This window comes from Leucopleurus acutus (assembly GCF_964270905.1).
Source record: "Leucopleurus acutus genome assembly, chromosome: 17".
In the NCBI taxonomy this organism is placed as follows: domain Eukaryota; kingdom Metazoa; phylum Chordata; class Mammalia; order Artiodactyla; family Delphinidae; genus Leucopleurus; species Leucopleurus acutus.
In genome coordinates this window covers 35,233,038-35,377,216 of record NC_139159.1, presented here as the reverse complement: position 1 = coordinate 35,377,216, position 144,179 = coordinate 35,233,038, and the positions used below count along the sequence as shown (strand labels likewise).

The 144,179-nt window shown below is 41.5% G+C and overlaps 1 protein-coding gene and 1 pseudogene across 2 annotated transcripts; both read right to left on the bottom strand.

Moving 5' to 3' along the window:
* Positions 1-85,997: 85,997 nt before the first annotated feature.
* Positions 85,998-97,924, bottom strand: LOC309973981 (metabotropic glutamate receptor 7-like; the record flags this gene model as incomplete). The annotated part of the gene is made up of 3 exons (XM_082858441.1): positions 85,998-86,089; positions 88,052-88,133; positions 97,406-97,924. The coding sequence occupies 2 exons, from the start codon at positions 97,922-97,924 to the stop codon at positions 88,098-88,100; spliced, it is 555 nt and encodes a 184-aa protein (XP_082714567.1). The 3' UTR covers positions 85,998-86,089; positions 88,052-88,097.
* Positions 97,925-124,139: 26,215 nt separating this feature from the next.
* Positions 124,140-142,634, bottom strand: LOC309974496 (receptor-interacting serine/threonine-protein kinase 2-like; annotated as a pseudogene). The gene is made up of 9 exons: positions 142,462-142,634; positions 137,669-137,716; positions 137,339-137,444; positions 134,546-134,701; positions 134,375-134,432; positions 134,148-134,177; positions 126,562-126,719; positions 125,433-125,482; positions 124,140-124,592 (listed from the first exon to the last, which is right to left on the bottom strand). The product of its transcript is annotated as a receptor-interacting serine/threonine-protein kinase 2-like (transcript).
* Between the last annotated feature and the right edge of the window lie 1,545 nt (positions 142,635-144,179).

The following is a 144,179-nucleotide window of genomic DNA, read 5'->3' as shown; positions in this document are numbered from 1 at the left end:
GAAGCCTGCAATAGTAAAGATCCCTCTGCTGTTTAAGTTATTGTCTTTAAACAAAGATTCTACATCACTAATGCTATATATATATATAATGATATATAGGTTATATATATATAATGATATATATATAATTATATATATAATGATATATATATATATATAATGATATATAATGATATTTAGGTTAATTTCCTATTCTCTCTAAGGAAGTAATTGGTTAGTTGGTATGAGAGATGTTGTGGCTTCCAAAGGTGAAAAGTATTATTTTGTTGTGATTTCCAGCTACCTAAGGATGGGAGAGGCCCAGGACACTGCAGTCAGTATATTATGTGGAGCAGATTATATTGTGGTTTATTTATGAACTTTTACATGTTTATTTTCTTCTTTGCGGTATGCGGGCCTCTCACTGTTGCGGCCTCTCCCGTTGAGGAGCACAGGCTCCGGACACGCAGGCTCAGCGCCATGGCTCACGGGCCTAGCCACTCCGCGGCATGTGGGATCTTCCCGGACTGGGGCACGAACCCATGTCCCCTGCATCGGCAGGCAGACCTTCAACCACTGCGCCACAAGGAAGCCCACATGTTTATTTACTATGCAAGTTTGTGTGCTCCTTTTTAAGTTTTGGTAGATAAGTGTTTTGTAACTTTGGAATACTTGGAGTTATATATATATATATATAACTTTTATATATATATTTTTTAACGTAGTAGTTAAAGCCGTGTGGAGTGTACTAGTCTACCTAGGTTCAAATTCTGGCTTTACCCTATGACTTCCCTGTGGCTTCCTCTGCTCACCTATTAAAAAGGAGGATAAGACGACTGCTGTGGTGAGTTACATACTAAGTGCTATTTAAGCATTTGCTATAATGATCATGTATACTCGAAGGCAAGGAACTTGCCCCTTGATCGTCTCTGTATTCCTAGTGCTTAAGAATTCCTAGTGCTTTCCTAGTGCATTGTCTTAGGATAGAGATAGCTCAGTATAGTTCTTCTCACTATAAAGTACTCTTACGTTGAAAGTCTGCTTGTGTACTAATAATGTATGACATATCTGCTGAGGACAAGGAAAGGAATAGTTTTAAAACTGCAATAGATAACAAAAGATTGTATGATGTAATGCCTTTATTATGTAATTATAAAACTAACAAATGATCATGGTAGAAAATTTGAAAAACTCCTAGACAAAAGAGAGATCAACAACATTTGGAGTAACTTTCAGAGTGTAGAGCTGTCCATGAATATTAGTGCTTTCATATTTTCCAGGACTTTCAGTAGACTCTGCTTCTTAAGAGTGTATTCATGATATTTTACTTTAATGATGTTTTCATCATGGGGACACACACACACAGAAATCTGTTAAAAAAAAAGATAGACATGTAAATCACTGATGTTTCAGATGGCCACATGAAATAAAGTGAGAAAGGTCAACAAGCTGAAAGAATGTGGAGTAGCATCTCCTTAATTGCTTACATAATTCTGATAATTACCTCTTTGTGGATAAAGTAATTAATGGGGAATCTAATTTAAGAAAAAGATATGAACTTCAAGCCTTCTCGAAGCCAAGTATTTATTTCCAGAAAAGGTTACTTTCCACGGCCGTGCTTCCTTATTACCAGACAGGGAAAGAGTATTGTATGGCAAAGGATCTTCTTGAAGGAGGGTGCTTCCCACACTGATTGTCACAAATGACTTCGGAATTACTGTTGCTGTATTACCAAAATCTTAAACTAGGATATTTTTGACAAATTTGGTCCTTAGTTAATTTTTAGAGCTACAAACTGTCAGATGGCTCTGAAATAACAATTGTCTGGCTATTCTTCAGGGTGATCACAATATGGTAATGACCTTGAGGTATCACTAAAAAGCAGGAAGGTGTGAGTCTTCCTTTGGTGACAGAGTGAAATTCGAGTTGGAGTTGGAGTTGGAAAAGAGGCCCACAACCAAGTGATAGAGAAGGAAATGTGAGGTCATTGGTGAAAAACCAGGTTGAAGTTAAGGTGAAGAGGCATGAGGAAATGGTCAACTGTTACAGTATTACAAAGATCATCAAGAAGCATATCCATGAATGTAGTTTGTATTGCAATCTGCTGAAAAAGAGACAAATATCCTGGCCTGGCCTTCATGGAGATTATATTTTATTGATTCTGATAATAGATTATTGTTGAAAAGGGCCTCCTATAAATTATAACCATGCAAAGGCAGCAAGATAATTTATTTTTCTTTATGTATGTGTTTCTCATTCCTTCTCACTTCTCTCTTAGGAGAAGTGAAAAATCACAAAAAACAAAAATGTCAAGTCTCAGCTATTCAGTTTCAAAATAATTTTTTTCCAAATTCCAGTGAAGGCAATAGGTTAACTGTTAAGATTTGTAAGGCTCAAAAAGCTAGATTTTTACGAAGTGTAGCCAAATTTTATTCCATAAATAATAGCTTTGGAAAGAATATGTGGTGATGCAAAGTTGGAAAAAGCTGGTTTTCCTTCCGTGAATGGCTTCACTGTGTTAGGAGAAGAGGCAGAGAAGAAATCAAAGTAATTAAACATGGGGTGAGTTTTCCTGATAGGGGACTCTAGTGCTTTAAAATAGACTAGATAATCCTAGGGATAATCTGAGGGTAGAACAGACCAATGCCTCATTTCCAGTCTGGTACCCTGGAAGAAAACAGTGTATTTCCTTTGAGGTCTTGAGAGGTTTTTCTTCCGCTTTGTTTTGGTTTTCCTTCATTTTGTAATCAGCCTTATTAAGGAATCACTTATATACAATAAAATGCAGACATTTTTAGTTAACGGTTCAGTGACTTTTAATTAATATATACATTTGTATAACTACCATCCCCATAAAGATAGATAACAGTTCTAAAACCCTAGAAAGTTTCCTCCTAGGCTTCTGCAAAAGTATCCCCATCTCCCACCCCAAGGCAACCACGGATTTGTTTTTTATCTTTAGAGATGACTTTTGCCGAGTTTACAATTTCATGTAAGTTGAATAATACAGTAGGTGCCCTTCTGATGTGGCTTCACTTGCTCAGCATATGGCTTTTGAGATTCATTCATGTTGGGATGTTTTAAACCAGGACTTTAGCCTGGGTGGCTGATGTTGTCTGAAGGCACCTTATAGGTAAATCTGAATCTCTGGCATTGTCACTGTCTGTTCTTGGCTCAGTATTTTCAACTTTCTAAGAAGCACAAGGTTGAAGTAAGGAAGATCATTGTCAGTATAATGGAGGTGAAGTGGGTTCTGTTATATAATATTCTCAGCATAAATTGACCTGCTTGGAATCATTGTGTTGATAATCGACAAGGATACTCTTCCTCCAAAAACCTTGATACTATAAACCTTCTAAAGGACACTGTTCTAGGACCCTTTTAGTTTTCATTTTTTGGGAAACATTTCTAGAAAATTCAAATGCTCGCAACCTGAAAGAAGCAATTATTCACCTGAAGGCTAACTCTGCTAAAGTTGAGTTGTCCGACCTTTACATGCTGATAGAACCCAAATAGCCTTGCAAAATAATGCTCTCGTGTTGGATATAAGCATATAGATTGTTTAAGACGGACGTGTATACGCAGTAAAGTAAAAAAGCAAAGAATCTTTGAGTGTCCCTTGCTGTTTTTTTTTATTTTTTCATTTAAGTTTCTATAGCGTATGCTAATAGCTCAGGGAAACCTCAGGTTAGTTTTAGGTCCACTCTTTACATAAATGTTGAAGTACTCCATACCAACCTTTTTCCTACTTTCCTTCTTTTCTTCCATCTTTCCTTTCTAACTTCTTATAATCCATTATACTTAATCCTGCATTTGCTGAGGTGGCAATTAGTGTAGGAAAATACTGTGAAATTTTGCTGTTCAGAATGCATGTTGACCAAATTCTATATTGAGAAAAAGTCTGAATTTACCCAGAGTAACCCTTTCTCAGCGTCTTTTAATAAAGGCCATAGAAACTGGGCTATATATAGTATCCTGACAGGTATGTAGAACTCATAGCAGTTGCCCTAAAGAGCTTACCTAGCGTAGATGCATATGAATGCATTTAATGATTGTTTTATTGGCAGCAGTGCCAACATACACAGTCTGTTTTGTTTTATATCATTCTCATTACCTGCTGTTTACCACTGTATACATTGCTAATGGCGTGGTTTCTATGGCTTGTGAATTTCACGGCCAAATAATATGTAATTTATTGCACACTTTAGTGTAGAAGATGGAGACTCCATAACTTTTCGTGTGTTCTTTGCCCCTTTGGAATGTATTACACTGAGCTAAGGCAAAGTAATAAATTTATTTCAAATGTGCGTGATAGCTAAACATCAATTAGGACTGATGGGCAATATTTCTGCTTCCAGCAACAAAACAGTTTTTAAAGACTAAGCCATTGAACGTGGAGTTACTGAACATGGGACTCAGTTCACTGGGATCCTTCTTAGAAAACTAAAGGAAAACTTGGATTGGATTTGTGTGGCTTATTCAAGTAGTAACTAATCAGCTACATCTTGGTGAACTTAATTGTCACAATCGTTTGGTATTTTATTAACTCTCTTCCCCTTCTTCCCCGACTCTCACGAGAACGGATCATGAGTATCTTAAAACATATTAAGTCATCTTCCATCCCTGTTAATCTAACTACAAAAGCACACTTTCCTTATCCAATGTAACTTACTGTCTTTTAGAGTGGCTGGGGTTTTAATTCTCTACAAAATTAAAACCAGCAAAGAGAAACATTTTCAAGGAGCCACCACATTGTAGCGCTTTAGAAAGAAGACTGTAGAATTAAGGGCAACTATATCATTTTATAGCTAAAGCACCTGAGGCCTAAAGTAGGAAGGTAACCATCAAGGTCAGGGAAGGGGTAGAAGATCAGGTTTCAAGCTGAGGAAGAGTCTAGAGGGACTCAATCTGAGGTCAAAAACTGAAATGAGGCCACGAATGTTCTGGGAAGGCTGGCATCTGGCCTCAAGTGTGGGATTCAGACAGGGAGTGGACCCGGGGGGAACTGAGCTTCTGCAGTAGGCAGAGAAGTCCACCTCATCTCCGGAAAGTGCCACTGACATCAGGGAGTTGAGGGGAAAAAGCAATGAATTTCCAGTCCACCTGAGAAAGCAGGCCAGTCTGATTAACTCAGAATTTAGGCTTATTTCAGATACTTCTTGAGAAAGAAGTTGGACAAGAGCAAGTCCCACGCAGCCTCTTTTAAATCCTTGCCCAGTATTTTCTGGTGGAGCTGCTTAAACCCTCCAACTGACTCCAGTATTTTAATTTCACTCTGTATTTAATTCCGACAGTTCTATGATTGATTATTTAATGGGCAAATAAGTAGGGTCACAAAAGAGTGTGAATGTATTTTACAGGATGAGGATGGGCGGAGTGGAGCAGTCTGGAATAGGACACCAATAAAAAGGGATCTTGGTAAAGAAGAACGTCTATTAGAAATGGAGAGGAATTCGCAAGGACATTAGTGCCTGACACCACGCCCTTCTCTCTGCATGTTTAGAAGCTAGTTTCTAATTTTATTTTCGTAGGAGATGTGCCTGTGATGAATTCTCTTTTACCTCCACACCATTTATCACATGGACATATTGTGAAGTTTGTGTGAGAGAAAGCAAGTATTAGAATGTGTCTTGCAAGGAGCTATTAAACACTTCTTGGAACAATCTAGGGTAGAAGGAAAAGGAAAGGAAGGTGGAAACAAAGGAGAAAGACAGCTAATGATGCTGGAGTCTCTCGCTGGGATTTGTGGTATCTCTTTTTGAAACTAAGTACAGAAAGTCAGAACTTGACTAATTGTTTCTTGATCACGGTTTGTTTTCAGTTCTGCTGTTTTCTTGCTCTCTCATCAGTTATTCCAGCCATTGCTATGTCATTTTCAGTTTCAGTAAGCATGCCTGTCTTGTTTCCATTTGCATTATTCATGCAAACGTTGATTGAACTGATGACCCCGAGTTATCACGGAAACATTAGATACACCAGTGGATACATTTCTTAATTTTAGAAAAAAACTACCGAGTGAAGGTTAAAATAACTCCTCTTAAATTTGTCATTTGAAAAAAAACTTCTCCTAACATACAATACTTTCATTGCCTAATAATGCCAGATAAATGAAGAATTCCTATGTATTCATGAATGCAGGCTAGTCTGTATATTTTTTGGCAGGTATGCCCGTTACCGAGGGTAACGGCCTGGTTTGCTGGCCATGTCCTGTCTCTTAGAAAGTTGTACTCTCTGTTGTCTTTCAGCTGGTCCATTGGATATCAGAGGTGAATTTATAAAACTATACTTCCCTTTACACTTAGTTTTGTTTTGTTTTACTTGAAGTATAGTTGATTGACAATGTTATGTTTCAGGTGTACAGCCAAGTTATTCCGATATATGTATTTCTTTTTCAGATCCTTTTCCATTTTAGGTTATTACAAGGTATTGAATATAGTTGCCTGTGCTATACAGTAGGACCTCGTAGTCTATCTACTTTATATATAGTATACACTTACTTTGTGTGATCCACGCTGGTCAGACCACATGATTATTTTCACTTCTGATATAATTTTTGCAGGTCTAACCTCAAATCTTTGATAAGAAGATATTTTTTAGCATGTGTGTGCTCTAAATCCTACAGTAGTTATTAGAGATATGGTTTTGCAGTAGGTATTCTTCGCCTTTTTGTTCTCGGCCAACCAACTGAAAATTAGCTTTTATTTTCTGGTTGGTTTGCTAGATGTTTATGACTATAAAAAAAGTCTTACATTTTGTCTCATATCTTAAAACACAATCTGAATTAGCAATGGGTATTGTGCTATACATAGGCGCTGTGATATAAATATTGTATCTAATTTCAAAAACATATAGCCTAGAAGGGAACCACAGACACCTAAGCAGCAATTATGGCAACTGCATTTGTTTACTAAGTGAAATAGTACTGAGATGGATAAAGTGCTAGCCCAAATCAGCTTCAAAAACAGATGCGCAGTTCTTTAAAAATCTTTTAAACATTTTTCCATCTACATGTAGAATATAACTTAGCATAAAAACGGTATGGGTTTTATTTTAAGTAATGTAGCATTTTGACATCCTCATAATGAAATTAAATCCAGAAGGAGGTTTCTCTCCATGATCTCTTGAAATGGTCCTTGATCATCCACAATATTTCCCATCATCACAAAGGTGGTACCAAGGGCAGGAAACTCCAGCATTATTAAAGTTTCATAAAGCAAAGTCAATTTTAAGAATATAATGTCCCCAAACTGATAAAGGTCTTGACAGAAAATTTCAAGGGAAGCATAAATTATTTTTTGTTTGTCAGAGGGCAAAAATATTTAGGTTGAGTTAATGAATGGTAGAGTTTTTGAGTGGAGGGTGTCCTTAAAATATTATGTAGATCTGTACTGTCAACAGATGCTAGCCACATGGCATTATTTATATTTAAACAAATTTAAAAATAAGATTAAAAAATCAGTTCCTCAGTTGCATTTGCCATATTCCAAAGATGTTTATTAGCTCCATGTAGCTGTTGAACACTGCTTTACATAGTACAGATATAGAATATTTTCATTATCACCAAAAATTCTATTGAGCAATACTAAAATTATACCCAGATATTCACAGAGAAGGCAACCAAGTCTCAAGGAAATAATATAACTTCCCCAAGATCGCACAGCTGTGTTTTTAAAGAAAAAGAAAACGACACAAAGGAAATAGTAACAGAGGCATTAACGAAACCCAGTAAGTTTCTGGAGCAGTCAAAGTAGGGTTTAACAGTGCATACTTAGCTGTTTGCAGGGCTGAAGCTCTTGATGGCTGGTAAGATCTACCTGCCTGAATTTGGACATTAGCATTTTATGTGATGAATTAAAAGCAAAAAATCCTTTCAGCGAATGGCTGCCAGCTCCATAGTTTTAGCCATTGCCGTGCTTCCAGGTTATGTTTATCACTTTCATGTACAGGGCACCACTGTGAGATGTGATGGTTTATCTGACCCCAGAGAAATCAAGAAATCTTGTGGGGGTTATGGCTATATTTGAAAAGGTTGATTTTTAAATGCATCATGCAGACTGGCCCTGTTTTAAAAGGGATTCCTGCCATCAAATAATCAAAATGTAAACTCTCTTCTCACCTTGCAAAAGTCAAAGATAGTCCCTGCATCTTCATTATTTCGTTGAAATCCAAATATTATTTTTCCATTCTCTAACTTGTTTTCCTCACAGTGTGATCAACTATTGCCAAGGAAGGAAAGGTTAGATTTATCAAAGTTTGCTAAAGGCCCCCTCGGTAACTGAACCCTCAGGAGAAACAATCGTCATGTATTCTTTTTCTGTTGTTTCAGTATCTTCCTAAAGATTCATTTCAATATATTTGGTTCTGTAGCAGAGGTTCTAGTGAAGTGCTTATCTTCCTCAGAGGTCCAGAAAGCCTGCGAGTCTGTGGGTAAAGATGGGTAAGGAGAGAGAGGGAAGGAGGCTAGAGAGAGGCTCAGTGCTGAGATAAGGACAGTGTTCTAAAGCCTCCTGGGGGTGAGGCTGGGGTGCACAAACACCCACGACTAATCTAGACAGAAACTGAATAATCAAGGGGACGACCAGTGTGAAGTCATGTGGTCACCTCTCCCTCTAGAAATAAATATTGCCCTCAGTAAGTCTCCCTCCTGCCCCAGAAGAGCATTAGGAAGGTCTGGAGAGGGGGATTATTGGCAGAAATGGAAAAAGCAGGTTGAAGGGATTAGCCTGGAGCAGAGAGCCCAAGAAACCCAAGCCAGTAGATGGAAGGCAGACTTTTCATGGAAGTCTCCAAGCCCACGTCAACTTCTGGGACCACCAAGTACAAGTCAAAGAGTGCTCATTTAACCCCTTTGGGCCCCCACGGGAGTGGAGGAAGACTGGACAGAGAGGGAGAAGGGGCCATTGAAGGTACAGTATTTACTATGGGATTTAACTCCTCAAAGGCCTCCCAGTAGCTTCAGATCTGCTCAAGAATCCTTCATGTCCTGCTGGTTTGCAGTGAGTGGCTCACAGCTTCAAGGCCTCCTCTGCCAGATGGAGAACTATTTCAAACATCCTGCCTCTATTTTGTACTGTAGCAATGCAGACCGGAAACCTGACCCCATTTTCAGGTTCTAAAGAGAAATTCTAAGTACCTGAAAGACTGAGGAACATGGTGGCTTTTATTTAAGATGTGGAGATAGAGAGCACATACCTGGACTTGGGCCTGCAGCAGCACCGAATTGCACCAAGAGTTCCCTTTATTTTCTCTCGCATCTCTGTTCCTCCTTTTCTGTCTGCTGGATTAGCCATGGGGACTCCAAGTTCTTCATTGTGTGGTCCTGGTACCAAGATTCTCCTGGGAATTATAAAGCTATTCACCTTCTACATCGAGCACTTCTTATTTTTTCCCCAGCAACATAAGTCATCCTTAAGAGGGGTCAGGGTGCTAGCTCTTAAATATATTTTAGGCATCCCTTTGTACATTAAATTCTCTTTCTTGGAGACTGTTCCTGACATGTGTTCACCGTGCTCTCAGCTGGCCTCCTGAAGTTCTGCCCTGTCTTTCCCACCAGGTACAGTTCAGGAGCTGCCTACCTCAGGGTGATAGGTTATCTTCTAGTTGTTTTATTCCTTTCCGTTTTACATTTGGAGAGTATAATTGGAATACATAAACTTCTCTGTGACCACAGCTTTATTTGCAACCCACAGGTTTTGTTATGGCATGTTTTCATTATCATTCAATTAATAAAATTCTAATTCCCATTGCGACTTTATCTTTGACCTACATAATGATCAAAAGTAAGTCTTTAATATCCAACTATTTGGTAAAATATTGGTTATATAGTTTTAAATTTCTTGCTTATTCGGAGTCTTGTTTTATAACCAGAATATAGTCAATTTTATAAGTGTGCCACGTGCACCTAAAAATTTCTGCGTGATATATATATTCCATCATTGTTGGTACAGTGTCTTATATAAATTTAGGCCAAAGTTTTTAATGATGGTATTCAGATCTTCTATAATCTGCTGATTTATTGTTGTGGTTCTATGTTACTGATCTAGGTAATTCAGATTTTTCTATTTCTACTTAGATTTTTGGAATTTCCCTTCATATATTGCATTGAAGTTTAGATTTATAATATATTCCTTGTAAAGTAACAGTGGGTTTTATTATCCTGCCTTATCGCCAGTGATACTTTTTGCTTTCAAATCTGTTAACATTAAAAAATCTTCTTCAATTTTGCTTATTGTTGTTATGACATAATTGCTGAATCCTTTCATTTTCAATCTGACTCTTGTCTCTTGTAGGTGGCATAGAATTAGGTTTTTTGTTTGTTTCAATAATCCTTGTCCTTTAATTTGAGTATTTACAGTTAATGTATTTTCTTACAGATCGTTTACTCCTTGTTTACTATTTGTCCCACCTTGTTATGTTCCTTTTGCTCTTATTTCTTCCTTTGAGATTTCTTCAAATTCCATTTTCCCTTGTATTAGCTTGTTATTTTTACATAAGTAGCAGTTACACATGTACCATGACTTATTAGCTCTTTTACTGCTTCTCAGGCAATGCTGAGATCTTAAATTTCTTTTACTATATTTTCCTCTTCCATTTGTTTTAATGCATTCTAATTTTTGATATATTTTATTATTACCCTTTTGTGTTGTTAGATTTTATTTAGGTTTATCCACTTATTTATCCTTTCTGTTATACATAATTCTTTATAAATTCCTTATGTTCATCTGTGATAATCTTCCTTCTGCCTGCAGGTCTCCCTTTATAATTTAATTCAGTCAGTTCTGATGAGAAAATATTTTCTAAATTTTGTTTGTCTGCAAATTTCCTTATTGCATCTTTCCTTCCAAACAACAATTTCTCTGCCTCTAGAATTCCCAATGGGCAGTTCTTTTCTTCAGCACTTAAAAATGTTATTCCATTATTTTCTAGTATCCATTCAGTTTCGCTGAGAAGTAAACTGTAATCTTAATCCTATTGTTCCTTTGAAAGTAATCTCTCTCGTTTTGGTCGGGCTGCTTTTAAGATGTCATGCTTTTCTTTGCTATTCGTGAATTGTACTGTGGTGATGTTAGGTGTGGTTTTCTTTGTATTTGTTCTTGTTGCATTTTTTTAGTGCTTATTGATTTATGGCTCCATATATTCCTTTTAGTTTTAGAGAACTCTCAGCTGTTAATATTTCTGAAATATTGTTTTCATCCCAATCTCTCTCTCCTTTTTTCTTTGGACTCCAGTTTACACATATGATAAAAATGTTTACTGTGGCCCATATGTCTCAAATGCGCTTATGTGTACTTTTTATTCTTTTCGTTTCCCGTGCTTTAGTCTTAATATTGTTACTACTCTATCTTCCAGTTCACTTACCTCTCTTTACCTGTGTCCAATCCACTACCGAGTTTTAAATTTCGTATAATTTTTAATTCTATCAGTTCAACTTCAGTTTCTAGTTTCTAGTTGTCAAGTTAAATTCTTCACCTTGTCATCTGTTTTCTTGAACTTGATAATATTTACCAAAATATGTATGAACTTGAACGTTTAGGTCATCTATGATTCTGATTCTGTTTTGTTTTTTATTCTAATTCTCCTTTTCTTGGTAGTCTTGGTGGTTCTTCAGTGAATACCAGACTTGGGATATGACAAGTTGTAGAGAATCTGAATGACATTACAGTTGTCCTTTGAACAACCTGGGTTTGAACTGCACAGATCCACTTATACATGGATTTTTTTTCAATAAGTAATACAGTACTACATGATCTGTGGTTGGTTGAATCCTCAGATTCAGAACCACAGATAAGAAGGGCCGACCATAAAGTTGTATGTGGATTTTTGACTGCACAGGGAGTCAGTGGCTCTAAATCCTACATTGTTCCAGGGTCAACTGTATTTACTTGAGGAGAGAATTTCCTATTCTTAGGTAGGGAGCAGAGAGGAAGATCACCTCAGTCACCTGGACCAACTTCATACTCATTTTCCTTCTTTATAAGGTTCAATGTAGATGTTGCATCAACCTTCCTAACACACACACACACACACACACACACACACACACACACACACACACACACACACACATACACACATATGTAGAGACTTCCAATATCCTAATTCATATCATTAGTTTTCCATTGGGCCACAAATCTTTCATAGGTTCTGAACCCCAATTTTGTCTCTTCAGCATTATGAGCCAACTAAGTCTTTGCTTTGACTTCAGTTAGCTTTTGTTTGACTTCTTAGCATCTTGTCTTGTCTACCTTTTATACATGGAAAATACTGCAAGGGAACACTGTTGCTGAATCCAGCTCCGTTCTCTGAATCTTTACTCTCTCTGTGATTTTGGTCCTTAAAATTCTAGCTGCCTTGTTATTTCTCAATTCCAACTCTGGTTTCCTTAGTCCTATGACATTGTCCTAAGATCTACTGGCTTTTCTACCTCTTAGGAGCCACATTTGGTTTCTCAGACTTTTGCTCTTCATCAGTAGTTCCTAAATGACTGGGCTAGAAATGCATGTGCAGAATATTGTTCTCACTTCAGTGAGTTTCTTTCTCTATTTTACTTTTCTAGGTCATGGCTACCTCAGTAGCTTTCTAACGCTCACAGTCAAATGTTGCTTATGATTTATCTGGCCTTTCTAGTACGTTTTCCTAAGGTAAACTGATACAGTTGGAAACAGAAGTTCGTACCCACCATTTAAAAAATTCTGTTTTGTCTTTCTATGAATTCTCTTTTTGTCCCATCTTCTGTCACTTTTTCCTACCCAAAATTCCCATTCTCACAGATAGATTATTTTAAGATTAAAAATTATTATTAAGCTAATACTTTAATTTTGAAAGGAATTAATTTTGCTTTGAACAAGAACACAGATTGGTGAATGGAATATGGAAGATTCCTTAAGACCTTTTTCATCTCTAAGAGTAGTATCCAACCATCGGTACCATCATAAGTTTGTCAACTATGGAAGAAAGCAGTCTTTATAAAATCAGCATTTTTTTTCTTATTTTTTTGGGTGTCACCAGGACTTGCCTTAGACCACAACTCCTGGCAACACCAAATATAAATGAACCCTGTTACCCATGGGCGTTTACTTGGCTCTGCCACCCTAAGATTGGCCTCCTGGCTCCTTAACCCCAGGGGACTCTAAGCCCTGGGCCACATTCTTGAACCCAAGCCCTGCTCCTCTGTCAGTGGGCAGAATAGTCCTGATACCCCCTGGACCAGGGACTGGGCACATGGCCCACATCTGCCACCACACGGGTCAGGGCGAGAGGGAAGAGGGACCTTGACATTCTCTTCTGGTTTCCCTCTGGGGCTTGGAGTCAGATCCAGGCAAAGACCCCTCCCTTCCGTGTGGAGCTCCTGGCCCCTCATTTGCAGCACCCAAAACCTGCCTCTGGGGAACCCCTCATTTTGCTCCTTTCTTTGGCTGAGGGTGCTCAGGAAGGAAGCACTGCTGAGACCCAGAATCCCAGGCCAGAAGATGCCCAACAAAGTAGGCTAGGCCAGCCCCAGGACATGATACCGGAAGTCCCTCCTTAACAAGACTGAACTCACCACACAGATGGGGAAACTGAGGTCCAAGAGGGCAACGGCTTACTGGCGGAGCCTGGAGCAGAGTCTCTAATGGACACATTCCATGTTACCACCAAAACATGGGATTTCTAGAGTGCAGCTCACCCCGTGCTGACACCCCCCCCCCTTAGCCTGGCCACCAAGGTCTCGCCTCCATAATCCCATCCCACGACACCCCCTACCTGTGTCCCACACAACAGCCGGATTAGACCCCTTGCCCTCAGGCTGTCGTTCACAGGGCTCCTTCTCCCCGAAGCTCCTTCTCCCACCTCTGCCTGCCCAAGTTCAACCAGCCTCTTTAGGGTCCGGCTCAATGCCAGCTCCTTCATGAGCCACCCAGAGCCCTCATGCTTCTCTAACCTTCCGAGGTGCTTTGCCTCCACCCTCACACCCCGCGCTCTGTTGTCCACGTGAGCTGTGGTTACGGTGTGTGAGCTTCCTGAAGCCGCAGACCACCTCCCATCTGGGCCCCAGCACCTGGCGCAGTACCCAGCACTCAGTAGGTGCTCAGTAAAATCTCCTCCTCATCTGATGCCCTGCCATGTCCTACCGATAACTGACAATAATACCTATTGTTTACTGAGCATATACCATAAGCCCGGCTCTGGTACTGTCTCCCATCCTCATGTGATGGACCCAGGTCACAGAGGTTGTGTGACTTTCCTGAGGTCAGAGCTCTGGAACTGGAACCCCACTGGTTCTTGTGCCTAAATGAGTCTCCTTTCCTTCCCACTCACCTCTTCTAAGTCAGGCCACCATCATTTCCTCACCCTGTCCTGTCACTAAAGACTTCCCATGACTCCTTGTGGCCCACTAGACAAAATCTAAACCCCTAAGCATGGCATCTAAACTCTGTGACATCTGGCTTCTTCCCTCTTTGCAGCTTCTCCTCTAGTCTCTGAGCATCACGTCAGTTTCCAGCCTACTGTACCTTGATTTACTTGTAGGCTCTGCACATGCTTTGCCCTCTGCCTAGAACACCCTTCCCCTACTTTTCCTCCTGTGAACTCCTACACATCTCTCAACATCTAAGATCAAGGGTTACCTTCCAGTCTAGTCAGATGAGACAAGCAGCAAACGAATTGGACACAAAATTGAGAGCTCTACGAGGGAAGGACCTGTGTCATCATAGAATCCCCAATGCTTAACCCATAATCAGTGCTCAGTCAACATTTGTTGAATGAATAAATGAATACTCTATATATTCTTGTTGACTAAACGGAGAAATGGCAAAAGAATACAAGGCCACAGTATGCAGGGCTGGAGGTGGAAGGGAAGAGACTGAGGCCAGGAAGGCCAAGGACGTGGTGGAGTACAGTGACAAGTACTTCAGGGGCTGCTCTGCAGCAGAGCCACGCTCTTGGCAGAGGGAGTGTTTGTGAGAGACAGAGGAAGGAAAGTGATGGTGTGAGGGAGGCTCTGAAAGTATGTGTGTGTGTGCACGCACACGCGCATGTGAGAAGGCGGTGGGGATGTATGCGGGGGAGTGTGCGTGTGTGAGTGTGCTGCATTTGTGAATCAGTCTGTGAGAGCGGTGCTGAGGAAGTATGTGAAGGAGCACGTGTACGTGGCTTGTGGGTCTGTGGCGGAGAGCCCGTGCGTTCTATTTGTGCATGGGGGTCTGCGTGAGAAGGCGAGGGTGTGGGCCACGAAGGCTGTGCCGGAGGTTGTGCATGTCTGCAGGGCGAGGGGGTGGGGACAGTGATTGAGAAAGACAACAAGGAGGGGACACCTGAGGGGGGTGTGAGGGAGAAACCGTAAGTGTGCGGGCGTGGAGGGTGTTGTAAGCACGTGCAGGAGGAGACGGTGTGACCGTTGAGTGTGCATGACGCGGAGGGTAAGGTAGGATGTCAGGGCGCTGCTGAGGGTGTGGCTGCATGGCCTCGGCCACGGGCCGGGAGCCAGAGGTGGGGGCTGGCCCTGGGCCCAGGGTGGGGCTCTGACCGAGCAGAAGGTTCCTCAGAGTTCTCCCTGGAGCCACGGGCGCCAGATCACCACGTCCCCAGGTAGAGGGGTCGAGCAGGAGGCCCAGATGTGTGTGTGCGCCTCACATTTTGTCCACAGCAAAACCTCTGGGCATTTATTTGTCTTTGTCTGTGTCCGGGTGTGCACGCCTGTGCTTGTGTGCGTGCTGCCGGCTGTGTGTCTGTGCCTGTCTTTGTCTCTGTATGTATCTGGGCCTTTGTCTCAGTGTGTGTGGCGGTTGGTCTAGGCTTGCCCACAAGACTGTGTCTGGGGTTGTGTGTGTCTACGTGTATCTGTGCCTGTGGGGCACCGGGCGTCCTTGATCTGTGCATGTCTAAGTAGGGCTGCGAGCATCCCCCTGGACCGCCTGTTTGTATCTCTGTCTGTGTGGCCTTAGTGTGAGTGGGAGAACGTTGTGCTTTGGAGACTGTGGATCTAGATCTCGGTGTATCTTTAAGTGTGAGTGTGTGCTTGTGTATCTCCATGTGAAAGTCTGCCATGCGTTGTAGCATGGAAATGCTTATGTGTGTCTGTGGAAGGTGCGTTTGTGAGACCAAGGATCTCCGTGTGTCTCTGTGCCTCTGTGTGTGTATGTGTGTTGGGTGTGAGGGGTTTGTCACAGACTGGTGAGCAAGTTAATCTCAGACTCCGTGACACGTGGAATAAAATCACGCTCCCATAATGGGAGAGAACCAACTCTTCACCCTCTGCCCTGGGGGAGCCAGTGGGGGCCAGGGCCAGGCTTAGGCCCCTATGCAGGGCCCCCTGTGGCCTCAGCACCCTACCCCCGCCTCTCCTCTGCCACACCAGGCTCATTCTGCCTCCAGAGTGCCCCGGTGCCCACTGCTGGCTGGGCTAGGCTCCAGGACATGTGACGGAGCCTTAGAGGCCTGTCCTGGGCCCCACAGCCCCACCCACTGCTGAGGAGGGCCCTGCCCCAGATGGGAGGAAGCAATCTTTGGGCCCCTCCTCCTCCCGGAGGAGAGGGATGAGCTGCAGGCGCGACCTGGATCTTCCATCTCTCAGCAACAAGATTCCTGGTGAGCAGGCTGCGAGGCTTGGCAGGGCACCTGCCGGAGACCCGCCCTCACCCGCCAGGACGCCTGGGTCCCCAGGGCCGGGCAGCAGCGGGTTCCCTGGGGAGCTAGGAGGGCCCCAGAACTTCAGGCTACAGCTGCCCGGGACTATGGGAAAGCCAGACCCTTCCAGGCTCCCACCCCCAACCACACACGGCTCCTCAGCCCCCCAGGCAAACCGCCACCCTTCTTCTGGCCTCTCCCCAGCCTCGGCCTTTGCTTCAGAAAGCAGACCAGCCACCCAGCACCACCCACTCCCTACCTGAGCTTCAGCGCACACCCAGCCTGAGTTCAAGACCTCACCTCTGGGTTTGAGGGCTCTCAAGGCCAGGACTGTGCTGCTTATCTCAGAATGGGGCTTCTGAGGACAGGGCCATGTGTCCTGCAGCTGTGAAATCCCTCTTGGTCTTAGCACTCCTTCCTGACTGAGCAGTCAGGCACCAGGAGAGGATTTCAAACCCAAGGCTGGGGACACTGAGGCAGTGAAGCTCTCTGCCCTGCCTACCGTTATGAATCAGAGGCCAAATCCAGTAGTCTAGACACACAAGTTCTTAATTCTGTCCAGCGGCAGTGGCTGCAACTTGTTCTTCCCCATAGGGGGTGCAATTTCGGGGCGGGAGGCATCAGTTGGAGGGAGAGGGGAATGGGCAGGTGGACCCCCCTCAACCCTCAGACTTGGATGAGCAGCCGGAGAGCAGGTTTGGTAAGAGATTAAGGTCGAGGAGAAGAGAACCCAGACGCTCCAAGATTCATGACCCTAATTCTTCTCCCTTAAATTCCCCTCCAAGCCCCCCAGCCCTAGCCTGGTCCCTCCAGGGTCATGCTGTGGCCCCAGGCCAATGTCAAGGCCTTAACCCATCCATCAGTTGTTGCCAGGGAGTTTCCACCCCAATGGGTCCCAAAGGGAGGAGATCAACTGACACTACGGGCCCAGACTGATGGGGAAGGGGCATGGCCCTAAAGAGGTGGCCAACAGCCCCCTGCCCCCTCCCAGGATGTAGGGGCTCACAACCTCCAGGGCAGAAGCTAGGCTGGTGGGTGGGGTCCAGGAGGAGGGGACCTCCCAGCTCTGGCACCACTCCCAGCCCCGCCCTTCCAACAGGCCAGGAGACCGGGGATCCCACGGGACCCTACAGCTTACAGGGTGTGTGGCCTTGGGCCCTTGCTGCTCCTCTCCAAGCCTCAGCCTCCCCACCACACAATGCAGGAAGTGGTCTGGATACCCCAGGCATCCCCCCTTCAGCTCCGCTCCCTCAGTGCTAAGCCCTGCCCTCTCTCCAGTCCAGGGGTGTCACCTAGAATCTGGGCCAGATGGGGTGAGGCTTTGGCAGTTAACTGGAGGAGCCCCTGAAGCCACCCAAGTCAGAGCTGAAGAACATATGGTGCTCACTCCTCCACCGCACATCCATTTCCCAGAAGAGTGAAACTGAGGCCCTGAGAGAAGGTCGGGGTCTGCGCCAAGACCTGAGTGTTACTGGTGGGATGGTTAAGAGCACAGGCTCTGGGGACAGAAAGACTTAAGATTAAAATGTCAGCTGCAACAGAAACTTGTTATGGGAAGTCCCTTGCCTTCTCAGCCTCAGATTCCTCATCCATAAAATGGGCAATAGTGCCTCCCTCCTACGACTGCTGAGTTGAAATAAGAAAACGCATGTAAAGGGCTCGGCCAGTGTAGCAAACGCTTGGACAATGGTAACTATCATGACTGTGGGTAGCATTAACACAAAGCCAAGTGGCCGGGGGGAAGGGTAGGTGGGGTCCCGACCGGGCTCATCCTCCAGACCAGGAGGGCCAGCCAAATACCTCAGAGCCCCCCAGCTGTCTCCCCTCTTCGTTAAAGGCCTCTCATTAGTGAGCCTGGGCACCTGCCCCCCCACACGTAATAAGCCTCATTAGTATCTTAGCCCCAAGTTCTGAGCCCACAGTCTGTGCATGTGCACACGCGTGAGGGTGGGGGGCTGCGACAGGCCACCAGCCAGGAGACAGCATCCCCGCCAACCACACCCCCTGCCTGTCATCAGCAGGGCCCGTCACCACCCAGCTTGTCACCTGCCTGCCTCGCACCCGGCATCACCTGTCACCCACCCAGCTCGTCACCCACCCAGCCCATCACCCACCCAGCCCATCACCTGCACCACCTGTCACCCACCCAGCTCGTCACCCACCCAGCCCATCACCTGCACCACCTGTCACCCACCCAGCTCGTCACCCACCCAGCCCATCACCTGCACCACCTGTCACCCACTCAGCCTGTCACCGGAGCTGCCTGACGGGCCTCTGGGTGAGGGACAGGAGATGGGGAGGAGAAGACCACAGGGGTGTGGAGCTGGGGGCCCCAGGGACCCTGTAAGACCCCCACTTCAGCTCGGCATCCTGCAGCATCGCCATGGTAACGTCTCAGCCACAACCACTTTCCCAAACATCCCCCCCGCTCCCCAGGCCCTGCTCTTAGCTGAGCTGAGGCTGAGAAGAGCCTTGACTGACAGCAGAATGGGACAGGAAGGAGGTGCTCATCAGCTGGCTGGCCTTGGCCATCCCTGCCCTCTCTGGGCTTGGTTACTCCATCTGCAAAATGGAGGGGCTGGAACTGGGGAGGCCCCTGTACAGCGGGTCATCCCTTCCCAGCCTGGATTTGCTGAGCCAGTGGCCAGTTAACCTGTGAAGGCTGGTGGGGGCGGGGTACAAAAGGACAGGGGGTTCTGGGTTCTTCCACACTCCTTTGCCCTGGCCCAGCTCACACAGGCTGGGCCTCTGGCCCAAACTCACATAGCAAAAGAGGAGGAGCAGGCTGGAAGGCAGAGGGGCTCTGCCACAGGACTGCCAGCTGGAGATGATGCCACAGTGGGTGACCCAAGGCTGAGCTGGCCCTCACCTCCAAGCTGCATTATTTATAAAACCCAGAGCTCCTAGCCGAGCAACAGCTGTTGTGCCGCTCCTCCAGGGGGCACAGGCAGCGGTGGAAGGGTGGTGCCTCCCCGGGGGAGCCCCCTGGGGTCCCGGGCTCCCTCCACAGCTGGCTGGGGCAGGGGCTGAGGTGGGAAAGGGGCGGCTGCGCCATCCTTCCCCTCCCAGCCCCCTCTCCTCTCCTCTCCTCCAGGCAGGTGGCGACAGGATTACTTCTGCATGACTGCCCGCTCCACAGCATTCCAGAGACCCTCCTGCCTGCAGCAATCTAAAATTCCTGTAGCCTGGCCTCTCTCCCCTTCTCCCCACAATGAATGCTCCAGCTTCTACCACAGTGTGCCCGCGGCCGACACCACCACCAGCGAGCTAGCCGGGGCCCCAGGTCCCCGGAGCCACGGGCAAAGGTAGACCCATTCTCGGGGTGTCCCTCGGAACCCTCTGAGGCCCAGGCCCTGACCCATCCCCTCCGGCCCCTGGTGCCCGTCCAGCCCCACAGGGCAAGGCTCAAGCTGGGGTCGGGCCTGCCAGCTGTGCCAAGGAGGACCGGCACATACGTGCAAACACACCTGGTGGGTCCTGGCGTGCCTGGCCACATCCTCTGCTGCCAAAACCTGGATGTCCCCACCTCTGCTCTAACCGCCCCCTCCCTAACCTCACTAATCCTTGCTACCCCTGGGGTGGGCAGACAGCTGGGCCAGGCCGGCGCCTGTGGCTCCCCAGGGCACAAGAAGCAGGCAAGAGATCGATCCACTGAATTTTTTAAGGCTCTAATGGAGCCTGCCTCCCCAGACTTGGGGCCTGGGACACAGGTGATCTCTCAGGGACCCCTCCCTCAGCATTGCAGTTGCTTCCTCTTTCAGGTCTAGGGGGTCGGGGCACCTTTCTAGCAGCCTTTCCCCCAACAAGAGAAGAGGCACGAGGGGCCCCTGGGAAAGAGATGGGATTGGGGGGCTGTGAGCAATACCCAGAGGCCCCCCCAGTCTCCCCAGCCCTAATGCAGGCAGAAGCAGCTCAGCCTCTAAATCACTCCCCTCATGCTGCCCTCTGAGGCGGAGTCTGTGCATCTGTAATTAGGGGGTGGAACAGATGGTGGAGATTCCGTTTAAAATCATGCATCTAGTAAAGTAACCTTCACTGTTGGAACTCACTCCCAGGGAGACCAAGCCCCAAGCCTGGATCTGGGGTTGGGGTGGGAGGGGAAGCATGTCAAGCCAGCACCTTCTCCATCTTTTTTCCTGAAGCTCCAGGCCCAATGTCCCCCTCAGGTGAGCCCAAAAAGGGGGGGATTTGGCAAGCACCTGAGAATGTGCAGGCTGGGGGTAAATCCCCCTGCCCAGACCCCCCACCCCCACCCATACACGACAGAGTCAGGGCATGGCTGGGTACTCAGAGTTCTTGGCTGACACACCAGGATGACCAGGTGCCAAGAGCCCCCAAAGAGGCCCCAAAGCCCCAAAGCCCAGGCCAGGGTGCCCAGAGCACAGGGTCTTGGGTGGGGCAGCTTTGAACCAGATGTACAGCCTCACTGTCCAGGAACGAAAGGCCTGAGGCAATGAGGGGGGGTGGAGATGCCTCCCCAGGCAGAGGAGGCTCTGGGAAGTGGGGGAGGACCAGGCAGCCGAGAATGAGAGAGAGCACCGAAGAGCGGGCCAGTGTGTCTGCAAGGCTGAGGCTATCTGGGGGGAGTTTGGGGGAGGGAGGCTGGGGAGGACAAGGTGGGGTGGGGGAGCGGTGATGGAGAGCGCTGAGGAGGGAGGCTGTGCTGGAACGTGTGATGGTGGGAGTGCGGCTGCAGGGTGAGGTGGGGGCGCAGGGCGGAGCTGCTCTGAGGGGTGACTGGGCTGGGGCCCTGTGTGTTCGTGTATGAGTGCGGGACTGGTGTTTGGAGAGGGGTGGGGGCTGTCCCTGGGCCCTTGGATGGCTGAGGAAAGTACTGGAGCTGGAGCTTGCTGGGGAACACACAGAGGACTGCTTGTTTGCGGAGGTGCTGGGACCTGGGGGGTGTGTGTGCGTGTGCGGGATGCGCATGCATGTGCACGGCCTGGAAGGTACGAGAAGCTGAGAGGACATTACTGTTCCAAGATGCACCTTGTCTGTGTGTTTGAGGTAAATGGTGTGGCTACAGGGGTGTCCTCCTCCGCGTGGGTGTTGAGGCGGTGTGTGTACGTGTATGTCGCGGGGAGAGTTTGGAAAGGTGTAGGGGGCTGTATCGGTGTGTCTGGGGACGTGATGAGCTGCAGCAGAGGGAAACGCTGGGGCCGTCGGGAGAGTCTGTGGGTGTCTGGTTAGGTGCTGGGACTCTGAGAACCTGAGTGTGTGGAAGGTATTAGGGCTACAGTAGGGTCCTGGGTGTATCTGGGGAGGTGCTGGGATTGGAGGAAGAGTTGATCTGTTTCAGGATGTGGTAGAAGCCTTGTGTGTGTGTTGGGGTGTCTGGGGGTATATTGGGGGTCATAAACATCTGGGTTTTGGTTAAGTACTAGGGCTGTAATATGTGTTTGGGTGGGTAGGCATGTGGTGGTTGTGTGTTTGGGGGCGTGCTGGGGCTGTGTGTTTAGGGGTGCTGGAGCTGTGAGTGGGGAAGTGGTTGTGTATTTAGGAGGTACAAGGGGCTGGAGTTGGGCCCCTGTGCCCAGACAGGTGATGGGGCTGCGGGGTGAGGGCGGGTGCCCCTCTGAGGAGGTGAAGGGCAGAGTCCTGGCCTTTGCTCGGGCCCACCTGGGGGCAGCCCGCTAGAGCCCCTCTGCCGGTGGTGCCCGCCCACCCCCAGACCCCACATCCGGGTGTCGAGACAGGCAGTCCATCTGTCTCTTCCTGTGCCCAGGCTGAAGGAGCAGTGCCGCCTCCTCGCTCCCTGGGGGGGCGGCAGCAGATCCCAGCCCACCCATCTGCCTTCAGATGGTCGAGGCAGGAGCCTCCACAAAGCTGCCTAGAGGGCATCCCTGTGTTTGAAGAGGCACGGGCTGGGGGGTGGGGGGAACTGCACAGCAAACAGTCCTCGTGGAGGCTCCTTTGAAAACCACTGACGCCAGGAGAGACGAAGAGGGAGGACAGGGGCGGGTATGTGTGTCCTTGTACGTCGTGCGGGTCAGCGCCCAACTGTGTGCCTTGGAGCCCCTTCGCATGTGTTCATGCCGGTGGCCTCTGTTCAAGCAGCATCCTTGCCTTGGAAAACAGCCCTCCAATCCAGGCTACGAGCTCACAGCCTCACACAGGCAGCTACCCCCTCATCCATGCACCCTGCCTACACTACACTCACACGCAAACATCCCCCACACCTTCACATCTGCAGAACACTGCACCCTGGTACACATGCCCCTCAGCCCCAGAGTCCCAGTCCTTCACATGTGTACGCCCATGACACACACCCGCACACTGCAAAGCCAGGTACAGCCACATGCACCTGTCACATATGCATGCCTCCACACAGACATACCTGACAAGTAGCTGTCACACCCACACCCACACACTCCACACACCTTGGGGAGTGGATCTCCCTGTCACACCCATATCCCACCTCATATGCACTCAGTCTCTCTCATACACATTGTAACAGATACTCACCATCCCTTATACCTGTACATACGCACACATGTTTGTACACGTGCATACCCACTCTCACCAGCTCTCAGCTCTTTCACACCAGCCAGTTTCTCTGTGTCCAGGCCAGGCCCTGCAGGAAGGCTGCCACCGGCTGAAAGTGTCTCCTGCCTCCCTGCCCTGCCAGCTAGGTCAGAGTGGGGGGCATACCCCCCCACCATGACACCATGGCTCCCTGGGAACCCTGATCTTCCCCTCCAGAGAGAAAGAGTCCTCTCTCGGCTCTGGGGTGACTGCCACTGTTGTGTGAGAGTGTGACTGTGTATGTGTGTGTATCAACATGTTTTGAGAAGCCACGATGAGGCCTGTGTGTCACTGCCTGTATGGGTAAGAAAGCATAGGGACAGGTTCACCGGTTATGTTTGTGAGATTCAAGATGAGTGTGAGAGCAGAGACATGTATGCCACAAAATGTGTATTTGTGAGTGTGTGTGAGGCCAGGCCCCTGTGGACAGGTGTGAGTATGGGGGGTGCACTTACACAAGGAGACACACAGTGAGTGTGAGTGGGGAGTGAGTGGGAAGTATTCTGGGATATTTTCTGAGACAAGGGGTATGTACATTTGTGAGTAGGGGTCAGGGCTAGGAGAGGCACCCTCCGCAACTCCCTCCTCCTACAAAGAGATCAGGGGAATGGGGTCTCTAAATTTGGGGGGAGTGTGTGTGTGTGTGTGTGTGTGTGTGTGTGTGTGTGTGTGTGTGTGTGTGTGTGTGTGTCTTCCTCTCTCTCTTTCTCCCTGACCTCTTTAGCAGCTGGAAACTGAGCCGGGGGTGGAAGGAATGGAGACTTGGCTGGCCTGGGGGTTTCGGGAGGGAAGCAGGAGAAAACACCTTCCAGATTCTCATCAAATCCTTGTTTGTGGTTTGTAGCCTTCAGTCTCTCCTCTCTCTTTCTCTCAGTCTGGGTTTCCCCCTTTCTTTATCTCTTCCTGCCCCTCCCTCTCTCCCGTGTATCTCTCCTCCCATCTCAGTCACCTTGTCTCCCCCCTTGGATCTCCCTATCTCCAAGTCTGTCTCTCTCTGTCTGTTACTCTCTCCCCAGGCCCTTCCATTTTTCTGACTCCTGTCTCTGCCAGCACCTCTGTATGTCCGTCTCTCCCAGTCCTGGTCCATCTGTCTGTCTCTCTCCGTCTGCCTGTGCGTGGGTGTCTCTGTCCATCGGCTCCGCCACCCATCTGTCTGGTTGTCTGTGCTAGTCCTTCTAAGGGTGCCCACTCGCTCACCAAGACACCCTCCCCCAGGTCAGCAAAGGCCTCTCCTGGCTCAGGGGGCGGGGAGGGGGTGCAGAGCTGCAGCTTCTGGAAGCTTCAGTAGCAGCTGGCTGAGCTGGGAGTTCGGGGCCAACCAGCTGCAGAAGTGGCCCCTCCCCTGGGCTCCCAAGCCAAGGACCCCAGAGCAGAGAGAGGAGAAAGCAGGGCCTCACTGCAGCTGAGTCTGTGTGTGCGCGCGTAGGGGGAGGCAGGGGGCCTCACTATGCCTTCACTTCACCGTTCCCCCCAAAGCCAGGCCCTGTAGGAGAGGAAGCTTCAGTGCCCACCTCCCTCATCCCCTCACCAATGGAAGAGATGCTGGGGATCCAGGAGGGAAGGGCTGGGGGATGCCAGGCCTTGGATGAAGCCATAGCTTCCTGTCAGATGGGTGGGAGGGGGGCTCCTTCTCTCCTCCCTCCCAGGCAGTCCCTAGGGATCCCTCCAGTGCTGGTCCCAGCTCCGGACACGAGGGGCCCCATAGGCAGTTCTCACCAGCTCCCACAGGGACCATTCCTACCTCCCAGCTGCCCCAGAGCCTCTGACCCACAGGGATAAGGTGGAGGGGGGTGGATCACAAGGGTGTCTCTTCCCTCCCCAAATGGAGGTTGGCTCTGGATCTGGAGTTCGTGGCCCTGTCTACGCCCTGGCCATCCTGAGAGGCCCCAGGCAGTCCACCTACCATTGCCAGCCCGGCACCACACACATACACACACACTGCACCCCAGCACTCGTGGCCCACCACCGCCACTCCCTGGCCCAGCAACTCTGAGGGCTCGAGAGGAGCCCTACCGCGGAGACCTGCACCCTACACTGACTGGTGGCAGCCTCCAGCAGGGCCCCCGGCACAAAGCCAGCAGCTGGAGGAAGTACCCCCAACACTTCCCAGGAGGCTCTGTTCCTCCCTCTCTAAGAAGAGCTCACAGTCCAAATCCCACAATAGATGGGGAAACTGAGGAAGGGATGGGATGACACAGTCAGTCATTCTTCCTGAGACCCTGGGGTGGGATCATAAATGAGGAATAGGGAATGAAAAGGATGCCGCAGGGGCAGAATCTGGCTCCTTCCTGACCTGCCACGGGCAAAGTCCATGTTGGCTGCACAGCCCTGCACAGCCCTACCGCTGGGCCAGGGCCAGGGGCTGGCTCCCTCCCTCTAGAGCTCTCCTTGCCCCTGGCTGGGCCCCCTCCGTCTCCTCACTTCTGAGCAGCCCTCCCTACCCTCTCCCTCCCAGCTCTGGCTCTCTAATCCTCAGCTCTTGGAAGCCTGACTCACTGTTTCCCCTCCTCTCTCCCAGCAAAGGTGCCTCCCCCTCCCCTGGGGGGGCTCTGGCCACAAGGGTGCCCGGCTGCTCCTCTCCTCAGGCTCTGGCCCCCTCCGCACCCAGGAGGCCCCCTGCAGCTGTTCCAGCTCTCTAACTACAGAGAGGTGGACGGAAAGAGCCTAGGTCCCAGGCAAGCAAGGGGAGGGGGCCCCTCTAGACTGGATTTCCTCCTGTCAAACAAGGTGGGGGGGATCCAACCGGATGACACCCCTGGTGTCTCTAACAGTCCTAATGTTCCCCGCTTTTAAAAGCCCAGTGCCTCCTGACAGAGCGCCCACAACCTGTGGGGTGCTGTACCTGCCTCAGGCTCCGCCCCCAGGTCCAAAGAAGAGGTCGGCTCTGTTCCCAGACATTTGGGGAGTGGGGAGACGCTGCCCTGGGGCAGGAGCATTAGTCAAGTGACCCCTGGAATCCCCCTGTCTCCCCGTTCTCCCTCCTCCTGTGGGAGAGCTTCCTTCTCTCTCTCTCCCACCTGTCCTCCTCCCTTTTCCCAGAGACGTTTGCTTGTCTCTCCTTCAGATACTATCTTAGCAGCAATTGATCTTGGGTGAGAGGCTCTCAGTGCCCGCTCATCTTGGGCTGTGGGGTGGGGAGTGGCACATGCCTAGGCCTTCTTGGTCCCCTGGATGCCATCTCCAGGGGCTGTGATCCTGGCTCTTCTCCTTGACCGTTTTCTCTCTCACCCCCTCATCACTGGCTTCTGTCATCATCTTTTCCTCTTTCCACCTCAAGTCGGGCTCTCTGGGTCTCTTTCCTCCCCACCTCCCCCAGCTCTCTCCCTGGGGGGCCCATCTGCTGACATTAGCAACAATGTTACCGTTGCTCCCCCCCTTCAGTTCCCAGCTCCACCCCATCCTGGCTTCCCCCTCCCCGGCTCTGTCCCAAGAGACCCAGGGGACCCAGAGGCAGAGCTGGGCTCCATCCCATAATGGTGAGTCTGCTTGACCTCACTAATCACACCAGAAGTGCCTGGGCATCTGGTATGAAGGCATGGCACCCTGCGGTCTTGGGTGGCTGGCCTGAGGCACAGAGCTCTGTATTCCACAAACCAAAAAAAAAAAAAAAAAAAAAAAGTTGACTTGGGGTGGGGCAGAGCAGAGAAGAGGGGAAGTGAGGGGGATCAGGTTTGCCTGGAGGAAGCCCCTGTCCAATGGGGAACAGAGGCAAGAGGAGGTAGTGGCTTGAGCCAGCGCTCCAGGCTGACTGAGAACAAGCAATGTCCCTCTGGGGCTCTGCTGGTCCAGATCAGCTCCCCCTAAAAAAAAGGTCTTCTGCCGGGGACAGTTTGCCCTCCAAGCCTCCAGCACAGCCACACCAAGCAGGTAAAGATCCCGCGTCTCTGTCTCTTAATCTCCTTTAGAATCCAAATCCATCCTCCCTACAGTACACCTCCACTTAGCTCAGCAGGGGGTTCCATAAGCCTCCCTGCCCCAATCTAACCAGGTGGAATGGGAGGGGACAAAGCCCCCCAGCTCCCAAGCCCCCTCACCAAAGGCCCCATCAAGGGCTGGGGAGCAATGCAAAACAATCCTGGAACCCACGCACCTTCAAACTGAGAAGCAACCCTGTCCATCCACAGCACCTGGGGGTGCTGGGGCTCCCTGCCCCCACGACCCTGTTCCAGACCCCCCAGCCCAGCAACCATAATAAACAGCAAGCTCTTTTTCTTTATGACACCAAATTCCTCCAAGCCGAACAGCTCCTTCCATCACTACCTCAGCCATAGATCACATTAAAAACTCACAGAGGGCAACTTAAACACATCACATTTGTTTCTCTCTATATTATTTCAATAGTAACGGCATTAAAAATGGATTTTACTACAGAAAATAAATATCAACACGTGGGCCGGGAGCCCAGGCAGGGGGAGAGAGCCCACCAGGAGAAGGTCCCTGAGGGCTTGGGCACAGCTTAGGCACTGACCAAGGAGGTGGCTGAGAGGACAGACTACACCTGGGGTGAGGTGGGGTGTGGGGGGAATGCCTGGGGAGGGGGCAATGCCCGCCCACCTGGGCACCTGCCCCAATGCCAGACCAAGAGGGACAAGAGTCACTGGTTTGAACTGGTCTCCCAAAGCTCATGCCCTCACTGATCTTTGCAACCTCTGGAGGGTAGGAGCTCTGGGGCAAGAAGTTCACTAGTCTCTAGGGGTTATTCCAACTATTGACACAGCAGAAGAAAAAAATGAATTCAACTTACTATCCAGTTTGATTTTCCATTACTATAAAAATATACATCTGCTCAAAGGAGGGAGATGGCAAGCTGCAGGCACATGCCACCTGGGGGGTCCCCCTGCAGCTCACCACCACAACCCAGCCTACCCCTCCAGGCGGCAGGGGTGGGGACTGTGTGTGGGTGGGGGACGACCAACTGGTAATCTGTCACCTACAGCCCCAGCTCACACAGCTACACACACCGGGCCACAAGGAACAGGAACAAGCCAACAAGAGAAACACCCCAAATGCTCCTGGCAGGACTGTGCCCAGGATCGGGCGCATGCCCCCGCCCTGCCGGCGGCAGCAGCGGACAAAATGTGGCCACCCTGACCTGGAGGCAAAACTTGTCCTCACACCCTGAGCTCTGCCCGGGGAACTGGGGCCAAGTCCCACCTGACACCAACTGGTCCGGCGGGAAACGCCTGCCCAGCCAGACAGGCACAGGCCCCCCCAAGGGTCCCTCCTTGTGCTCAGGGGCCAGGCTGGTGCAGCCTGGCCCTACCTCCCAGGGTGACGCCTGGGCCCAAATTCAGCTGGCTCTGCCAGTCAGGCACTGGTGCAGAACGGAGGGCACCAGGCTCAGCCCCTCCCAGCCCAGCCCCAGGGCCCCCAAGCTAGGAGGGAGGGGGGACTCCCCACCCCTCCACATCTGGCCCTGGCCCCCAGGGTCTGCGGCAGAGAATTCCCACCCCCGCTTCTCTCTCTCTCCCTCCTCCCTCTCAGTGCCCGCTGCCCGTCTCAGGGACGGCCCCAGCTCCCGCCTCAGGCCAGCAAGGCCCACATCCTTCCTCCCTCAGCTGGCCCCTTCGCCTGGCAGGAGGCTGGGGCGTCAGGCTGCTGGGGAACCCCTCCAGCTCCCATCAGTCTTCATCCCCAGCCCCCAAACTCTGGGTTGCTGTCCCTTTTCCTGTAGAACACGAAACAAGGTTATTTCCTAGACTCAGAGCCAGCCCTCTGCCCCTCTGGCTCTGCCTGGGGACCAGGACCCAGCAGGGGAATGCGCCCTTAGCCAGAAAGCAGAGGGATTCTGCAATTCACCCCCAGCTACCGGCCCAGGGGGCTGACAGCTGTCACTCAGCACCCCACTCCCTGGGGAAGAGGGGGCCCGATTCAATCAGAGCCTCAGAGGAAACGCACTGATAGGCGATTATTTATTTATTTATGCAAAAGTGAGCCGACTTTGTTCGCCAGGTAACCGGGCACGCGGCCCAACCCCTACGGCCTTGGCCGCCCCAAATCCCTCCTCCGCCCCACACCCGCTCCTGGTCATTAGGTCCCCGCCTCTCAACTCCCAGAGCACCAGCAGAACCTTGGGATTTGGGGGTTGAAGGGGAGGGGCTCCTCCGCAGTCTCCCCCTTTCCCATGGCCGTTCCTAAAATCCAGCCTTGTTCTCCGGTCCCACGGTCCCCCCCTTCACCCACCCCCGCCACATTCTCAGCAAGCTGGAGAGCAAACTGCAGTTTTAAATCCAAAGACGGAGGGAGGAGGAAGGAGGAGGGGGCACGCGGCAGCGCTGGGCGCGCACCTCGCCCCCGAGCCGGGGGAGCCGCGGGGCGGCCAGGAAACCCGAGAACCCCCCCTCCCCGCGCCCCCTTCTCGTCCACCTCCCCCTCCCCCTTCCCGGCGCTGCCTGCCAGGCTTCGAGCCGAGCCCAGCCGAGCCTCGGGCCCCGGTGGAAACAAAGACCGATCGCACCGCGGGCACCGCAGCCATGGGGTCCGGCGGACCGGACCCGGGCGCGCGGAGGGGGTGCAGAGCACCCCCGGTGCGCTGCACAAAAGAGCCCGGCCGGCCGGTCCCCAGCGGGGGGTCTAGGGCTGGGGAGGAGGCGCCACTCACCGGAGTGCTGGGCTGCCGGCTCCGTTGGTCCGAGCCAGGCGAGGGGCTTTGGGGGCGTCTGTCTTCCGGCCGCGGCAGCGACGCGGGCGCTCGGCAGCTTCGCCGCTCACCCTAAAATCGAGATCATATTTCCCTTTGAGTCCTAACACTATGATAATATAATCTCAGTTATGGTATAAAGCAGGTAACTGATTTGAGAAGGATACTGAGTTTGAGGACATATTGACTGATTCATTCCACAAATACTTTACTAACGGACTATGCTAAGGGCCTGGGATCCCATGAAACAAAATGCCAGCAGAAGTGAATCTCTTTAATGAAGCAAAGTATGTGGAAGACAAATCATTAAATGCTTACTTACAGTAAAGCATGCAATGTATCCTGAAATAGGATATATAAATGACTATGTGTCCAGGGCTTGCCCCAAGAGCAAGTCTTCTCTAAATGGATTCTTTTCTTTTCTCTTTCTTTACCTTGTCTTCCCCACTTATACCTCTACTCTCTGCTTCAGTGAAAGATATTTCTCCTTTCCACTTCTAGCTGAAAAAAAAAAAAACAAGTCTCAGGTGTCAATTTACTATGTAACTGTGGGTCCCTCTCTGTATTACAAAACAAGACTCAGGGGCCAGTGAGTCCTGATATCATGACCTCCAAAAGGGTCACAAGGGATCTCCGAAAATTTCAATAGTTTTAGAGTCTTTTCTACATCTTTTCCAATGATTCAGGTATGGAGGTTTCTATATCTTGGGCCTAGAATTCCTTCTACTGAGTGGTGAGCCGATGTGGTTTTAGTGCTTATATCCTATAAGTTCTTTTAATTAGTGTCTTATACCTCCCAAAGTGTTTATATATATATGACTGGCCACCGTTTAAAATGAAAAAAATAATTTACATTGCTACTTATCCTCATTGAGCTGCCCATTTAAGAAGCAGAACTACACTGTCAGAGCATCCACTTTTGTAATACCTTAGCCATAGTATTTTAACATATATAGTAGTTCTCAATATTTACAGTGTATTGGAAGCACCATATTAGTCAGGGTACTCCAGAGAAACAGAACCAACAGGAGATATATAATAAATATAATGTAATATATGTAATTGCTTTAACATATGTAATTGATATTAAACATATTAAATATATTGTATATGAAATATAAGCTGGAAACTAGGAAATCCAGGGGTGTGGTTTTCAGAACTACCGTAAGCCACAGTCAGAGGGCAGGGGATCAGATCAAACACTCAGGCAGAGAGAGCAAATTCCCCTTTCCTCTGACTTTTTATTCTTTTGGGGCCCTCAAGAGATTGGATGAGGCCCACCTACACTGGGGAGGGAAATCTGCTTTACTCCAGCTACCAATTCAAATGCTAATCTCATCTGGGAACACCCTCACAGACCCACCCAGAAATAATGTTTAGGAAAATATCTGTGTATCTCAGGATATAGTTGAGAGTTGACACTTAAAATTAACCATTACATTCTGCAAACCTTAAAATATACCAATGCCTCAGTCCAACCCCCAGAAATCCATATTTAATTGGTATAATTACAGGCTGGGCTTTAAGATTATCAAAAGCTCCCCAGGAGATTTCAATGAATCACCAAAAGTTAAGAACCATTAACATCACAGAACATTTCTTTCTTGACGAGAAATCAAAATGCTTCTCACTTTTAGTGTTGATGCCCTGGGAGAGATATTATCTACCTCTGTAAGGTGGCTTCAGAGTATCCCACTGTACCCCATGTAGTCAGTATTTTCAAACAGGCCACTGCAAACATGTGCCTCCAAGTCTGGTCAAAGTCAATCCAAATATTTTTCCCCAATATGGTAGTAGATGGGCGGAATTTCTTTTATGATCACCACGTTGTATGGTAGGCATAATAATTCCCATGTAGAGGGTGAACTGAGATTCAGAGAAAAATAGGGGTGCATATTGCCACAAAGCTAGCAAATGTAAAAAATTAGGAAAAGGTCAAGTTTTCTGATCCGAGTTAAATAAGTAGTAGGTATCATTATTTTATTTATTCCACAGATTCTACTGTCAGGGGTGAGTAGAATAAAAGCAAATGAATAAAAATGTAGTCAGCCTATGAATGGGAAGATTAGCTAGCATCCTTCACACAAAAGACCTGATATGTATCGGCCACTAGAGAGGTTTAGTCAGCTGTATTTACAGTCCCATAAATGGAAAGAAGCATCATGACAAAAGGAAATTCTATGAATCCAGGAAAAAACACATCAAATTAAATAAATAATTCACAGGCAGAGCAAAGATTACAGAGTTGGCTCTGACAACAAAGTATCTAAAATAAGTGGTGATGTGTTTCTCCAACCACACAGGCTGCCAGTCCAGGTGCAAAGGAAAATAAATAAAACTATTATAGATCTAGTAAAAGTTAAACAGACAATAAAAACCAACAATGGGGATGAATTTTAAGTTGGTGATTCTTTGAACAATACTCAAGAGATTTCATTTGCTCTGTTAACGCAATGTCAAGTCCATTTTAGAAATAAAAGAACATTTTTCTGCTTGCTAGAGTTTAGACATAAATCCTCAAACTGTATTAAATCAAGATGCTTCTAGAATCAGAGCTAAAGATCATCAAGGATTATTAAAGAACTACAGTCACTCCCTCATTTTACAGGTGAGAAAACCAAGGTGGTAAATGATTGTGTGATGGGCTTAAGTCCACATGATTCCCATCAGTGGCCAAAACAAGATTAGAGTGCAGGTCTCCCATTTCCTCTTCACTTAATTATTCATCATTCTTTGGTCATTTTGAGCACAACTAGTGCACTGCTGTTTGAAACCTGACCTTTCCAATGGCAGTCAAAATGCCATACTTTAATAGTGCTTCCACTGTCTTTGATCAGAATATTAAATAACTGGCAATCACGTTCTGAGCTTCTTTCCAGATGAATTATATGTTAAGCTCTATTTCAATATTGATTTGTAATATACTTTAAAGCATGTTGATCTTCCTCTGGTCTCTTCTTACAGTTCTGAGCTACATGAATGCTAGAGTTCCTAAACTTTGTGATTTTCTGAATGGCCATCTCTACTATGTCCACCAATCCAACAATAGTCACTGCTTGTTGCTACACAGAAAAAAAAAGTTAATAAATTTACAAGTGAAATCCTGTGTTCATTTTTTTTTTAATGAAAAACAGAAACCTATTTGATTTACAATCTAAACCCTAGAAGCATACATAGGGCTTAAAGAAATGTATGATTCTTCTATGGAATATTGGAGAATTCTTGTTTAATCAATGGAAGCACATCGTTAGTTTACTCAGGTCCCTAAAAAGGTGGAGGACCTCACTTAAAAGAAACAAGTGACTATCTTAGTTAATGTAAATAGAAATGCATTTCCAGCTTATTTATGGTTGTTCATTTCTATACCATACAGTGGCCTGTTTCTCAGGATATCAGTATAAAAGGCAAATTGATAGGTGAGAAGGATAAGTGGTATAATAAAAAAGTTAAAAGCATGGGCTACATGACATGGACAAGTTACTCAGCCTTTCTAATCTTCCATATGCACATCTATAAAACAGGGAACAAAACATATTACGAAGAGATATGCTTCTCCTCCCACCATGCTTTGGCCTTCACATGTTTGGGAGGCATAGGAGATCCAGTGCCTTTCCCCTCCATCCTATTCTTGGAAGAGGAATTGTTAATGTTATTGGTCAGTAACCAGAACATCTATGGAGCAATGGGTAGAATTATTACATTTGAAAGGGACAAACGTGTCACATGGTTCTGTCCCAGTAGCTCAGCTTATGATTCACAGAATAAGGCATGTTAGCTTAAGCTTGTCCCATGACCTAGTCATCTGTGATTTGGGGCCGAGAGAGAGAGAAGGAAAGCCTCAATTAGAATTCCAAAATGAAGTAACAGCGACTAGCTCACTAGTAATAAATAATACTTTGGTCTTTTCTGATGATCGTTTCTTGTGTATGGATCCCTTGGCAGGAAACTTAACCACCCACTTCAGAGGTCTGTTATGAAGTCCGATATGGTATAAAGAAGTGCACAGTGCAGTGCCTCATATGCAATAAGCTGTCAAAGAATATTATCTAGATGACCTTGGATTTGCACTTAAATGTTTGTTATTAAATCAGTTTGCATGGGACTAGTATCCAGAGCCTCAGGATAAAGTAGATTCATGTGAGTTAATAAATGAAAAGCTCTCTGAAATTCTAGATGGCAGGTCTTGCTAACTCAGGTAAGTGGAAGCTGGTGGCTGGGCGTTCCCTCAGAACACGTGTTTTGATGGAATGAGGATTCAGGGTGTAGAAACCAGCTTGGCAGTGGATGGTAAACCACTGCCCAGCACATGCTGCCTCCTGTTAAACAGAAGGTTCTCATGCAAATTGCTTTCTGAATCGTTAGCTGTCGGCAAACCTCATCTCTCCTCCTGCAGCTGTTCTTTCTGATTTTGCCTGCAAACTTTTCATATTGGGCAGGCTCCCAAGCCAAACAAGTTGTCCCTCTGCAGGCTTTGTTCCTGGGGGCGAGAAGTGAACCTCACAGATAAGTCAAAGTAAGGATGCACCATGGACTAATACACACTGAAGGAACAGACTCCTTTAAGCTAAGGTGATGAATGCCTTTGAAAGTAATTTTCTTGCAGCTTCCTGTGAGAAAGTCAGCCAGGCTCCAGAAGTTATATGCTGCAATTTTAAAATTATCTGCCTCTGTAGACTTCTAAAGCTTCTATCAGCTAAGAAGTATCTTTTTAAAAAAAGAAAATATTTTTATACAATTTTAAAGACTACTTTCCATTTATTACAAAATATTGGCTATATTCCCCCTGTTGTATAATACATCCTGGAGCCTACTTTACACCCAATAGTTTGTACTTCCCACTCCCCAATTCCAACTCTTAAATTGCCTTTCCCCCCTCCCTCACTGGCAATTACTAGTTTGTTCTCTATATCTGTGAGTCTGCTTCTTTTATGTTATATTCACTAGTTTGTTTTATTTCTTAGATTCCACATATAAGAGGTATCATACAGTATTTATCTTTCTCTGTCTGACTTGTTTCTCTTAGAATAATGCCCTCCAAGTCCATCCATGTTGCTGCAAATGGCAAAATTAATTTCATTCTTTTTTATGGCTGAGTAGTATTTATATATATATATGTATGCAAATATATAAATTTAAATTATATATATTACTATATATATATATATATATATATATATATATATAAAATCTTCTTTATCCATTGATCTGTTGATGGACACTCAGGTTGTTTCCACGTCTTGGCAATCGTAAATAACGCTGCTACGATGCTACGAACATTGGGGTGCATGTATCTTTTTGAATTATAGTTTTGTCTGGATATATGCCCAGGAGTGGGATTGCTGGATCATATGGTAATTCTATTTTTAGCTTTTGAGGGACCTCCGTACTGTTTTCCACAGTGGCTGTACCAATTTATTACATTCCCACCAGAGGAATGTGTGGGAAATCTCTGTACCTTGTGCTCAATTTTACTGTGAACCTAAAACTTAATTAATTAATTATTTCCCAGCAGCATCAGCAAATAAGACCATGCATTTTTTTAAAAATCTTTTTTTAAGGCAGAGTAAATATTTGCTGAATAAAATGAGAAACTCTATCTCGATTGGGTGGATTAAATCAGCAGAAACTAAGCTTCACCTGTGATTTTAGCAGCTGAACTGGTTGAGAAATTCAAAGCAGAACAGGCACAAGTCCTCTCTGAACAAGGTAAGGTACAAGAAAAGGAAGGATGGATGTTGTAGGCAAATCATAACACTCTATCATGGCTAAATACAGTATCAGGAATTAAATAACTTGAAATCATATAAAAGTTTCCTTTATTCGTATGCCCCCTCCCGCATAAAGTGGAAGGTGAGCACAAATGTAAATCAAGCAGGCAGAGGCTCCCACTATCTTATAAATGAAATCAAAATTTTAAAGTGTTTTCTTCAGAATCCCTTTTGCCTGGGTGCAGAAGAAAAAGTAGCTGATCAGTGCACCCAAAGGTAAAATGAAAAATAGTAAAAGAAAGTTTTTCTACATTTTTGAATTTAAAATCTGAAATATATTTCTTTAACACTCTTATTTATACCCATGTACCTGAAAAACCAAAATTAAAATTAAATTGTATTAGAGCAGAGGAGCAAAAATTTCCAGCCAATCCAAAGGTTAAGTGGTGCCTGATACACTGTTTGAATAAAGTTACGAATCCATATCCAGACTCAGCTAGAAAATTAAAGCGTGCTGTGATCACTTGGTACGAAGAGGGGTCATGGCAATTGATTTTACTTATACACACTTTCATACATAATAATTTATCAAATTTGTCCTATGCCACTTTCCATGCTTATTTAATCCTCATTTAATCTCTACCAAATGAATACTGTGAAACATGTTTAATCATTATTCCCATTTCCAAGATGTGGAAACTGAGGCAGGAAGTAAGGTACATCAAAATTCAGAAATTTTGTCACTCCAAATATCTCCAGGTCTAGCTCTTTAACCTGTATAATAGTCTTTTTCTCTTTTCCTTGCCATGTGAACGTTTCATCTTCTCCCACTGTCAAATTCAAGTTTTAACTCTAACCTCTCTTGACCTCCGCTATCCACTGAAGGATGCCTTCTGGCTTCCTAGAAAAGCTTCACCATTCTTAGCAGAGTACTTGAGATCTAGCAGGTGCTTTGTTAAGTGAATGAGTTAATAAACATATAAGAGAGCATTCAAATTGCCATTTAAGGGATGGAGAAACAGGATCTGAAAGATTAAGTAACTTCCTTCATGTAAGGGGTCAAGCTGGAACTCAGATTCTAAAGCCCAAGTGATCATCCTCAGAAAATTCTAAGTTATCTTCATTGGGATAGAATATGCTCAGTCTATATCCCTCACTAGACTCTAAGGAACAAGAAGGCAGTACTAGGTACCTAATGCACTTCATTTTGGGTAAATTTTTCATTTATGCAAAAATACGTGTGTAAAGATAGACTAAAGCCTTAAGCTTTCCCTGCTGGATTCCCTGCTCAACTGTGAGTACTTCTGTGATGAAAACTTGCCTAACACACTGAATGACCTCGACCAAGCAGCTTTCCTTTACAGCCTCCATTTTCTTTTCTGTAAAATACTGTTGACAGGACATGTTCCACCTGCCTCATAGAAATGCGTTTATAAAGCACTTTGGAAAGCATGAAGCTTTCTTCAAAAGCAAGCAAGTATTTTAAATGTCATTATTATAGGACTCCTTAAGAGGAGCCTTTTATGGTGGAAAGAAACCTTAGCTTATCAATTGTGCAACTCAACCACAGAAAATTTAAGGCAGAACATGCATGACACAATAATAATTCCAAATAAATCCTTCTAATAGTTAAGTAAAGAGAAGTCAAAATTCTTCTCTGGACTATTTTGATTTCATACAAAGGGCATCCCTTTAGAAGCTATGGAAGTTCAGATACAGAGCCTCAAACTCTAGATTGCAATGCGACATTTGTTTCTGAACTTCTGCTGCCAGTCTTGCTAACAGTTCACTTGCAATGTAATATATTACTGCATTTCATTTCTAGGCGAGAACATTATTTACTCACAGGAGAAATACTTTCCTGAGGAAAGACTGTCTTTGGAAACTTTCAAGGACATTTGAGAAATGCTTCAGCCCAAGCCACAAAATTATGAGCATGCTTTTGTGCCTCTCTGTTCCCAGGGCACCATTTTTAAAAATCTTTCATTTAAGTTGATTGCAAGCATCCATCTTCCCTTTCCAGAAAAACTAGCAATTAACACAACTTCATTGATTTCCAGTTTTTCTAGGTGTCATTTCATAATGCATATATTGTAAGCAGTTCACATCATCATTTTCATCGCTTTCAACATTTTCCATGTTGTCTCCCTACCTGAATTGTGACTTTTTGTATGGAAAGTTTATCACTTGCATCTTACTTTGAATAAATCTGAAATCAACATTCAGTACTATTTAATTATTTTTATTTTCTTCAGTATGTTTCTAACTTAGCAAACTATGGGTAAAAATGCCATGTAACAACAATATGTAATATTTACATAGAGCCCATGTAGTGAACATAGTCCTAAACTCTTACCAAATCCTCACCAGACCCTATAAAGTAGGTACTATTAACCTTGTCATTTGATAGATGAGAAAACTGACGCATAAAGTGGTTAAGTAACCTGTCTGAGGTCAGATAGCTAGTGATTACTTTCCCCATCACCGCCATTGTTTAGTTAATGCGGGCTTCCCATCTCAGTTCAAATGGCACTGACACAAAAAAGCCTTTCTTTGACCTCTTGAAAATACTGGGTCTTGTTGCTTTTACAGCATCATATGTTTATTATTCATTTCACATATTTGTGTGATTATCTAATTATATTTGAACGTATTTTTCCTAAGGGTAACTCTAGTCCAGCTGTGCTTTCCAAATTATGAAATCTGGGACTACGTGGGCTATGTCTGTTTTGCTTATTACTGTACTTTCAGTATTTGGTGCATGGTAAGTATTCAGGAAATGTGATGGATGGATGAATACAGGACTTTGTAAGGACAAATAAATAAATGACTGGATCAGTAAATTTGGTTGATCATAACATAAACAACAGTGCCATGTTAAAATTTTTCTCTGGGTCTATACACAAACTCTTCTCAGACAGGGTTCCTGTTTGCTGTCTACACCGCCAGTTGGAAGAGAAAAAAGCCAATCAAGGTCTGACTGTCATTATGTGTACAGGCTGAAGCTGATGCATTAGGTTGAGAGACAGGGTGATTTAGGAATAATTTTACTTCTGGCTGAACTATATACAGAACCAAGTCTTACATAATAAAAAAAAAAATCTACTTTTAATATGTTTGTGTGAAGAATGAAATAGGAGCATCAAGCCCAGTAATTGTGATATTTAATTATATTGTCCCATTTCCACATTCATTTCCATGAATTTGGATGCCTTTAGGTCAAGCTAACCCAAGCATTTACACCACCATGATAAATAGTGAAATATCAATGGTTACACAGAAAGAAAATTTCCCAAATTTAGCAGAGAACACATTAGCATGAACTTGTAAATTTAACATTCAAGTTCATTGGTGCGCAGAGAACCAAGTGACTTTTGTTAAAGTAGGAAATTTTATGACTATGTGAGGAGATGAACTTTGAGAAAGTGCTCCCTATTTTAAAACCAGGACATTAGAAATATTTTAATGAATTTATTTTTTGCACATCTGCCATCTAGGTGACAGTAAAACTCAATATTTATACATCAGATTTTTAAAACATTGTGCATATATACTGTATACTGCTACAGAATATAAGTTGCCCCCAAATCTCCAAGATACAATATGGGATCAAACAAACAAACAGAATGACAAGAAAAACCAACTGTAATATTTTGACACCTCTTAATTATTAAATAATTATGTTTAGAGAAATAAAAGTTAAAAAATTGTGCTCTGAAGAGTATTTAAAATATGAATGAACCTTCAAGATGGCAGAGGAGTAAGACGTGGAGATCACCTTCCTCCCCACAAATACATCAGAAATACATCTACATGCGGAACAACTACAGAACACCTACTGAACGCTGGCAGAAGACCTCAGACTTCCCAAAAGGCAAGAAACGCCCCACGTACGTGGGTAGGGCAAAAGAAAAAAGAAAAAACAGAGACAAAAGAATACGGATGGGACCTGCACCTTTGGGAGGGAGCTGTGAAGGAGGAAAAGTTTACACACACTATGAAGCCCCTTCACTGGTAGAGACAGGGAGCAGTGGGTGGGGGGAAGCTTTGGAGACACGGAGGAGAGCACAGCAACAGGGGTGCAAAGGGCAAAGCGGAGAGCATCCCGCACAGATCGGTGCCAACCAGCACTCACCAGCCTCAGAGGCTTCTCTGCTCACCTGCCAGGGCAGGTGGGGGCTGCGAGCTGAGGCTCAGGCTTCAGAGGTGAGATCCCAGGGAGAGGACTGGGGTTGGCTGCGTGAACACAGCCTGAAGGGGGCTAGTGTGCCACAGCTAGCTGGGAGGGAGTCGAGGAAAATGTCTGGATCTGCCTAAGAGGCAAGACACCACTGTTTCGGGGTGCGCAAGGAGAGGGGATTAATAAAGCACTGCCGAAACGAGCTCCAGAGACGGGCGCAAGCCGCGGCTATCAGCGCGGATCCCAGAGACAGGCATAAGATGCTAAGGCTGCTGCTGCAGCCACCAAGAATCCTGTGTGAAGGCACAAGCCACTGTCCACACTTCCCCTCCCGGGAGCCTTTGCAGCCCGCCATTGCCAGGGTCCCAAATTCCAGGGACTTCCGCGGGAGAACGCCTCAGGCTGGTGCAACATCACGCTAGCCTCTGCTGCGGCAGGCTCGCCCCGCACTCCGTACCCCACCCTCCCCCCGGCCTGAGTGAGCCAGAGCCCCCGAAGCAGCTGCTCCTTTAACCCTGTACTGCCTGGGTGAAGAAAAGACGCCCTCAGGTGACCTACACGCAGAGGTGGGGCCAAATCCAAAGCTGAGCCCCAGGAGCTGTGCGAACAAAGAAGAAAAAGGGAAATCTATCCCAGCAGTGGAATACCTGAATAGACAATGAATCATCCCAAAATTGAGGCAGTGGACTTTCTGTGATTTTGTCTGTATAGCTTTGCTTATACCATTTGTCCTATGGTTCTGTCTGTACGTCTTTTGTTTTTCTGTTTTTTAGTATAGTTTATAGGGCTTGTTATCATTGGTGGATTTCTTTTTTGGTTTGGTTGCTCTCTTCTTTCCTTCTTTCTTTTTTAAAATTACTTAATTTTTAAAAATTTAAAAAATTTTTTTATTTTAATAACTTTATTTTTTACTTTCTTTCTTTCTTTTTTTCTCCCTTTTGTTCTGAACCGTGTGGCTGACAGGGTCTGGGTGCTCTGAAGGGTGTCAGGCCTGTGCCTCTGAGGCAGGAGAGCCAAGTTCAGGACATTGGTCCACGAGAGACCCCCCCAGCACCAGGTAATATCAAAAGGCGAAAGCTCTCTCAGAGATCTCCATCTAAACGCTAACACCCAGCTCCACTCAACGACCAGCAAGCTACAGTGCTGGAAACCCTATGCCAAACAACTAGCAAGAGAGGAACATAACCCCACCCATTAGCACACAGGCTGCCTAAAATCATAATAAGGTCACAGACACCCCAAAACACACCACGGGATGCGGTCCTGCCCACCTGAAAGACAAGATGCAGCCTCATCCACCAGAACACAGGCACCACTCCCATCTACCAGGAAGCCTACACAACCCACTGAACCTACCTTAGCCATTGGGGGCAGACACCAAAAACAGCAGGAACTACGAACCTGCAGCCTGCAAAAAGGAGACCCCAAACACAGTAAGTTAAGCAAAATGAGAATACAGAGAAATACACAGCAGATGAAGGAACAAGGTAAAAACCCACCAGACGAAAACAACTGAAGAGGAAATAGGCAGTCCACCTGAAAAAGAACTCAGAGTAATCATAGTAAAGATGAGCCAAGAGCTTGGAAACAGAATGGAGAAAATACAATAAACGTTTAACAAGGACCTAGAAGAACTAAAGAGCAAACAAACAATGATGAAGAACACAATAAATGAAATTAAAAATTCTCTGTAAGGAATCAATAGCAGAATAACTGAGGCAGAAGAACAGAAAAGTGACCTGGAAGATAAAACGGTAGAAATAACTACTGCAGAGCAGAATAAAGAAAAAAGAATTGAGGACAGTCTCAGAGACCTCTGGGACAACATTAAACACACCAACAGTAGAATTATAGGGGTCGCAGAAGACGAAGAGAAAAAGAAAGGGACTGAGAAAATATCTGAGGAGAATATAGTGGAAATTTTCCCTTATATGGGAAAGGAAATAGGCAATCAAGTCCAGGAAGCGCAGACAGTGCCATACAGGAAATATCCAAGGAGAAACATGCCAAGACACATATTAATCAAACTATCAAAAATTACATACAAAGAAAAAAATATTAAAAGCAGCAAGGGAAAACAACAAATGACATACAAGGGAATCCCCATAAGGTTAACAACTGACCTTTCAGCAGAAACTCTGCAAGCCAGAAGAGAGTGGCAAGACATATTTAACGTGATGAAAGGGAAAAACCTACAACCAAGATAATTCTACCCAGCAAGGATCTCATTCAGATTCGATGGAGAAATTAAAACCTTTACAGACAAGCCAAAGCTAAGAGAATTCAGCACCACAAAACCAGCTTTACTACAAATGCTAAAGGAAATTCTCTAGATAGGAAACATAAGAGAAGGAAAAAACCTCCAATAACAACCCCAAAAGAATTAAGAAAATGGGAATAGGAACATACATATCAATAACTACCTTAAATGTAAATGAATTAAATGCTCCAACCAAAGGACATAGACTGGCTGAATGGATACAAAAACAAGACCCCTATATATGCTGTCCACAAAGGAACCACTTCAGACACATACTAGGGACACATACAGACTGAAAGTGAGGGGATGGAAAAAGATATTCCATGCAAATGGATATCAAAAGAAAGCTGGAATAACAATTCTCAAATCAGACAAAATAGACTTTAAAATAAAGACTATTACAAGAGACAAAGAAGGACACTACATAATGATCAAGGGATCAATCCAAGAAGAAGATATAACAATTGTAAATATTTATGCACCTAAAATAGGAGCACCTCAATACATAAGGCAAATGCTAACAGCCATAGAAGGGGAAATCAACAGTAACACAATCATAGGAGGGGACTTTAACACCTCACTTTCACCAAAGGACAGATCATCCAAAATGAAACTAAATAAGGAAACACAAGCTTTAAATGACACATTAAACAAGATGGACTTAATTGATATTTATAGAACATTTCATCCATAAAGAACAGAATACACTTTCTTCTCAAGTGCTCATGGAACATTCTCCAGGATAGATCATATACTGAATTGTCACAAGTCAAGCCTTGGTAAATGTAAGAAAATTAAAATCGTATCAAGTATCTATTCTGACCATAATGCTACAAGACTAGATATCAATTACAGGAAACAAACTGTAAAAAATACAAAAACATGGAGGCTAAACAATATGTTACTAGATAACCAAGAGATCACTGAAGAAATCGAAGAGGAAATCAAAAAATACCTAGAAACGAATGACAATGAAAACACGATGACGCAAAACCTACGGGATGCTGCAAAAGCAGTTTTAAGAAGGCAGTTTATAGCAATACAAGCCTACCTCAAGAAGAAAGAAACAACTCAAATAAACAATCTAACCTTACACTTAAAGCAAATAGGGAAAGAAGAACAAAAAAAAACCCCAAAGTTAGCAGAAGGAAAGAAATCATAAAAATCAGATCAGAATTAAATGAAAAACAAATGACGGAAACAAGAGCAAAAATCAATGAAACTAAAAGCTGGTTCTTTGAGAAGATAAACAAAATTGATAAACCATTAGCCAGACTCATCAAGAAAAAAAGGAAGAAGACTCAAATCAATAGAATTACAAATGAAAAAGGAGAAGTAACAACAGACACTGCAGAAATACAATGGATCATGAGAGATCACTACAAGCAACTCTATGCCAATAAAATGGACAACCTGGAAGAAACACACAAATTCTTAGAAATGCACAACCTTCTGAGACTGAACCAGGAAGAAATAGAAAATATAAAGACACCAATCAGAAGCACTGAAATAGAGACCATGATTAAAAATCTTCCAACAAACAAAAGCCCAGGACCAGATGGTTTCACAGGCGAGTTCTAGCAAACATTTAGAGAAGAGCTAACACCTATCCTTCTCAAACTCTTCCAAAATGTAGCAGGAGAGAAACATTCCCAAACTCATTCTACGAGGCCACCATCACCCTGATACCAAAACCAGACAAAGATGTCACAAAGAAAGAAAACTACAGGCCAATATCACTGATGAACATAGATGCGAAAATCCTCAACAAAATACTAGCAAACAAAATCTAACAGCACATTAAAAGGATCATACACCATGATCAAGTGGGGTTTATCCCAGGAATTAAGGCATTATTCAATATATGCAAATCAATCAATGTGATAAACCATACTAACAAATAGAGGGAGAAAAACCATATGATCATCTCAATAGATGCAGGAAAAGCTTTCCACAAAATTCAACACCCATTTACGATAAAAACCCTCCAGAACGTAGGCATAGAGGGAACTTGCCTCAACATAATAAAGACCATATATGACAAACCCACAGCCAACACCGTTTTCAATGGTGAAAAACTGAAACCATTTCCTCTAAGATGAGGAACAAGACAAGGTTGTTCACTCTCACCACTATTATTCAACATAGTTTTGGAAGTTCTAGCCACAGAAATCAGAGAAGAAAAAGAAATAAAAGGAATCCGAATTGGAAAAGAAGAAGTAAAGCTGTCACTGTCTGCAGATGACATGATACTATACATAGAGAATCCTAAAGATGCTACCAGAACACTACTAGAGCTAATCAATGAATTTGGTTATATAGCAGGATACAAAATAAATGAACAGAAATCTCTTGCATTCCTATACACTAATAATGAAAAATCTGAAACACAAATTAAGGAAACACGCCCATTTAACACTGCAACAGAAAGAATAAAATACCTAGGAAGAAACCTACCTAAGGAGACAAAAGACCTTTATGCAGAAAACGGTAAGACACTGAGGAAAGAAATTAAACATGATACAAACAGATGGAGAGATATACCATGTTCTTGGACTGGAAGAATCAACATTGTGAAAATGACAATACTACCCACAGCAATCTACAGATTCAATGCAATACCTATCCAACTACCAATGGCATTTTTCACAGAATTAGAACAAAAAATTTCACAATTTGTATGGAAACACAAAAGACCCTGAATACCCAAAGCAATCTTGAGAAAGAAAAACAGAGCTAGAGGAATTAGGCTCCCAGGCCTCAACTATATTACAAAGGTACAGTAACCAAGACACTATGGTACTGGCACAAAAACAGAAATATACATCAATGGAACAGGATAGAAAGCCCAGAGAGAAACCCATGCACATATGGTCACCTTATTTTTCATAAAGGAGGCAAGAATATACAATGGAGAAAAGACAGCCTCTTCAATAATGGTGCTGGGAAAACTGGACAGCTACATTTAAAAGAATGAAATTAGAACACTCCCTAACACCATACACAATAATAAACTCAAAATGGATTAAAGACCTAAATGTAAGACCAGACGCTATAAAACTCTTAGAGGAAAACATAGGCAGAATACTCTATGACATACATCACAGCAAGATCCTTTTTGACCCACCTCCTAGAGAAATGGAAATAAAAACAAAAATAAACAAATGGGACCTAATGAAACTTAACAGCTTTTGCACAGCAAAGGAAACCATAAACAAGATGAAAAGACAATCCTGAGAATGGGAGAAAATATTTGCAAATGAAGAAACTGACAAAGGATTAATCTCAAAATATACAAGCAGCTCATGCAGCTCAATATCAAAAAAACAAACAAGCCAATCCCAAAATGGGCAGAAGCCCTAAACAGACATTTCTCCAAGGAAACTATACAGATTGACAACAAACCCATGAAAGGATGCTCAACATCACTAATCATTAGAGAAATGCAAATCAAAAGTGCAATGAGGTATCACCTCACACCCGTCAGAATGGCCATCATCAAAAAAATCTACAAACAATAAATGCTGGAGAGGGTGTGGAGAAAAGGGAACACTCTTGTACTGTTGCTGGGAATGTAAATTGATACAGTCACTATGGAGAACCGTAGGTAGGGTCCTTAAAAAACTAAAAATAGAACTACCATACAACCCAGCGATCCCACTGCTGGGCATATACCCTGAGAAAATCATCATTCAAAAAGAGACATGTACCACAATGTTCTTTGAAGCTCTATTTACAATAGCCAGGACATGGAAGCATCCTAAGTGTCCAGTGACAGATGAATGGATAATGAAGATGTGGCACATATATACAATGGAATATTACTCAGCTGTAAAAAGAAACGAAATTGAGTTATTCATGGTGAGGTGGATGGACCTAGAGTCTGTCATACAAAGTGAAGTAAGTCAGAAAGAGAAAAACAAATCCCATATGCTAACATATATATGGAATCTAAGAAAAAAAAAGAAAGAAAGAAAAAATGGTTCTGAAGAACCTAGGTGCAGGACAGGAATAAATACGCAGACATAGAGAATGGACTTGAGGACACGCGGAGGGGGAAGGGTAAGCTGGGACAAAGAGAGAGTGGCATGGACATATATACACTACCAAATGTAAAATAGACAGCTAGTGGGAAGTAGCCACATAGCACAGGGAGATCAGCTCAGTGCTTTGTGACCACCTAGAGAGGTGGGATAGGGAGGGTGGGAGGGAGACGCAAGAGGGAGGAGATGTGGGGATATATGTATATGTATAGCTGATTCACTTTGTTATAAAGCAGAAACTAACACACCATTGTAAAGCAATTATACTCCAATAAAGATATTTAAAAATAATAAATAAATAAATAAAATGTGAATGACTGTTTTACATGTGATTCATCCCAAAATCATAAAAGTGCAATTCTCCATTGTATATGTTTAAGAATATATTCATGATGCTGACTAAGGTCCTCATATGACTGTGGCTTTGGTCTTGAAACATGTAGAAATTTTTTCTTGAATTTCTATCAAACACAACTACCCAGCTGCCATTAACAAGTGATGTGCAAAGTCAGAGAGGGTCAACGCTTGTAGGATTAGGTAGGATTAGGGAAAATTTTCTCCATTCTGTGAAGTGTCAACGTCATTTATTGAACACCCACTAAGTGTAAAACAGGGCAGGATACTAAAATACTGAAAAAATGGACAACATATACTTTAAGTCTTCAAAGAGGTGATACTGACATTAAAACATGTGAAAATAACCAACAAAATGAAGAGTGCTATACTATCATTTTAGATAACAAATATGTGAGTTAAAATACATTTCTATGTGATCAAATATATTGACAACTATATCTGTATTGAGGAGAACTGTATTGAAGCAGCCTATGAACTTATTAATGGTTTATTGATTGATTGACTTATAGATCTTGGAAAGCAAAAATTTTCTTAAGGTCAAGTTGTAAAGGTAGGAAAGTAAAGACCATGTAGTATTTAGGATTGTGAAGAATTTGAAAGACTTCCTAGGCAGATGAAATAGGGATATATTGGAATATAAGGAAAAGAACTTGTACTCCAGATAAGTGAATGCAGTTGGGTGAATGGATATTTGCTGTATGAAAGAAGTGGGGAGAACTACTGGAACTGGATTTTGGTGGATTAGAGTATGAGTATCTTGAATGCCAAGCTAGGGGATTGAGATTCCATCTGGCAGGCTGTTTTTGAAGGATGGCATGCCCAGGAAGCCAGGGCTGAGTAGTTCATTGCTAGTCATAGTCAGGGACTCAATCATTCAGCCTGGTTGTCTGATTTTTCTACTGCAGGAAATTCATCTGAAGAAAGGTTGGGTGGAAGACTGTGACGGGCTGAAGACCACTTATCCTTACCCTTATTACTAAAATCACTAAAATGCTAAACCTTTAATGGAACAGCCTTCTGGCTTGACTAGGAACACTACTTCACAAAAAAAGGATGAAACCAAAAGGTTTACCCGACTCAGACCTAGAAGTGGGGAGAATGGTGGGAAGGCTGCAAATAGTCAATCATTTAATACTGAATGGAGAATTAAGGACTCGAGAACTAACCTTTGGAGAAAAGTAAGAACAGAAAAGATAAGATTTGGAACACTCCTTATTATTCCTGTTTTCATATAACAGGGTTTCTTGTCATCCAACTATTCGTTATCTACATCCTAATTTTAAGGTGTCTATAGATTCCAGCCCTTCTAAGTCAGCAAACTGCTCATCCTGTTTCAGAAAATTACTCACTGATGGATTCATAACATAAACATAATACCGTATAATAGAAATAAAATCCAAATCAACTTTAAAGTGAAATTCTGAATTTTAAAGATATAATATCATGAAGCCATTGTAAATAATACCAGAGATCTGCTGGGTTAAACATACAAAGCCACTGATAAATGAGGATGTGTAGTTAACAATTTTAAAAAGAGATACAATAGAAGTAAAAGAAAAAACAATTGAGTATCAAATAATTAAGAGAAGGCCTTGGAAAACTGTTGAATTTTTACCAGAATTAGCCTGTTTGAGCTGCTAACATTGAACATGCAGGGAAGGACAGTTTACTGTCCCATAAACCAGTTTTGCTGAAATAATCACTCAAAACAAAATGTAATTCTTTTTTTTAAATTGTAGTACTTGTGCTTAATTAAAATTTAACCTAAATTTTACTGGCTATAAGAGAAAATATACTGGATTCATTTATATAATAACATATTTTGACATAAATTTCAAATGAAAATTATTTTCAAATCTATTTTCAATTACTCTTCAGTCACTATTTACAGATGATTTTAAGTATATGGATTTTTTTTTTCATGTACAAATCATCCTTGAAAAATAAGGATTCTTTTACTTGAGTAGGACTTATCTTAATCCAGAGATCAGATCTAGGTCCAATAGACAAAATTTTAAAACTTAAAATTTTCTAAGAGTAAAAGGCACTTAAAAGGTTAAAACCTCCTAACAGACCAGCATTCCGACTATAGAATCAGCTGATTTATGGGTAGTGAGCATTTTGTTATCAAAATACTCATCCACAGCTGAGTGAGCCTATAGCATACATGGTAGATTTCTGTACCAGAAATTGGATGAGCTTGTGTGTGGATCTCCTTCCAAATGCTAAGATTTCAAGGGCTTAACTGAGACCAGAACAGCATTTTCCAAAGTTGCTAGAAACAAAGAGTCCTTTAAAATGTTCCACTGACAAAGGGTTGTAGAGCCAAATAAAGTTTAAAAACACTTCAGACCAAACTCTACTTAACAGTGAAATTCACAGAGCACATTATAGCTCATTCCATATCTCAAAAGTCCTCCAGTCACGAAACATGTTTAAATTTACTGAACCCAGGATTTCTCAAGTTTATTTTACTACAAAATCCTTTTTCTTACTTTTTTTTCTTTTTTGTTGACTTCACATTCACTAATGTCCCATGGGAGCATAGGTGCTATTCAAAAATATAACAAACTTCAAGTGAACGCACTAAACAATCAGAAGGCTGTCTGACTAATTAGAATGACCGTAAAACTAGTGTTCTTTGGATCACTATTTAGAGGAAAAATCTGGTTTAAAACTGAGATCTTAATTGATAATCTAATGCCATCAATCTGCAAAGTTGCCTTAATTAGTAGGGGTTTTTTTTTCTTTTTTTTGGTTACAGTTGCTGGACTTAAAATGTAGCTGATATAATGTAAATCATTTCAAAAAGGTCAAATGTATGATGTCACATGTTCTCTAGCATCAAATCCATTTCACTAAGTCTAAAATAATCTCTTTCAAGAGACGCAATATTTTTTTAACCCTGGAAGGTTCGGTTCTAACCTTAAAATAAAGACACTTTTCAAAACTAAATTAAAAATTGAAAAAATAAGTAGAAAAGGGCAAGAGCTAAAGTAAGAGACATTTTCACTGGCCATTCAAAAAATTCTCTTCTTAAATCTGATTTTTAAAAATTAATAGAAAAGACTGGCAATTAACTTATTTTCCCTGGTGACTACTGCCTGTTTGGGGTGATACAAACATTTACCTAGATAACTGTGCTGTAGGAGTAATAAGATTTATATTTTTGGTCTCTGTCCCAGTTTCTGCCACAGTTTCTAAAACCCTTGGGATTTCCTAAGTGATGAGATGATAATGGTGTCTTTTGTTATGTTAACAAGGTGATCTTTAGAAAGCACCTAAGGATGGGAGCGGGCAGCCTGTGGAGTCAACCTTGTGATTAGAGGTTGGACTTTCGGTCCCACCCCCTTGCCCTCAGGGCAGGGAAGAGCCACTCAAGACTGAGCTCAATCGCCCATGGCCAATGAGTTATTCAGACACGCCTGTGTACTGAAGCCTCCATAAACCCCCAAGGACAGGGTTCAGGGAGCTTCCCAGTTGGTGAGCACATGGAGATTTGGGGAGAGTGGGCTCCATGCTTTCTCCCCATACCTCGTCCTATACATGTTTTCTATCTGGCTGTTGCTGAGTTTTATCATTTTATAATACACCGGTTAATCTAGTTAATAGAATATTTCTGTGAGTTCTGAGTCACTTGGGCAAATTAATTAAAGCTAAGAAGGGGGTCGTTGGAACCTCTAATCTGTGGTACAAGGGTCAGAAGCACAGGTGACAACATATACTTGGTGACTGGCACCTGAAGTGTGTGTGTGCATTCCTGCTGGACTGAGACCTTAACATGTGAGATCTGATGCTATCTACAGGTAGATAGTGCCAGAATTGAGTTGAATTATAGGACACCCAGCCGTTTGAGCACTGCTACGCTCTCTCATTGGAAATGGGGTGCTCAGGACCACTTAATGCTTTCCAGGCTCTGGCTTCTGTGAATTCATGACAACAGTAACCTCTGAAACATACACATGTACCTCTGCCACAAAAAACTTCTGACAGACACATAAGAAATTAATAAAAGTTGCTAAGAAAGGGGGTAAGGGACCTAACGTTGGTTGGATGAGGGGCAAAAATATTCCAGAAGGAATTACTACTACTATTTACCTTTTGATAGTATGTGATTTTTAAATATGTGATCTCATTAGATTTTCCAAATACAAATAAACAAGATAATTATCATTTTTTTAAAAAAAGGCTGAAGAAAATGTAGTTTTATATACTTCAGAAAAAAGAAAATTGAAGGAGGATTTGATTATAGTGTTCAGTAGGCCAAGAAATGTGAATAAAGAATTACTATAAAGGGGCCAGAAAAATGATTTAGGAGACAAGATTTTAGGAGACACTTTCTGATAAGTAGAGCAGTAACTCTTGCCCATTTCCTTTGTTTTTGGCCACGAATGGTTAAAGGCTCCTGTGAGAGGGCTACAAGGGGACTAGTGTCCACATCAAGTGGATAGCTTAGATCCCGATACCAACTACTGGAAATTATCCAGGGCCCAGGAAAGAAGTACTGGTAAGCTGCAGTTGCCAGCACGGTGCTTGGTAGATGTAAATATTTGTGGGTCTGCTAAATTAACGGTAAGACTATAATTCATAATATCTTGCACACAAACTAGATTGGTAAGTTTTCAGTGGATGACTTTATTACCATTCCGAACTCAGTTAGATGGAACAGTACTCCTCAATGATTGAGAAATCAATCTTCCTCAATCTTCATGTATCACCATCTGCAAACATTGCTCTCTCTCACAGATTACCTGCCTTCAGCTATGGATGAGACAGTGAGATGCATTCCATTATCCTCTTCCTGGACACACAGAACAATGACCTTTTCTAACCTCCCTTGGAGCCAGGCAGAGGTCAAGTTTTTGCATTCTTGTTGAAAGGGTATGGGTCTACCACTTTCAGGCCTGGCCAGGAGATATTATGCATGATTGCCCATGTTCCCTTCTAGTTTAGGTAGTCACGCATTTAAGACAACACCTCAAGGTGGAGGGGGCATGGGTTCCTGATTCACTACTTGAAAGCAATCTGCTAAGAATGAACCACCTAATTCACACTGGTCTCTGACAAGAGAAATAAACATTTATTAAGTTAAGACACTTGGCTTTCAGGAGTGTTTGTTAGACTACCTAGCATCAATTACCTTGAGTAATTCATTGCTAAACTGGTACACCAGTAATAACCACGGACTAGTGATGAGTCTACTTAATTCCAATCCTCTCCATTTCTCATTGCTGATTTACTCTATACTCACCAGAAATTATTTTTCATAGGACTTCTTGATGACCATGTCAGTCTAGAATTATCCATAGTACCTCTATGTCTATCTCTTCCTCCAATTCAACTTCCCAGTAGGGGACCTGGCATTACCTCTCTGTGTAGATACAACCATGGAGGATCAGGTCCTAACGAGATCGTATCTAGAAGGGCCCTGTTCTGCAAGGTTTATGGTTTATTTTGCTATACCTTGGATTCATATGTTGGTTTAAAATTAAAAGTGACATGATTTTTGAAGGTTGAAGCTGAGTGGCTGAACCAAATTTCTATAATCAAGTTAACAATATTTTCCCCCTGAGTCTGTACTAGGTCATTTCTTAAAAATTATTTTTTCTATCCTATGAATCTATATGTTTACATAAGCATTAGCTATTATTCCCAATGTCTATGTTATGGACGGAAAATAAGATTCTTCTCGTGTCCCAACTCAAATCAAACAGTAAAGCATTGTTTACATTATACAAGGTTTACATTGCACAGGACTGTTTATATTCTACAAGGATCCTGAGGTCACGTCTAGACCCAATGGGAAAAAATGTCATAATAGATTAGTAAGGACTGTAATGAAGATGGAAGGGGAAAGTGGCGGCATATGTGCTAGGCATTTATTTCCCCAACTGAGGTCATTTCCTTGTCATGTATCACAATGCTACTGTAGTTGCTCATGTGCTGCAATCCACTGCCCACCCATCCACCCATCTAACATTTTTGAGGACTTAATCTGTGCCAAGGACTCTACTCTCTGCCTGAAAGGCAAGTGAAAAATACAACCCAGGTCTTTCCTGAAGGAGCACATAAAGGAAGACTGATCTCCGAATAGTAAGTGACACAAGATAATGGCTGAATGGGTGGTTTCTTTTATCGTGTACTTGCAGGATACAAAGCAGAGAGAAAAATAGATCCAAAGAGTTGGACAGTTATATTATCATTGATTTTCGAGTGACCGCCAATTAAAGGGCATGCTTAGCAGCTGGAAATGAGGACCTCATTAGATGACTACAAGAGCCAGACACTTTCCCCTAAACTCTCAGTTCCATTTTCATTTCATGAAGAGACAGCTTGGGAAGTCAGAGGTCACGCTCTTGTATGTCCACAACAGGGATGATTTAAGGCACCGGTAAGCTCCTGCTGAGCTGCCACCTAAGGTCATACGACTGTGAATCATGGCGGGATATAATGACTTGGGCAACATTCTTTACTGCAAATACGTACAAGATGGATGATGAATAGTATTGAAGTATAATATATGGTACTGATCATGAATTTAAATTCCCTCAGAAATGGAGGAGAAATAATTAGCAAAGGGCATTCTTGACTTCGTTGAGCAGCAATGCCTCTCTGACTCCTGAGACACTCATTTTCAGCAGTCAGGCCACAAGGTGTGTCTTCAATTTCTGCAAAATCTAGTTCTAGCTAGATTTTGGGAACTAATGGGAACATGATCCTAATGGATGTCTCATGTTTCTCATGCAGTGTGGCTGTGGAATTTTATGGGATGGAGTCAACAAAAAAGACAGGTCCTTTTTTACAGCATTCTTTATATCTGTTCAAGCTTGTCACTACCATAGTGTCCTACTAAAAGGACGTTTCAGGGACTGTGTGAGGCCTGGTACAGTGCGTTTTTATAGTCAGAGTGGGTCAGCGGATGGAGAATCACATGAGAGAAAACAAGAGGATGAGGTGCTATTCCTGGCTCCAGCTTCACCTTAGAGAATGACCTTGGCAGAAGCATTTAACCTCACTTTGAATCTTTGAACCTCAGTTTTCTCATCTGTGAAATGAGGAAAGAACATCTGCCCCTTTGCTCCCTCTCAGGATTGTTGGAGGATTAAACAGATCAGGGCTATAACCTGAAGTACGGTGAACCCATGAGGAAAAAAGTTAGACATAACTTAACTATATAATATTCTTTTTAATCATTACTAATTTCCAAAGGTGAAGAAAACCTTGTTAAAAAAATATGTAAGCTGATTGTTTTTCTGGAAACAAAATAAAGGCTCAACTAGCAACCCTGCATTAAAAAAGAGAACCTGAAATGCACATTCCTAATCTACTTCGAGACAGAAAGACCCCCAAATTCCTTCCAGTTTCCTAAGATTTTTCCACTATAATTTTTTTTCATTATTGTCTTCTTCATAAAACGTTAGTTATATTTTGGGGTTTTGCTATTGCATAGTTTAGCATATATAAGGAAATCGTCTTTCCAATTCACTAATAAAAAAGGGAGTACAGGAGAGAAGAAGGAAGAGAGGGAAGGAGGAAGGAATAAATAGAGAACAAACCCACGTGGCTAGAAGAAACTGACCTGAGAAGACAAAACAATTCATAATTTAAAATACTATATAATACAAATGAAGTTAAAGATGTGTTTGCCCAGAAGAGGACTGACTTGAAGTAAACTGATATGATTTTCTGGATAACACCCTGTATTTCCCTGCTTTAGTGAAACAGTCAGTCATAGAAGAGCTCTATCTATGGGGAAATTATGACAGAAATAATCTTCATTTCTCCATGATTCTTTAAAACCAAATTGGACTTTATTCCTTCTTATGTCTCTCTCAAACTCCACTCTTCGACATAGAAAATAGCATTCTGGAATGACTTAGAATTAGAGATCAGTCAATATTTCATGATTTTAAGGTTCTTCATTATGAAAAATGTGAATTTGGGCCCAATAATCCTAATCCTAGCTTTTTCTTTAGTTCTATAGTTCTATTAGGCCATGTTGTTAGAGCATTGTTTACACTTATTGCCAATAGTCTCTGGATTGGAGGTCAAACTGTCACTTACCTTCTTCAGCATACCCTTCAATGATTAAATGCCCCCAGGGACTTTTAAGAATCATTTTCATCTTCTAAATATTTTTAAATTGACATCTTAACTTTATAGTTGCTTCCCCTGTGAGGGAAAGAGACTAGGGTGATGGAGGGTTTTTGCTTCTTACTTTGTATTTTTTCAAGGACTTATTACTTTTTAAATTAAAATCAAGGAACCAGCACAAGAATGCTAGTAAGGTATGAGTGAGATGTAATGCTTGGTGTGCATAAGGCTTCAATAGTCCACTGTGAGAGTGCAGCCTTTTGAACAACCTCAGTGATAAGTGGGAACCACTTGTCCAAGACTATTTTATTTAAGATGCAATACTCATTTCTATTCCCTTCAATACATTTTAAGTACCCCAAGCTAGAATAATGGGGCTAGTGGTGCAAGAAGAATATTATACCAAACAGGGGCAATATAAAAAAAAACATTACAATCATATTTTCCTTATTAAAAATATAAGTCAAAAACCTAAATACACTATTATTCCACAGAGTTTTAGGGTATATTAAAATCATTGTGATAGGATGTTTCAAAAATTATGGTACAATCCCCTTCGGACACCCTCATTCCTGAGTCACCACTTCAGCAGGACTGGGCTTTGGCATACTCAATCCACATGATGAGACAACAGCAAAAGAGCTTGATGGCTCAGTTGCCAAGGGCTAGCCCACTAGGTTCTGAAGACAAGTGGACCAGGTGCTCCCACCGTCCAAGCCAACCACCAAACCTGTGAGTGAGGCTGTCTCAGACCAGCTCTCACTCAGCTGATCCATCAGTTGACTAAAACTGCATGAAGGAGCCCAGATAAAACCAAAAGTAAAACACTACCCAGATGAATCCAGTCCCAAATGGCCAAGTAATTGCTATTTTAAGCCACTAAGTTTTTTGTTGTGGTTGTTTTGTTTTTTATTGGAGTATAATTTCTTTACAGTGGTGTGTTAGTTTCTGCTTTATAACAAAGTGAATCAGTTATACATATACATATGTTCCCATATCTCTTCCTTCTTGTGTCTCCCTCCCACCCACCCTCCCTATCCCACCCCTCTAGGTGGTCACAAAGCACCAAGCTGATCTCCCTAAGCCACTCAGTTTTGAGGTGGTTTGTAATACAGCAAAAGCTAATCTATACTATAATACAATTTGGTCAAGTGGGTTTATCCTTGAGAATGCAAGGTTGGTTCAGTATCAGCCAATCAATTCATGTGATTCACTGTATTAGTTAAATAAAAGGAGAAAATCATATCATCATTCTTTTTAGATAGAGGAGATAAAAAGCATCCCATGAGGTTCAAAATCTATTGGGTAGGGTAAATTTTATAAAACTAGATCCAAATAATAACTATCTTTCCTTGATAAAGGCTATATACCAAAAATACATGGCACATGTATACATTAACAAAAATTATTATACTACTAATTTTTTTAAAAAATTAGCATTTCCTTTAAGGAGAGAATTGAGATAAAGATTTCTAACATTACTGGTCTATTGGAACTGACCTTTTTGGAGCTGTGTATTGAGAGAAATAGAAAGAGAGAAGGTTTAGAAGAATATAGATAAAAATGTCATATTTATAGATTGTTTTGATTATGTATGTCATTGGAAACACAGGAAAATCAATAAGCTATTAAATCTAAGAAAAGAGCTCAACATAGGGGCTGGAAAAAAAATTAATACACCAAAATCAATTGTGTTCCTCCATAGCATCAATATCTAGATACAATACAAGATGAATTTACCATAGTAACAAAACCTATAGAGAGTATGGGGTTTCACCTAATAAATTATGCAGAAAATCTTCATAATGAAAACTTTATTAGAGGACACATGAGTAAAAGAAATATATATCACAGGTATGGATGAGTTGACTTACTATAATAATATAAATGTCCTTATATTAATCTATAAAATTAAATGCAACTGTAATAAAAGGCCAAGCTCGTTTTTTTTTTTTTTTTTTTTTTGAGGGACAGCATAAAAAAGTGATTCTAAAATGTATCTGGGGGACTTCCCTGGTGGCGCAGTGGTTGAGAATCCGCCTGCCAATGGAGGGAACATGGGTTCAATCCCTGGTCCAGGAAGATCCCACATGCCACGGAGCAACTAAGCTGGTGCACCACAACTGCTGAGCCTGCACTCTAGAGCCCACGAGCCACAACTGCTGAAGCCCATGAGCCTGGAGCCTGTGCTCCTCAACAAGGGAAGACACTGCAATGACAAGCCTGTGCACCACAACAAAGAGTAGCCTCCTGCCCCACCCCTCGCTGCAACTAGACAAAGCTCACATGCAGCAATGAAGACCCAATGCAGCCAAAAAAAAAAGAAAAAAAAAGAGCAGATTGCTCTATCTTCTATAAAAAAATTAAAATAAAATAAAATAAAATGTATCTGGAAGAATAAAGTTCTCCATACAGCTAAGGTAGTTTTGAAAAATAAGCTCAAAATGGAGAATGTGCCCTACACATTAAGATATATTGGGAAGTCATGATAGACAAGAACTGTGTGATGCCCTTGGAAGAAATGGCAAACAAGAAAACAAATCAAACAGGTGGCCTAGAAATAGAGCTATATACAGATAGGAAGTTGGCACACGAAAGAGATGGAATTATAGTGCAATGCAGGAAGCTGAATTACAGCTTTTGGGGAAACAGTCTCATTTTAAAAAGAGATATGAGACTGGATCTTAACCTAGTGATATCACTTATGTTGTACCCAGTCCTATATAGCTCACCTAATCTTCACAAAAAAATCCACAAGGCATAAACTATTATCCTCATTTTACAGGTGGAAAAACTGAGGTATGAGAGATAAAATGACTAGCCTAAAAAGTACATGGTGGAGCTGGAACTTAAACCCCACAGAAATCATTCTATTAACCATTATGTTACATAATTCCACCTAATGTACAAAACTAAAATACAATAGTTTTAATATCTAAATGTGAAATATAAAATCTAGAGAGAATAAAAGAAATTGCAAGGTAATATATTTGTGATTTCAGGGTAAGAGATGAAACAGATCTTTGAAAAATAAAGAAGCATACATTGTATGAAGCAAAAGTGATGAATTTAACTATATATTAAAATTATAAATTTAATAATATAAAAACTGATTTAAAAAAAAGGGCAGAAGAGCTGAATAGACATTTTTCCAAAGAAAACATACAGATGGCCAACAGGCACATGAAAAGATGCTCAACATCACTAGCCATCAGAGAAATGCAAATCAAAACAACAATGAGAGATCACCTCACACATGTCAGAATGGCTATCATAAAAAAGAACAAAACTAACAAGCCTTGCCGAGGATGTGGAGAAAAGGGAACCCTGGTACACTGTTGGTGGGAATGTTAACTGATGTAGCCACTAGAGGGGTGGGATAGGGAGAGTGGGAGGGAGACACAAGAGGAAGAAGATATGGGGAGATATGTATATGTATAGCTAACTCACTTTGTTATAAAGCAGATACGAACACACCATTGTAAAGCAACTATACTCCAATAAAGATGTTAATAAAAACAAAAACAAAACAGAACTACCATATAATCCAGTAATTCCACTCCTGGGTATATATCTGAAGAAAACAGAAACACTGATTTGAAAAGATGCATGCACCCACATCCAGTGTTTATAACAGCATTGTTTACAATAGCCAAGATATGGAAGCAACCTAAGTGTCCATCAACAGATGAATGAATAAAGAATACGTGCCATATATACACAATGGAACACTGCTCAGCCATAAAAAATGATTAAATTGTGTCATTTGCAACAACATAGATGGACCTGGAGGGTATTATGCTTAGTGAAATAAGTCAGACAAAGACAAATACTGTAATGATATCACTTATAAGTAGAATCAAAAAATAAGACAAATGAATGAATACAACAAAACAGAAACAGATTCACAGATATAGAAAACAATCTAGTGGTTACCAGTGGGGAGAGGGAAGCGAAAGGGGCAAGATACAGGCTGGGAATTAGGAAGTGCAGACAACTATGTATAAAATAAATGAGATACAAGGATATATTGTAGGGCATGGGGAATACAGCCAATATTTTATAGTAACTTTCAATGGAGCATAATCTATAAAAATATTGAATCACCATGTTGTACACCTGAAATTAACATAATATTGTAAATCAATTATACTTTAATAAAAATTAGAATTTTATGTACAATAAAGGATACCAAAGTCAGACTGAAAAACAGTTGATGGGTAGAAGACATATACATTATCTAAAACCCAACAAAGGACGCAACATCTGAATACAAAAACTTTTACATCTCTAAAGACACACAATACTCAATAGAAAAATGAGCAAAGGTCATGATAGGCAATTCATAGAATGGAAAACATGAATAGCAAGAAAGTATATGAAGACCTAACTTTTCTAGAATCAGAGCAATGCAGAATTAAAACACCTTACTTCATATGAATCCACACATGCCAAATTTCCAGAAGTTAAAGTGCAAATTATGCTGTGGAGCAACTCCGCCTGCGCACCACAACTACTGAGCCTGCGCTCTAGAGCCTGGGAGCCACAACTACTGAGCCTGCGCGCCTAGAGCCTGTGCTCCGCAACAAGAGAAGCCACTGCAATGAGAAGCCTGCGCACCGCAACGAAGAGTAGACCCCGCTCGCTGCAACTAGAGAGAGCCTGAGTGTAGCAACGAAGACCCAATGCAGCCAAAAATAAATAAACTGATTAATTTTTTAAAATGCAGATTAACAGCATGTGGTGACAAAGGATATGGCAAGAGAGAAATTCCAAGTATTGCTGGTGAGGGGAAAATGGTACAGCTATTCCGGGAAGGAATCTGTGAAATAAGGCATATATATGACTTCTACCTCAGCCATTCCACGGCTGCACTGTTACTCTGCACTGTTACTCAAGGGGACATGTGGAAAGAGTGTATTAATGCTTTATGGTGGACATAAAGTGTTGAAAATAGCCTAAGTATGTATCACCAGGGTAATGGATAAGCAAAACATGGTATTAACATATGGTGGAATATTAGACAGTGGCCAGAAGCAATAATTTCTATGGAGCAACACAGACAAATTTTAAAACAATAATTTTGTGTAGAAAAAATAAAAGAATAGGATGTGATTTTTAGTCGATACTACTTTTGCAAAAATTAGAAAATACAAAACAATTCGGTATTTCAAATAGATACACATGTTTAAAATAACTATGAAAGGTGAGTTGGGAAATTACATATTAAATGGCCCAAATGGTGCTATATAGGGGAAAATAAAGGAAATAAATCTGGCAGAGGAACGTCGAGGCCAAAACCAATCTTAAAAGTATTAGAAAATAGAGTGACCGTACACACTGATGATAGAGTGACATGAACTGAGGCATATGGTCCCTTTTGAGTAAATGCCTTAAATACAAACTAAAAAAATAATGTCATAAGATTTACAAGTACTATAAAAATATTTAGCATTATTGCAGTAGATAGTAGAAATATATAACCTTTCAACTTAAATAAAAACAAGACTGATGAAATATCATCTTTGTTCCTATGTCATCCATGCTAAGGAAGAAATAATAAATCAGCTTTTAAGATAGAATTTTTTACAATGAGAGATAAAAAACAAACAAAAAGAAACCCTAACTGTTTATCCCATGAAGGGAGAAAAAAACAATTTGAAAAGTCAGAGTAGAACTCTCTGAGGACAATATTTAACATCAATTTTTGTAAAACAGAATTTTAAGAAGCTGGTTTTGAATTGTTTATAGAGTTTCTAATTAGCATGCTGAGGAAATACAGGGTCCACCTTAATCCAGAAGCAAATAAACAGTTCTGACTCTTACAATTCTAGGCTCTAGAGTAGGTGCGTGCTGGTGTGCTGGTGTGTATGTGTGTGTGTGTGCACATTTGCTGTGTGTTTTCAATAAACTCAAGAGTACATAAGCGTGTATGTTATTACATTGTAACAATTCTTGAGCAAGTCTAACTGAAGGTCAGTAGCAAACAAGTAGATGCCGCTTGGGTGGCCCCCCAAACTCTCAGGTAATGCGCAGATCTGGCTTGGCAATCATGTTCTGCTTTTAGACATAATGCATTTTTATGTTCTTGTTAGCATTGAAAGACTAACTTGAATATTCTGCAACTGATGAAATGGACAACAGAGCAGTAACCTAGAGTTTACAAGTATTGGGGGCAGTAAAACTTTAGTTCTAGATTTAACTTGGATTTTAGTCCTAATTTAACTTGGATTTTCTACAATGCATTTTTTTTCTATAAACTGGAGGTATATACTACCATAATCCTAAAAAACCTGTGACTTTGGGCTTCAGGGGTCTAAGTCTTCTCTCTAAGTGACTGAAAGGTACAACTGGATATTAGACCTGTCTAAAAACTGTCCTTTTCTGTCCTCACATACAAGGGTTCAGCTTGATTTTTGGATAGCTGTCATTAAAAAAAAAAAATGTACAAAGAGTTAATGCCGTTTGCTACAAGACAAAACAACTTCTCCTGGACATGCAGTAATAGGAGGCAATGCCATGTGTTGGAAGCATGCACATATTTTATGATAGATATTAATCTGGAGGTTAACAGCTAGGTGCTCTGGTTGAAGTAGTTTATTTCAAACATACATATAATGTTAATCCACTTTGTAACAAAGCCTTCAACATTTCATATGCAAATTCATTTTTCTTTCTAGTTTAAGCCCAAGGAAATCCCTATAAATCTTGTCTCCAAAGAGAAAACATAAAGAATTCATAAGATTAAAGAGTTCTTACCAATTGTATAAAAAACTAGAAATGTACTACCTAGATAAAAATGTAGATGTCTAAGAGAACGTCCAACAAATAGAAAAGTAGAGGACTGCACTGAGATTGCAATCCTGAGAAAAATACATTATTTCTAAATGAAGAAGTAAAAGGAGATAGTATAAATTAAAGCCAGAAGAAAATTTAAAACCTACAAAAATACGAGTCAATACAAAGTTAAAAACCCATGAATTTTACTATATACCCAAAGGCTTCACAAAAGATCTCATGAATATCACAAATTAAAATAAAACAAACAAAAGCCAGAAATATTGTTTTCCCCAAATTGTACTACTACCTGCTTATTGCTTCAGTGGTAAGAAGAAAAATTATCTTCAAATAGTTAAATTGTATACCTACTTATATTTTAACTCTTAGGTGGATCTTGTTATATAATATATATGATCTTTAAAGAAAACTTGTTGATTATTTTGGCATCTCCTAGGAAATTCCTATTTAATTAGATAAATCTCCTTAGATAACTCTTAAATAAAAATAGATGCAAATATAGTATGTTTCATATCATTCATTTTAGACCTCTAAGAGTTGGAAAAGCTCAACCTGGAGAAGAAGCTAGTTTTATTGAGGCAAGAAACTACTTTCCAGTTTAGAAGAGGAGGGATTATCCCATTTCTGTAGAGGAAGCAATCAGGAAGATACAAAAAGAATGATCCTTGCCTAGTGCTAAGGCCAGAACTACTGTGCATATTGTACCAGATCTTGTAAAAACAGCCACTGTGCTGGCACTCACAGGCCCGGGTCATGGTGTGTTCAACAATAAAACTTTGTTCCAAAGGATGGAACTCCTTCGGGCCAAAAAGCTTTCACCTGTATTATTCCATTAACCTCACTGTTTTGTTATGGGAAATGCGTTTATTTTTTGAAATGACATTGAAATATATCCTTAAAAGAACACTTTAGGTCTCAACAAGATTCTCTTCTCTTTCAGCCAACACATTACCTTTTAGAAATCAACAGTCTACTTCTTTCTTTAAATCATCACATTTCAAAGCTGTAGCAGCTAATAAATGTTAATATAATTTTTCCAAAACTGCAATCTCCCTAAATTTCTATGCTGTCTTCTTTATCCTGTCTTTTCAAGGTAAAGGTATCTTTCCAGTTTTCTTAGCATTATCAGGATTATGGATTTTGTTCATTGTTAAAGTTCGTTATTTATGGACATAAGTTAAAGTAAATGCAAAAATATCTCGTATTATTCACAAGCTGGCTGACTTAAATCACTCGCTCTTAAAACAACTTTACTGCTCTCCAATCTGTTCAAATGCACGGAAATATAAATTCAGGATGACGTGGCTTTTCTGCAATGCTTTCTTTTCAGGCTGCAGTCTACATGACAGCGTTATATCTTATCCTTGCTGCTGTTGTTGTTCAATCTATAAAATCTCTCTTGAAGACCCCCAAAACAGCTTGTAATTTAAACTTTTACTTTTGGTGACTCACTGTTTTCAAATTGCCATCTCTGACCATATCCCCCTTCCAGGGGAATTTATGCAGACTCTTAACCCATAATTGCTTTACTCTTTACCTCTATTTCTGGGTTCTTAAATTAACCGTTACATCAGTGTTCTTCATTACTCAAATTATTTTTTCTTAGGAACTTTTCCTGGAAGTAAGTTCATGCTATTTTTGACAAGCAAACATCTGACCTCTGAAAGAATTCTTATGGAAATGGGTTTATATCCCAAATGCACCACCAAAAATCTTTGTGAACTTGCATAAACGTCCCTTACCATTTCAGGTGCTATCTTTGCTTGACTCCAAAGGGAACTGATTAAAACTGTGAGCATCTAACAGGTTTGCACTTTTGTCTCAGTTTGGTCAATGAAACTCTCAAAAATCCATCAGATTTTCATTATTTTTATCATTAGCCTGTTTGTGTAAAATAAGTTACCATTTATGGAGTCAGTGTTCTCCTTTATTCTGGCATCCAATCATTGTAAATATTTCTCATGGACACATTCTTAGAAGGCCTATGAATAACCTGGCCTCTTACTGATTCTCCCTTTTGGAGTCTTACAGCAGGACTTCCCCAATAACTTTCAGAGAGAGTTTTCCCCCTTTCCGGGTCTTCTTTTTGACTTCTATACGCCATAGAACTTTCAAAAGTCATCACACCAATACTAATATTACCACATACCCTCCAAAAAGCTCCAAGCTGTTTATGCCTATTCATTAAGTTAATACTTTATCAAAACTTGTCCAATTGAGTAGTTTTAGCACAGATATTTTACACATTTTAGCACAGACGTGCTCTGTTTAAGGCTGACAGATCCATTAGGAATTAACTTTCTGGTACATTTTCCCTCCGACATTTTCCTCACAACTGCGTTTCCTCATAACTGAGCCATCAGTTATCTCTTGCCTATAGAAAGGCAGATAAGAGAAAAGAAAGCTAAGTGAGAAAAGATATGTAAATAGACTACCACAATATTGGACACATAATAAGTATTCAATAAATGATAGCAAGTATTCTTACCCTTATCCTCACATTAGTTTATATGTATTAAAAACTGATTACTGGACTCAACTCTTACTTCCATTGCTCATTAGATCCTCACAGAAACCTTGGAGGAAGTGAGGTTTTATCCCCATTTTACAGGTTGGGAGACTGCAGCCTAGAGGGCTTAAGTACCTTAACTGAAGTCATATAGTCAAGAAATAAGCCTATATTTGTCACAATCACTTGCCCATGCTTTGACGTGACACCACCACCCATCATTTACCCAGCTTCACCAAGGTACTACTAAATTTTTTACTCTTATTCTCCTCTCTTTGCTTCATACTGCCATTGTCACCAGCCCAGTCAAATTCACTTTTAATTTTCCAATGTTAATGAAGGGAGTAGAAGGTGGAAATTGAGGTTAAAGGAGGAAACTTTAATGTTATTCAAGGATGACTTCATCTTAACTTCCAGCCTTCGTCTACCCATTCTCTGCTCCAGTCACACGCAGAGTATTTGCTATCTCTTCCATAAGTCTTGACTTTTCTTGTCTTTATGCCACTTTTCTTTTCTCCATTTGCAATGAATCTCCCTTTCCCTTGGTTCTTCACCATTTCTTACTCCATACTCTCCATTAAGATTCAAATCTACCTTTAAAGCCCAACTCATATACCAGTTCTGTCCTGCAGTCTCCTGGATCTGCCAAGTCAGAACTAACCACTTGCTCCTCCGTGCTCCTGCAATGGCAATGATGTTAGAAGGGCGAGTGATTTTACAGCTCGCTCACCACCTACGGGAAATATGTTCTATTTGCCCTTCCACATCCTTTCTCCACCCAACTCTATATGGATGGCTTGCATGGCCTATCTTAGTAAGTGTCCTTGCTCTGGCTTCTGTTTGGCTCACCAATGAAGACTACCAATAGAAGATTGTAGGGAATGAAGGAGGGGAGTGAAGTTAGGGTATTAATTCTTGCCAAATTGCTGGGAGTTGGCTGCATCCCCCAACTAACATATAGTGCTTCTCTGTGGGGCATCACAGCATCTTTGGGGAGGACTCTCTCTCCAGCAAGGCTTCCTTTCTCTTTCATCTCCTATAAAGTAGCCACACTTTTACTGAACCCAGGGCACTACACTATCACTTGATTGTCTACATTGGGCTCAATTTATCCTTATTGATGTACCCCTGATTTCCTGCTGAGACCCTGTCTGATGAACTTCGTAATATGCTCTTCTAAGCTGTTAATTTTACAAACCACATTATTACACTTATTAGAAGAATGTCTTCAGGATATGTCAGTAAGCTCTGATTGATGATAATGGTAAACAGCTAGAATTTATGGAACATAAAGCATGCTTTGGTTACTCTCTTGAGTACACCGTGTGCATTATTCTAATTAATTAAAATCACTATTAGCTAAGCAAGGCACACAGATGCTAAGAGGTTCCCAGAAGTAACTTGCTCATGGTCACTCCAGTGTCTCAGTAGTGTTTAGGACTCAGATCTGTCCAAAGCCTAAACCTTAAGTTCTAGGTCTAAGCAGTGGCTCTCAACCTTGAGTATGCATCAGCATCACCAAGAGAGATTGCTGAAACAGGTAGTGGGCCCCACCCCCAGAGTGTCCGAGTCTGTAGGTCTGGAGCAGGGCCCAAGACTTTCACTTCTAAAAATTCCTACGTGCACCTGATGTGCTGGTCTGGGTACCAGACTTTGAGAACCACTAGTCCAAGCATTTTAGGTCCAGAATTTCAGGTGTTAGAATAATTTTCTGGTGATAAATGTCGAAAAGAAAAGCACTGCATTTTCCTGTTTGTAAGGAGGTAATACATTCAATCTTAAAGAGTCAATAATGGGGCTAAGTATCTAAGAAAGAAGAGTTATTCTCCAGGAAGATGGGAGGAGATGGACATTCTAAGGACAGGAATGCCCTTTCAGGAAACTTGCAAAGGGAACAGAAAAATAACATAGTAAGATTCTGCTATCCAGTGTTCACAGAACATGAGTGGGATACTCTTGACTGTAAAATGGGAAGCCAACTTTTGCTCACCATATACATACCTTATTCAGTACAAATGTTTATTAAGAATCTCCAAAAGCTAGACACTAGGCATCAGGGCTACACTGATAGAGCAGATAAAGTGCCTGGCCTCACGGAGCTTGTGCTTCAGAGGATGTACATCAGCTAGATAGACTGAATGATGGATACTATATTGGGTTCACACTTCGTCTCAAGAAAAAAATATATCCATACACGTGATCCAGGAGTCAAATGGCAAAAGACCTAGCCTCAAAGTGAGTGTTAATTTCATTAAATGGTAGGTAAAAATTATTTTATATGCCGAGATAGGCTCTGCTTAAAAGACACTATTCCTCCAAACGTATTAGTCAAGCCAGCTTATAAACCTGTGACTTTTTCTAGGAGAAATGTTGCCTTCTATCCCAAGAAGGGAGCAGTAGGGGTCGGGGTGGAAATAGTTTCATCATCAGAGGCACAGTCTCACTACTACTGCTGAGCTCCAATTCGCAACCTTCTGAATGGTTTCCAGACTAAGTAATTTAGCAAAGTGATGAAGAAAAAATGGCCCATTAATCTTACGATGCGTGTTATAACTTAACTCTGGGTTTAGCATAGGAAAAATATTATTTGCATTGATTAGATATATGCTTTATGGCTGCATATATTATTCACTCTAAACATTCTAAAATTACTAGGTGGGTTGACATGATGAACTGCACAGGAGTACTTCTAGATGGCATCTCAATGTCATCTGTTACTCACATCATATACGTCTAGGAATCAATATGTATTTTCCTCAATATGAGATCTTATTCCAAACACCAAAATATGCCTGTTTTTATTCGATGGTTATCATCATAAAACTACCAGCTAAATATCATTTAGAAAATTCAAAGCAAGTAAATTACTGTATTAACTGTCCAACTATGATTATGACTTTCCTCCACTTATAGCTGAACCTAATATAATGATCTGGTCAGTCTGACTAGGAGGATTTATTCATTAATTTACTCAAATGTTCTGAGGTATATTTTGAAGGACTTTAATTATGGTCTGCTTTGTAGGATCCAACAGTAAGGTACAGGTTTATCTCCTACAAGCTCTGTGACCTTGCCCAAGTGACTTAGCATCTCTGAGCCTCACTTTCCTAATCTGTAAAATGGAAACAATAATAGAACCCAAGTTGTAAAGCTGAAGGAAAAAAAGTAATATGGTAATGTATTTTGGCACAAAAGAGCAGTTACGCTGATGGTCATTATTTGTGAATACTGTTGCTAAGATTATTGAAAACCTCTTGTGTGTTAGGTGCTGTTCAAGGACTAGAATTTTAAGACTGTTCTTCACCTTTATCCCAGTTTTACCTGCAAAGTTCTGCCATGCACTGGAAAAACATACTGGTATTTCTAGGGAAGGGGACCACTCAGGTGACATTTTTGTTTCACCAGGTATATAAAGTATACAAAGGTTATAGTGTATCTTTTAAGTCCTTTGGACGTCTAGTTACCTTTCACTAGAATGATTCTAGTAGATCCTGATAGATACCTGAGACAAGGTCAGGTCAGTGATGTTGGTACCTTTTCTGGCTTAAGAGCATAGGGCAGGGCTTCCCTGGTGGTGCAGTGGTTGAGAGTCCGCCTGCTTATGCAGGGGACACGGGTTCGTGTCCCGGCCCGGGAAGATCCCACATGCTGCGGAGCGGCTGGGCCCCTGAGTCATGGCCGCTGGGCCTGCGCGTCCGGAGCCTGTGCTCGGCAGCGGGGGAGGCCACAGCAGTGAGAGGCCCGCATACAGCAACAACAACAAAAAGGAGCATAGGGCAGAAACACAGGAAGAGAGGTCTTCCTTTTCCACTCCTGTTACTAAGAACCCTCTCGAATAATGACAATCTGAAACAGATCACTACATTGTTCATGTTGTAGAATCAAAGCAGTGTACAAAGCAAAGAGCACTGGCCTCCATTATACTTGCATTTCACTTGAGAATCACTTTTCTAGACCGTGGAGAAAGCAGACGTTCCAACACTTTCCAGGTACTGGAATATTACAAGCTGGCAATCTCCACCACTGCATGTTTGATCACACTATTCCCTGCAAATGGAATGCTGTTCCATCAAGGTCAGATTGACCAGCGCAAATACCTGATTTTATCGTACGGTCAGAACCAAATTAACTTACTGAAATTCTGCCCAGCTCAGGGTCTACCTTCTCTGTGAAACCTCCTGTGAGATCCCAAGTTACAAACAACTCTATCTTCTTCAGAAGACATTGTATACTATATAAATAGTAATTTACATATAAATATATGTATATGTGTGTGTATTTCTTTGTTACATTAAGTTACAGCTCCTGTGGTTTCTCTTTTTAACTAAACTGGACACCCTTATCATCACAGTGGCCATGTACATCATTGTATCCTCCAAAAAATCCAGATAATAATATCATGGATTCAGTATATAGTTGTTTAATAGAAAACAATTAACTAACCACTGCAGAATACTAGTGTCTCTCAAGGTGTGTTCAGTGGATCATAAATCCTATGAGACAGTCCATGAAGGAAAAGATTTCAAATAAATTTGGGATCTGTTGTCCACTACATCTCCTTATCAGAGACTCATAATTCACAAGACTCGTAAAAAGCTCTGTAGCAAAAAAACTGTTGACTTAGTTTGACCTAGTATTTCTCTTACAAGAGTATCAGTTCTTGAGGTCAGGGATATTTTCCACCTCTAATACAACATCTCTACTGCCTAGTAGAGTGCCTGGCACTTAGTAGACACCTAATAAATATTTGAATAAGTTTCAACATACATTCCCCTTTTAAGCTATAGAAGAAAAACACAGTATATAGTAGATTTTGATTTACTTGGGGAGAATAATAATATGAATAGATAAATTTACACAAATCATTTTAAAGTATATATATTTGATAATACTTTTTTCCACAAATCTACACAACTGCACATTTAGTGGTGATAGTAAACAAACTACATTTGCTTCGGAAAACTTGCTAAGAAGGATGGCTACTAAAAACTACAACTTGAACCCAAAACAATTGATTTAGTTCATTGGTCCCCACTCCTTAGCAGTTTTAATATAGAAGAAAATAGACGCATATATTTCTTTTCTGCCATAATATGACATCATATAAGGAATGCTATGTTATTAGCTAGAAATAAGATTTGCTTTTGTTATTTTAGTACATTTGATCACATAAGAATAATTCTAGATTTTTGCCCCTCCTGTGACTCTCAGCGCATCCCCATCTAAAATAGACTTTGGAGATTTAGATCAAATGTCATATCAATTGTCCTAGACTGCTTACTATGTGCTTTCACTATAGATTTTAACGTCAATAGAGAAAGGAGAAGGAAAAGTCAGAGGGAACTGAAACAGGTGTATGCAACACCCCTCTCTACTACCGACATTTCTCAGAATTCTGGGGGAAGTTGCATCTATAAGTGGAAAGTTTTTCACCATGGAACTCACGGTGGTTGAACTTCTCATGAAGAATTTTTTTTCACTACTGAAGAAAAATATGTTTGATATTACCATAACTGAAAAGTTCTCCTGTTTCTACTTCTGAAGTTTGCCCTCAAGACTACTGTTTACCTAATGGAAGGGACTCCTATGCATGGAGGAAAAAGTGCACCATTTGAAGGAAAAGCTAAAGGAGTGATATTCAGGTAGCTCCTCATTCCACCAATGAAAACATACACATAGATTTTCCACTTTACACCTCATTTTCCACCTTATTTTCATGATTTTGAAATGAATATGTAGGGTCTGATGAGTTTGTCAATAGTCTATAATTATTAGTGTTATTAAAATAGAATACAAATGATAAGCCATATGTAAAAATGCTGTGTGAATAAACTGCTATACCCCAAATAATACAAATGAGTGAATGGCAGTAAATGCTAAGAGGGATTAACAACATAAAGGATATTAAAAAAATGATGACCATATTTCATACTTATGTGTCTTTTTCTCTCTCACTTTTTTTTTTTATTGCGGTACGCGGGCCTCTCACTGTTGTGGCCTCTTCCGTTGCGGAGCACAGGCTCCGGACGCGCAAGCTCAGTGGCCATGACTCACGGGCCCAGCCGCTCCGCGGCATGTGGGATCTTCCCGGACCGGGGCACGAACCCGCGTCCCCTGCATCGGCAGGCAGAACACTCAACCACTGCGCCACCGGGGAAGCCCTTCTCTCTCACTCTTACTCAACTCCTAAATAACTAAGAGAATATGCTCACAAATGGTAAGCATGTTTTGGATGTTCGATGTGTGTTTGTGGGAAAGAACAAAAAAAAACCTGCCTCAGTTAGGTCAAATATCATACAAGAGATGAATGAGATTAGAGTTGGGATTGGGATTTGTGTTAGTTACTCAATAGCTAACCAATCACAGATATGAGAGTGTAGTGCAATATGCAAATATACTTTTAAACAACTTCTCTTAAGTTATCTACTGTCTGTAAAGACAATCACACTCAACTGCTCTGCACTTAACCCCAGAGCTTCTGAGTTAGAATCTGTTAGAAATAGGTACCCGTTTCATTGCTTTGGCAACATTTACATGGCTCTGCATCAGGCAATACAACTGCTAAGATCACACTCTGGGAATTCAGGAAAGGCTAGTGTCCAGTTCTGGTCATTCTACCACCCAACTGTGATCTAGGGTAAATTCCTGATTAAAAAAAAAAAAAAAAAAAAGAAAAATCCTGAAGATGCTGAAACAGTATTTCCTACTTCACAGGGTCGTCATGGGGATAAAAGGTCATTAGGATAAAGTGCCTCTCACCCAGGAAACATTGATAAATGCTACTGATGCTACCATCATCATCATCATGACCGATCAAGAACATATTGCCACATGGAAATTCAACATTCCCTGGGCCATTCACAACTCTCCTTTAAAGGACTCATATTCTATGTGGGGTCTTAACACCTTCAAATAACAGAAAATACAAGTCTTTACGCCTTTTTTTCTGTAGCTAATTTTGGCATCTTTCACCTCTGTCCACTTAACTGTTGGTTTAGCATATTCTTGTCACACAAAGAAGCTACTTCCCAAAGAGAGGAACAATGTGTCAAGTGACAAAAACATTGAGTGAAGTCTTTCACATCCTAGATTGCCCACGGTACAGCTCAGCTGGTCTCTGGGTTGGAAGGCCTGGGTCTACTTTGCTCGTCTGTTACAGGGGAAGGGACATGGTCCTTAGCATGTGCTCTGTGAAACAGAGGCAGCTGCGGGTAGAATTATAACACAAGCAGAACTGGCTTCAATTCTTCCTTCTTAGGTCTTTTTCTTCTTGTTCAGCTGTTCAAGGAACTTGCCTGCCCTCTGTCCCTGCCAGGACAATGTTACATCTGCCTGGATAAGTAGGTCACCATTGTATATCAGGAAAGGTCTTATTTGTAATCATCAGGAACCAGATACGGCTAATTTGAGCAGAAAAGGAAACTTTTGGAAGTTTATGGTTAGGTCTCAGTAACTAGAAGCAGACTAAACAACCGAAAGCCAAGGCTATGCTATTGCAATTATAGGATCAGGCTAAAGTGATGTTATAAGTCCTAGCTGGCCTTGCTACCAAGCAGGAACAGGAAACAGGAGGTTGACCCAGCACTGCTGGCCTTGCTTCTTTACATCATTTATTTGTAATTCAAAATCCAAGAGAGGGGTGCAGTTGGCCAACCCGAGTTCGCCCGACTGATTTCCATCTGTAAGGGAGACTGAGCATGTGAGTAAACAGTGTACCTGACATGTTCAGCTTGTATAACGAGAGGAAGGCTCTGTTTCTCACCAAGACCCACAAAGTGGAAAATTCCCCAAAGAGAAAGGAATTTCAGATCAGATGCTTGGAAAGTTAAAAACAACAACAAACAAATGCAGATGTGGAATTAAAGACATGGAGTCATTAAGAACCTATATGTGGAGTGATTCAGACCTGAATCACTTGTTCACATCTGGAGCAAGCTACTCAATCTTGCTGAGCTTCAATTTTCTTTAAAGGAAACAACGTGGAAGATGATATCCACATGTAACTTGTGGTACACATGAAGGAGGGTAGCACAGTATATGATGCCTGGCACATCCTATGCATTTTCTAAAACTACTAGTAGTACTATTATTATTGTTACTTATTATACAATTTATTGTAGAAATTAACAGGGAGTGTATTAATAAATGTTAATACAGTGCTAAGTGTCACATTTATGATCTCAACTAATTAGCTGTTGATTTAACAAACATTCCACATATCAGAAAATAACCTGTTAGTATATATATATATATATTTTTTTTTACAGAAGAAAAGAAACCCTGAGGCTTAGAAAGTGTAAACAATGTACCAAAAGTCACTCATTTAAGAGGTAATGGAATATAATTCAGCCTTAAAAAAATGAAGGAGATCCTTTCATTTGTGACAATATAGATGAAACAGGAGTGCATTATGCTGATGAAATAAGCCAGACAGGATAAATACGAATGATATCATTTATATATGGAATCTAAAAAGAAAAAAAGCCACACTCATAGAAACAGAGTACAAAACTGGTTGCCAGGGGCTGGGGTGTGGGTGGGGAAAAGAGGGGAAGACTGGTAAAAGGGCACAAACTTTCAGCTGCAGGATGAATAAGGTCTGAGGATCTACTGTATAACACAGTTACTACAGTCAATAATACTGTATTGTATAACTAACATTTTCTGAGAGAATAGAACTTAAGTGTTCTCACCAAAAAAAGAAAAAAAGGAAAAAGGTGTCATGAGCTGTTAGATGTATTAATTAACGTGATGGGAAGGATCCTTTTACAACAGATATGTATATCAAATCATCATGATATACTCTTTGACTATCTTACAGTTTTCTCAATTATACCTCAATAAAACAGAAAAAAAGAGGTAATAAAGATGAGACTCCAATCCAGGATTATCCAGCTCAAAAAACTACACGCTTAACCATTACAATATAGTATCCATCCATATGTTGTAACTGTAAAATGCTTAACACAAAGGAAACGTTAAATAAATGGTATTTATTCTAACTCTAATGCTTACTAGATATTAGTTATGTGGTATGCTTTACTTCTAACTACAAGGGTATAAGGTGCAAATTCTTGCTACAGAACATAAAAGCCCCTGTGGTACCCTGTAGGATAAACACAGTACCTGTAAATCTCTCATCTCTCAACCCAGAGTCTCCTCAAGTTGGAGGTCTTTACTCCCTTTATAATGTGGGAATAATGCCTTTCCCACATTTGCACTGGGCATGAAAATCCATACTTCCAGGTGTATACGGAACCTCCACTTAGCTCCTCGTCACCTTGGAATCACCAGACCAAAGATCATTTATTCCATTAATATAAATGATGTAGGGATAGAAGTACAGAATATACAGAGAGTGTTGGAGGAATCCAAACAACAAGTCCTGCACTCTCAAAACAAATTTTAGAGTTCCAAAAGTAAAGAGCAATGTTTGGAAATAAAACTAAAAATGAAACTAACATCTACAATTAGCCAAGTATTTATTATGGGCCAGGCTACTTACTAGGCACTTGATAAACATTACAGCTCATCTTCCTGCAGTCCTTCAAAGCATATAATATTGTTTCTATTTCATAGAGAAGAAAATTGTATCTAAGCAGGTTAGTGATTAGCCCAAGACCACAGGGCTAGGCTGTAAGAAAAGAAGGCCAAAATGGTGATGGATGTTATAACTAGAAGATTATGGCTAATCAAATAAAAATATTCAAAACGGTCCTAATGTATTATGAGGATTTCTTTAGAATAACTTGGGTGCCTTAGTGAATACAGTAGTGGTAGGCACTACAGTCTCTTTAATTTGCTAATCATACAAATCTACTTTAATATTCTTGGTGACAAGGAGCTAACTACTGATAAGACAGCTTCTTCAGTTTGGGGGCTACTCCAGGGTGAAATGCCGGAACGTCTTACTGCCTGCAATGTTACCTAGTTCTACCAGGGGGAATAAAGCAGAACAAGTAGCCACTGTTCTTGACAAATGGATACAGTTTCAGTTTTTCAAACTATGAGTGTCAGATTCATTCATTGTATCAGATAGATCTGTCAAATGGCTTTGCCCATTTACTAATGGATGGCACACTGCAGACACACGTTGGGTCAAAGGACTCAATGTCACCTCATTGATACTGTCATCAATATAATTTGTATTGGCATTTTGTCTCACCCTGACTTTAAGGACTATGTGAGGAGATCCAAGTCTCCAGACCATGGACACAGTATTCTCTGCTCATTTCCAGAGGGGACCAAGGATGAGCTCTTGTACTTCTGAGTCTATTCACCCTACCTGGCAACACATAATAGCTGGGCTGCTTGGATCAAGCAGGAGCCCCACAGTTTAAATTTCCAGCTGCATTGGAGGAAACAGAGGCTATGCCCCAATCCCATAACCCCTCACTTCTTACTGCTAGCCTATCCTAGGCTGTTCTTGCTGATAGGAGTACTTCATGCTAAAAATTAATTTTGCTTACCTGATGGCAGTCACACAACCTCAAATGCCATTTTTATAAATAAGGCAACCACCAATGGAGTGTGATTTAGGGTTTTTTCTTCTGTAGACCCTGCCTACCCTATAAAATCTCCCATTACTGCATCATGGAGACTATAATCCCTTTCCGAGGGAATAGATTCTTTCCAACCATAAGATGAAATAAGAACTTACATTTCCATACTGCCCAAAAGGAAATACATTGATTACAAAATGCAGGAGAATGACTGATTTTCCACATTTGTTGTGTTCATTAAAGGGTTTTTGAATAGACTTGACAGTATTAAAGAAGTTCAACACACACAAAATAAAAATTAATAAATGAAGAGAAAAAAATTGCATTTACAACAAACAACAAAATAAACACATTGATATATAAAAGGTTGTTATACATCGATGAAAAATGGATGCCATAAAGTCACAAACTAAAAAGTATTAACAGCCAATAAAGGTATGAAAATATGTTCAACCTTGCTATTATTAAAGAAATACAAATAAAATAATTGAGGTGTCATATTTTACTGACTAGAAAAACAAAGTTTTAAAAAACTTGATAATACTGGTATTGATATTGATAATACTGGTACTGATGAGTGTGTGTAAGAAACCACATTGGATGTTAAATTCTTGGTAGAAATAAAAAGCACGGTAACCTTTCTGGAAGACAATATGTCAGTATGTACCAGAACTGACAACCAGCCATTCAAGTTCTAGAAGTCCATTCTAAGGAAATAAACAAATGCTCAAAGACATATGAAGAAGGATGCTTGTCTCATTGTTTAGCAAAGCAAAACAGGAATAATCTAAACGTTGAACAGTAGGGACTGGTTAAATAAATAATAGAATGCTGTTCAACCATTAAAAATGATGCTGCAGATTTTTATTAGGTGATGAGTAATCATACTTATATTACTAAATAAAAATGTTATAGAACTGTTTTGTAGTTTGATATAATAAAGGTATTTTATACTTGTATTGTATTTATATGCACCCCGTCACAAAAAAGTTTCAAAAGATACCCTCAAAAATGTTACAGAGATGATTTATCAGAAATGGGATTTTGAGTTATTTTTCCTTTTTTCTTTAAATCCTTTCAATTTTGGAGTTTCTGCAATGAGCCTGTATTATTTTTACAATTAAAATTATTTAAATTTACAACAAAAGGATCTAAATTCCTCCAGTTTTCCATTTATTTTCCACCCTGGCTCAGGGTATTTGTGTAAAAAAAAAAAAAATCAGCTTATTTTCTCTTTTGTATCAATCTAAATTTACTTTTCATAAGTTAACATTTTAGTCTGGCAAAAGTTTCACACAGGAAAATTGTTAAGGTCTGAGTATTCTATTACCTTTAAAAGCACTGGAAACTTTGAAATTATTTCTTTCAGAATTTTCATATAATACTGAAAGGCGGGGGGGGAGGTAGCAAAATGAAGGCAAATAGTAGTAGTCAACTTCAATTAAGAAAAAGCAACAAGTGGCAGTTTGTACTCTTGATACGGCAGAAGCCCCATGTGTCAACTCATGCTAAAAAATGTATATATACACACACATATATATGTTTGTGTGTATTATATGTATATGTGACACACACACATAATTAATCCACAGCCTTAGGCTAATCACTCATTGTGGCAGAAACAACGAGCTGTTGACTACACTTTAATTAGCTCCTCCAGCCTGTAGAGGCATCACTAGGACCAAGATAGGAACAACATTCTCCATCTCCGCTTGCATCTGGGTATGGTTCTATCCCAAAGAATGTGACCACAGGTGACCTGAAGAGTTTATGTCTGAAGGATAACGAGTTGATAATTGTAGCTTGCAGCTTCCTCTCTCCTTTCCTTTTTAGGACAAACGTAGAGCCAGTTGATGAAGGTGGTGGGTCCCTGAATAACTGAGCAGAAAACTGACCCTCAGACCACCAAAGTCCATACTACACTCCTGAGTGAGTGAGAAATGAACTGTCCACGTGTTGCTCCACTGAGGTTTAAGGTTTATTATTTAGTGTCTAACTAACGCATTTTTTCTTTAAACCTCAGTTGCCTTCTCTGTAAAATAAAGTATTTGAAAAGGATCCACTGTAAGTTTTTTCCATTGCTTATGTTTTTATCTTAGTTTTTAATTCTCAGAAACATTGCGCGCATTTTACCTTTTAAGGTAGTAAGTCTACTTTTTTTCCCACAAAGACAGGTTCCTCAAGTTATGGAGAAGTCATAGCAGACTGTTGCTTCAGTTTAAGATACGCATTCACATATGAGATAAGAAGGGTGAGGACCCAGAGAAACGCCTTTGACAGAGGGGAGTGAGAGCATACTGAAGAATGTTTAGTAATAAAGAATTCAGATGGGAGAAACGGATGGGTTACATCTAACAGATTTGCTCAAAGGAATTCTGGAAAGGCAAATATGTGAAAATGTATAGCAAAGACATGAAATGCCTTTTGGTCCCTAAATGGATTTCATTTCAAAGACGTGCATATTGCAAATACATGTACCATAACACTTCTCTGTCCACTTTTAGAATTTTCTAAAGCCTGACAGAACATCTGCAGAGAGAGGATGTCATTCCAAGATAATCGACTGCAAGTGACTAACTTAAGTTAAAAATGTCCTTAACCTTGAACAGTTTTTAAAGAGATTTTAGAAGAAAGGAGCCCTCCAGGGGGTTGTATAACTATATAATTGTACCCTTTCTAAAAGGCTATTTACAGATACATAATGTTTCCCCTCCATTCTTTAAAGTAAAATATAGGATAAAAAAAATAGTTTGGGGATAATATTTGTTAGGGACAGCAGGCACTGCTAATCAGTACCACTCTCTCCTTATTCCTTACTATCAGAGCCCTGGTTTAGGAGACCCCATTATCCTTAAGGCTAAGGTGGCCAGTTTAAAATCCGAGCTGATGAGATCTAAGTGCAAGTCTGCTGACCATCTGTGGTAAAAAATTTGCTCTCTGAGTTAGACACTGCCTTTTTTTTCTTACTTAATTTCTTTTTCCTTTTCTTTCTTCCTGCCCAAATTGTTGGAACACTATTGGAGATTCTGGGGTCACTTTGAAGCTATGTGGACGTGCTAGAGATGTGGAAGCTGGAAGAGCGAAGCAACCCAGTCCCCTGGTGATGCCCTTCAGCAGCTGGACTAACGCTAGAGGGACTATCTCCAAACTTCCTGCTACCCGTGGAAAGTAAGGTAAATCACTCATTCACTTTCTGTTACCTACTAACTGATCCAGAACTCTAACCTCAGGGTTCTAGAACCCTTCTCAGTATCCCATAGTCATACTCACGTTCCGGACTCCTGATCATCAGACTTGCTTATAGCAGATGTATGGGGAGGGCTGGCTCTTCTGGAAGCCCTCATACTTCCTCCCCTACCCCCACCACACACAAATAATGATCTTTATGTCCACTCATCCTTCTATCTACACTCAGAGGCCAGGGCCCCCAGGAAGGCTTCACTGACAACCCTTTACTCCTCTCTACATGCAGAAAGGGTAGAGGTGTGGGCTCTGGAATCAGACTTCCGAGACTTGAATTCTTAATCTGTTACTTACCAGTTTAGGACGTGGGCAAAGTAGTTACCTTCTCTGGACACCCCTGTAAAAGAGGAACACTAAGTAGCACCTATGTACCTTACTGAAAGGATTAAATGAGCAAATGCAGGTAAAGTTCTTATAATTTTTTCTTGGGTCAATCAATTCTAGCTGCTATTGTTACCTTTGGCTAATTTAGGGCAGAGTCCCTTTGCCCTCCTTTGGTTCTCTGGGCCCGTCTCATTCACAACACACACAACCGCATACTGCAGAGTTTTGAAAGGTGGTTCTCAAAATGTGGTCCCTGGGCCAGTAGTATCAGCCACACCTGGGAACTGGTTAGAACTCTGGCACTGGAGCCCAGCAATCTGTGTTTTAACAATATTCTCAGGCAAATCTGATGCACACTAAAGGTTGACGACAACTGAGAACATCTGTCTCAGACTCTCCTGGAGGCATTCACCAAAAATAGAGTTACAGGACCTTACACCTGACCAGCTGGAGAAGGGGTCTAGTAATTGCCCTGATTATCATGCTTGTCATGATTTTTCAGCACATAAATGTTTGAGAATCACTGCCATTTTGAATGTGTGTTTCACTTGTCTGTTTTTCCAGTGGACTTTACTTCCTTGCCAGGGAGGTTTGTGAAGATTTGTTGCTGTTGTTTGCATTATTAGTTTTATTATGCTAATTCTAGAATCTCTGGTGCATAGTGCAATCTCAGGCAGGAAGTAGTGGCTCATTAAAACAGGTATTCCAAAAGTCTTAGTAGAACTTCAAGATTAATTCCTTCAGGAAGAGGTAAAATTGTCATTAGATGCAGATGATATGATACTATATAGAGAAATCCCTAAAGACTCTACATGAAAACTACTACAACTGATAAACAAATTCAGCACGGTAGCAGAATACAAGATTAACATACAGAAATTGGTTGCATTTCTTTATACCAACAATGAAATATCGGAAAGGGAATGTAAAAAAACAATGCCTTTTAAAATCACAACCCCAAAAATAAAATACTTAGGAATAAACCTCACCAAGAAGGCAAAAGACTTATACGCGGAGAACTGTAAGACATTAATAAAGGAAAATGAAGATGATTCAAAGAAATGGAAAGACGTCTCATGTTCTTGGGTTGGAGGAATTAACATTGTTAAAATGCTCATACTACCCAAAGCAATCTACAGATTTAATGCGATCCCTATCAAATTATCCATGACATTTTTCACACAATTAGAACAAATAATCCTAAAATTCATACAGAACCATAAAAGACCCAGAATTGCCAAAGCAATCCTGAAGAAAAAGAACAACGTTGGAGGCATAACCACCCCAGACTCAGACAGTACTCCAAAGTCACAGTAATCAAAACAGCGTGGTATTGGCACAAAAACAGACATATGGATCAATGGAACAGAATACAGAGCCCAGAAATAAACACACACACCTCAGTTAATCTTTGACAATTAATCTTTGACAAAGGAGGCAAGAATATATAATGGGAAAGAGACAGTCTCTTCCGCAAGTGGTGTTGGTAAAGTTGGACAGCCTTATATAAACCAGTGAAGTTAGAACACATCCTTTCACCATACACGAAAATAAACTCAAAATGTCTTAAAGACTTAAACATAAGACATGACACCATAAAACTTCTAGAAGACAACACAGGCAAAATATCCTCTGACATAAATCATACCAATGTTTTCTTAGGTCAGTCTCCCAAGACAATAGAAATAAAAACGAAAATAAACAAAGGGGACCGAATCAAACTTACAAGCTTTTGCACAGCAAAGGAAACCATAAACAAAATGAAAAGACAACCTACAGAATGGGAGAAAATATTTGCAAATGATGCGACCAGCAAGGGCTTAATTTCCAAAATATACAAACAGCTCATACAACTTGATGACAATAAAAGCAAACAACCCAATCAAAAAAATAGGCAGAAGACTTAAAGAGACATTTCTCCAAAGAAGAAATACAGATGGCCAATAGGCACATGAAAAGATGCTCAACACTGCCAATTATTAAAGAAATGCAAATCAAAACTACCATGAGGTACCACCTCACACCAGTCAGAATGGCCATCATTAAAAAGTCTACAAATAACATATGCTGCAGAGGGTGTGGAGAAAAGGGAACCCTCCTACAACACTGTTGGTGGGAATGTAAGTTGGTGCAGCCACTGTGGAAAACACTATGGAGGTTCCTCAGAAAACTAAAAATAGACCTACCATATGATCCAGCAATCCCACTCCTGGGCGTATATCCAGACCAAACTATAATTCAAAAAGATACATTCACCCTGATCTTCACAGCAGCAATATTCACAATAGCCAAGACATGGAAACAACCTAAATGTCCATCAACAGATGAATGGATAAAGACGATGTGGTACATATATACAATGAAATACTACTCAGCCATAAAAAAAAGAATGAAATAATGCCATTTGCAGCAGCAACATGGATGCAACTAGAGATTATCATACTAAGCAAAGTAAGTCAGAAAGAGAAAGACAAATACCATGATACCACTTATATGTGGAATCTAAAATATGACACAAATGAACCTATCTATGAAACAGAAACAGAATCAGAGACATAGAGAATAGACTGGTGGCTGCCAAGGGGGAAGCAGGTGGGAGAGGGATGAACTGGAAGTTTGGGATTAGCAGATGCAAACTGGTATATATAGATTGGCTAAACAACAAGGTCCTACTATATAGCACAGGGAACTATATTCAATATCCTGTGATAAACCATAATGGAAAAGAATATGAAAAAGAATGTATATACATATGTAATAACAGAGTCACTTTGCTGTACAGCAGTAATTAACACAACGCTGTAAACCAAGTATACTTCAATAAAAAATAAGTTAATTAAATTTTTAAAAAGATTAATTCCTTCAGAAGAACAAGTACTACACATTCACAAAAAAAGCACCCTTTGAAAGTTTAAATTTTTGAATTTCTTTGCCACTTCCTTAGTTTTGATCATCTTGGACAATATATTTTCAATACTGACTTTTAAAAAGAATTGTGTTTCAGTGTTTGCTATCCTTAGAGAGACAGAAACAGATAAGTACAACTAAATACTTGTTTTTCAAAAGTCTCAAAAGTATAAGGGAAATGAAAGTAATTATATCTTCAAATGATTTTGGGGTATGTTTCTAATCTCATACTTCTGATGCGATTCAAGATTAAAACTGCATTAAGACATTTGAGACATGCCGCATTGGTATTAAATGAATTTAATTTTGTGTAAAGTGGCAGAAATATTTTCTTCAGCAAACATACCTGCAGATGTAAAATCACAACTATAAATCTACAAAAAAGCAAGCTATTGAATAAAATCTGATTGGTTATTTCCCTGCAGTATGGATCTGCTAATAATTTAATTTACTACTTGCTAACAGAAGCCAAAATTTAAATATACATATATATATATGTGTATATATATCTATCTCTTCAATTTTAAATCATTCATATATATGAACAAGTATACATACACATATATAACAATTGTTCATATATATAAACAATTTAAATTAAAGAAAGTACATCTGGTGGCCTATTTTTTCCCCCCGATTTCTAAAGAACACCATATTCTATTCTAGGCAGTGGAATGTCAATCCACCTTAAGGGTTGTTCAATGAGCATATCTGAGAAACCACTGGTTTAGCCAATGATGTACTTATTGAGGGAGGCCCTAGTGCCACTGTCAAGAGCTTATCCACAGGAGAGATAAGAAGGTACTTGTTTGGTTTGTGAAAAGAAGGAGTAGTGAGGAATGGCAGGTAGCTGCAGGCTGATGACACGTGATGTCCGTATATATGTAGAACCAACACACCCATAATTGCACCCATTTTCCATACCCAAATCCAAAGCCTTTATATCATTAATCCCAGGCAAAAATGGTAAGATTCATGTGTGTTACTATCCCACGGCTTCAAGATGCCTCTAAACTCATTTGAGTATGTCTTAGTTTTATCAGTGGAGGACAAACCAGGCTTCTATCACCAAGCCCCATTCCATAACAGGCAAACCAGTCCAAGACTTCTCTGAGTGCTGCAGGAGAGTCTATGGAAGGGGCGCTCACTCCACTGTGATGCCTAAAATGCCTTTGCACAGAGCAAACATTCAATACATGCTGAGTGAATGAATGAGTGAACTGGCTCATTTCAGGGAAATTCCATTCAACAGGCTGGCATTCCTTCCTACCCATCTTAACTGTTAAGCTTGCCATCAGACAAAAATTTAATTATAAAACGTTAGAGCTGAGGAAATTTTAGAAACTATCTACTCTCCAGAGGTATACAACTTTAATTTAGTGGTAAAAATCACTAGGAGTGATTTAGGAGTCTATCAGACCTGAGTCCAAATTCCACATCTACCATATTTTGGTGAGCAAATAACTACTTCTGAGGCTCTGTTCCATGTATGCATTATGGGATATCATAATAATACATACATTAATTGTATGACTATCAGGGGATGAAATGACACAATCCATTTGCCATGGTCGGCTAAGTAATTTGCCCCAAGTAAGCACTCAAGACATTAGCCAATATTAATAGCGGAGAGATGAAAACAAAACTCTGGGACTGATGCCTACCCTAGTGGCCCCAGTGGTCATAATGACTTTCTTCCATTCAGCCTGCTCTCTTCTCACTAAGACTAAGGAAGAGAAGATGAACAAATTAGGAATAACAATTTGAAAATGGTTTTATACTCCCTGAATGAATGGAATTATAATAAAATGATTCATGAGTTCTGCAGAAATATGATGAAGACTTTAGATCTTTATGTTAGTTCTCTACAAAACCAATTTATGGCCCAAAATGGATTAAAGACCTAAATATAAGGCCAGAAACTATCAAACTCTTAGAGGAAAACATAGGCAGAACACTCTATGACATAAATCACAGCAAGATCCTTTCTGACCCACCTCCTAGAGTAATGGAAATAAAAACAAAAATAAACAAATGGGACCTAATGAAACATCAAAGCTTTTCCACAGCAAAGGAAACCATAAACAAGACCAAAAGACAACCCTCAGAATGGGAGAAAATATTTGCAAATGAAGCAACCGACAAAGGATTAATCTCCAAAATTTACAAGCAGCTCATGCAGCTCAATAACAAAAAAACAAACAACCCAATCCAAAAATGGGCAGAAGACCTAAATAGTCATTTCTCCAAAGAAGATATACAGACTGCCAACAAACACATGAAAGAATGCTCAACATCATTAATCGTTAGAGAAATGCAAATCAAAACTACAATGAGATATCATCTCACACCAGTCAGAATGGCCATCATCCAAAAATCTAGAAACAGTAAATGCTGGAGAGGGTGTGGAGAAAAGGGAACACTCTTGCACTGCTGGTGGGAATGTGAATTGGTTCAGCCACTATGGAGAACAGTATGGAGGTTCCTTAAAAAGCTACAAATAGAACTACCATATGACCCAGCAATCCCACTACTGGGCATATACCCTGAGAAAACCATAATTCAAAAAGAGTCATGTACCAAAATGTTCATTGCAGCTCTATTTACAATAGCCCGGAGATGGAAACAACCTAAGTGCCCATCATCGGATGAATGGATAAAGAAGATGTGGCACATATATACAATGGAATATTACTCAGCCATAAAAAGAAACGAAATTGAGCTATTTGTAATGAGGTGGATAGACCTAGAGTCTGTCATACAGAGTGAAGTAAGTCAGAAAGAAAAAGACAAATACCGTATGCTAACACATATATATGGAATTTAAGAAAAAAAAATGTCATGAAGAACCTAGGGGTAAGGCAGGAATAAAGACGCAGACCTCCTAGAGAACGGACTTGAGGTTATGGGGAGGGGGAAGGGTGAGCTGTGACAGGGCGAGAGAGAGTCATGGACATATACACACTAACAAATGTAGTAAGGTAGATAGCTAGTTGGAAGCAGCCGCATGGCACAGGGATATTGGCTTGGTGCTTTGTGACAGCCTGGAGGGGTGGGATAGGGAGGGTGGGAGGGAGGGAGACGCAAGAGGGAAGAGATATAGGAACATATGTATATGTATAACTGATTCACTTTGTTATAAAGCAGAAACTAACACACCATTGTAAAGCAATTATACCCCAATAAAGATGTTAACAAAAAAAAATAATAAGATGATATGAAGAACTCAATCTAAAAAATATTACCTGGAGATCTATAATCTCTACAATAGTGCTATAAAAAGTAAAGAGCTAGAAATCTATTTAGATGGTTTTCCTTATAAGAAAGCACTTTCTGTATAACTTTTAATGTACTATTGATGAGAACAATTCAACAAAATTCAAATAAATATCTGCAGATGTCCTACAAGAAGAAAAGAACAGAGTTAGATGTGACAGGGGATAACTGGACTTCAGGATGAGTAAGACCCTATACTTGACCTCAATAAATTAACATGAAATACAGTGGATGAGTCATGTACAGAATGTCAGAATTCTAAAAGGCCAAGCTAAGTACCAAAAGGAACACGTGGGGACTCTTAAGAAGGAAATAAAATATTGGTTAGTTGATTACGAAAAGGCAGAAGGGAGTAGGTTCCCTTTGGCTGCTCTTTGAAGAGATTACTTCCTTTCCCCCCTAGTCCTGAGGCTAGGGTGGCATGGGCAATAGAAGAATGTGGGGACTGAGAATCATTTCTACTCTCACCAGAGTGGCTGGAAGCAGATTTTCTTACCAGGATGTAGTAGTATGCTAATATTTAAGGGTTCTTGAGGTCAGAGAGAAGGGTTTGAATACTCCGGCTCCATCTCTTGCTGTGGGTCAAGTTTCTTACCTTTCCAACACCTCGGCGTCTTTATCTGAAAATTGGGGACGATGATAATGTCTCCCACCTGAGTGTGAGAACTATATGATACAGTGCATACGCAGGGCTAAATTTGGTGCCTGGCACACAGAAAGTGCTCAGTACGGCAGGCGAGTGTAGTGACAATAAAGGCAAAGATGACGAGGGTAGTGCCGGTGTTGCTTCTGCCCCCAGAACAGGCTCTGACTGGGAGAGAGTTAAAGCACCTTTGGGTTCATGGGGGTTTATATATAAGCAACGGTTGATCAATGTGAGCTGGTTGTCCAAATGATTATGTGCAATCTAAGAAAAAAATGGGCCTCGGATCTGCTCAGCTACTTAATAATATTAGCAGCGGGAGTAGTCAAAGAAGCTAAATTTTATTACGTGTTTATATGCCAAACAACGTGCTGAACGTTTTAAAAGGATTTACTCACTTATTACAAGGAGGCTATACGCTAGGTCCTGATAATGTTATTCGTCTCTTTCAGATGTTGACTGAGCCTCAGACGGGTTACAAAAGCACCTAAGATCCCATTGTCAGTACATGACGGAAATGAGTTCAAATCCAGCCTGTCTGACTTGTTCTTAATCACTAAGGTATGAAATTAAGCATGTTGCCCTTTGCCTGATTCTCCTTCTGAGGCCTGAATATTTCACTTAGCTCTCTGAGTGCAGAAGAGAGAAAATTCTCTCTCCTTAACCCAACTTGGCATCAATATCCAACTCCCCTTCTCAAAATGGGTTGCTTCAACGAGCAGCAATGAATGTCGGGTCGTGGACCAGTCACCTTGATGACTAAGAGTCAGACACTAGGGAAAGAAAATGCTCTGTGACAAACCTACCCTTGTACAGAAACAAGACAGAAATGGGGGGACAGGGCAAAAGATAATGGAATAAGGCATAGGAAAAATAGCACATGGCATCGTGACAGTAATAATAATAATAATAGTAGTAGTAGTAGTAGTAGTAATAGTAATAATAATAGACTTCACTATGCTCTAGGCATTGTATTAAGTGCTTGGCGTAAGTGACTTCATGTTAACATTGAAAACAAGTCTATGGGGATGAAATATTATTAACATCATTTTATAGGCAGGAGTATTGAGGTTCAGGTAATCAGGTAAATTGCCCAAGCTCATATGGTTAGCAAGTGGAAAGCAGAGATTTGAACCAGCACCTACACTCCTAACCATTATGCTATAACCATTATGCTGAAGACATAAGAATTCCAATGGTCTTTCCCCATAACCCACTCCTGCACTCCAGACTTAAATAGTCCAAGATCAAGAGAGAGCAAGCTTGGAGTTGCCACTCTTCAGTGAGTGTCAATCATTTCAAAACAGTGTATTTGCTAACAAGATGCACTTCCTGTGATAATCTTCTCAACCAGCTATCAAGAAACAGGAAGCAAAGATTCAAGTAACAGTATGTTCCTACTTATGAGGAAGGTGGGACAGCACAGTTGACACTGGGCTTAACTGTTCTGGAAAACGTGGTCCCAGTAGGCATACACGCTGGTACATTTTCCCCACCTACCAAATACAAAAGAAGTATTTCATTTCCATGTTGCTCTTCAAAGTTCCACCTCATTCGTGCCTGTCATTCATCCTCTGGCCCCTTCCTGTCTCCATTTCTGTACAGAAAGGTGCTGAGTCTCTGCTCTCGGATACGAAAAGGGTGTGTTAGGAGAGGGAGCCATGGTACCTCGATGTCTTTTTTTTTTCATCTTAATTCTATTATGCCAACTCCACTGAACTTAATTAGAGTGAATACAGAATTACACAATTACCCTCTGTTCTATTCTTCAGATGTTATATTTTGATAAAATTTACGACATGCTGCTCTCCCCTTGAACACCAGATGAACACTAGAAATGGATGTGTGTTGACATAAAATCTGTTATAATTACAATTAAAGTACAGCTTACATAATGATAGTGTTAACATAAAATTATAGATGTGTAGAGACAACGTGGTCATGCATTTTTTAGTATAAGTACATGCTTAGACCAATATCTGTTAGCGGAATGAAGATGGAAGAGAATTTTGGTTAAGCCACAAAGGCTGTTTAAGGAGTTGCAGATAGCTAAGGGGAACTCAAAGACCAGTAAGATAATATTTCCCCTGCCATGTTTGCAATTGCAAAGTGAAGGGAAGATGTGAAAGTAAGTACCCCTATGGAAATTACAAGACAAGTACATTTTTTTCCTTGAGTACCTGGGTAAATGCTTAAATTCTAATGTATATCAGTGATGCAAATTTTCAACAGAGTTTGATAAATCATAAAATAATAATTATACATATATGTATATAAAACTGCATGGAACTAGACAGTTCAGAATTACTTCTAATTAAAGAGGTACCCTATGACAACTAACTTAAACCTTACAAAATATGGTTCCAAGTACCCTATCAGAGTGAAAAGCAGGAGACTGAAAGGTTTAGTGTAAATGTTTGTAGTCATGGTGTCTTAACTAAAACTACTGTGTCACAAATACTATTAAAATAATTGTGACATTTTATTCACTTTTACTGCAAACAACAAAACAAACTATAGGTATTTTTTCATTTCAGGTAATTATTTTAGCTAACAGTTATTAAATGTTTTGAGAAGACAGAGTGCTAATTGCATTACTTCATTTTATCTTTAAAATAGCGCTTCCATGTAATTATTCTTAATATCTCCATTGTATTAAAGTGTATCTCTAGTTTAGACCTTTCTTCAGAACTGCAGACTTGTGTATCCAACTGTGTACTCAGCATCTCTACTTGGATGTCACGAAAACATCTCAAATCTTATACCTCCAAAACTGGTCTTTAATCCCCCAAACATGCTCTACCCCAAACTTTTTCCATCTTAGGTGACAGTAACCACACCTTTCCAGTTCCCCAGGCCCTACATCTCGAATTCACCCTTGACCCCCTCTTCCTTTCCATTCTTGCATTCAATCTACCACGAAATGCTGTCACAACCTTCCCAATGTGCCACTTCTGAGAATTACCAGCCGCTAGCAGCCTGGTGCAGGCCACCAACATAGACCTCGAGGATCCTGTAGTCACCTCCCGAGATTCTCCCTGACTCCACTCTCTCCCCACATCCTCAAGACCACAGATAGAGTTATGCTTTTCAAACAAGAGACAGTTCATGCCACACCTCGGCTAAAATCCTGCCCCTGGCTGCCTACATTTAGAGTAAAAGACACAATGCATGTGATGGCCTCCCAGGACTTACCCAATCCATCCCATCACATATCTGACCTCCAGCCCTCCTGCTGTCTCTTCCTCCCCACTGACTAAGTCAGCCAGGGTGGCCTCCTTGATATTCCTCCAAGCTGCCCGGCATATTTCTGCCTTAGAGTTTTGGGACTGGTTATTCTTGCTCCCACGAAGTGGTCTCCCCCTCATACATTCTGACAACTCCCTCACTTCAAGTCTTTGCTCAAATGTCAACTTATAAAATCCACCCTGACTACCCTATTTAAAATCAGAACCTACCTGTACACTCCTCCAGCACTCCCAACCCAAGCCTCTTCAGTGAGCTTCACATCCTTTTCCTTATCCCGTAGCGCCCATCAACCTTGTGACAAAGCATAGAATTTATTTATAACATCCGTTTCCACACGAGAGTGTAAGGAGGGAGAAAGCATGCAAGAAGGAGCACGCAGGCAAAGGCTCTTGTCTAATTTATTCATTGATACGTCCAAGCATAGAGAACAGGAAGATGCTTGATAAATAGTCCTGAAAAAGATACAGATGAGGAAACTAGTAGTAAAGCTCAGAAAGTTTAAGTAACTTCCTCAAGGTTCTAGAGCTAGAAGAGGGTCACAGTAGAATTCACACTTGGGGATGTCTAACTTCAAATCTCTTAGCCTCTCTGCTATCTTTTTTTTTTTTTTTCTCCTTCTTTGCGGTACGCGGGCTTCTTACTGTTGCAGCCTCTCCCGTTGCGGAGCACAGGCTCAGCAGCCATGGCTCACAGGCCCAGCCGCTCCGCAGCATGTGGGATCTTCCCGGATCGGGTCACGAACTCTCAACCACTGCGCCACCAGGGAAGCCCCTCTCTGCTATCTTAAGTCCATGCAATTCAGGATTTGTTTTAATCAGTGCCATGGAAATTCTCACTCCACTGAATAGGATCACTAAAGTGTTCTCTGTCTAGATTTATATATATATTTTCCATTTAAACAAAGGAAACAGAAGAGGGGAATTCATCATGGGTTATTGTGGTAGTTTTACAGCAATTTTAGCAATAATGACATTTAAGTAATAGTGATATTTAATGATAGCATAATAATAATAAAATAATAGCTCTTAAATGTATTGAAGACGAATCGTATGCTAAACTCAGTGCTAAAATATTTCCATGTATATTTTGTGCAAAATCCTTATGAATATTCTATCAGATGAGCTTTATGTGTAACTCCACCAGGCATACTTCTCTTATTCTGCTTTCAAAGATAAGGAAATTGATGAGAAGTGTGGTAACCGTTTGATCAAGATGAGACTGGTAATAAGTTGTGAGTATGAATTTAAATTCAGGTCTAACTCCAGAATTTGATTCTCAATCCATACATGAAAATTCTGATAATTCCTTTGATAAGGGTATGTTCTCTCCTGGAAAACATCCCCCATTATGTCTGCCTGTGCTCATACCTTCAGGACACAGTCAAGTTTGAAACATGATAAAAATGTTTAAATAGTGTGCTTTAATAAATGGAAATATCTTCATCTAAACAATAACACAAAAAGGCAGGCTCAGCCCTTTGAAGTGGCTTCGTTGCTACCTTCCATCCAGAACAAGAGAAGGAATCAACAGCTGCAGAGTAAAGAAAGCATGAAACCCACAGATGGAGGATTCTGTAAATGACCAATTACAAGACTATTAAGCCACACTTTCATAGCAAGAGGCAAAATATTCCATTAAACTGAAAATTCTTCTACCCCTCACTCCAAGGCCCACACAAACATTAATGTTGCATTTATTAGGATGTATTTCCTGTGCTCTATCAACTTGACTTTCAGCAACTGTATTAATACAGTCCTTTCGCTTTGCACATATATCTGAATGATGGATTCCATTACTGGAGTTTTGTAGAAAGAGTGGAGTGAATGAAGTAAAGTTTGGGAAGAGCCATCATAATCCATAATGATGGGCACTGAATCAGGACAAGAAGAAACCTCTCTTCTCATTTATTTGAATGAAAATTCTACTATATATTTATTGCCTCTGTACAGGGCCATCTGCTGAATAATGGAAAACAAGCATCTTTCATTTGGAGGTAGGATTTGTGTGCTCAAGTTTCTATGGGCCTGCAGAATTAATCTTGTTTTAGAAATGAAATAAAATGTAATTTCTTACTGTGAGTAGATGTGGTTAAGCAACTGGCAACTTTGATGTCTTTAAATCACTGCAGTTTCGGGGTAGGCAAATCTATAATTATTTCAAGCACTTCTTTATTGGTGCAACAATTGAGCAGTGTACATAGTGGTCAACAACCTGGGCATTGTCAGACGACTCTAAGTTTGAATCTAGACTTTGCCACTCACCAGCTATGTGACTTTCAGCTATGAGAATCACTTTCTTCAGCTTTACACTGTGGATTATTATATGCCCTTTGCAGAACTACTGTAAGAACTAAATGTATATGCGCACAGTGGCTCATAGTAAGGGCTCAAATTAGTACTGTGGTCACTACTAGTAGTACTGAAAAGAAATTAGAACTTCTATTCTCATAAAGTGGGATATGTGTCCCTTTATCATTGTAATTTCATATCATTTTACTTTTGACCTTATAATTTAATAGCTTGATCCAAAAAACATTTAGCAGTAAATATAATTGAAAGAAGATTACCTGTCAAACATGAAATACTGTAGTAACAAGTGTGCTGGCACAATACTCTTCTCAGATAATTAACCTGTAAAAATATGTTATTGTCTTCTTTTTAATTGAGCACATTGAACATATATATTTACTGTGCCAATTGGCGAAAGGTCCATTAATTAATCAGTCTAACTATATGTTGCATAAACGTCTTCTAAACATAATCGTATATGTATTTTATTTGTTGGGAAAATGTGTTTGAGATGGTTCTTTTCTGCCTATTTAAAGTAAAAGAGGATGAGAAGTAGAGTTAGGCTTAATGTACTCTGTACTCCATTATGCCATGAAAATGCTTCTGTGTCCTGGAGACAACAACAAAAGATTTGCTTTAATGACAAGAATCAAGTATGTTCTAAAGCTTCCAGGTAGGAGGCGTATAGGTTGCAGTTTATATCAGAAGTCTTTGCTCTCTCTCTCAACTGCGTCTAGATGGGAAAGATGTGGTCACAAATGCTTCAAGGTGATATAGTAAATGTTGGAAAAGAGGGGGGTAGGAGGCAGAGTTTTGAATATCTCAAACCTGAGCTAGAAGGATTTTATTTAAAGAAAATAGCGGATATTATTTTTCACTTAAGGAAGCAAACGTGACATTAACGTAGGAAATTAGCTCTTTTAGCTATGATGCTTTCAAATGCACATGGCTGAAAACAAATTCAAAATAGTCAAAGGAAATTTAAAAACAAAACCCAAACAACAACAACAAGCTCAACAAACAAGTACTAGAAATTCAGGGATGCAGCCATATTCAGATACAGTTGGATCTGGACGTTCCAGAGTATCAGCAGGGTTCCAGCTCTCTCTACATCGCTCAGCCCTGCTTACCTCTGCAAGACTTTATTTTACAGAAAGTCTCTTCTTGTGCTGGATGGTCACTGGGAGTCCCAGAGTCATATCTCCCCAGCTTAGAAATTCCAGAGAGAAAAGACAATTCTTCCATTTTGCTCTGAGACAAAAGTCCTGGGGAGGAGTCTGATAGACTTAGCCGAGGTCAGATGCCTACCCATGAGCCAATCACCTGCTTTACTGGAGTTCAGTCCCTGGGCGACTCATCCCCGGGGCCCGTCAGGAGGCAGGATGGCATTATCTGGCAGTTTTCCAAGAAAAGCCTGCTGTTTTTGTAAGATGAAAGGGGAGAGGACATGGATAATGAAACCTGTATCTGCTTCTGTAAAATCCACAGAATCTTACTCCCTGCCCTGTGTCGATGACCACGCAGTAAGCTGACCCAGGAGGTCATTTTTCCCACAACAGTCTTTATATATATGACTAAGGAACACACTGGTAAAAGAATATGGGAGAAAGTCTGAGTATGACAAGTCAGCTAGACTGATATTAACTAAAAAAGCTGTGTGAAAATATCCTTAAAAGGTTGCCCCCAACTCACTCAAAGTCCAAAGTTGGAGCTGGAAATACAATGTCATGGAGTTTGGATAAGAACAGGTTTTCTCCAAGCTGAACTATGACACAGAGATTAGAGACTTCCAGAAACTATACTTTTTCAAAGAAAAAACATCACATGAGAAAAATGAGGCCTAGAAAAATTAAATGACTTAAGCTAATTAATGGCAGGACTGAGACTAGAGTATACTTTGTGTAATTCGCTATGGCCTTGTTTTTGTTTTTGTTTTTGTTTTGTTATCACTTCAGAACGAGACAAACTTAAAGAAAGGAAACACAACCAAAACTCAATGGTTGGAAAAGAGATGGATGTGAACGCCCACTTGTTTCTTACGTATAAAGTTACCCCTCGCAGTGTTTTGGAGGAGAAAACGCTGGCTCTTCCCAACGTTGGTTACATACACAAAGATTCCAAAGACAAGACAAGTGCTTTGCAAACAAAGTAACTAGAACCAGCTCAGGCTTCCCCGCGCCGGGTCCTACGTTCCACGGTCAGAACCACCAATTGTATCCCCCCGGGTAACAAGGTGATTCAGAAAAGCTGGCGCCTTAAGAGAAGGGAGAAAACTTAGCCGGGAAGAGAGTCAGGAGGAAACTTGCTCAGCTTCTTACTGAGGTCTGAAACGATCCCAATAGAGTCCTTAAACCCCTCAGGTTTCCCCCATCAAGCACCCTCGCCTCCAACCTGGGCCACCCCAGATCTATCAGACGACAGAAGTCTGCGGACGCACGGAGAGCTGACCACCCCACGAGAGGAACCTACGCGCGGCCGCGCCCACTCACCCGCCGCTCCCTGGGAGACGGGAGACCAGCCCGGGGTCCAAGTCCTGGGCGTGGCAGACTCGCCCCTCTCCAGGCCATGCTCCAGCTCACCTCGGCGCGGCCCGCCTGGGCGCCGCCATCTTGACCACGAAGGGGGCCTCGCGCCGGAGGCCCCTGAGCGGGCGCCCTGAGCGGAGCCGGAGCGCCGAGGAGGCCCAGGTCGGCGCCCTACGTCCCCCGCGCGCTCGCGCCCCGTCCACGAGCGACGAGAGTCCCGCACGCAGCGCCCGACCCAGGCTTCCGCGGAACCGGCGCCCCGCGCAGCCCGCACCGCGGCTCAGGCGGCGCCGAGGGCGGCCCGGGCGGAAGAGCGAGCGCGGGGCAAGCGCTCGGTTACCTGGCAACGCGGAGCAACCTGGCGTCCCCGGCGAACCCCAGCCCTCTACCACGAGGAAGCACGGACCCCCTCACCCGCCGCCCAGCCCGCGCCGCCCCTCGGTCGCTCCGCCCGCCGCTGCCCGCTTGCTATGGTCTTTTAAATCCATGATACAACGTCTATATGTAACAAATCTGTTAAACCCTAAATGTTTATGATATTCAAGTAATCCAGTATCTGAATTATTCTTGAAGATAAAACATCCAAAGACTTCTTAATTGTATGGGTTTACACACATAAAATACACGTGGAGGTAACTTCAAGTATAGTATGTGCCTGTCTCTATTCCTTCCCTCTCCGCTCTTTTAAAAAATGCCCCTTTAAAAATTGCCCACTCACCATCTGTTAGGTAAATTTGCTGAAACACAGTAAATGTGGAGACAGAAATTGTTATAGAGACTATTCCAAATGGCACTGACACCTGTATTTATGAAATTTTTAAAAGGGTAAGTTAGAGTTGTTTTTTTTAAAAAAAAAAATCCCACTATAGTAACACCACATCATCCTAGGTGCCCAGTTCTATCCAATTACATAAGATGGAGAAAGAGAGAGAGAGAGAGAGAGGAGACAGAGAAAGAAGAAAGGAAGAAAACCAAGTACTTATGTATAAAATGTTGCTGCCAAAGTTTGAGATTATACTCAAGCATCAATGAACAGAAGGAAAACACAAATTTACAAATGTATTTCATTTATGGTATGAGGGACACAGGTTTAGATTTGCAACACGCTCCCACAAGGGTCAAATTGACCACTTTTTTCTATCTAGTTGCTCTTGAGAGAACAAAACAATTGAAACAGATGCCATTCAATTCCAAGTCTATAGCTTAGACCATGTCACTGCACATGAAATATTGTTCATTCAGAGTCAGCACATAGCAAGAGTAATTTATACTCTCAGAGTGTTTGCTCTCAAGTCAATAGCAGAGAAGCCTTGAATAAAAACGTTCCCATTACTTTCCATTGTAATAGATCTTACTTATAGCCCATGAAACAGTGGTCAGAGGAGATTTATTCTTTGCACACCATATTATATAATCTCTCCACTTTAAGCCATCCCCCACTCGGCGATTATTTTTTAAATATGTTACTCGTAGTCAATATTAATTTACATTTAATCTTTCTTAGCATTAGGAGAGTATTATTTGGTACAGGCTCAGAAACAAATCTCCCGAAATTCCTCCCTGATGCTCCCTTCAGGCTGAAAATGCATTGCAGGGTGGCTGCAGTGACTTAATTCTAGTTGGCAGAGCCCTGGCCACACACTAATTTCATTAGCCTCAAACTCCTGGATTTGAAAGATCCACTGAATATGATTCCTGTCCTCTGACATGTCACTTACTAACCAATTCAGTGTGCATACAGAGGAGAGAAAGGACTTGCTCAGCTCTGGCCCACCGGCAGGCAGATGAGAATTCCCAGTCAGAGACACTGTTTACATCTGAGTGGTCATTCTTGCCCGGGTCCTCATTTTCAGGAAGGAAGTTCAATCCAGGCTTTGCTGGCAGCTGCAGCATTTGTTACATCCATTACTAGCTCCTTGTTCCTTCCTGCCCCCCAGTGCTTAGCATCCCCCATTTCAGTCACTAAGTCTTCCTTCCCCCAGCCTAGAAGCTTACCTCACCATAAATTTTTATCTCAAATGATAGGTTTGGCACATTCCCCACAGCAACCCACAGGGACTGGGGAAAAGAAAACTCAAATCTCTGGAGAGCTAAGAATTCAACCATTTAGAGGAGTTTCTTTTATACAGGACAGTCTTCATTGAGCTGAACCCTGCAATCCCAGAGAAGATTCACCTACCCGTTCTTTTCCTCTTTCCCTAAAGTGACTGTGTCTTTGAACAAGGGGTCTGTGTTCCACTATTCTCTCTATTCATTTTGCAGGTTTACAGAGGCTGGGAAACTGGGGGCTGGACTTACATGCCAGGAGCTTCTAAGATCACACGCAAAAATAAGGCTACTGGAAGAGATTGTTGGAATCTATCTCTGTATATTTCAACATGGGCAGTGGTTAACCAGGATGCTCACACCAAGCTTATATCCAGCTTGCAGCACAAGCTACAAGTTGGTGCATCCCTCCTACTACCAGCCTCTTCTCAATAAATGCAGGTGAAAACTGGGGGCTCTTTTCCCTCAGCTGTTCAATCCAACATGAATAGCTGCAATTTGCAAATTAGAGGAAAATGACAGTGTTTTCTCTGAATGGTTTTGGTCCCAACACACACTGCTAATGCTGGCATTCAGTTCCTTTCCTTCCCAGCCCAGGGAAGGGGGGAACTAACCATAAGGCAAGCGTTCTCTTTTCTTGCAAGTGCCTCAGATCCACACACCAGAGAAGGAATCAGCTCCCCCTGGAATCTTTTTCAGCAAACACAATCCTTCACCTAGTCTGCAAGCTCTCTCTTGACTTTAAGATTTCACTCTTTTTTCGACAGGCAGGCCCATCTGCAAGCTCCCAAGCTCCAAGTGAAGGCACCAAAATAATTTTTTAAATGTCAAACAGCAAATGTGCCTTCAACCCCCAGAGCTCCAATAAAAATACTGTGAGTTGCCCCTGTGTTTCTCAGGTGACCTCTGGCCTCATCCTCCCTGCAGCGCTGCCTCCTCAGGTTCTCTAGTTTAAGCTCAGAGGTAAAGGAAGTGCTTCTGGGTTTTGCTTACGACAACCCAGGCTCTTCCTGAAAGCATTACCTCAAAGTGAAGGCTGCCCAGAAGCACTTTTGGCCTTGCAAACATCTAGAGGTGGCATACTCAACAGGTGCTAGGGATGCTCAGAGGCTCAGAGGGGCCATACCAGGCTGCAGCTTTAGACAGGCACCCCTCCTTCTGGCACAAACACAAACTTCATACTCCTGGGTGCTGATGTAGTGACAGCTTGAATCTCACAAGGAGTCCCCTCCAGAAACCCAACATGCTTCAGGAAAGGCACTTGAGAGGGAGCCGACTTTTTAGCTACGGGGAGCATAAGGGTCAGCCAGAACATCTGGAGAAGGGACTAACTGAGCTTGGGTCCTACCAGGCAGGGAGAGAGCTGTGCATTAGGAAAGGATCACTTCAAGACAGAGATGAACAAAAAACTTGGAGATAGGGGTAGAGAAGGAAAAGAGACGCAGAAATTGAAAGGGAGAACATAAAAACAGAGAGACAAAAAAAAAAAAAAAAGCAGGGAGAAAGAGACACAAGGAGAGAGACACACAGGAAGAAAGACAGAGAAACAAGAGAACCCATAGTCACGCAGACCCTGAAACTCAATTTCTTCATCCAGAAGCCATCCATCTATACCCAGGGCAGCACAGGAGCCGTGGGGCCGAGGCTGCGGGAGCAGGCCGTGAGAGAGCACTGCAGCACCGCCCACCGCTCAGCGGGCCCGATCCGCCGTCCTCGCATCTTCCGCCGTTGCCCGCCTGTACCCGGAGCTAGAGGACCGCCCGGCCTTGCTCAGCGCACCCTACTGCCTCCCTCCAGGCGCCTTCTTGTCTGGCTCTGAGAATCGTCCTCAAAACCCAGGACTGGGGTTGGGGGCTGCGTTAGGGAGGTCGTGGGAAAGGATGGGCACAGGGTGGGTGCAGAAAAAGAGACTGTGTCTCGCAGTTAGCATGAGCTCACCTCCGGGCTCTGAGCTGGCAGGAGTAGAAAGCTGATCGCCCGGCTCCTGCCAGTGGCCGGATCGCAAAGGCGGTTTAGACGGTGCAAACAACTGCCCAGAGCAAATCACCTGGGGGCACGTCTGCGGGTGGCTTCTCCCCGCTTGAGGACAGTCCCCACGCCTTCCGCCCCATGCCCTCGCAGAGATAGGTGACAGGTCGGGAAATCCAACCCGAGCGAAATGGGCAATTCACGTCCAAATGTAGGTGAAGACCTAGCCTTCGGTTTAAGAACTGCCTCCCTAAGCTCTTCTCGAAATTTTCCAAGGCAGCTGCAGCTTGTCGGGCGGCTTGGGGCAGGGAAGCTGGGGAGTTGAGAAATGCCTAGTTTCTAGGCGTCTTCTCATCTTTCATATTCTTTGCGCCTAAGTGGCTCTCACAGGAGCCCGGCACTTTTACAAGCCTGTTTTGCAACCATATTTCACTGGAATGCAAACCCATTTAAATCATCGCCTTGTTTTTCGGAGACTGTTTCTTGTCAATGGGGCCATAAATCCAGAATGTCAAGCCGGATGGAGTGGAGCGCGGACAGGGGAGAGATGGAAGGGAAATGAATCAAGCAGGGCAAGTACCTCCTCGGGTGAGGTGGGAGGGATTCGGCAGGATCTCCAGGGTGGAAATGAGCGAAGGCTGACCAGACCCCGCACCCCTGGAGTCCAAGCCAGCCTTCAGGATAAAGAGCGCGGGGAGCTACGGCGCGCTCTGCCCCGGAGGGAGCGCCCCCCTACCTGGAAAAGCCTCAGGATGTTGGCTACCATGATGGAGACCGAACTCCCCGAAGCCCCAATCACTCCAACTACTTTCTCGGGCTTGACGAAAACCGGAGGCTCGCCGTTGGTGCAGCGCACTTCGGAGGTGTCCTTCTGGATGAGCGCCTGGACGAAAGTGAGCGACTGTTCGAGCGCATAAGTGTCCCTGGAACAAGTGTCCAGGATCCGCGCTCCCAGCGTCACGTTGGGCAGCAGGTTGGGATCGCTGTTGATCTGGTCCAGGGCGTAGAGCATCGCTTCCAGCCTGTGGATCCCGTTCTCCCTCTTGATGTCGCCGCAGGGCACTCCGCTGGGACCCTTCGCGTGCACCGGGAACAGCCCCCCGAGGGTGACGTCCCCCTCGACCCGAATGGAGTGCGGGGCGTACATCTCCTGGCCGCGCGCCGCCGCCGCCAGCGCGCACAGAAGCACCTCCAGCACGCAGCAGGGAAACTTCATCAAAGTCAGGGCGCGGAGCAGCTTCCCCAACTGGACCATACTGCTCCCGCGGCTGCGGTGGTGGCGGCGGCACTCGAGGGGACGGTGGCGGGCTCGCCGGAGTCCTGGCCCCTTGGGGTGAGCTCCTCCGGGGAAGCCCAGGGTCTCCTGCGGGCGAGGAGGGTAGGGGCGCCCGGGGAAGGGCAGCCGGCGAGGGTGGGGGGTCCCGCGGCGCCTGCCAGCTTGGGGCGCCGTGCGCTCTTGGGTTCCCCGGCCAGCGCGCCGCGCTCGAGCTCGCGCTCGGTGGCTTGCAGCTCGAGCTCTCCAACAGCCCAGCACTGGGGAGAGAGCGAGGATGGCTATCGCTTTAAATGCGCGTTCGGCTCCCTCTCCTCCTCCGCCCACTCCCTCCCACCCTCGCTCGCTCTCAGGCTCTCCCCACCCTTCCCAGCGCCCACCCTCCCCACGGTTTTGCATCATCACGCAGGGAGGGGCTGCGTGCTGAGGTAAGGGGGGAGGGAATGGGTGGGCGGCTGTGGGGGGGGGAGTACCTCCGATTCGGAGTTTCGAGGTCCCCAGGGAATCTGGGGATTGCAGGTCGCAGGCGAAGGCTGAGCTCCTGCTTCGGTCTCACTGTAGAAGCCGCTCGCTCGCCCGCCTGCACCCACACGCACATTCTAGGCACAGGGTGGCATCAGCCCCGGACAGGGCGGTTCTAGCTGGGGCTGACTGCTTCCAACCCTGAGGTCCGGAGCCGGGACTGTCAGCGCCGGGAGAATGCGAGGTAGTCGAAGGTGATGCCGCCAAGCATGAAGGGTAGTAGGGAGACCCCAGTCTGTACTGCTAATTCGTCTGTGCCAGTTTTTCCTAAGAAAAACACACATACACACAGGAGGCTGATTGATGACCTAAAGAACCTTTACGCAGAGACTTCTCCGGGGCCAGGCACTGGGCTAGCCTGTAGGGAAAGACGCCAACAAGAAATGCTGGGAATGGAAATGCATCTTTGGTCTTCAGGGGTTACTGTGGCCGGAGCCGGATGAAGTAACCCTGGTCTCCAGTAAATCTGTGGCGGATTCGCTCCTTTTCTTCCTTTCATCGCAAGAGGTGGAACAACTGAGAACTCTGCAGAGCGCACTTTCTTCTCTGGCGCTGACAGGTGTAAGGCTCCCTCCTGCCCATTTCCAGAGATGCTTTTGGGCTGATGTCAGGTTTCCTCGGGCAGGAAATAGCAAGAAAGAGGTGGCAGTAGGAGGAGCAGACAGAAATCTCCCCATCGATCCAGTGATCCAGTGATCCATTCTTCTTTTTTTTTTTTTTCTGGCTGAAGATTTGGGGGGTTTGGGGAGTGGAATCAGGATGCCAGAGCAGGTTGTAGTGCAGTTAGGAAGCTGTTTTTCAAAGGTGTCCCCTCCTGCAGGTCCAGCCCAAACTTGGCCCATTAAAGCAACAAGTGGCCCTAGTTCCTACACAAGGAAGGGCAATGTATCTGCCCTTGGTGCCCACGTGTACTGCTTATGGTGGTCTCTACTCTTGCTGAGCCTTTCTGTTGGAGTGCAGTGAAACTGTCTTATACAGAATTGAGGGCGCAGAGAAAACCAAAACAAGACTATACTTTCTGTTGTAATGTTAGTGTACTAAAGAAAAATGTCCTTGCACATAAACAAAACAACACACACACACACACCCCTAAAAAGTCAGAAGTTGGGAAGTTGGTTGTCTCTTCCACCAACCACCTGTCTGACCTTGGCACTTCTGTTCCTGTGCCTGAGTTTTACTTTGCCCATCTGTAAAATGATGACATCGAATTGAATGTTTTACACGTTAACTTTTAGCTTTCAAATCCTCTGTTGAAATAGGTCATGCGCCTTTGGCCATGGGGTTCTTTTTAGACCAATATCCTTTGTTGCTTTATGTGTAGGGCACCCGTTTTTTGATACCCAAACAATACTTCAAACATTTCCTGGTACAGAGGATTTTATTTTTTTTCTTGTTGACCACCCATTTATCTTCCTTCTAGGGAGAGTCCAGTCCATCATTTTCTTTTCAGACATGCCCCTCCTCCAGGTTTCAATACTTAAGGTTTGAGGAGGAAAAAAACCTTCTGGCTACAGTGTTCAAGGAAGGGAATAGAGGCTAACAAGAGTTATGCAGGGCTAATCCCTGGACTTCTGCTGGAGTAACGAGGTTGATGACATAGGGTTACCACTGTCCAATAGACAATCCGTGCCGGAGTTAAAAGAAAAAGGAGCCTCCTTCCTCGAAATGCTTTATGTATATCTTTTGGACAATGTTACACTATTTGATTTTGTAAAAACATACCATTTTACTGCCATCTTCAAGAAAAGTGATGTAAAAACTATGAGAAGCTACCCCTGTGTACAATGTGATCATCCGTCACTCATAGATGTGATGCCCTGCTATATAAGTGCACACCTTGTGCAACCTTATGCTGTGATGCGCCCGCCCCTTCCAGCCAGCCCTGGAGCTGCGAGCGTATAAGCCCGCAGCTGTGCCAGAAGCTCCCACATAAACAGGGAAATATTTGGATCCCATAATGAGAAATACCAGAGAGGAGAAAAGGCAGAGAGAAGAAGGGGTGGGGAAGAGAGAAAGGGACCTGGTTAGAACATGTGAACTCCTGGATCCACATGTGCCTGAAAGATTGCCTCTTTTTTTTCAATTATATAGTATTTTATTTCTGTTGTTTGAAGTCAAAATAATCCTCTTGTAACTCACCTATTCTGCTATTCAATACATTGGATCAAAAAGGCTGGAACAATCGAAATAGATATCCTGGTAAGGCAGCATTAGCTAATTTGGAAAGGGGGAAAGAAGCAAAGCAATAGAAAGGCATCCTTGGGAACACAAATACTGTGATCCTAGTATTTAGGCATCAGTACCTCAGGCTATATTTGATAGAGACTGTATCCTTATTTAGTTTTTAATTTAAGGCTATTTAGTAGGCACTTGGTGCCAAAAAATATATTTGAAGAGCTGTGTTACAAGTAATAACACTTGATTTTTCACCTGCCCATGTGAAGATCTATGTTCTCCTCTTCCATTTCCAGGTCACAGCTTGCAATTGCTCAACAAATAGTTCTTGGCTGACTGTTGAATGTTGCCTTATTCTGTGTTCTCTCTTTGCTCTCCTCATTCTCCCCAAACATCTGGCAGCAATCATTATCTTCTTTTTGTTGCAGTCATCTGTGTGCATGTTTTATTTCCCTTGCTAAGCTGGAAGATCCTTGAGGGTAAGGGGCTAGGTATTATAAGGGGCTAGGTATTATTTATCTTTTTACCTCGGACAATGTTCAGAATGGTGTTTTGTACCTAAGAAGCACTCATGTGTTGAATGAATCAGAATTGGTTTGCCATTCCCCACTGCCTTTATCTCACAATAACAGAAACATAAAGTGGGCAGAGCAGAAACGACGGCAAATAAATTGTCCTCTTAGTCGCAGAATGCAGTTTCTAGAACTTAAAGAATAATTAGTAGATTTTGAAATAATTTTGTTTTACAAAAATTTCATAAGATTGAAATACTCTAACCTTAAAGCTCTCGATCAACTCTAAGGGAGGGCTTTAATTGGCTCTTCCTGAGTCTAGTGTTTATTCCTGGGCCGATAACTGGGGCCATTGTCATAATAGAAAGTGTGATTTGTTACCAGAGAAAGAGGAGAGTGACGCTGGGCTTGCAAGATATTTATATCTTCAGCCAGAGTGCATAGGATCTGGAACTTAATTGGTGACGCAGTATTTGTTTGAGATTATATGAATGAAAAATCTTTGTGTAAGAGTGATTAATCTAAAACTTGGCCAGTCATTGTCCTAGTGTCATATTAAATTGCAGGAGAATCTAGTTTTAGGCACAAAGATCATAAATATAAAATGTGTTTCCAGGCTTGGTTCTGTGTAGTCAGTAATCTATACTCACCCACTCATTAATAAAAATGAAAGTTAAGGACTCAGTCCTAACTTATATGTTTAGCATTGTATTTTGCTAACAATCTCAGTTTTATTTTCTTTGTTCTCCCCTGTCCATCATCTTCTGCAGAAAATAATGTCTCCACTTTCAATTCCCTGTCTATTTAAATCCAATTTGTAATTTATAAAGTTGTCCTCCTTAAGGGCTGCTGCTTCTGCCACAGTAATGTACTCTGGCCATTATTATACTCTTCCATCTTTCATGGAGGTCTCCATCCATAGGTTTTGTTTTCATAGCTTTTTTTGTTTTGGCGGTACGCGGGCCTCTCACTGTTGTGGCCTCGCCCAATGCGGAACACAGGCTCCGTATACGCAGGCTCAGCGGCCATGGCTCACGGGCCCAGCCGCTCCGCGGCATGTGGCATCTTCCCGGACTGGGGCACGAACCCGTGTCCCCTGCATCGGCAGGGGGACTTTCAACCACTGCGCCACCAGGGGAGCCCTATACTTATGATTTTATATTTACTTATTTACTTTTGTCTCCCCCCTCAGCTCAAGAGAGACTATATTCATCTGTGTTAATCACTGCTGTGTCTCCTGAACATGCCTATAAATCATACTGAACAATGGTGCCTGAAATTTGGTAAGGGATCAATCAATTTTCTTGGCTGGATGAAGAAATGTGTTCATAAATTAATGAACAGATCTTCGGGGCTTCTGACTTGAGGACTAATGGGAAGAGGATGGCAAATGGTTGGGACAGGGTACTGCAAGAAGTAGTATTTGGAGTACTCTGATAGCTATCCTAACAGATAAGATTGTGTTCATTTAAGTAGTTCTAATGAGAGAGCTGGGAACTAGGGACACACAGCATTAAGGTTTTTATAATGCATTCTGTAGAGTTCTTTTTAAGTCTGTACAAATATCATTGAAGATATATGCATACATATACACCTCTGTTACTTTACTTAGCGCTTTACGAGAGCCCCTCAAGGAAGGGGTAGTAGCAACTCTCAGTATCCTTCCTTTATGATGAGCTTAATTTATTCAAAGTTACATCATAATTTATTTGTAACTGTGAAACTAGACTTAGTTATTGAATAGACCCTCCCTAGAAACGTATGACATTAATAAAACCAAGAAAACTTTGTTCAGTTTCCAATGATAGACGCACTACAGACTCAAGTATGGGCCATCCAGTTTAATGAAGGGAAGAAGTGATTGAACAAATATAGAGCAAACAGAATATGAAGTTTTATCCTCCATTAACATTAGTAACAGATAGTGTGGGCTCCAATGCCTTCAAGATAGCTTGAGACCATCATCTCTGTGTCATGGGCAGGGGGATGTTCAGCCAGGATGTCTTTCACTGTCACTGAGAAAAATTTCCATAACATATAATGATACCTACTGAAACTGATATGGGGCATTCGGGTAATAAGGAATGCATTAGCATATTTTTCCGGAAGCCTTGACTACAAAATGAAGACAGTAGATTTGGACACTTTCAGCCATGAAGAAGTTGTTTGGATATTCATCTTTATGCCTAATGAAATAAGCTTATTTCATCTCTGCAGCTTCCCATATACCATTTTCCCACCTCTGTTTTATGTTTGGAAAGACTTTTAGAAATTGAAAGTCAAGTTAAAAAGTGAGTGACAACTTAAATGATATATGGAATATTTTGCTGACTTACAAGAGCATGCAGAATTAAATATGACCCAGTTCAAATGTTTATTTTAACGTGTATGTTGAGGTGGCGTTTTCAAGGTGCCAGAAAATGAGAATTCACCTTCCAGTGTGTGTTACCAGTTCTGTTCATTGCACAGAATCATCTTCATAAAACATACTGTTTTCTATGTACCTGGTATATATCTCAATTAGTCTGAAGAATTTCTCAGATACCTCTTAATATGTAGTGCTCCAATTCCAATCTTGCCGTGTCCTGTACCAGTGACACAGCACACAGGAGTTTTATTTCTCTTTATTTCTCTGGGTTGTTCAGAACCCAATGAAAGAACAATGGAATGGGATCCAAGAGATCAGGGTTCTTGTCCCAGATTTACCATAAAATAATTGTGTCCTCTTGGGAAAATTATAGTCATTCTAGGTCCCTTTTCTTTACTTTGACAGAGCTGCACTAGATGACCCCAAATAATATAGCACTCTTTCAGTAGTCGCTTAGATGTTATTGGTATTCTGAAACAAATGAAGACAATGACACATGGAGCTGTGCAACATCTCTGTAACTCTGTTGTCTTAGAGTTGCCTCCATTTTACAGATGATAAGATGACTGTGCATAGAAGTAGATGTTTGGAACCAGCGGTTCCAAAGTAAGTGGAGGTAAACCGCAAATTTCCTTCCTTCCTGAAGCTCACTTAGCCAAAACATAGGCTTCTGAATATTAAGCTGTAAAGCATATTATCAGTACATTTTAAAAGAAGCTATTCTTCTAGGATTTCCAATTAATAGCAGGAGGTTTTGAAATTCTTAAAAGATCATCTAATTTTGTGAGATTTACAGTTCTATTTTCCTGTCAAGCAAGTTGTATTAGTGCCAGACAGTCATCTGAGCTTCTGGATGCTTCTCTGAACCTCTTGAAGTTTTCTTCTTGCTATCTGAAATTCATGCCAGATAAGCCTTTTTCTAGAGCGTATGTACAGACTTGTGTATTTTTATATAGGAAAGCGAGGCAGTGAGTCAAGTCGGGGGTTAAGCCCTCATTCTCAGAGTGGTATTGAGCTCCTGGTGAAATATAATCATCATTTCCTCAGAATCGAAAAGCAGTTATCTCAGGTGTATAATCCCATTAACTATTTATACATTTACGTATGATACATGGATTTATTGTACCTACGAGGTGTGTTCTCTTTGGGAAGTACAAAGCTCTTAGAGACATAGGTTGTTCATTGTTTGCTTTCCCACAAATACTGTGACCCTTTGAGCAGGAAGGTCTATATTTTACTAACGTCTAGAACCAGCAGTTAACACAGTGTCTAAGATGTAGTCAATAAATATGAAATAGATAAATGAACACATTTTTATGTAAGGGCCAGGACATGGACAAATAGAAATTTTTCATTTTCAGTCACAAAGCAACAACAGACATAAAAATGATACAGACAACAAGTGCTACGGTCATTCAAAGAAGGCATAGAATAGATAGAAGGATCTCCTCTATGGCACAGGGAACTATACTCAATATTTTGTAATAACATCTGTATGGGGCACCTGCTCCACACCAGGCCCTATGACAGGTGCTTACATACTTTCCCTCTCCCCCATCCTATGGGGAAAGTACCTCTGCTATAGATTGAACATTTGCCTCCCCCAAAATTCATATGTTGAAATCCTAACCCCCAAAGTGATGGTATCAGGAGGTGTGGCATTTGGGAGGTGATAAGGTCATGAGGGTAGAGCCCTCATGAACAAAATTAGTGCCCTCATAAAAGAGACCCCGCAGAGGTCCCTCGACCTTTCTGCCATGGGAGGTTACAGAGAAAACACGCCAACTGTGACCCAGGAAGAGGATACTCACCGGACTGTGAATCTGCTCGCACCCTGATCTTAGACTTCCAACCTCCAGAACTATGAGAAATAAATTTCTGTTGTTCATAAGTTACCCAGGCTCTGGTATTTTCTTATAGCAGCCCAAATGGATTACGATCACCTCTGTCCTTAGGTTTCAGACCCAGAAACTCAACTTCGTAGAGGTTACGAGAACCCTAAAGCCACTCAACCAGGCAGAGGCAGATTTGAAATTGAAGTCTCCAATTCCACATGTAAGTCTATCAGACCCTGTCTCCAGACATGATGTCATGAACAAGAGCTAATGCAACAAAGAGTTTACATGCAGCAAAACAATTAGCAAACAAAGTAAGAATATAGTAGACCGACTGTTTTTGTCACCCAATAGTCATTCACCACTCTTCCAGTTGAACAGAAGCCATGCCCCGTGGGCACATTCAGCCCTGCTGTTTTCACTTCCCAGATTTGAGGGGTAGGAAATTATTATCCCTCCTGGCCATCAGCACCCTGACCTCTACCACCCACCGGGCCAGCTTCAAGAACAGCTGGATCCACCTGTTCAAATGAAACAGGTCTGCTCTCTGTGGTGTTGGCTTCTAGTTCAAGCAGCTCTCCCCACATGATAGCAAAGCTGGCTCCCAGCAGTTGCAAGCATGAATCCTACCAGCCTAGCAGTCCCAACAGATACCTTTTAAGTATTTGTTCCCCAAAGCTCCAGTTAAAAGTCCTAGGCTGATTCCAATTTGACCTGCTCTGGACAAACATTTTCTTTACAACCAAGAAGGCTGCCAGACACAATACAGGATGCCCGCCTCGTTAAAGCTGAACTTCAGATAAACAGTAATTTTTTTAGTAGAAGTATGTTGCATGCAATGTTGAAGACACCGTAAAAAGTCGTGGTTTTCATCTGCGGTTCAGCTTTAACTGGGCGCCCCGTGTGGGCTTTGCCGGCTGTGGTGGGCGCCGCGCTGGGTCGGCGGGGACGGTGGGGGACTGTGGCCCGAGCCGGGTTGCACACCCAGCCCACAGCGTGCAGGGAGAGAGGGGCAGCCTCGTCTCCGCTGCAGGAGCTGAGACGGGGAGAAGGGGAGCGCCCCAAAAGGAAACCAGCTGCCCCTCCCAGGAGAGAGGAGATGGCTGTTCAGCAGCCAGAAACAGCAGAGGAGCCAGAGCACAGAAGCGGCGGCCTCTGAGGACGCGGCGCACATATTTCTGGTGGGGAGGGGCACGCGGGCCGGTCCGTGGAAAGAGGGGAGCTCGCGCCAGCCCCTCCGCCTCCCGAGCCTGTGCGTTTCCCTAAAAGAGCAGCAGCTGTGCAGACTGACTGTTCACAGTTGTGATAAATCGCCTTAGGAAAGCACTTCGATTAAAGTCACATCTAACTAGAACGCAAGAAGTCATCCCTGAACAAATCAATTGCGAGAGGGGCAGCTCTGGGCGCGCACCCACCCCGCTGCTGTTTTGCTTTCCCCGCAGGACGAGGGCCGCTCACTGGGTCGCGGGGACAGCGCGCTGTCTCAGCTGGGGAAGAGGCGCTTGCTCAGGACACATGCAAAACCCAAGGTGTGAAAGGAGGCCTTTATTCCATTCCTTTGGGGGATTTCTTAATGACGTAAAGCCCAACTTGGTTTCAGATCTGCCTGTCGTTTCCGTGACAGAACCTTCCGGGGGGGGGGGGTGTCCACCAGCAGCGGGGTGGCCAGGCGCCACAGGGCTGTGCTCTCCTTCCCAAGCCAGTTCATCTCCATCTGTAGCATTTTCAGAGAAACTCTCGGATAGGTTTTCTCCAACAGGTTCTTTTTCCTTCACTTTATAAAGTCATTCTCCTGCACAAAATGAATGGCCTGAAGACATCACTGAGCCTCTTTTTCTCCCAGGGTCAGGGCCAGCACGGCCCCCAGACCACAGGGGCGCAGGACCTCACAATGGGCTTCAGGCCTTCCCCTCCCCTCCCGCCCCTCCCACCCTGCCCTACCCCTCCCCTCTTCCCCTGCAGAAATCACATCCCTTTCTCCAGACTCCCCACTTCAGCTTGAGTTCCCGCAGATCTTTACCCTGCCAGTTAGTAATTCAGGACTAATTAGGTGATTGCTTTCATTTATGGTAGCAGTTGTGGGGGGGTGGATGAAATGGCTTTGCCCCTATTCTTGTTGGAAAAATAAATTACACCCACTGTCACTTGAGATCTTATTTTCCCCCCAATCAAGCAAATTAGCAGCGTGGTTCATTTTCCCAGCATTCACTCCTGAACAGATGGCAGTGCCCTGGAACGTGGCTTAGAGCTGTGTGGTCAGTGCAATTGTTTGGGGCTGTTTGTGCCGACAATGAGAGGAGACGCCTGTCTCCGGAAAGAAAAGTGGCCCTTGTCTTGCTTAGGCCAACGAGCTGCCCAGAGCGCTGCCCGCCTGGCTTCTGAGGAAGATGTACACCGCCATCTAGTGGATATGGGGGCTCACTGCAGTGTGCTCGTTCTCCCGCCTTTCCTTCTGGCCGGTAAGAACAAGCAATAACGCTTCTTGTAAGTTCCTAAAAATAGGGGAGGCCTTATATCACCAGGAGTGAAATGTTTGCCTCAATGTCTGTAATGAAAGTGCAACCCCATGCTTGCACAACGTCTGTCTTGTCAGTAGCCCTCTTTCATCCCGATGTTTAGGTCCAAGACAGGATCCTCATTGTCTGAGCAATGGGTATCTCTCCGAAGCTGGGTCGTTCTCCCCTGTCCCAAGTAGTGTGGGAGGAGACAGTCAGCACCTTCACAGACGCCTTCATCTCTGCAGCCTCGCCATCACTCCTCATCTCGCCCACAGCAAGCCCGATTCCAAAGTGCACAGGGTAGAGGCGTTCGAAAGTTGGCTTGTTCAACCAGGGGCATTGCCACTTCCCAGAGGGAACCAGAAACACACCCACTCCTAAGACTCTTTTCAGTCTTGGCGTTGAGCGGGTTCCCACTCTGTCCCCTGACTACACACAAGTCAGTGTCTTTTTCCTTTCCGCTCATTCTACCTACATGAAGAGCACGTTGATCTCCCCAGTTTTAACACAGGAACCATGATTTTCTTGGGTTTTGTGTATGGGGGTGGGAGAGAATGGGAGAGAGAGCAAGTACATCCCAATATGGAAGGGCTTGGCGCCGTGGTTCTCCACCAGGGGCAATTTTGCACCCAGGAGACATTTGAAAGTGTCTTGGGACACTTTGGATGGTCACAGCTTACGCGAGGCTAAAAGTCCTTCCATCACAGGACAGGCCCACAGCAAAGAAGCAACCAACCCCACCCAGCAGTCGTGCTGAGGCTGAGAAAGCCTGGTTTAGGCTCGCAGATATCGCCCTCCAGCAAGCCGGTTGGAACGCTGATTGTCCTCAAATGGCCCACACTGCAGAGGCTGTGGATAGATAATGCATCCTCTCCCAAGTCAGTACTGACCGCCGTTTTTCTTCTTTTAGACCCTTCCATTTTAAACATAATTTAGCTGTCTCTTTTTTTTCCCTCTGCTCTGCTGAGAAGAGAAAGGATTGGAAAGGGGGAGGGGAAGGTGACAGAAAAGGAGGATTAGAGGCCTGACCTGTTTCTCCTGGAGAAGCTGGGCACATTCCTCTCTCACACGTGCTTTGTGACCCAGCAGGGTACAACTAAAAGCACAATAATTTGCTTGTTATTCAAGTCAGGCATTAGTCCGGGTAATGGCGTGCTCGGTGTAGACATGGATTTCCTTGTTCGGAGCTAAGCACAGGACTAGCTGAATTCTCCATGGAGAAATCTTGATTTGTTCAGGTCTTTCATGTTTTCTACAGAGAAGGGATTATGTCTTCCTAAAGAGGGGCGTTGCTTAAAAAGCTACAAAGTGTAAGAAAAGGATTTAGGGCAGAGGGGCCTGTGGTTACGTAGCGGAGGGGTACAGGGAATTTCAGAGCCAAGGATTATTTAAAGCCATAGAGTTAAAAAAATCATTGCTTTAGGGACTTCCCTGGTGGTGCAGTGGTTAAGAATCTTCCTGTCAGTGCAGGAAACACGGGTTCGAGCCCTGGTCCGGGAAGATCCCACATGCCGTGGAGCAACTAAGCCCCTGAGGATAGGTGCCAACTGGCACTCACCAGCCCGAGAGGTTTGTCTGCTCAGCCGCGGGGGCAGGCGGGGCTGCAAGCTGAGGATCGGGCTTTAGTCGGAGCCCAGGGGAGGACTAGGGTTGGTGGCGTGAACATAGCCTGAAGGGGTTAGTGCACCACGGCCAGCCGGGGGGTGGGGGGTGGGGGGGTGTCGTCCGGGAAAAGATCTGGAGCTCCCGAAGAGGCAAGAGACTTTTACTTCCCTCTTTGTTTCCTGCTGCGCGAGGAGAGGGGATTAAGAGCGCTGCTTAAAGGAGCTCCAGAGACGGGCGCGAGTCGTGGCTAAAAGCGGGGACCCCAGAGACGGGCATGAGACGCTAAGGCTGCTGCTGCCGCCACCAAGAAGCCTGTGTGCGAGCACAGGTCACTATCCACACCCCGCCTCCGGGGAGCCTGTGCAGCCCGCCACTGCCAGGTTCCCGGGATCCAGGGACAACTTCCCCGGGAGAACGCATGGTGAGCCTCAGGCTGGTGCCTCTGGCGCCGCAGGCTCGCCCCGCACTCCGCGCCCCTCCCTCCCCCCGGCCTGAGAGAGCCAGAGCCCCCGAATCAGCGGCTTCTTTAACCCCGTCTTGTCTGAGTGAAAAACAGACGCCCTCCAGCGACCTACACGCAGAGGCGGGGCCAAATCCAAAGCTGAGCCCCTGGGAGCTGTGAGAACAAAGAAGAGAAAGGGAAATCTCTCCCAGCAGCCTCAGAAGCAGCGGATTAAAGCTCCACAATCAACTTGATGTACCCTGCATCTGTGGAATACATGAATAGAAAACGAATCATTCCAAATTGAGGAGGTGGACTTTGAGAGCAAGATTTATCATTTTTTCCCCTTTACCTCTTTTTCTGAGCGTGTATGTGTATGCTTCTCTGTGAGATTTTGCCTGTATAGCTTTGCTTCCACCATTTGTCCTAGGGTTCTATCCGTCTGTTTTTTTAAAAAAATTTTTCCTTAATAATTATTTTTATTTTAATAACTTTATTTTATATTACTTTACCTTCTTTCTTTCTTTCTTTCTTTCTTTCTTTCTTTCTTTCTTTCTTTCTTTCTTTCTTTCTTTCTTTCTTTCTTTCTTTCCTTCCTTCCTTCCTTCCTTCTTTCCTTCCCTCATTTAGACAAAGAATCATCCCAAATTGAGCAAGTGGACTTTGAGAGCAACATTTATCATTTTTTCCCCTATTCCTCTTTTTGTGAGTTTCTAAGTGTATGCTTCTGTATGAGATTTTGTCTGTATAGCTTTGCTTCCACGATTTATCCAAAGGTTCTATCCGTTCGTTTTTTTCTTAATTTTTTTTATAATAAGTATTTTTAATTTAATAACTTTATTTTACTTTATCTTCTTTCTTTCTTTCCTTTTTCTTCCTTCCCTCCTCCCTTCCTTCCTTCCTTCCTTCCTCCAACCGTCCCTCCCTCCCTCTGTCCTTTCTTTCTTTCTTTCCTTCTTTTCTTCTTTCTTCCTTCCTTAAATTAAATTCAATATAGATATTTAAATTTAAGGTAAAATTAAATTATAATTTGAAATTATATGTGGAGTTTTATTCCCTAAAGAATATTTTGGAAATTTCTACTCCTATTTTAACTTATATTTTCAGAGAAGATATTTGGTCCAAATGAAGAATATCTTCAATTATTGTTCTTCTATTGCAAGCAAAAAAGGATTTATACTTCTTTTCATGAAATACCTTCTGTTTGACAACAGAAGGATAAATATTTTATATTTTTAGAAACAACAGTCAGGCTACTGATATTCTTAATGAGTTTTAATAAATCTGAATGCTTCTTATCATCTACTCTTTAGCTGGTACCTGAGGAGTTGTATACCTCCAGGAAGATATGTGCTCCAGACCCGTAAATATGCAGTTCACAGAGCCCACCACCAGAGGACAATAATGAAGTAAAATCTTGAAACCATGTAGTGAAAATAGTGGGAGTTTAAATAAAAGCAACATTTCACAGTATGCTTTTCTGACCAATGTTATATCTAATACCCTAATGGATTATATGTACATGGATTCTGAAAAGTCAGCAGCACACTTCACTGGTCAATTTCTATGATAAGGGGAACGGAATTTGAGTGTAGAAAAACAGTATACTTACATCTTAAAATTCCACCCCTACAGAATCTACTCACTATTGAAAACTGGTAAGAATAATAGCTTTCTGTGTCTCAGTGACCAGTTAACATTTTCAAGAGTAGAATTTATCTTCCTATGATGCTCAAATACACAGGAAAAATGCATATCTAGGACAATGAATAAACTCTATATGACATGAGAAAATAGTTATTCAAATGGAAAAAGTATAAGATCTACAAGGCACAGTTTTATATGCATTAGTGTGGATATATATACATAAAGAAGCTCTAAGAAACATAAAAATCACTTCCAGGAAGCAATTTTAGGTAGAAGAGAATTAACATGGATGAGGAAGAAAAGAGAGTTGGTTTTAAAATAGTTTCATTGACTTGTTTTTTTTGTTTGTTTATTTATTTGTTTTATTTATTTGGTCTTTGGAATATAAGAAAACAGTGGCTTTCAGATCAGTATCCCAGTGGAACAAAGGGACCGAGGTCTATCCTGGAGCCCAGCCATTGTTTGACACTCTTGTAATAATACTGGTGAAATACAACCAAACCATTTGAACTATAAGCATCCTCTCTGACAATAAACTTAAGACACCAACATTATATATTAAAGAAAGTAAAGAGAGAATACTGTTTTCTTTAGAGAAAATACAGATCCTGGACCAAATCAATAATGTTAGCAAACCTCATGGGTATAAAATATTCTGCTGTCTATCATTTAGAACATGCCTCTAGAGGAGGGAAACTGGGTGATAATTTCCCCAGATTTTATATTTAATTCAAATATTTTAGATAAGAGGCATCTCTAGTAAAACATTGTATTATTGATTCTTTCCAATATGATAGCTCAGAGGAGTTCCTCTTTCCTTCTCAAATACATATGGGGAAATGGAGGTGGGTGTGGGTTATAGGAAGTATCTAAATAGAGCATAATAATCAACAGTTTGTTTTTTAAAAATAGAAATTTCTATTCAAATTGTTTCCAGAGACAGAAACACACAGAGACAATTCCATGTGACAACAGTGAAAGAGACCAGAGTGATGCAGCTGCAAATCAAAAAACTGCCAACACCAGTGACTGATGGCCACCACCAGAAGCTGGTTAAGACAAAGAAGGATCCTCCCCTTGAGGCGTCAGAAAGAACATGGCCCTCTCAACACTTTGAGTTTGAACTTCTGGCCTCTAGAGCTGTGATAAAATAAATTTCTGTTCTTTTAAGCTAACAAGTTTGTGGTATCTTGTTATGGTAGCCCTAGAGATGACAGTATTTGATTCCTGAGCTGGCAACTGTATTTTGACTATGTAATGACTATTCCAAGATAATCAACAGACACAAAGATAAAGGCAAAACTGAGACTAAGCCCAGTTCTTTTTATTCCCAGAATAATAAATGATTTTTTAATTAATTTAGATCTCTTTGTCTAACCCCTCTGCTTTTCAGAAGAGTATGTGGGACCAATCAAATATTAATATGTTATACTTTCACTTTAATTCATCTCAAATTATTTCTAATTCCCCTTATGAGTTCTTACTTGACCCATGAATTATTTAGGAATACATTCTTTAATTTCCATTTGTGATTTTCAACAAATTTCTTTCTGTTAACGGTTGCTTATTGCATTCTGTTGTCATCTGAGAGCACTCTCTGTATTGTTTATGTCCTTTAAAATGTACTGAAATTTGTTTTATGGCCTAGCATATAGTATATCCATGTGCATTTGAAAAGAATGTATATTCTGATGCTGTTGGGTGGAATGTTTTATAGATGGCTGTTACGTCTACTTGATTGATAATGCTGTTCAAGGTTTTTATTTTCTTGTTGATTTTCTGTCTGTTCTGCTATTGAAAGAAGGGTATTAAAGTATCCAACTATTATTGTAGAACTGTCTGTTTCTCTTTTCTGTTGTGCCGATTTTGCCTCATTGTATTTTGAAGTCCTGTTGTTAGGTGCATATAAGTTTATAATTATTATGCATTCTAGATGGAATAATCATGTTATCATTTTAAAATGTCTTTGTCGCTAGTAAAAATTTTCGTCTTAAAATGTAATTTTTTTCTGATATTTTCTTAGCCACTTGTTGTTTTGTTTTGTTTTTACTGTTATGGTATATCTATTCCAACCCTTTTACACTTCACCTATATATTTTCTTTTTTTTTTTTTTTTGGTAACATCTTTATTGGGGTATAATTGCTTTACAAAGGTGTGTTAGTTTCTGTTTTATAACAAAGTGAATCAGTTACACACATACATATGTTCCCATATCTCTTCCCGCTTGCGTCTCCCTCCCTCCCACCCTCCCTATCCCACCCCTCCAGGCGGTCACAAAGCACCGAGCTGATATCCCTGTGCTATGCGGCTGCTTCCCACTAGCTATCTACCTTACGTTTGTTAGTGTATATATGTCTATGCCTCTCTCCCGCTTTGTCACAAATCACCCTTCCCCCTCCCCATATCCTCAAGTCCGTTCTCCAGTAGGTCTGTGTCTTTATTCCTGTCTTACCCCTAGGTTCTTCATGACATTTCTTTTTCTTAAATTCCATATATATGTGTTAGCATACGGTATTTGTCTTTCTCTTTCTGACTTACTTCACTCTGTATGACAGACTCTAGGTCTATCCACCTCATTACAAATAGCTCAATTTCGTTTCTTTTTATGGCTGAGTAATATTCCATTGTATATATGTGCCACATCTTCTTTATCCATTCATCCGATGACGGGCACTTAGGTTGTTTCCATCTCCGGGCTATTGTAAATAGAGCTGCAATGAACATTTTGGTACATGACTCTTTTTGAATTTTGGTTTTCTCGGGTATATGCCCAGTAGTGGGATTGCTGGGTCATATGGTAGTTCTATTTGTAGTTTTTTAAGGAACCTCCATACTGTTCTCCATAGTGGCTGAACCAATTCACATTCCCACCAGCAGTGCAAGAGTGTTCCCTTTTCTCCACACCCTCTCCAGCATTTATTGTTTCTGGATTTTTGGTGATGGCCATTCTGACTGGTGTGAGATGATATCTCATTGTAGTTTTGATTTGCATTTCTCTAATGATTAATGATGTTGAGCATTCTTTCATGTGTTTGTTGGCAGTCTGTATATTTTCTTTGGAGAAATGTCTATTTAGGTCTTCTGCCCATTTTTGGATTGGCTTGTTTTCTTTTTTTGTTATTGAGCTGCATGAGCTGCTTGTAAATTTTGGAAATTAATCCTTTGTCAGTTGCTTCATTTGCAAGTATTTTCTCCCATTCTGAGGGTTGTCTTTTGGTCATGTTTATGGTTTCCTTTGCTGTGCAAAAGCTTTGAAGTTTCATTAGGTCCCATTTGTTTATTTTTGTTTTTATTTCCATTTCTCTAGGAGGTGGATCAAAAAGGATCTTGCTGTGATTTATGTCATAGAGTGTTCTGCCTATGTTTTCCTCTAAGAGTTTCATAGTTTCTGGGCTTACACATAGGTGTTTAATCCATTTTGAGCTTATTTTTGTGTATGGTGTTAGGGAGTGATCTAATCTCATACTTCTACATGCACCTGTCCAGTTTTCCCAGCACCACTTACTGAAAAGGCTGTCCTTTCTCCACTGTACATTCCTGCCTCCTTTATCAAAGATAAGGTGACCATATGTGCGTGTGTTTATCTCTGGGCTTTCTATCCTGTTCCATTCATCTATCTTTCTGTTTTTGTGCCAGTACCATACTGTCTTGATTACTGTAGCTGTGTTGTATAGTCTGAAGTCAGGGAGCCTGATTCCTCCAGCTCCGTGTTTCGTTCTCAAGATTGCTTTGGGTATTCGGGGTCTTTTGTGTTTCCATACAAATTGTGAAATTTTTTGTTCTAGTCCTGTGAAAAATGCCAGTGGTAGTTTGATAGGGATTGCAGTGAATCAGTAGATTGCTTTGGGTAGTAGAATCATTTTCACAATGTTGATTCTTCCAATCCAAGAACATGGTCTATCTCTCCATCTATTTGTATCATCTCTAATTTCTTTCATCAGTGTCTTATAATTTTCTGCATACAGGTCTTTTGTCTCCTTAGGTAGGTTTATTCCTAGATATTTTTTCTTTTTGTTGCAATGGTAAATGGGAGTGTTTTCTTGATTTCACTTTCAGATTTTTCATCATTAGTATATAGGAATGCCAGAGATTTCTGTGCATTAATTTTGTATCCTGCCACTTTACCAGATTCATTGATTAGCTCTAGTAGTTTTCTGGTAGCATCTTTAGGATTCTCTATGTATAGGATCATGTCCTCTGCAAACAGTGACAGCTTTACTTCTTCTTTTCCGATTTGGATTCCTTTTATTTCCTTTTCTTCTCTGATTGCTGTGGTTAAAACTTCCAAAAGTATATTGAGGAAGAGTGGTGACAGTGCGCAACCTTGTCTTGTTCCTGATCTTAGTGGAAACGGTTTCAATTTTTCACCATTGAGGATGATGTTTGCTGTGGGTTTGTCATATATGGCCTTTATTATGTTGAGGAAAGTTCCCTGTATGCCTACTTTCTGCAGGGTTTTTATCATAAATGGGTGTTGAATTTTGTCAAAAGCTTTCTCTGCATGTATTGAAATGATCATATGGTTTTTCTCCTTCAATTTGTTATTATGGTTTATCACATTGATAGATTTGTGTATATTGAAGAATCCTTGCATTCCTGGAATAAACCCCTCTTGATCATGGTGTATGATCCTTTGAATGTGTTGTCGGATTGTGTTTGCTAGTATTTTGTTGAGGATTTTTGCATCTATGATCATCAGTGATATTGGCCTGTAGTTTTCTTTCTTTGTGACATCATTGTCTGGTATTGGAATCAAGGTGATGGTGGCCTCGTAGAATGAATTTGGGAGTGTTCCTCCCTCTGCTATATTTTGGAAGAGTTTGAGAAGGATAGGTGTTAGCTCTTCTCTAAATGTTTGATAGAATTCGCCTGTGAAGCCATCTGGTCCTGGGCTTTAGTTTGTTGGAAGACTGTTAATCACAGTTTCAATTTCAGTGCTTGTGATTGGTCTGTTCATATTTTCTATTTCTTCCTGATTCACTCTTGGCAGGTTGTGCATTTCTAAGAATTTGTCCATGTCTTCCAGGTTGTCCATTTTATTGGCATAGAGTTGCTTGTAGTAATCTCTCATGATCTTTTGTACTGCTGCAGTGTCAGTTGTTACTTCTCCTTTTTCATTTCTAATTCTATTGATTTGAGTCTTCTCCCTTTTTTTCTTGATGAGTCTGGCTAATGGTTTATCAATTTTGTTTATCGTCTCAAAGGACCAGCTTTTAGTTTTATTGATCTTTGCTATCATTTCCTTCATTTCTTTATCATTTATTTCTGATCTGATTTTTATGATTTCTTTCCTTCTGCTAACTTTGGGGTGTTTTTTGTCCTTCTTTCTCTAATTGCATTAGGTGCAAGGTTAGGTTGTTTATTCGAGATGTTTCCTGTTTCTTAAGGTAGGATTCTATTGCTATAAACTTCCCTCTCCCTCTTAAAACTGCTTTTGCTGCATCCCATAGGTTTTAGATCACAGTGTCTCCATTGTCATTTGTTTCCGGTATTTTTTGATTTCCTCTTTGATTTCTTCAGTGATCACTTCGTTATTAATTAGTGTATTGTTTAGCCTCCATGTGCTTGTATTTTTTACAGATCTTTTCCTGTAATTGATATCTATTCTCGTAGCATTGTGGTCAGAAAAGATACTTGATACAATTTCAATTTCCTTAAATTTACCTAGGCTTGATTTGTGACCCAAGATATGATCTATCCTGGAGAATGTTCCATGAGCACTTGAGAAAAATGTGTATTCTGTTGTTTTGGATGGAATGTCCTATAAATATCAATTCAGTCCATCTTGTTTAATGTATCATTTAAAGCTTGTGTTTCCTTATTTATTTTCATTTTGGATGATCTGTCCATTAGTGAAACTGGGGTGTTGAAGTCTCCTACTATCAATGTGTTACTGTCGATTTCCCCTTTTATGGCTGTTAGTATTTGCCTTATGTATTGAGGTGCTCCTATGTTGGGTGCATAAATATTTACAATTGTTATATCTTCTTCTTGGATCGATCCCTTGATCATTATGTAGTGTCCTTCTTTGTCTCTTCTAATAGTCTTTATTTTAAAGTCTATTTTGTCTGATATGACAATTGCTACTCCAGCTTTTTTTGGATTTCCATTTGCATGGAATATCTTTTTTCATCCGTTCACTTTCAGTCTGTGTGAGTCTCTAGGTCTGAAGCGGGTCTCTTTTAGACAGCGTATATATGGGTCTTATTTTTGTATCCATTCATCCAGTCTGTGTCTTTTGGTTGGAGGATTTAATCCATTTACATTTAAGGTAGTTATCGATATGTATGTTCCTATTCCCATTTACTTAATTGTTTTGCGTTGGGTATTATAGGTCTTTTCCTTCTCTTGTGTTTCTTGCCTAGAGAAGTTCCTTTAGCATTTGTTGTAAAGCTGGTTTGGTAGTGCTGAACTCTCTCAGCTTTTGCTTGTCTGTAAATGTTTTCATTTCTCCATCAAACCTGAATGAGATCCTTGCAGGGTAGAGTAATCTTGGTTGCAGGTTTTTCTCCTTCATCACTTTAAATATGTCCTGCCAGTCCCTTCTGGCTTGCAGAGTTTCTGCTGAAAGATCAGCTGTTAACCTTATTGGGATTCCCTTGTATGTTATTTTTGCTTTTCCCTTGCTGCTTTCAATAATTTTTCTTTATATTTAATTTTTGGCAGTTTGATTAATACGTGTCTTGGCGTATTTCTCCTTGGATTTATCCTGTATGAGACTCTCTGTGCTTCCTAGAGTTGATTAACTATTTCCTTTCCCACATTAGGGAAGTTTTCAACTATAATCTCTTCAAATACTTTCTCAGTCCCTTTCTTTTTCTCTTCTACTTCTGGAACCCCTATAATTCGAATGTTAGTGAATTTAATGTTGTCCCAGAGGTCTCTGAGACTGTCCTAAGTTATTTTCATTGTTTTTTCTTTATTCTGCTCTGTAGTAGTTATTTCCACTACTTTATCTTCCAGGTCACTTATGCATTCTTTGCCTCAGTTATTCTGCTATTCATCCATTCTAGAGTTTTTTTTTTTTTTTTTTTGCAGTACGTGGGCCTCTCACTGTTGTGACCTCTCCCATTGTGGAGCACAGGCACCGAATGCGCAGGCTCAGTGGCCATGCCTCACAGGACCAGCCACTCCACGGCATGTGGGATCTACCCAGACCGGGGCACGAACCCGTGTCCCCTGCATCGGCAGGTGGACTCTCAACCACTGCGCCAACAGGGAAGTCCCATTTTTTCCTTTTGTGTTCAACCGCAGTTGTCTTTTTCACTTTTAAAAGTTGCCAAAGGGCTTCCGGGAATATGGTGGAATGGGAAGATGGGGAGATCACCTTCCTCCCCACAGATACACCAGAAATACATCTACACGTGGAACAACTCCTACAGAACACCTACTGAACGCTGGCAGAAGACCTCAGACCTCCCAAAAGGCAAGAAACCCCCCACGTACCTGGGTATGGCACAAGAAAAAAGAATAAACAGAGACAAAAGGATAGGAACGGGACCTGCACCAGTGGGAGGGAGCTGTGAAGGAGGAAAGGTTTCCACACACTAGGAAGCCCCTTCGAGGGCAGAGACTGTGGGTGGCGGAGGGGGAAACCTTCGGAGCCACGGAGGAGAGCACAGCAACAGGGGTGCGGGGGGCAAAGTGGAGAGATTCCTGCACAGAAGATAGGTGCCGCCTGGCACTAACCAGCCCGAGAGGTTTGTCTTCTCCTCCGCCGGGGTGGGTGGGGCTGGGAGCTGAGGCTCGGGCTTTGGTCGGAGCGCAGGGAGAGGACTGGGTTTGGCTGCGTGAACACAGCCTGCAGGGATTTAGTGTGCCACGGCTGGCCTGAGGGAGTCTGGGGAAAAGTCTGGAGCTGCCGAAGAGGCAAGAGACTTTTTCTTCCCTCTTTGTTTCCTGGTGCGGGGATTAAGAGCACTGCTTAAAGGAGCTCCAGAGACGGGCGCGAGCCGCGGATGAAAGCGCGGAACCCAGAGACGGGCATGAGACGCTAAGGCTGTTGCTGCCGCCACCAAGAAGCCTGTGTGTGAGCACAGGTCACTATTCACACCCCTCTTCCGGGGAGCCTGTGCAGCCCACCACTGCCAGGTTCCCGGGATCCAGGGACAACTTCCCGGGAGAACGCACGGCGCACCTCAGGCTAGTGCAACGTCACGTCGGCCTGTGGCATCACAGGCTCGCCCTGCCCTCGGTGCCCCTCCCTCCCCCCAGCCTGAGAGAGCCAGAGCCCCCGAATCAGTTCCTCCTTTAACCCCGTCCTGTCTGAGCGAAGAACAGATGCCCTCCGGCGACCTACATGTAGAGGCGGGGCCAAATCCAAACCTGAGCCCCTGGGAGCTGTGAGAACAAAGAAGAGAAAGGGAAATCTCTCCCAGCAGCCTCAGAAGCAGCGGATTAAAGCTCCACAATCAACTTGATGTACCCTGCATCTGTGGAATACATGAATAGAAAACGAATCATTCCAAATTGAGGAGGTGGACTTTGAGAGCAAGATTTATCATTTTTTCCCCTTTACCTCTTTTTGTGAGTGGGTATGTGTATGCTTCTCTGTGAGATTTTGCCTGTATAGCTTTGCTTCCACCATTTGTCCTAGGGTTCTATCCGTCTGTTTTTTTTTTTAAATTTTATTCTTAATAATTACTTTTTATTTTAATAACTTTATTTTATTTTACTCTATCTTCATTCTTTGTTTCCTTCCTTCCCTCCTTTAGACAACCAATCATCCCAAATTCAGGAGGTGGACTTTGAGAGCATGATTTATGATTTTTTCCACTTTTCCTCTTTTTGTGAGTGTGTATGTGTATGCTTCTGTGTGAGATTTTGTCTGTATAGCTTTGCTTCCACCATTTGTCCTAGGGTTCTATCCGTCCGTTTTTTTTTCTCTTAATAATTTTTTTTATTTTAATAACTTTATTATATTTTATCTTATTTTATTTCATTTTACCTTATCTTCTTCCTTTCTTTTTTCTTCCTTTCTTCCTTCCTTCCTCCCTCCCTCCCTCCCTCCTTTCTTTGTACTGCTACTAATTCTTTCTTTCTAATTTTTCTCCCTTTTCTTGTGAGCCGTGTGGATGAAAGGCTCTTGGTGCTGCAGCCAGGAGTCAGTGCTGTGCCTCTGAGGTGCGAGAGCCAACTTCAGGACACTGGCCCACAAGAGACCTCCCAGCTCCACATAATATCAAATGGCAAAAATCTCCCAGAGATCTCCATCTGAACATCAGCACCCAGCTTCACTCAATGACTACCAGGCTACAGTGCTGGACATTCTATGCCAAACAACTAGCAAGACAGGAACACAACCCCAACCATTAGCACAGAGGCTGCCTCAAATAATAACGAGTCCACAGACACCCCAAAACACACCACCAGACGTGGACCTGCCCACCAGAAAGACAAGATCCAGCCTCATCCACCAGAACACAGGCACTAGTCCCCATACAACCATACAACCAAGCAATTCCACTCAGGTAGTTACCTGAGAGAAATGAAAACATATATGTTCACACACAGACTTGCACATGAACAGTCATAGCAGCATGATTCATAATAGCCAATGAGTAGAAACAATCATAATTACCACTATCACTACAATAATATATGGACCTGTTGCTTAAGGGAGAGGCCAGGGCTCTAGATATAAAACTGAGCATCACTAACATATAGATGGTATAAAAGCCATGATCTGGTCTGGATCATCTAGGGGGAAAGTACAGATGGCAAACAGTAAAGGACCCATATTAGAGCTCTGAGGCATTCCAACAGTTAGAAATTGAGCAAAGGAAGAAAAAAAGAGGTAGAGGAAGAGAGGATAATAGGGAGTATGGTCTCTTGTGTCTTGGAAGGTATCAGAGGGAACGTTTCAAGGAGGGAAGAGTCAGCCATATCTAATCTGCTGAGAGGCCAAGTAAGATAAGCAGTATTTTCCAAAATTGCCATCCTTGGTAACTTGAACAAATGCAGCTTTAGTGGAGATATGAAAACAGAAGACTGATGGAAGTTTGTTAAAAATTGAATTAGAGGTGAAGAAGTAGAGACAATAAGTATGGACAATTCCTACAAGGTGTTTAGATCTAAATGGGAGTAGAAAAATGAGGTGGTAGCTGAAGGATGATATGGGGTCAAGAATTTTTTTCCTATATAAAGACAGGATATAATAATAGCATAGATCTGTATGACAGATGAACGATCCAGTAGACAGGCAGAGATTGGCAATGCAAGAGCAGAGAGAGAATATAAAGAACAGAATGCTGGAGAGAGTAAGGGAATGGCATCCAGAGCACAAGTAATACTGTTTACAACTGTGTAAGAACACTTTTTTCCCACTGTAAAAGAGATAAAGCAGGAAAGACAGGTCAAGTACAACTAAGTTTATAGATCTGGTAGTGGAACTACGAGGGAGTTCTCTCTCATGGTTTCTACTTTCTCAATGCTCAAAAGAAATACAGAACATAGGGTGTAGGAGGTTTAAGAAGGGAAGATAAGGTACAATATGCATTACCCCTGTCTTGTCTTCCTAAGTTCAGAATCTATTAAGAAAAGCCACACAATAATGAGAGATGATGATCAAAACATCACCTTTATTACTGATAAAGCTAATTGGAATCTGTCCCTTTTTAGATCTGTAGCATATGGGCTTAGTAACACTTTGTCCCTTCAGTTGACAGTTTTACTCACTCAGCTACAGGCCTCACCTGCTTCCATATGGGGAAGCACAAAATGTGTGCATCCTTTAGACAAGCTTACTTCTAAAAGGAGGAGAAAACTGAGAAGGGACTAGATAAGTACGCTTGCTTTTTCTCTAAAACTAACAAATGAGGAGGAGGAGTGCTGAGGGGCAGATAGGACTAGAAATGTTCCTCCCATGCTTTCCTTCTTAGGGATTGAAATGGAATTTCATCTTCACTTTGGAAACATGAAGTATGGGACTTACGCATCTCCTACAGTAGTACAAGATGATCATCTAGTCTGTAATTTGCAAACTTTTGGGTCTCAGAACTCTTCAAAATTATTAAGAGCTTTTGTATATGTTGGTCATATCTATTGATATTTACTACATTAGATTAAAACAGAAAATTTTAACACATCAGAGTATATGAAAACACATTCCATTATCCGTTGGAGCAATGATATCATCATACTTAATTTAGTCTCTGGAAAGATTTTTCCAGAGGATGAGAGTAAAAAGGGAAAACAATACCTTAATATTTATTATTTTGAAAAGTTTTGATTTTGTGAACCACTTAGGAAAGTCTCAGGAACCAATCCCACCTCCAGAGGTCCCTGCACCACAACTTAAGAACAGGTGATATATGAGAATGGAATAGTAGATGTATTTGAGAAACATAACAGAATTGCTAAGTAGAGTTTAGTGCCTAGTTTTAGCCATTAATTTAAAGAGAAACCAATGAATTCCATTTCTGGCCAAGATGAAGAAACAAGGACCAATTCACCCTCCTGCCGTAAGCAACCACTAGCCAGACAAAATGCATGAAACAGTGGTTTTCAAGACACTAGATATCAGGCAACAAAGGACAGTGATCTCTAAGTGATAGGAAACAACTGAGGTCAGCCTTATGACAGCCTGACTACCCAAGCTTACTGCCTTGGGAGAGTTTCCAGCTATACTACAGGGTAGAGAAGTAAGGCAGGGCCCAGAGGAAGCTCAGAGTTGAAGACACAGGGCTGGGAGTTAGGGTAGACGGAGGCAGATAGAGTTTATAGGACAGAGCACCAAAGAGGAGAAGTACACAGACAGAGAACTCCAGAGATCCGCAGAGCGCTCCTCTCAAATATTCAGCAGCACTGATCAATGCAGGATGTAGAAGTAAGTAAGCCAAAAGCCATTGTTCTGCAATGAACAATAGGGAAAAACCAGGAAGTTTGTAGAGAAGTACTGCCTAATGGCATGATCTTCAGAAGAGCTAGAGTCTTTAGGGAACGGAGAAGAAATTATAGTTTGGAAGTGGCACTGGGGACAAAGGAGATATGTATTGGGATGGCCAAAAAGTTTGTACAGGTTTTTGTAAGATCTTATAGAAGAAGCCAAACAAACTTTTTGGCCAAGCCAATACATACACACATATATGTACATATATATACACATACATACACACACACACACACACACACACACACACACACACACACCCTATTACATGGTTCTGGGAGATAAGAGATAAGATGTTAATCCATTATTATAGCAACTTTTGATTTTTTTAAATACAATGCTGATGAGCACTAGACATATGTTTTGAATGGAAAATATATTTGTTTTTCTTTTTTTAGTTGGAAAGAAGATTCCCAGTCTACAGCTTGTCTTTTCATTTTCTATAGCATCTTCTGAAGTGTAAAATTTTTCAATTTTTTTGAAGTTCAATTATCAAAGAATTTTTTTAATAGGTCTTGTTTCTGATGTCATATATAAGAGCTCTTTGCTTAACCCAAGATCATGAAGATTTTCTTCTATGTTTACATTTAGGTGATGATTCATTCTACTTCGAAATAAATCTTAATTCTATCTGATTTTTTGATCTCCAGGATTGGTCTGGAAATTCTACTCTGGCCCTTCTCCAATCAATTTTATACATAGCAGTGAGTGATATCTCCTAAACTTAAATTTAATCATGTTATTTCCCTGAAAAACTCACTTTAATGGCTTTCCATTGTACTTGGAATAAATTTCTAACCTTTTTATGATGATAGTCAACAGCCTCTCCTTACCACTTCAATCTCATCTCATAAAATAAAAACAACTTTGAATTAGAAAAAAAAAACTTTGAGCTTGTCAGCTAACTTTCGTAGTTGTTCAAGGAATATTTTATTTACAGCGTATTTGTTATTTTTGTAATTCAAAAGGCCCAGATTAAAACTGTACACTAACTTAAGAAAGACGGTCTTTTATCTGGATTTTGTGCCCATCCACTTTCTATTAGAGAGATCATAAGTGCTCGATGAGGTATATCAAATGGCAAACTTTCTTCATTAGTGTCAGGTCGATGTCCTTGTGACACACTATACATAATCTGCAAAGGATTGGTGACTTCTGTCAAAACAAATATATTTCATTCATTAGAAATATATTATGATTTAATATATTAAATACATTCTAAAGCCAACCAAATGAACATGAGGGAATCTTAAAATCTTAGGAATAATTCATTACTTCCCTTTCTGTCAAAGGAATATTTAGATCCCAGCTATTGCCAGACTTGCTGCCTCTCGTGGGAGGAGTTTATATCTTCACCTCTTTAATTCTGGGCTTGGCCATGTGATTTGATTTGGCCAATGGAGTATGAAGAGAGCAGAGTAAAACAGAGCTCAGCAGAGCTGAGCAGAACCTAGCAGAGCCAAGAAGGGCCACAGCAACTAATAACCCAATGTGAATGAAAAATAAATGTTTAGTTTGTAAACTACTGAGATTCTGAGGTTGTTACACAGCAAACTGACCTAAATGAACCTCAAAATAAAGAAAGAGACAATATTATCAGAAAATTTTAAAAGTATTCTTCAGTATTTGCTGGTCTTTAGAAGAAGCACTAGTTAAATTTTCATACAAACGATTTTATAGCTGGAATGAATCTTAGAAATAAGAATTCAAAATTCTTAGTTTGCAGATAAAAAAAATGAGGACTTAAGAGATTTAGTGGCTTATAATAGAGTTAATTACTATCAGAACAAGAAGAATCTACACATTTTTCTGATCCTTAATCCAGTACTTTCCATCATACAGTGGATTCACAATGACAAATTGTTGTTTTTCTAGTGTGTTTTCCACAAAATGACTGTTAGGCAGCTTTAAAATAAGTGATCTTTATTCAGATAGTTCTGAGTATGACTTACCAATATGATGTCACCTAGAATAAGGAAGTCAAAGTACACTTACCTTCAAAAGGCTGTTTTCTAGATAAGACTTCCCATGTGATAACTGCATAGCTGTTTAAGATAAAAATATACATATAGTACTTTATAAACTATTCATAATAAACTAAAATGGTACTGATTTTAAAAGCTGACTGTGAGATACCATTTTTTAAAGTAATAATGTAGTGAAATGCTGCTTAAAGAATCACTATATAGAACCAAGATGATGAATATTCATATACAGTTTTGTTTTGAAAGGGAATTAATTCAATTTGAAAAATTAGGAAATTACTGTCATAAGAACTTGAAGTTATAGGCAAGGATAACTTGTGGATGATTCTTTAACACCTAGATAAGCTATGCCCTTTAATTACATGATTCTATTATTCACACAAAATAAAGAGCAATAAAAAAGGCTGTCTCATGTAGCCCTATTCTATTGACTCTTTTTCTGGTGTAAGTACTGTCTCTTTTGGTAGTGTTAAATGTTAATTGCACTGTTTCCCTCCCCCTATCAAGGTCACATATGATAAAAACCCTTGAATATTATAAATTGATAGGACAACAAGATATGCTTTAATAATTTTTAAGGATGTAAAAGTAGCTTAAGGCGAGGCATCAGGACTTCCCTGGTGGCGCAGTGGTTAAGACTCCATGCTCCCAATGCAGGGGGTCCGAGTTTGATCCCTGGTCAGAGAACCAGATCCCACATACATTCTGCAACTAAGGAGCCTGCATGCTGCAACCCAGGAGCCCATGTGCCGCAACTAAGGAGCCCACCGCTGCAACCAAATAAATAAGTAAATAAATATTAAAAAAAAAAAGTAAGGCATCTTTATTTTCACGTTTTTAATTTTTAATTTTTTTTTTTTGGCTGCACCACACAGCTTGTGGGATCTCAGTTCCCTGACCAGGGACTGAATCTGGGCCACGGCAGTGAAAACCAGGATCCTAACCACTAGGCCACCAGGGAACTCCCAAAGCAAGGCATCTTTAATATGAAAAACATTAACCACTGTCTCTAATTTATTTTCACCACACTTATGAGAGAAGCATAAAAATCATACTTTTAAAATGTAGCTTCAAAATTCGGATTGATTAATCTTGTTTTTTAGACAAGGTTAACTCTGAGCAAAAGTAACATGCTGTACCTGTATATATCATGCTTGATAGTAGCCCTTGATTTTTGTCCAGGTTCATAGTTTTCAGGTGGCATATAGATAATTGTCCCTCCTTCTGGTGCAGATTTACTACTTTGTGATTGTGAGAGGGACATCATGCGCCATTTTGATAAGCCAAGATCTGCAATCTGGAAGGGAAAAGAGTAATTGAATTTTTAAATTTTCTCTTTAAAAAAGTTCAAGAATTGTTTTTGTTTATATTTATTATATTTAGACATGAGACCAGAGTAAATGCTATATATATTAATATTGTATTTCTATAATAGTCTATTAGTTTCTTAACAAATTGGATTCCATAGTGCTGAACCCAACAACTCTAAAAGCAATATAAACTGACTTGAAGTTCAGCATAATATTACAAATTTTAAAAGAGACTAAGTTTTGAAAACTTAAACAGGAGTATTTTTGCCTTTTATTCTGAATGAGTATATACACTTCACTTTTTGTGACAAGTAGCTTTATATCATGTGCTTTCAAAATTTACCTATACCTCACAAAACTGCTAAACTAGTCATATCTAATACGATTGTCACTGGGTATTGTTTACAACTCAGGTTTATATGTTCTTATTTATAATGTGCTAAAAATAGTATCCTTAAAGTTGGAAATAAGTAAAATTCCAATATAGTATAACTCATTATTATATGATTTATGTCTACCACTAAAAGAATATCTGTTAACAATAGTATAGTTAGCATATAAAACATATTTATGTCCATGACAAGGAGTGCCTAAAGCATTATCAGTGACAAACATTCTGTACTTTTGATATGTCCTTTACAGTTTTACTTCACTTGTAAATTTTGTGCAGATACTATCAATACACAATATCTTATAACTAAGTATCTAAAACGTTCCAATGTTTTTTTTTAAAAGGGAGACAAAAATGTAAGAACAGAAACAATATTTAGTGAACAAAAGAGTATAGGAAAACTCTGAAGACATTTAATTTAAATCACTTAGATCTTCACAAGGCACAATTTAGGAGTCAACAGAGTGGAATGAGCTCTATCCAGCACACCATTTGTGGTTCAATCATTTAACTCTTAAAATGTTCACTAGCTTTAAGAGAAGAAATAAGTTATTTAGTGTTTAGATGAATTTGAGATTAAAAAAATTATGGCCCCACTCCAAAAAGGGAGGGGGTAGCCTATATGAATCTTTCATACAGTATCATAATAAAAGGGTAAGTCTAAGAAAAATAATTAGAAAAGACCAAGAGGAAACATGGTGCCACTACATGAAGATAAGCTGGATTGATTTCTAAAGGCAATATAATATGTGTTCTGGAACATGGGTTCTAGAGCCTTGATTACTTAGATTTACATTCCACTTCTACCCCTTAATTAGCTGTGCAACCTTGGACAAGTTTTCTAATTTCTCTGTGCCTCAGATTACCCATCTTTAAACTGGGGATAATAACATAACACAGGGTTGTACTGAGGATATTAAACTAGTTATTCTAAGTGAAGGACTCAGAACAGTATCTGACACGTAGTAAATGACCCCTGTGTATTAGTATTATTAATGTTTTGTACATGGGAATAAGCCTCTAAAGATTGCTCTTATTCATACAATACTAATAAGCACAGTACATAGTTTCTGGGCCTTTAATACACTTTGAGGTGGTATTAAGACTCTGGGGCACCGTATATCCTACTTACTTCTACTTGCCACTACAAACTCTTATTCCTCCCACTCATTCTCTAAAAGCAAAAACAGTACTCCAGCTGCACATCTGCTAGGATAATAAGCATCACTATGAGAAGCAAAGTTTATTTCTGTGCCACAGTGAGAAATGTTAAAAAAAAAAAAACACAAAAACTGGGATGTGGTCCATCTTATACCTGACCCACAAATTGCAAACTACTGGGCTAAATACTGGTTTGAATACAGTGCTGGAGAAAATGTATTCTGAGCTTGCTTCCTTATGTGCTCCTTTCACTTCACCTAAGGTCATCTATGTTCTTAAATCTCACCTAGAAAACTTAATCAGAATTCCCTTTATCAGCTAATTTAGTTTGGCTTTCACATGGAACCATATTTGTCCCCCTTCTCTATTACAAACACCAGGATCTTCCAGAGAAGCAAAAAAAGTGAAGAATATGATGAGAGGAATACAAGTTCCATGATTTCTTGAGGGTCCTGGTATCATTCAGCAATGAAGACAGAGGATAGGAACTTTTCTATTCTATACAAGATCTTAACATGCATTTCAAAGGTAAAGGTTCTTTTTAGCTAAAAAAGATGATAAAAGCAACAAGAATTTACTGTATTAGCACAGGAAACTATATTTAGTATCTCAAAATAACCTATAAAGGAAAATAATCTGAAAAATATATAAAACTGAATCACTTTGCTGTACACCTGAAACTAACATAATATTGTAAATCAACTATACTTCAATTTAAAAAAAGATTAAAAAACTAGAGGAAATTAAAACACACTATTCATAAAAATCATCCATAATCTTATTACCCTACCAGAATAGCTATTTTCATTTATATAATACTATCCATGTCTGTAAATTTATAAAGTTATCAGTAAGAAGCTATGAGGAATAACTTTAAGTATTCTTAGAAGTTCCACACATGATGGACAGAATAGCTGAGAAATCAAACATGGTACATATAAACATTTATTTCAAATAAGCCTACCACAGGTTCATTTGTATTTAAGGTGCACTAATTGATACTGACCAGCAGATAAACAAATTGAATGTATTCTTTTTAAAGTAGAAAAGTCCTGGTTGATCTTAATTGGTAGTATATTTTTCTTTTAGATACTATGCTTCTGGTTAGCATTCCAGTATAAAAATTTACTTCAAAAAACTGTAGCAAGGTGTGTTTCCATTTAATTTCATTAAGTATTTTAAAAGATTTTTTGCACTTCATTTAAAGGCCCTTCCAAGAAGATAGGTAGATCAGGTAACTGTTACTTTTTCATGAGTCACTGATAAACTTTGACTTTTAAGGGACATTTATAAAATAAAAAGTAGAGACACACAGGATGCATATAAAAGAGTATCATAATTTATAAGAATAGTATTAGGTCACAGTTTTATATGTGTTAAAGCTAATAAAAGTTAAAAAAACACACAAAGCCAAACTATTTTAAATTCTATTTATTTCAAAGAAAGACCATGGCTACCCTACTGATCAATGAAAAAGAGAAAGTAGGGATCATCATCACCTATTACTTTGCTTCTGTTTCCTGTATCAAGAATAGTTTCTGGACTGAGATGAAGAAAATAAAGTCCAAGGAGGTTGAAAAGTTTATAAAGGACAAATCTCAGGTCATTTTACATATATTTCAGGTTTAGTTAGAATACTTGCAAATACCTCCATGGTGATGGAGAGGTATTACAGGATACGAGAAAAGCAGATGTCATTCTGATTTTTAAAAAGGGAAAATAATATTGATTTTGCAAATCTATATATTGGCAGAGACTACCCTTAATCCCAGGTTTAAAAATGTAATGAAAGGGTTACTTTATGAGTAATTGATAAAAGAGCCAGAAAGAACTAATGAAAAATTATATTAGCCCAGTGATCAATTTCAGACCTCATGCGACATATCCCAAGTACTTGGGATGTCTAGCACAACACTGTTGCTCCACAAATACTTAATAAAGGAATGACAGACTTCATTTCCTTTTTTGTCAGTAGGACTACTGTCAAAGAGTAAACGTTAAAACAGTTTGTATATTATAAAACATTCTGAGGTACTTTAATAATATCCTTGACTATTAAATTATCAGACCTATCGGGTATATATAGAGGATCTGGAATTCATTCATTTGTTCATTCAACAACTACTTATTGAATGCTTCTATACGGCATATGCTAAGCAGGTGGCAGTGAATAAAACAGACTACATTTTAGTCTTTGTGAAGCTTATTATATTATAACTGGGGAAGACGGTCAATAAACATATTAATAAAAAATGTTTTGTAAGATGGTGAAAAATACTATGGAGAAGCATTAATCAAGGTATGAGGATACAGAGGAACTAGGCGGGTTGTCAGGGAAAGCCACTCTGATAATGAGGAAGAAAAGGAAAGGGAGTAAGTCATGAGTATGTAACAAGGAAGAATAAATCTGACTCCATATTGGATCTGTTTCTTTTACTTTAACCTTCGTATTCTATTGCTTTTGCTACAAGTTAAGAATGTTGCCTATAGCCTGAAATATACAAGACAGCCCATTCTCAAGGCTCTGACCTTTAAGGGTATAACACTTTTCTATTCATACAGAGATAAAAAGTTACAGAACAGACAATTACATTTGTCTTGTTGGACGTTTACAGGAACATCAAGATCTGACCTACATGGACTGCTGCAAGAACAAAGGAGTCCAAGAAATTTGCAACAACCAACCACACCCTCTCCCCTTTTAGTCTGAATTCTAGCTGGGGTAAGGTGGTTCTTTGGGACACTAGTCCACCATCTTCTTGGTCTACCGGCTTTCTGAATAAAGTTGCTATTCCTTGCCCCAACACCTCGTCTGTTGATTTACTGGCCCTGTCCTGCAGTGAGCAGTATGAACTTGGACTTGGTAACAAGGACACCTCGGAAAGCAGTCAAGCAAGGACTTTTGTAATATTCTAATGGAAAAAAATGGAGAAATATGGGCTGTATAACAGCTCTTTTAGGAGTATTCCAAACAAAATGAATGCTTATTCTCCAAAAGCCCTAATTAATAGAAGGATTGATATTGACCTGAAAGGAGGTTTTCAGACCATGTTGTGTAGCTCTGATTTGAGCTCTGTACTGCTTAATAGTTAATCATGACTTGAAGATACAAAAAAGCAGCTAATTAAATTTGAAGATGACACAAAGCTGGAGGACAAAGTTAAAAATCCTTGGACTACAGAAAAAACATTCAAAAAGGTCTTAAGAGCTGAAGTTATCACCCAAATCTAACAAGATAAACTTTGATGATGTCCAGAAAATATCCTGTGAAGTACATGACAAGGAGACATGACTTAAGTAACAATACATTAAAAAAAAAGAAAGAAAGAAAACCTCTCAGTGTTTTTTGTTGACACTGAGCCCAACTTGAATGTTGTTATAGGACTGCCCCCCAAAAGACGAATTAGTGAGGAACTATGAATACGAAGTAAAGTATTTAAGGACGATTCTACATTTATCACACCACATCAAGGGTGTAACTGACCAGGACCCTATGAGGCCTTCCTGGGACAGACCTCCCCCCACATATCTACTGCTTTAGCTCCTCTCTAAAGTACCTAGATAATAGTATCTGATGCCTATTTCCTGAGTTTTTCAGATGCTAAAACCACCAACAAATGGAAGAAATTAACTACTTGATGATCATGGGCATGTAATCCCCAGACCTTCTAGCACCTAAGGAATGACCACCATCAACCAATCAGAGAATTTGTGCAAGAGCTGACCACATACCCAAGGTGTGTCCCTTCCTCACCTTGCCTTTAAAAATGCTTTGCTGAAACCCTTTGGGTAGTTAGGGTTTTTTCAGCATGAGCTACCTCTTCTCCTTGCTTGGCCCTGCAATAAACCTTTCTCTGCTCCAAACTCTGACATTTTGGTTTGTTTGACCTCACTAATGTGTTGGCCACACAAACTTGTGTTAGGTATATATGGGTATTTGGATTAGTTTTGAGGATCAAAATTTAAGAGAGATTTAAACACAGATGCATCTAGATAGCACCCGGGATTAAAACCTATGTAATAAGGAAATTGGCTGAAGAAACTAAAGATGTGTATAAGGGAAAAGTGTATGTGAGAAGTAAGGGGATTATAGCTAACTTCAAATCTCAGAAGCACTGTCAGGTGGAAATAAAATTGGACTTTGAACTCACTTTATCACTAGGACTGATGAGTGGAAGCAACAGAGAAGGAGTTTTGACTGATCGTATAAAAAAAAGTCACAGTCATTCAGTTACGGAGCTTAAACACTCTCTTGTCACAGGGTAACTGCCTTGGGAGATGAGGGATTGTTGTAGTGAGGATTCAGAGGACTAGCTGATTAGGGGACTAGAATAGGTCACTTCTACCTGTATGGTTCTATAACTGATGGAATAGATTTGTCTCTTTTTTTTAAGTAGTATTGAGGCAGCAGCTTGCTTCTCTCTTCCTTTTCCTTCCATTTTATTCTAGGCAGAGGGAGTGCCTTCAATAAAGGTTTATTTTTTCACTTAACTTTTCTCACACTTTTTATATTTATTTTTCTATTGTTCCAACTTCCTTATTACTTATTTGAACATTTTTGGATACTTATAATAATCTTCAATTATGTATATTATTTGAAGTGCAGCAAAATACTATGTAAAAATAAAGTGAGTTACATTTAGTATTAATTTCTCAGCAACTACTTTTTATTTGCTGTCATCAGTTACATATAGGGTAACTGAAATCACTACTGCTCTGGTGCCTTTAGGTATCTAAATCTTATGCTTTATGCAAAAAATTCATTCAAAACAGATCACAGATTTAAATGTAAAACATAAATCTATGGAACTTTTAGAAGATAACATAGAAGTAAATCTGCAATACCTGTGGCTTCGTGAAGAGTGCTTAGACATGACAGCAAAAGCATGATCATAAAAGAAATAGATTACAACTTTTGCTCGGTGAAAGACCCTGTTAAAAGGAGGAAAAGAACAAACTTTGGATTGGCAGAAAATTTTTGCAAACTACATATCTGATTAAGGACTTATATCTAAAAAATATACAGAACTCTTAAAACCCAATAGTATAAAAGCAAAGAATCCAAGTAGAAAATGGTCTTAAGATATGAAGAGATGTTTCACTGAAAAGGATATAGAGATGGCAAATAAATAAATAACAATATTCAACATTATAGGTAAATGAAAATTAAGACCATGGTGCTATATCACTATACATCTATTAGAATGCTAGAATAAAAAACTATGATAATACCAAATGCTGGTGAGGGTGCAGAAAAGCTGGGTCTTTCATACATTGCTGGTGGAATATACGACGGTACAGCCACTGTGGCAAGTAGCTAGGTAGTTTCTTAAAAAGCTAAACATATGCTTACCATATGACCAAGCAGTTATACTCTTGGGCATTCATCTAGGAGGAATGAAAACTTACATTTGTTCAAAAAGTTGCACAGGACTGTTCATAGGAGCTTTATTGTAATTGCCAAAGACTAAAAATAACCAAAATATCTCTCAACAGCTGAATGGTTAAACAACTTTTGTACACCCATACCATGGAATACTATTCACCAGTGAAAAAGGAACCAACTGTTGACACAAGCAACAACTTAAATGGATCTCAAAGGCATTATGCTAAGTGAACAAAGCAGTCTCACAATATCACACACTGTATGATTCCATTCATATAGTATTCTCGAAATGACAAAATTACAGAGATGGAAGACAGGTTAGTGGTTGACAGTAGTTAGGTATGATGGAGGGGAGAAGGTATGACTATAAAGGGGTAGCATAAGTGATATCTTTCTTGTGACAGAGTAGTGTTATATCTTGATTGCTGTGGTGGTTACACAAATTTACACATGATAAAGTGATACAGAACTATATACATGCATTGTACCAATGCCAAATTCCTGGTCCTGAAATAGTACTATAATTATATGTGATGTAACCACTGGCAGAAATTGGGTGAAGGGTACATGGGACTCCTTTGTATTATCTTTGCAACCATCTATGAATCTATAATAATTTCAAAATGAAAAGTTAACAAAGGTATAATTGACAATTTAAATTAAGAACAGAATGACTGTATTTTGAACCATAATTTTACCAATGTCTGTAGTCTAGGAATAACTAACTCACTGCAGCACGAAGAAGTGGCACTGAATTAGGGGCTATGGAAAAGGCAGAGATATTAAATTGGTAAGATAGAAGAAATAACTAAAAAGTCTTTAAAACTATTAAACACAAGGATGCAGATAAGCTTTTTTTAAAAAAAAGTAACTACCTTAACGTGAAATTCATTATCCAATAAGATATTCTGAGTCTTCAGGTCATGATGAAGTAGAGGAGGATTCATATTGTGCAGGTAATTTACACCTAGTGCAATTTCATGCAGAATACGAAATCTTAATGGCCAAGGAACATCAGGATATTCATTTTTCTTCATATATGTGGAAAGAAACAAAACTAAAATTAGTGGCCAAATTTATTTCCACTTAGAAAATGAAATATTCCATGAGGAAATATAGTATTAAACTAAATATCTGGTATAACTAAATTCAGGGCAAAAAATACTCATTTTGTTATATTATCAATTTGACATTATTTAACATCCTTGTATCTTACTTTCCTCAATTATTAGAGAAAATAATGACTTTACAGTACTGATATTTCCTTTTAGTTTATACTGGTAATGCAACTACATGGTATGGGGTCTTTCGTCAGTTGAGACAGTTTTAAATTATTTTTTTATCTGTATAATACCCAGACATATATTTATACTCATACCCATCTTCCCATTCTATGGCTTCTTATCAAATAACTTGTGCCCATGAATGTACACACACACACACACACACACACACACACACAATTTGTTTCTATTCAAAATTTATATTTTAAATCTCCTATTAATATAAAACCATACTTGATTACGATGATAACCACTGCATCAATTAAAATTATGACCATAATATATTTACTTACTAAGCATTAATACTTCATATTTTTAAATCATATATTTACTTGCATTTCAGCTTGAAAAATTAGCATTTGGGAGTTTTGCTTTTGTGAAGGAGACAAAAATCATCTTCATTTCTAAGTATATATAACATAGAAACATTAAAAATGTAATGTTTTCTATTTCCTGGTACTTACAAGTGACAGTCATCTGAACTTTCTTAAATGTTTTCTGAACATAAAAGTTAATACAGCTTCCCAGGAGAATGAACATACTCAGAAAAATTAGATAATTTGGGAATATCCAACCATGAATCATCAGGGACCATGCCACTGGGTACATTTTACTAAATAATATGAAAAAGTATGCTTCCACTGAGCTCAAAACTGTTCTTAAGAATTTTTTTTCTGCAGATGGGTCAGCTTATAGTTCATTGATTAACTAACTTGGCAGGGGAGTGGCTCAAAATACTTGTCTTTACATAGTATTTTGATTTTTTTCATCAATCTTTTGTGAGGTTGGGGGAACGTGCTTCAAGATAAATCCTGACCTAATAATACAGGACACCAAAAGAAACACAAAACACAAATGTTCAACATTACTTCCTCTTGTTTACACAGATTCCCATCCCCTTGAGTAACTGAATCTTTTAATCTTTAAAAAGGTAACTTTTTCTGAAAATTATATAGTTTAAAGAAGTAACAAGGCCTCTCTGCAGTATAGTGCTATATGGAAGCTTTTGATCATGGAGAGGAAGGTAGATGAGTGCTCACTATGTATTTTATGATTCCTTCCAGGAGTCAGCAATCCCCCTGTAGGAGGCTCTAGAATTTCTAATGGGCTCCAAATTTGGGTACCAGAGCATCTACTGTGGTGCTGGGGTATGGGAAGACAACATTAGAATTTATGCTTATACTCATTTAACAAAAGGAAACTGTGTTTAATTAGTATTTGTATCTTACTTGCTGTGTTGGTTACACAAATCTTATACACTGACACTAGTTACTTTACTCTGCCCTTGTTTCAGATGGTCCTGTCACAAACAGAATGTGTTGTATCCCGAAATAAAGAAGAAGTCACTCCATGAGTGGTGACAGTGGCACCCATTCTCTCTTGTTTGCTTATAGATCACTATGATGTATCAGAATTTAGGAGTGTTCAGTGACTAGATTTTACAGATTATGTTACTACTCAGTTTTAACTAAAGCACCCCTCACAAAAGAGACCGAGTTCTTTAAAAATATTTCTTGACAGAAACTGCAGGCTAGAGATAATCTTAGTAATATGAGAGCAAGCAAACAACAATAGATGGATACACATATTTTGAGAATGAGGACACCCCCCACAACCGGGCCATATTTGTTTACTGATGGGATTCACAATTAAAGCCAGATAACTGATACCTTGGGAAAAAGGTACATGGCTCATGCCATTGTCTATTATTGGAAAAGCTCATGTATTTGATACTCAGATTTATTTGGTCTATTAATTCAGAACTTTATGAACTGGTATTATTAACATTTAATTTGAACCCTACATTGTCTTTAACATAAAATGAAATCTGGCTTAAACTAACAATAAATTGTATGGTGTGCCGAGTTTATCTTTTCTCTCTCCTGTTCCTCTCTTACATATATATACATGTGGATATTCGAATTCAATGTAAACCTCAGGAACAGTAACCTAAGCAAAATAATCTAGGTCACTTAGAATGCAGGCTCTGACTCCACAGTATTTTTTTTTTTTTTTTTTTTTTTTTTTGCGGTACCCGGGCCTTTCACCGTTGCGGCCTCTCCCGTTGCGGAGCACAGGCTCCAGACGCGCAGGCTCAGCGGCCATGGCTCACGGGCCCAGCCGCTCCGCGGCATGTGGGATCCTCCCGGACCGGGGCACGAACCCATGTCCCCTGCATCCGCAGGCGGACTCTCAACCACTGTGCCACCAGGGAAGCCCCACAGTATTTTTAACAACACAAAAGAAGCCATAAATGGTGAAGTTTTTCATTATTCTTATTTTGATTCATCTATATATCCCTAAATAATCTGATCATTTGTAAAACGAAAGTACTATATAGGTTGAATAACAGAATTATAACGACTGAAAATGTATAATACTTACCCTATGTAGGAGTTCATTTAATGACCCATTTGGCATGTATTCAGTAACTATTCCCCAAAATTCAGGCTCATTGCAAACTCCCAAAATTGGAAGACTGTAACTAAATCTAGCTTTTTTTTTTTTTTTTTTTTTGCAGTACGCGGGCCTCTCACTGCTGTGGCCTCTCCCGTTGCGGAGCACAGGCTCCGGACGCGCAGGCTCAGCGGCCATGGCTCACGGGCCCAGCCGCTCCGCGGCATGCGGGATCCTCCCGGACCGGGGCACGAACCCGCGTCCCCCGCATCGGCAGGCGGACTCTCAACCACTGCGCCACCAGGGAAGCCCCTAAATCTAGCTTTGTGTAAAATTTCAGCTTCTCTTAAGACATCATTTCTTTCACTAAAGAAAGAAAATGTATAATTATTTCAAAGTAAGGAAAAATACATAATTATCAAGCCCATAAATATTAATTAATCCTGGATTTTTTCATTCATTAGCTTTTGACCTCATGTAAATTATGCAGCTTCTCTTAGTTTCTTCGTGTTTAAAGTTGGGATAATATCTACCCTATATATTCCATAGGTCTGTTTAGAGACCAAAATACCTGTATAAGCCACTGACAGAAAAAAGTGCTACATACAGATGATTATTGTACTCTTCTCAGGAAAGGGAAAGAATACCATGTTTAAGTTTATAAAGTCTATATTAGAATGATAGGTGCTTGAACTAATTACGTTAAGTTTATGTTGTATTAAAATGATCAAATTTGATTAGACTATTATATTAAATTTTATGGCTGCATACCATGTAAAAATTTTCTAAATATCCTGAATATTAAAACACTTAAATGTTGTAGATTTTAATGACTAGATGATAATAGTTGCATAAGGGTCAATAATGCTTAGAAATTATATACTGGAACACAGGAAAAGGACACTGAGAACAGGTAAATGCTTAGAATGGATCCCTGGGCTAACTCTGGATCCCAGGTTCATTTGATTTTTCATTCATAAAACAAATAAATATTGAACATTTATTATGAATAAAGAACTGTGCTCAGCATTATGGAGACTAGTAAGTTTAAAAAAACCAAAAAACAAAACACATAGTCTATGACCTCAAACTGTCCAGAAATCTTTTTAAGAAATCTTTTTTAAGAAAATAAGAAATCTTTTTAAGAAATCTTTTTAAGAAAAATAAGTACTCACTGTGGTCTTGATTTACACTTCTCCAATGATTAGTGATGTTGAGCACCTTTTCATATACCTATTGGTCACTTGTATGTCTTTGGATGTGTTAATTATATTGATATTGGTAATTATTACATGATGATGTATATGTATAGCAAATAATCATGTTTTGCACTTTAAATATATACGATTATATTTGTCAATTATTCCTCAATAAAGTTAAAAAATAAGAAAAGCAAAAAAAGAAAACCAAATACTTAAAATATAAGGCAGAATATGATAAGCGCCATCAAAAACAAGTAAATAAGCAAGCAAATAAATAAATAAATATAGGGAGCTCAGAGAACTAGTAAATCTGGGCTAAGGGAGTTGCTACAGCCTTTAGAGAGAGATGTCAACAGTACCTTAAGGATGGATAGAATTTCAACCACTGGAAAAAGGGCATCCAAGATATGTGGTCCCTCTCCAAGATGGGAGAGATTTTGCCTTTCTTTTTCATCTGTGTCTCCCCAGGATCTGGAACAGTACCTGGCACACAGAATTTGTCTAATAGATGTGTATCAAATGAACTCAAGAAAGTTAAAGTACAGGCTATATCTGGAAAATGACAAATTGTTTAATATGAATCAGGATGTGTAACAGCGTGTGTAAAGGGAGTGAGGTGAATAGGGTAGGGTAGGGCCTCATCTCAGAGCCTTAAAGCCAGGTGAGAGCATTTACACTTGATTTGGTAGTCACTGAGTTGTGACTACAGGTTATTGAGCACAGGAGTGACAGGAGTGGAACAAACTTTTAGGAGGATTAACTTGGCAGCAAGGTGTAGGATCAGCAGAAGGAGGTAGAGTTTGAAAGCCAGGTATTAGAAGATTATAATACTAGTTAAGATGTGAAGCAATGAGAGTCTGAAACTATAAAGGTTGCAGTGTAAATAGAAAGAAAAACACTAGCTGAATAGAATACCCAGGCTCTGGTGGCTGACTGATTGACCTGATTGACTAAGGGAGGTATATACATATATATATGTGTATATGTGTGTGTATGTATGTGTGTGTGTACGTATGTGTGTGTGTACCTATATATGAAGGGAACTGCATTTGTCACCAATTTTTTTCCATGGATGGTTTGGTATTGGTAGCAGCAGTAATAGAAAGAGAACTGTCTCTAGGAGAAGCTTACTAGGTAAACAATGATGATTAGTTGGTGCTTAAACCACCCAAGCTCTTGATGAATGGCTGCCGAAATAAGAAAAGCAACAGACATTCCAGACCAGACTATGAAGCCTCCTTTAAAAACAAACAATAAGCAAAATAAAGCAGAAACATCTTAGTCATCTATGTTTTGAAGAGGTAATATACTTACATGTTTCAAAATTCAAGAATTACAAGAATGCATAAAAGAGTTTCTCTTCTTCTCCCTGCTCTTCAGCCACTTAATATCCCAACTGTGAGGCAACCCATTTTACCAGTTTGTGAGACCTGCTTTAATTAAATTTATATTTCCTAAGCTGAAACACGTCTGTATTTGCCTCATGAAATGTAGGTCAACAAGACAGTTATTGAGTAGCACCTTTGCTGGGAAGGTTCCTGGATACTCTGAGAAAGAATTATAGAGAGGGCATGCTAGGGGATGTCTTATTGATACTTAATGTACTAATTCCCCCTCCCATGAAGAGTATGATGCATTCTTCCTTCTCTTGTGATCCTATTATTTGTTGGCCACTTTACTACAGTTGGTTTCATTATCCCTACTTTATATATGAGAGCACGAAGGCTCACATAAATTAATAATTTCTATTGGTCATGCCAACAATAAGTGGCAGATTTGGAGTCAGATTTGAATTGCAATTGTGGGACGCTAAAGCCTTTGTTTTTTCCACTCACTGCTTAATCAGAGAAGGAAAATTCTTGAAGTCAGATTTCAGGAAGAATGAGTGGGAAAACAGAAAAAGCCAACACAGTTTAAAACTAGGTTTTTATATTAAAAAAATAAAAATGTAAAACAGCTTTTACAGACATATTACCAAAATTACCCATAACAAATTTCAGTTACAAAACAGTTACACTGTTTACACAAGGTATTTGAACAACCTATCAGACTCACCTATTCATAAGGCGTTGGGAGATTGCTGGGGAAGGTCCTCTCATGGGCAAAAGTCAGGTTACAGAGAATAATTCACCAATCACTAAAATAAGAACATGTTACAGCACATAAACTTAGTTTTCTTTTGTGATCTCAAAGAACAATGCAAACATTAGCCACACCAGAGCCCAAGAAGTACATATATCTGTTATTCCCACTTCATAAGTGAGGACATAAGACACCCTGTGAGTCAACTGCAGAGCCCAGTCCTATGCTCAGACTACATAAATACAGCTAATGTTAACATTCTAGGAAACAAGTGGAAGAAAAAATGTGATGCAGTAATGCCAGAGTGTTGCACTGGTCCTTATGGCGTCTTTGACGGCAGAATTAATTTCCTACCCGATTTAGTGAAGAATTTTAGATGATGAAATTGTTAATGAGCACGAGAGGGAACTCCCTTCATTTCTTGGCCCCAAATGGCACAAAACTTAGATAAATTAAAATCTTGAGAAGCAGCATCCAAAATGGGAGGATCAATCTCCTTTAAAATACCTAAGGAGTCCATCAGTGCTAGATTTCCACATATTTTAATAGTTGATTCTAAAATACATCTACCCTCTCTAATCAACCACCACCCTTCAAAGTTGACTACATACACATAATTTCCCAGTAATTGCTCCACAGAATTCAAGACCCAGGGTAAATATACCCTGTATATCACGAAATCAGGATTATGGTACACAAGAAGCGGGAACAATTTCTAGAGGTGTCTCAAACTTACTGTGAGATCTAGCCCATCCAAGCCTGATAGCAAGAGAGCAAGTAAAAGCCACAGGCAGATGAAAGTCAATACCATTAGCAGGGCTGAAGCTGAGGAATTTATCTGCTGTTGGATACTGACAGCCTCTAGCTAATCAGGCATCTAGCATGATGTATTTTCACTTTAGATATAGGGGGAGGAGAGGAGAATGTTGCAGTCATGGATGTTAACTCACTAAGAATTGAATGCAGGGCCTAGTTAAATTCCTATTGGAAGGAAAATACACAAGACTAGTGACTAGACTCACTGATTAATATATACGGTTGAAAGGTTTTTCTGGAAACAGGAACTAATCTAGCCTTCCCTTGAAATCTGGACATTGCACTAAACTTGTTCCAGGATGGGAGAGACATTCAAAAGTTTTGGTCATTTAACAGCTTTCTGATTTCAGTTTATTGTTAGCAAAAATAATACAAGTTTCCTCTAGAGACAGTCTTCCTTCCCTGTGACGGTAAGAGGAGAAACTAAATTGAGTTTGATATCTAAACTTTCATGCCTACATGTGTAAACCAAAAACAACAAAAAGCCCAAACCAAAACGTCCCAGACTCTACAGCAGTGCTGTTCAATAAAAATATAATGTGAACCACATATACAATTTGAAATTTTCTAAGAGCCACTTTAAAAAAAAGTTAATAGCCACCTATGGCTAAGAGCTACCTATTGGGCAGTGCAGCCCTAGAATTCGACTTCAAAAAAGAAAAAAAAAAAAAGGGAAAAACAAAGCAAACAGAACCCAACTTCAATAAAGAGGACGTTTAGAGTTGGGCTGTGATTGCTGATTTTTGGTGTCTGGAGAAAGGAGGCCCAGGAGTAAGAAAAAAAGGAGAGGGCAGTGAAAAGAAGCGTGATTGCTGCATCTCCAGAGAAGCCTGCTCTCCCCACCATGTTAGCCCAAGCGTTGAACGGCTGCCTAGAGGTGACGAGGTGTGCGGCCGATCCCAAGTGGTCACCGTCGCTTGGGCTTCAGAGCCCGCTTGCCGGGGGTTAGAGCCAGTGGGGTGGGGAACGCAGATTTCGGGGCTCCGCGGTGGAGCCGCCAGGGCGCCCTACCTGTCGAGCAGCGGGGTGTGAATGTGCAGGTGTTTCACGGCCACCCGAACGCGGCAGTCTGCGTGGCGGGCAGAAGACACGGTGCCGGACGCGCCGCGGCTCAGGTAGCGCAAGTCGCCGAGCTTGTGGTACGGGATGGTGGGCAGGGCGCTGCAGATGGCCTGCTCGTTCATGGTAGCGGGTGGCGCGGGCACTCAAGCAGCCGATCGATTCCGGAAGTGCCCGCCGCTCCCGCGGCTCCACCCCCTGCGCGAGCCGGCTCGGCAGGCCCTACAGCCTGCCGGACATGAGGTCACGAGGTCGTCCATTCTCCGCGCAGCCCACGCCAAGCCGCTGCTTATCCGGAGCCGGAGCGGACTGGTCAACTCTGCGGCGGCGGGGCGCACAGGGGAGGAGCTTCCTCTCTCCGACCTGGCCCTCCCAGGCGCTGCCAGCCACCCGAGCCCGCCTTTCGGAGCTCCTCCCTCCCCAGACTTCTCACGCGACGTCAGCGGCGGATGCCGAGGCGGGGATGAGGGCCACTGGCCCGCGATCCTCCCAGCAAGGCTCCGGCCTCGGCCTCAGGCCCGAGATCTCCGCCTTGTGGCGACCAGACGACGTGTGCCACACCGGCGGGGCTCGGGCGGGGGCTTGGGAGTGGGGAAGTGAGCCAGGGGCGCTCAATTTGTCTTCTCTCCCCCCAACCCACAAGGTTGGAAAGGTTTTCTTGTGGGGAAATTTCCTCTCCGCAGCTTCACACTCAGTCAGCGGACCCTCCCACCCAGGAGGAATCTCCCCTGGTCCCATCGGGGCGTCTTCCGGGAGTCGCCAAACACCAGACAGGGGTAGCGGGGTGGGTGTGGCAGCTGCCATTTCCTGCGCGGAAAGCCCTTTGAGGACCTGCGGTGGTGACTTACTAGGGCTCCGCGCTTCTCAGCCCGGTGAGTCAGGTAGGGGTGTAGATTCACTTGCTTATCTGGACTCCAGTCTAACCTCACTTGCAACTACTTCAGTCGTGTGGGGGTGGCTGATAAGCCCTGTCAGAGTTTAATCCTGTCTAAACGTTCAGGTGTTTAGTTCCTGTTGAGTGCTTCTCTACTAGGGACCTATTTTTCTGACTTTTTCTTTTTTCTCTCCTGACGTCCATAATTACAGACAGAGATTGAAAAGTAACCTTGAGAGAGTCCCTCCCTTGATTCCAGGTAAGACTGCAAACATTTCTTTCTTATAGATCTGGGAAGAATGCGGTGTTTAATGCCGACCAAAAAAGACTGCAAAGATCTTTTTACCTTAAACAAACACTTTTCTACACCTGAAATGGCTATTTTGCAAAGTGTGGTGCAAGTATTATACACAATACCGAGTCCATGCTAGGCATTTAATGAATTCTAAAGCAAAAGTAATAGGGAATGCCTGACTTCAATCAGGGATTTCTGCCTACAGAAAATCAGTGCTTCCTGTATTTTTGTATTGCCTGAAATGAGAGTAGCAGTGTTACATTTTACAATAAATGGAAGCTGTAATGAAAGAGTGTGTTTTAAAATTTGATAATTTAAAATGAAATACTTAGCTTTAAAGATATGGTCTGATAATCTGTGGTTCATTCCTTAATAAGCTTTTTGCTACAAAGAGTGCTCAGAAAACTTTTCCCATTCATTCATTCATTCATCCAGTCAGTTTACAAACAGAATTCTAGAGAAAGAGAACAAAAATTAAGAAGGGAGAAAATGATCAAAATA